The following is a 104,634-nucleotide window of genomic DNA, read 5'->3' on the forward strand; positions in this document are numbered from 1 at the left end:
GCCCGTACTCCCGCCCCGCCCCCCAGGCACACGCGCCCGTACTCCCGCCCCGCCCCCCAGGTACACGCGCCCGTACCCCCGCTCCCCGGGCACACGCGCCCGTACCCCGGCCCCGCCCCCCAGGCACACGCGCCCGTACCCCCGCCCCGCCCCCAGGCAAACGCGCCCGTACTCCCGGCCCCGCCCCCCAGGCACACGCGCCCGTACCCCCGCCCCGCCCCCCAGGCACACGCGCCCGTACCCCCGCTCCCCAGGCACACGCGCCCGTACTCCCGCCCCGCACCCCAGGCACACGAGCCCGTACTCCCGCCCCCCAAGCACACGCGCCCGTACCCCCGCTCCGCCCCCCAGGCACACGCGCCCGTACCCCCGCCCCGCCCCCCCAGGCACACGCGCCCGTACTCCCGCCCCGCCCCCCAGGCACACGCGCCCGTACTCCCGGCCCCGCCCCCCAGGCACACGCGCCCATACTCCCGCCCCGCCCCCCAGGCACACGCGCCCGTACCCCCGCTCCCCGGGCACACGCGCCCGTACCCCGGCCCCGCCCCCCAGGCACACGCGCCCGTACCCCCGCCCCGCCCCCAGGCAAACGCGCCCGTACTCCCGGCCCCGCCCCCCAGGCACACGCGCCCGTACCCCCGCCCCGCCCCCCAGGCACACGCGCCCGTACCCCCGCTCCCCAGGCACACGCGCCCGTACTCCCGCCCCGCACCCCAGGCACACGAGCCCGTACTCCCGCCCCCCAAGCACACGCGCCCGTACCCCCGCTCCGCCCCCCAGGCACACGCGCCCGTACCCCCGCCCCGCCCCCCCAGGCACACGCGCCCGTACTCCCGCCCCGCCCCCCAGGCACACGCGCCCGTACTCCCGGCCCCGCCCCCCAGGCACACGCGCCCATACTCCCGCCCCGCCCCCCAGGCACACGCGCCCGTACCCCCGCCCCCCGGTACACGCGCCCGTACCCCCGCTCCCCAGGCACACGCGCCCGTACTCCCGCCCCGCCCCCCAGGCACACGAGCCCGTACTCCCGCCCCCCAAGCACACGCGCCCGTACCCCCGCCCCGCCCCCCAAGCACACGCGCCCGTACCCCCGCTCCGCCCCCCAGGCACACGCGCCCGTACCCCCGCCCCGCCCCCCCAGGCACACGCGCCCGTACTCCCGCCCCGCCCCCCAGGCACACGCGCCCGTACTCCCGCCCCGCCCCCCAGGTACACGCGCCCGTACCCCCGCTCCCCGGGCACACGCGCCCGTACCCCGGCCCCGCCCCCCAGGCACACGCGCCCGTACCCCCGCCCCGCCCCCAGGCAAACGCGCCCGTACTCCCGGCCCCGCCCCCCAGGCACACGCGCCCGTACTCCCGGCCCCGCCCCCCCAGGCACACGCGCCCGTACCCCCGGCCCCGCCCCCCACGCGCACGCGCTCGTACCCCCGCCCCCCGCGCATCCCTCCACCCCCCAGGTCCCCATTGTGCCCGGCCTGCGCACACCCGCCTCGCCCCCTGCTACCCCCAGCCCTGCCGTCTGGGCAGACCCCGCGCGCCCTCCCCCGTCTCCCTCACACCCAGCCCCATCGCCCCCCCCCTTGGCTTTGTTTCACTGCGTACCCGCGCCCTTCCCCCCCCCCGAACTACCCCTTTACCCCCCATTGCCCCATGCATGCTGTCACCTCCCCCCACGCTTTGCTGCCTCACACAGACACCAGCCTCCCCCCCCACACTCCATCGTCCTACCGCACAGCCCTCACTGTCCTGTGCCCATCCTTTCAAACACAGACCCCTGCCTTGCCTGCTCTCAGCCACCCATTCTTACTCACACGTGGCCACTTTTGCACCCAGTGCCGTCCCCGCACCATGCCATTGTGCATTCATATACCATCCCTTTGCAAGCTCCTAGACATACACCCCACTCACCCTCTTGTTGCACCACCCATGCTAAGCTAGTCTGTCCTGAACTCGCAGCCCCTCATGCTTTCACGCTGAACAGTGTGGTAAATAGTAAACTGTCGCAGCAAGAAAAGGGGCACATCCAAGGCTAGAATCCCAGCTTCTGAGACCCACAGCCAATGCCTACACCCCCTCAGTCAGTGGTTTACAGACCAGCTGTAGAATCTCTGGGTGGTTGAGTCAACCCCCCTGGAGAAATGTGGTCAATAAACTGTGGTTTTCAGCTGCAGAACCCAAAGCAGTTCACAAGGGTGGGTAACATTATTCTCTTAAGATACAGTACTCGCTGTGCAAGATTCTCACTCCTGCATATTGGCTGCCTAACGTGGGACAGGTGCTATTCTAGCTTTGAGGCCCACATTTTTTTTATTATGCCTTTCACAGCTAAAAGGCCATGTTGGGGGCTTTGTTTTGTGAAGTGCTGTAAAATGTGTGTCTCATTTTGTGGCTGCCCAGCTCTGGATACAAAGGCCTGATGTTTTAGCAGCACTGAGCACCCATCACTCAAATTGAGATTCATAGAAGCTGCTGGTGCTTAGCTCTGCTAAAATCTAGGCTGTTGGTGCCAGAGGTGAGCACCTAAAAACTGAAGAATCAGAGGCCATTTTTGAAAATTTGTCCCATAGAAGGACAGGGAAAATCTGTCATTTGATCATTCGGGTCCCTTTTCGGCAACAAGCTGCAAAGTCTGCTTTTGGCAGAAGCCACATGCTCCAGCTCTTCATCCGTTCCAGCCTGTGTGCTGCTGAGTATATCCTCTTTACTAGTGTTCCTCTCTTGTGGTCAGGCCTAGCTTATTTTTAAATTCACAGTCTAACTGTCCATGACTATTTTAAAAAAGAAAAGAAGGACTTGTGGCACCTTGGAGACTAACAAATTTATTTGAGCATAAGTTTTCGTGAGCTACAGCTCATTTCATTGGATGCATTCAGTGGAAAATACAGTGAGGAGATTTATATACATAGAGAACATGAAACAATGGGTGTTACCATACACACTGTAACCAGAGTGATCACTTAAGGTGAGCTATTACCAGCAGGAGAGCGGGGCGCCGGGGGGGGGATTTGTAGTGATAATCAAGGTGGGCCATTTCCAGCACCACAAACATCAACCAGACATCAGCCCTATGGCTCTGGCAGTTTCTACCATCTTTCTCCATTGGCATAACTGACCCACAATCACATCAAGTATTCAGATAAGAGCAATTTCTCAAACATTTTACTTTTCTTGTCCCAGAAAATTGCATCTGTCTTTACTTAAAATGTGTGTTGTAATGGGATTTGCATAGGTACATAGAGACACACTAGACTCTGCAAACATTTAAAAGTAAAGACCTTTTGAAGTCTTCTAATTGCAGCCTCGGAGATGCTCTAACTTGTCTGAGGCTGGAGTAGCCCGTTGGGGTTCTTCTGGCAGCCAAAAATAGCTGGAGTTCAATGGCACTGTGGTGGTAGCCCTGGCATTCCTTCTAAACTGGAGTTCAAAGGGAGCAGCAGAGAGCCATTATAGTCAGTTCAGTGCCATCCATAAAACATCTGTACTAGTGATATTCCCTGGTAAAAAGCTCTGCTGTCTTCATGGTACGTTTGCTCCACTGGAGTAGAGTAAAAGGGCCATAGGGCAATGCAGAATAGGTTAGCATCTTAACAGAGGTTTTGAAGAGATCCTCTAGAGCCAGATGCCTCAAGTGAAAAATCTAAGTTTTATGAAAATATAAAACAATATTGCAGATGTGCCTGGAATTTATTTTGGGTTTGTTTGGTTGCTGTTTTGTTTAGTTTTATAAAAACAAAGTTACAAGAAGTTTTGGGGAACAGGTTGGAGTTCTTTCACTGTGAAAATTACCTTTTCCACTAGGGAAGGTATAATGGATGACATTTCATCATAAATGGCACGTCTCAAAAGAAAGGGAAGCTTCAAACAGGTCTAAATGTTACCTCTTAAATGGTACAACGTATCCTACAGTTTGTGTTCAAAAAAACAAACAAACAAAAAACAAACAAAAAATCATGAAAAATTCAAAAGGGAAGCTATCTCACACACTGCTGTAGAGCAGAGAAGGCAACTCCCTGAGAACAAACAGTCACTTTAAAATACAACCAAAAAAGTATTTAAAAAAAAGAAACCTTATTTATTTAGGAATAGTTAAGAGGTTTACAGATCCTTGCTATTTAAATATCAGTGACAAAACAAGATTACTACAGCAAGCTTCTGTTTAGAGAAACATCACACAGTGATGTACATTAATATGGAAACACTGTTACAGAAAAGTGGTGATTAAAGTGTGAGAATCTTTACACTACACGTGACATGCTGTTTCTGGTGATTTTATTAAAAAGAAGCATTCTTAAGAGTTAAACAGAGGAACTGATTCTCCAACACCCTACACTTTTTATAAAAAGAAAAGGAGTACTTGTGGCACCTTAGAGACTAACAAATTTATATAGTCATTCACATGCCTGCAATGTGCATATAATGCTACCATTCTGATTTACTAGCATTTTACGCCCGTTTTGCATTCATGATATACAGACAAACACCCACATAAATTGCAGCACAGTTGTCAGTCAGGTCTAGTATTATTTAGACAGTAATGCTTTAGACCTCAAGGGTCTACCTCTGAGTTGAAATATAAAAAATTTTGGGGTCAAAACCTTCACTAAATCATGCTGTAATCTGTCAAAATATAGTAAGAATGCATCAGTTATTACATATTAATTTCTGCTTTGAACTGATGGTGGTTTTAGATTGTGCTGGCTTTCCAAGGCTGGGAGTTCAGTAAGTGCCGCTCTTCAGCTACTGAATGTCACAAAAATGGTGCATATCTTGCCCCATTGCTGAATTTCCCCAGTAGAGTCAAGTTGCGCCATTTTACTACAAAAATATGCCAAAAGTAGCACAATTGTAAAAAATTTGCCATCTAATAAATTCTTAGAAAAAGTTAATAATATGGATTTTTCCAAGAAGTCATTACTTGCGGAGTAAAAATCGATATTTTACTTTCACATAGTTCTGGGAAGTACCAGATTTTCTGTTATCCTTGCCTAGCAATTGCACAGTCTAAAAGTTGCCTCCCAAGCAGGTCACATATATTAAAGCCCTATTGGATCTGCGTGAAGGTTGCAGGGAAGCAGAAAAGGAGCCTTGAAGGTAACACACAAGAATAACGGGGGAAAATGTGTTCCCTTTTTCTAGAGCACGTTTTCAAATACTTTTTGTTTGTTTGTTACCTATAGAAATATCACAATGTCTTGCTGTCCCTGTTCTTTCTTGAGGATTTCTGGAAGGGACGCAAACCTGAAGAAAAATCCTGGCCCTGTTGAAGTCAACAAGAGTTTTGCCATTGACTTCAGTAGGGCCAGAATTTCACCCTGGGAAAGGGATCTCTCCCACACCTTATCTGAACTTTTGGGGATGATGGATTTTTCACAAAGAAAGTTTCCCCCCCCCAAGTGTTTATCAGAAATCTGAGTTACACATGTATCAACAACAAAAACAGCAGTTTTCACTAAAAATACCTTCTTCTCTCAATCACTCTTATGTCAGAATTCCACCAGATCTCCAGCAAAAGCAATCGTCAGACATTCTTAATGTAAAAAGCCAAGTGGAATTTTAAAAAGCCAAAACAAACATTTCAGAAGCAAACGGGCACAATCTCTCTTTCTTTGCAGGTCACCTGTAAAGATTCCAGAGTCTGTGAACTGTGAGAAGGAGGTTTCTCTGACAGATCCCCGACTAAATCCAATAATGATAATCCCGGTAAGAAATGGCATAATTATCATTTGTGATTGTGAACCTTGGTCTGCAGGATGGAAACATACAAATAGCATGCTAGGAAAGTTTCCTTTAATCCATTTAATCTTGTTCCTCTTCGGATTATACAGTGAGAAAGGGGTCTGTGCGGTGTGTTGTTTATTTTAAAATAACCACCAAGACTTCCTCTTTGTACCGTCAACTTGTTCTCTCAAACCGGGGCGACTTTCCTTTGCCAGAGGCTAAAGATAAGCAGACAAGAATACACAGAGGAAAAGAACACAGCCAAGATTCAGCGGATAGGGAGGGAGCAGGATGGCTAAGCCTGAGAAAATCCCTGTACCAGCCCCACGACGAATCTTCCAAGCGAGACAGAGGATTACTGCTCTGCCCCTGTACTTTGAAGGGTTTCTATCTGTCAGATGGGCACGGAACCAGGTAAGGTGCACAATCCGAGCAGCTATATTCAATTAAACTTTTTCTGAGAAATGTGTTGTAACTCATTACAGGTGTTGAGACCTGTTCCTTAGGGCTGGTCTGCACCCCAGCTCGCACTGAAATAATTAAATCTGTTTTAATTCACACCTTTAGTTATTTTAGTGAAAGTCCTGTGCACACTTATTTCAGAATGAAAGTGTCCCATTACAATTTAGTTGAAGTCAATTTTTTACCAATGTAAGCAAAATCAAAATAAGAAACTCTTATTCTGAAGTAAGTATCCACACACAGATTTGCACTGAAATAACTAAAGGCATGAATTAAAACAGATTTAGTTATTTCAGTCAAGTTTGTGTGTGAACAAAACCTGCGTATCTCTTGGCACTTTCTGCTGTTGCATCAGAGAGTAATATTTCCCATACTTGAAACTACTATTTTTTTTTTTTGCTTTCAGATTCTTATATATATATATATATATATTCAACTAAATAGACTCTTTAACAAAATAATATAAATATAAAATGTACCATAAAAGTCTCCATATTTATAGACGTGCATTTCCTTTTCTGTAGATAATATTATAACAAGCAAAGATGGAGAAAGATGTTGATTTCTGAAGCTGTAGTTTATTTTGGGTTTCCCAGTGGACTCTTACTCCAGTTCAGTTTTATTCTATAAATGTATATAATCAAAAGAACTGCATTACACACCATAATAATTATTCAGTACCCCATCATATTTTTTTTATAATCTACAGGAAAGTTGATTGAGACTGATTTCAGAGCTGCAATAATGATGAGACACTTAGGTTACACTTTAAGCCACAAGAGCAAAGTTTGATTTGTTTATCTTGTTCTGAAATATCCCATACTAGTCTTAAGCCTGAAATTCTCAGTCATGGAGCATTTAAAATGAGCATGGTGATGACTTACAATAATTAAAAATATATAATGCTGAAATCATTTAACTTTTATTTATGGACTACTTTGGAAACACAGTCCAGTGGAATTTTTATGAGGCAGGATAATAATTTATGCCCTGATCCTGATCTTGTATGCATGTGTGAACATTATTAGTAAGTATTTACAGACCAGGTCCTTGAACATGCTGATTGCTTTTTAGTATAGATTTCTCTATTTTAGCTCCTGATGATAGTGATCATTATAGTTAAGACGGCAAAACAGTTTCCGTTATAATCCTTTCCCCGGCCCAGTCATGGCTATAAAAGATTTAATATTTTCTGTGCTTGATCACTGCGCAAATATGAATTTTTTCAAAAATAAGTTTGAAGGTAAACTTGTATTTCCCCATTATTTTTTTTTTTAGTAGAGTGTGGTGGTTAGACTATTCACAAAGAGAAAAGTAACTACTACCCTTTTTTTTTTTTAACTACAATATAGCAAGAGGAAGTTCAGAACAGTGATATTTTTGAACATCACTATTAATGATGTATTCCAACATGGAAGATTGGTTGAAGTTTCATTATGCTGCGTAACAGTCCAGAAATAAACAGCAGATATTTTTCAATTTCTCCCATATGTGGAATCTTTTAAAAGCCACTCTCTCTCCAGAGTCACTAGCTCACATACTGGCAGTTCACTGCACAACACCAAGATCACTGAGAGGTTTTTCGCAGGAGTGGGTGGATGAGATTCTGTGGCCTGCGTTGTGCAGGAGGTCGGACTAGATGATCATAATGGTCCCTTCTGACCTTAGTATCTGTGAATCATACATGTAACTGATAATTTTTCAGCACTGCAATAGGATTTTCTTGGGCATCAGAAAAGGCCATGGAAGATTGTATTGAGACTATTAATTTCAGGAATGGGAGTGGTCTGTTACAGAACTGCATTTCCTTATGAAATTTTAATAAATGGAGGGACTGCTATCAAGGTTAGGTCAAAAGTGTCCAGGAGCAGGGGTATAACAATAGATATTACCAAAAGTTTGGCTTTTGCAGAGGTTTACACTCCATCTAATTACCCATTACACTCCATCTAATTGCCCCCATGCATCTGATGAAGTGAGCTGTAGCTCACGAAAGCTTATGCGCTAATAAATTGGTTAGTCTCTAACGTGCCACAAGTACTGCTCTTCTTTTTACGGATACAGACTAACACGGCTGCTACTCTGAAACTTTTCCCCTACTGTTACTCACACCTTCTTGTCAACTGTTTGAAATGGGCCATCCTAATTATCACTACAAATGTTTTTTTTCCTCCTGCTGATAATAGCCCACCTTAATTGATTCGTCTCATTAGAGTTGGTATGGCAACACCCATTTTTTTCATGTTCTCTGTATGTATATATCTTCCTACTGTACTTTCCACTGCATGCATCTGATGAAGTGGGTTTTATCCCATGAAAGCTTATGCCCAAATAAATTTGTTAGTCTCTAAGGTGCCACAAGAACTCCTCATTCTTTTTGCTGATACAGACTAACACGGCTACCACTCTGAAACCTTTCCCTAGAATGTTGTTTCAGCAGGGTTTAAAACTGTAGCAGGTCTCCCCAAGCTCCCCTAGGGGTATGCGTTGCTGATAAACATAGTGGGGATTGCTGATAGTATGTGACACCTAATATGTGTAGCAGTGAAAGGGATAAAATAAAAATAAACTAAGCCACTGACCAAATGTGTACTGAGGTTATTAAAGATGGTCCTAGACTAATGCAAAAACCCCACGGCTACACTAAGGGATCAGCATTACATTTAAGGTGCAATACCTCAGAAACCATCATGGCTAGAAATATTATAAACGGTGTCAGCTGTTGCAGTCCAGGGGAGATGGCATTGCTCAGCTCCTCTGAAAATCAGGTCACTTAGTTAGGCCTAAATATGAGTTTAGGAGCCTAACTTTTAGACTCTCATCTTTGAAAATCTTGGCGTTTGAGGACCAATACATGACTGAAGCTCTCATCTTGGACCAGTGATTAGAAAAATAAAAACTTCAATCTGAGATATGACCCATCATTAACAATGTATGCTTGTATATGGAGCATACTATAAAATAATATAACATTTATGTAGGACCTTTCATCCTGAAATAGTCTCCAAAACTTCACATACTGAAAGACAGCCAGCTGTAGGCACAGAAGAAAATGACCCACTGGCACACAGTACGCAATATAACCGACTGAGGAGGGGAAAACATTGCTAGGAAGACCAGGACAGGACATCGCTCTTCCAAACTTCAACATGCAATCTTTTACGATCAAGCAGAGCGCCAGGAACTCTGTGTTTGAGGGATCAGCTCAAATGTGTATCTGCTATGAATAAAAAGTAGAGCCGGAACCAAGCTGTGAAGTTTGTAGTTGGATCTGGAGTCAGATTTCCCTAAAGACAGTATGTGGCTTGGATCTATGGTTCTCGGTCAGGGCCTATTTATAATAAACAAATTAGATAATGCACATTCATTACTTGCCCTTCAAAGTCTATTTGAATGTGATAAAGAGAACCGCATGAGCAGATCTCTGTGCCCATGTGAATTCCCCATTGATTTCTATAGGGCTCTGCACAACCAAAAAGTCAACTTGCACAGTTCTTTTTGCAGAATCGGGTCCTTAAAGGCAACCTTGCCTGTCTCTCCCTGCTCTTCTTTCTTTCAGCTCCAGATAAATGCCAATGTTGATGTCATAATTGGCAGAGCCATGAAAATCAGTTAGAGAAATAAGGATCCCCCATCTGCCTACAGTTTATATCCATGTCTAAAGAATGACTTCTGTTGACACTGGTATGCTAGCTGGCATGAACAGAACATAATTTTGCCAAAGCTACTTTTTAAAGATAATTTTTTTAAAAATACCTATTTAAAAATTGAGGCACGAGCCACCAGAATTATTTAAATTAAAAATTCATTCACGAAAAGTTTCATAACATGGAGGAAACTGCAGTATAGATGAAGCCGGAGAGCACACAGGAGTTACATGCTACTAAGGATGGACTCAGTTGAAAGACAAAAATAGCAGAGTGATTCACATCCATAGTAATAGGTCGCACAGTAAACTGAAACCCCAAGAAACCCCAAATAAACTACTACTCTTGCTATTCAAATAGCTAGCAGCAATCAGACTTATTCTAAAACATATCTGTATTTTATCTAGCATGATGGAAATAGCCATGTTTAGTAACACTTTCCCCCCAATAGCTTTAATAGTAATAAATGTGCATTTATATAATGCCTCTGCTCTTAATCCCCAAGCATTTTACAAATAGGAATCACATCACCCACCTCTGAAATGCAATAACGCCTTGAGTAGAACGTGGCCATTATTCCTCGGGCCACAGCATTATCACACAACAAATCGGAAAAGGGAAAACTAGCATTACATGCAATTGAAATGGCAGTTCTGGACAGCCTGTTACAGAGCAGGTGCTATGCTGAGAAGGCAGCACGGGTTCACAATTCTATTAATTTTAGTTGGAATAAAGGTGACCAAGTCTGTGCACCTTATTTATAGGCAGTGTTGAGTTTGTTTACCCGTGACCCAAAGACATTCCTGAATGCATAGAGCTTGCAGAGTGACTGGTTTTGCTCATTCTTATTAAGGTGAAATTCATGCCTATGCAGAGTGTCTGTATAAAAACTATGCACTTCTTAAGCCTTCAGAACAGGGGGTTATGAGAGACTAAATTGGTGTATAGCCCTTGTGTCAGCTCATTCTTGTGTGTGTGTGTGGGGGGGAATTCACTGACTTCAGTGGAGCTACAGTGGCATGTGGAGAATCAGATCCCTCTTCTTTTACACGTTATCCAAAGTGGGGAGCCTGACAACTATAGCTGTGTGAGAGGGTCAGTCACCTGAGTACTCATTTTCAAAAGTAAATATTCTTCTCGTGAAATGTTGCCAATTTCATTGGTCTAAATTGTAGCTTTGCCACAAGGTCATTGTATAAGGCAGCACCAGGTTGGGCTGCCTTTCGTGCTTTGAGAAGCCGATCAAGATTGGGTCTCCTTTGCAATGGGGCTGGAGAGGAACATACCGTGTATCAGGTCCATGCTTGGTGCAGTGTACGTCCCTCAGTTTATCAGCCAGCATTGGGGGAGGGACGGAGTTAGTCCCTGGGATGCTGCTTCCCTGCCATACAGGAGGAGCATGAGAGGGTGCCTTGCACCCTATATAGCCATGCAGAGCAATGTCTTTACCAGCTTTTCCCAGTAAGCAGATAGCAGGAATTCCTCCAGTCAGCTAGTGCATTTTCAGTCAAGCAAAGTATCACTCATTCATGACAACAAAAGGTGAAACTTCGCCTGTCGTCCTGCACTTCTCTGTTCTTGGCCAAAATTACTAACCAAGGACGGGGCCTAGCAGCCTTCGTTAGTTCTTTTGGGGCTGAAGCTGGAAGAAGGCCGTCAGTCCAGAGAGCATAACCCCATTCTAGACAGTTCAGGGCTTACAAGGATGCTGAGGGGAGAACCACCCTAGTCCACAAGTGGTTCTGGAGAACTGAAAAGAATTATTATGAGACTGAAGTCTATGGGGGAGAGATCACCAGGTAGAGGTTTGGGGGGAAATATCCTGCATGCCTTAGTTTGTCAGGCCTAGCAGATGTGCAGTTTTTACCCTTGTGTGAGAAACGCTCACTTTTTTGCCAAAATAGTACTTTTTCAAAAGTACATTTTACAGTTTTGCAATCTTCATTTACTAGTCCATAAGTAAGGCCCTTCTTTTTTGTTTTTCTTTTTAAACCAACTTTTATCAAAAAATCCCCAGGTTTTACAAAAGGTTTTACTGATTTTCACCTAAATTTTGGAGCACTCAAGTATGTGACAAACAGGTGGATGTGTCTAGGTTAATAATAAATTAGTCTCAGTGTAAATATAAGGTTGTCTGTTAAAGTAAGGCAAGGTAGTGGAAGAGATACATTGTACACGCATGGGTACATGTATACATACTGTTAATGTAGAGTTCATGAAATACACCACAGCCTGAAGCTGCTTTTACATTCAATACTCTTCCTTTTCTCTTTGTTGCTTTTTTCTGTCCTCCTGCCTCTCAGTATTAACCATCTTCGTATTTACCCAGAAAACTATTACGTTAATTTTATGCACTGATTTTCACTTATTTTTTAATTTTTGTAATGAACACTGATAAATACTTGGGCAATTTTAAACAAATAAAATCCCAAAATGAAAGGCTTTGCTCACAATATATGCTTCTCATGCATCCTCAGACAAGAGAGCAGAGTGTTTAATTGCGATTGTCTTACAGCCTTTCCCATCACTAACTAGCATGTTCATTACAGGGAAGATTTACAACAATAAGGTAATAGCTGGTTGCAAATCGATAGTCTATCATCATTGAAAGGAGAAGTAGATAAAGTGTCACTGTGAGCGTAACAATCTAGCTTTACGTTAGAGGGAGATATTGGTGAACAAACAAACCAGTACAGTTAATATTAATCTTTGTGGGACTAGATTGTTCAGAGGAACAATGGCAGGATGTGTAGATCAAGTCCAGCCCCTTGTGCTGTGGCAGGACCAAGTAAACCTAGATCGTCCCTGACAGGTGTTTATCCAACCTGTTTTTAAAAACCTCTAATGATGGGGATTCCACATGATTGCTTCTGGGTGATCAGCACTTTTGAAAAAAAAAAATCAGACCCCACTTAGTTAGGTACCTAGTGTGACACCCCAATATTCACCACTGTCATGTAATTAGGATGAGTTTTGTACAAAGTATGTCTTCTGAGGTATTCTGAAAGGCTCGCTCTGCTAGACATTAATATCTCATTGGATTGCATGTGCTATCATTGTATGTGAAGTTATAAAGTTTGGCTATGTGTTACTGAAACATGTTGTGAGGTTGAAAACACCCACAAGCAGCCTGCCAGGTACGACAGTAAAAGGGCCAAACAATGTGAATGGCTTATTGAGGAAATGCACACAAGCACAAGGATTACCCCAGGAACTGTGTACAATAGAAACATCTCAGAGGTATCACTACGCAATGGGAACTGTTTGACCTAGGTCACAGCAAAAGAGCTTTCCAGCGAGTGAGAAGAAGATATAAAAAGGGGGACAATGACATCAAAGGGGTTCTCACTCTCCAACACCTGAGGGGCAAGGACTGAACTGTGGGAAGTGATAGTCCCAGGCTAAAAGGATCTTTAGCCTGTGTATGAAAACCTGAGAAAGCCAAAGCAGCTTGTGCCTTAAGAATCTGCCAGCCTATTTATCACTCAGGGTTGAGAATTTGCTGATTTATATCCTACCTAGCTAGTGTGTTAAACTCAGTTTGCGGCGTGGGGGGGGGGGTTATTTACTAAGGTAATCTGATTTGATCTGTTGGCTATCCCTTATAATTAAAAATATATCTCTTGTATATAATGAACTTGTTTTTGTTTTAAACCCAGTTTGTGTAATTCACAACACAGGAAGGGGGGGTGGGTGCAAAAAGCTGTGCATATCTCTCTCCGTATTGAGGGAGAAGGCAAATTTCAGTTAGGTTACACTGTACAGTTCTCTGTGCAAGACAATACAATTTTGGGTCTACTCTCCAGAGTGGGCATGCACTTGAGTACTGGGCAATTCCTTAGCCGAAAGCTTTCCCATGCAGTACTGATTTCAGTGTCCGTGTCTTTCTGCAGCTGGGTGTGTCCCTACCTGTGTGTGTGCTAGAGGAGGCTTGAGGGCCTGGCTTAGCAGGACAGGGTAAGGTAGCTCAGCTGCTGGAACAGGCGGGCTCAGTGGTACCCCAGGACATCAGGTGGCACTCCGGAGTGGGGGGTAACCCGTCACATCGAGAAATGGACTTAATAGCCTGCCTAACTTTACACACACTTTTTTTTTTTAATCTTGGCCCATGCGTGTGTTCAGAAGGTGTCTAGACAGATATTCACTACCTAAAGCTTTAACAGAAATTAGCTGATGGATTTGAGGGGAAAAGTAGTAATCATACACTCCCAGTCAACAGAGGAAGATGTAAGGATTCCAGTTTTATAGTAGAAATCATGGAATAAATAAAGAGGTGTTCAAAGAAAGTATCTCTGATGAACAATAAGTGACTGGTTTTGTCCTGATCCCTAACTACTTTAAATAATTAAAACAAACTGACTGATGACAGGGGTGAGAGGAAAGTCTGCATTTTGTCTAGTTTGCTGTTTGCCCTAGATGACCCAAATCCCGTTTCCCACCCTAGTTCACAGTCATTATAGTCTGAATTAATACAAATTCCAGCCCCCCTTTTCATCTGTTTTCAGTACGGAGTCTGCTTTTTATGCAACTTAGGGAGAGCAATATGAAAAATAAAAGCTATTAAACAGTTCTCTCCCCCAGGCTGGAGTTCACGTTTTAAATGAGGGGCAAAAATGTAAAAAAATATAAACTACTTGGTCATCAGTACTGAGATATTGTCAGTGCTATTGATAATCCATACTGATACCAATACTTGGTCAGTTACCATAACCAAGATATTGAATGTGGATCACTACGATGCTACTCTAGTTTTAAACTTAAATAAATCCAGTGAAGCCAACAGAGTTACACTGGCATAAACTAGAGTAGCAAAGTAATGAATCAGCCCCCAAGTCTATATATCGGAACTTCTGACCTGGAATGAAATAATTTTACAAATTGTTTCATTTGCTGGAAGTTATAAAACAGAAGGTCTTTGACCTTTACCAAACTATAAAGCACTGAAATAAACCCACTTGGGTTATGGTACTTTTCTTATCCATATTTAATTCACTTTTCTTTGGGGGCTAAAAAGATTTTCCAGGTAAACTGACTCTTGCCCTTTTCCAACAGGATTTTGAACAGTACTGGACAGAACTCAGAGGGATTACACTTTTCTTTTATAGTGATAAGAAAACCCCAACCGTGAGTAGTGCAACATGCTTGTGTGTATGTATATATGATTATTTTTAGTAGCCATTTTCACCAAGTGAGTATATACTCATTTACTGCAAGTGTCTCTCCCATCCCTGTTCTCGCATCTTTGAAGCCCATGGAACATGTATCAAGCACTGCAACAGAGAGCCTGAGTTACAGTGTAGAAAGTGATACAAATAATAAAAATAGTGTGTGTCTACTCCTAACAAAAGGAAGATTCTTAGTCATTCAGGCTATTCTATATATTCACTTTTGAGATGAGAACCAATGGCTAGTGGGGAGCACACTGCAAGCAACACAACATTTTGATATTAACTCAATGATTTTAGCCTTTTGCTTGGCACATATGCAGCTCTTTAGATCTTCAATGTGCTTTACAAACCTTAGTTCAAAATATCCTGATCACCCATTAACTCCTGCCCATTTACTATACAGGGTCATTCACGAACATGTTGCACATGGCACTTATGAGAGCAGGGAGGTTGCTCAGTCCTTGACTGAGACTTTCCCTCCCTCATGTTTTACCTCAGAAGCAGCTGCTGTATGTGTGTATACACTTTTTTAATTGTTTGGAGACCAGTCAGGTTGAAAGGTGCGGTATAGTTATAATATGCACATCTTCTGCATCTTGCATATGGGTACTTAAACCAGTCTGTCCAATAAACTGCTCCAACACAGAGCTTCTGCCTTTCTGCACCTCAGAAATGAACAAAGCAAAAGTTCTTTCATATCCCATGTGGACATAGTCTGTCTCATTTGAACTGTGGTTGAAACTCTGCTCACAACAACCACATGTTGTTTATGTACAGCTTCTCAGAGCAGTGTGGCAGGGATATTTTTCTGATACCATTTTATAGATAAGAGATCCAGTTCTTCTCTCACATACGATATACCCTGTTGAGGGTCCATTGACTTCACTGGGTTTATTCTTGGTTACACTTGTGCAAATGAAGAACATATCAGCACTGTTGCTTTAGGCAGTCTTTATAGCATGGTTTATAACATGATTCTTAAACCAAAAACTCCAATCCATGTTGCTCAGTGACATAGGAGCCAACTCCGTGGGTGCTCAGGGGTGGAGCACCTGCAGGGAAAAATTAGTGGGTGCTCTGCTCCCACCGGCAGCCAAACTCCCCTCCTTGCCCCACCTCACCTCCGCCTCCTCCCCTGAGCGCGCCACATCCCCGCCTCTCCCCCTACCTCCCAGCGCATGCTGCCGCAAAACAGCTGTTTCATGGCGTAACAAGCTCCAGAAGGGAGGGGGGAGGAGCGGGAATGCGGCACATTTGGGGAAGAGGTGGAGCCGGGGCGGAGATTTGGGGAAGGGGTTGGAATGGGGGCAGGGCACGCATGGGAGGGGGTGAGGCAGGGGTGGAGTCATGGTGGGGCTGGGGGCAGACGGGGAGCGAGCACCTTCTGGCACCAGTGGAAGTCGGTGCCTTTGCTCAGTGAAACTACTTCAGTTATATTAGCAACAACTCTGTTCAATGAATGGAGCTGTAAGTGCTGTTCAATTCAAATCAGAAGGTAACTGAGCAAGATGCTCACATGAGCAATTCCCAGGTAATTACCCTAAAGAATTAACATACTTTTACTGTACATTTCCACAGAACTCAAGTAACATCCCCAAAATGTTCCCCATCACAGGATGTACATACTGAGATGGACTTGTGATGGGAGAAAGATGTTTTCTCCCTTATTTTTTTCTCCAACAGATCCATGCATAGTCACAGACACCTCCTACTCACCCAAAAGTCAACCATAACAAGAAGAAAAGGAGTACTTGTGGCATCTTAGAGACTAACCAATTTATTTGAGCATAAGCTTTCGTGAGCTACAGCTCACTTCATCGGATGCATACTGTGGAAAGTACAGAAAATCTTTTTATACACACAAATGGTGAAAAAATGGGTGTTTACTACTACAAAAGGTTTTCTCTCCCCCCACCCCACTCTTCATGGTTTGTGTGTATAAAAAGATCTTCTGTACTTTCCACAGTATGCATCCGATGAAGTGAGCAGTAGCTCACAAAAGCTTATGCTCAAATAAATTAGTTAGTCTCTAAGGTGCCACAAGTACTCCTTTTCTTTTTGCGAATACAGACTAACACGGCTGTTACTCTGAAACCAACCATAACAAGAGAACTTCCAGAGGGAACATTTAGTGAAGTACTGTAACTCCTGTTGTTAGTCTACAGGGCTCGAAGCTAAAAAGTTGTGTGGGTGTTTTGTGTAAGAAGTGTCACTTTAAAGCTGCATTTCCCAGCTTTTAACATTTGTTATTTGTTTTTCAGTTGTAGCTCTAATGCTCTTGCCAGTGGCTTGCTTGGGGGAACCTTAGGGTAGAGAGAAGAGTTTTACCACTCCATGTCAGTATAAAGTAGCCACAGTGAAGTGGCCTCAGAGCAGTCAGATGTCCACAACAGACGCCCCCTGGAGAAGGGGCAGCCTGGGAAGGGAGAGCACAGATGGGGGGAGCTCAAACTAAAGTTTATGAGCCTATCAACAGTATGTATGTGCCATCCATATGCACCTCTTGCTGCCAGGTCCAGGAGTGGAGGTGCACCCTTCCTCGATTTCCCTGAGTGGCTTTAACATGTCACAGAGCATCCCCATAACCAAGGGTCTGATTTACTAGTGGGAATGCATGACTGAACTACACCCAGGCTTGTCAGCCAGGAGACAGACGACTTCTGAGTTTATCAATCCCACAGCCAAGCCCTTTGCTAACTCTCAACCTTGATTTTTTCCCTGGAGCCATGGCTTTCCTGCTAACTGCAACTCTTCTCCCGAGGGCACATAGCTGTAGGGAGCTCAGCCTGTGAGGAGCTATTTCCTTTCCCTGGGAACTCCTCTTCTTAGGAGTAGTCTTCCATAAATGACATCTGGTTGCCTTTTAATCAGAGGCAGGTGCTCATTACCCACCAACCAGCCACCTAAGGAGTTGACTGCTTACAGGTGAGCTGGGCTCATTCTCCTTAAAGATACCTGTCATGGGTACAGTGGGTAAAGGGGCAAGCCACCCCATGAAAGGGCCCTATCCTGCCAATAAATAACATTTAGTCACGTTGTGTGTTTATTGGCACGATAGGGCCCATATATTTTACCCTGCCCTCGATGCTGAGTGGGCTCTTCCTAGAGTTTCTCCATGCAGGACAACCTCCGTCTCACCATCTAGTTATCTCTTGCCTCAGAGAGACGCAACTTTTTAAGCTCCTCTATTGCAGCTAATGGGACCCACCATATTTGGCTGCCAGGGTGAATCAATAAAATAACTATGTATCTCCACATGGGACACATCAGTGTAAACCAGAGCTGAATCTAGCATAATTTGTAATCGGTCTGGGAATGTTGTTGAATTCTGGGATCCGTGCTGCACACCCACACTGAAGAGTGGTGAGAAGTTTGCCCAAAAATGTATATTGTGGCTGAAAACAGCTTCTCAAAGAAGAAATAAAGGACTGTGTATTGCCATGTATGTTAATGGCACCAATCTGAAATTTAAGAAAACCTTGGTGTTTTCTTGTTTCAGTTAGCGTCTGCTGGGAACAGCTGACTTGTTTAGATGTGCTCTAATGCATGCCCATCTTTCTTTCCTTTCTCAGTATTTAGAGAAACTAGAGCTGACGAATTTGACATCAGTAGTGAACGTTTATCCAGATGAAAAGTGCGGTGCACAGTTCATCCTGATGCTGAGAAATGAGGAAGTGGAGCTGAAGGTGAGTGAACCCAGTAAGGCATGACTTATGCACATTTGCCGTGTTTGACCCAAGCTGTTCTTGATACCCATAACATAGCAAAAAGCAGTGGCAGGGCTGTTATTTTTCAAAGCTTGGTGCATGATACCCACAGCCTTTTGGGGGTGGGAAGGGGCATTTTGGAATCATTCTAGTTTGTTTAAATAACAAATGCACACACAGTGGAACCTCTGGAAGAGAACACTGCCACTCCTGGCCTGGGGAGGGGTCTCCAGGGCTTCTCCATCTTCTGGGACCATGGCACTCCCCTCTTTCCAGCCCTGGGAGGCAGTTTCAGGGCTTCCTTTGCACATGCAGTCATTGTTGCTCCCTGCTGAAGCAAAGGGGCTCCTCCTTCTCCTCCCCCCGCTCCTTCTGTGTCAGGGCTCAACTTCTGCCTGTTTCTACCTTCTCTTCCTCCCATGTCATCTCTTTCACTTATATGCATTCCATAGCACTCCAAGCAAGAGTGGCACCCCATTGTGCTAGGCATTGTACATACTTAGAGAGAACCTCCCTGCCCTGAAGAGCTTACAGTCTAGCTAGGCAAGACAGTCAGGATGTCAGATGAAACAGAGGCGCAGAGCTAAGAAGTGACTTGCTCAAGGTCACACACCAAGTTGGTGGCAGGGCCAGTTAGGGAACCCAGGTCTGCCTCTGGTGCAGTGCTCACTTCCACTTCCCTTCTCTCTCACATACAGTGAGGGTGAGGAGGTATGGGACGAGGAGAGGAAGAATAGGAAAGATGGGATAAAAAAGCAAGAGGGAGTGGTGAAGATGAATGTGGGGCACGGAGTACATGAGGGGGAATTCTACTCTCTTCCCCCCTCCAAAAGAGTTACATGGGGGTCTTCATCCCCTACTGTGCCCCGTCCCATACACGCTGAGAGGCAGATGTGTAGTGATGAGGTACTGGTCCCTTTGCCTCTCTCTAGAGCGCCTGCTCTCACCCTCCACCCCTGCTAAGTATTGGGCAAAGGGAATCAGTTTTCCATAGCCTATCACCCCCTCCACATTATGTGAGAAGAGGTTTGAGGGTGTCATACAGAGGGATTGTACCTGTCTTCAGTCTCAAGGTAGGTAGTCACTATGGCATCGTGTGCATTAAATCAGAAGGGGAGCTGCCAGAGGAGGTCAGAGTTAGGTGACCATATGTCCCGTTTTGGCCTGGACAGTTCCTTTAAGCCCTGTCCAGGGGGGCAGGCAGGGCTTGGGCCAGTGCTGCGTGGTGTCCTGTTTTCCCTTTGGGAAATATGGTCACCCTAGTCAGAGTACAGATTGAACACTCAGCACAAAAAGGCGGTAGATAAGAGGTGACAGTGAGGAAACCTGACAAATTCCAGCTGGTTTCCTTTTTAAGTCAACTTAAAAATGCAGACTCAGAGGGGACTGTGAGAGGGACACACACAGCAGAGACCAGGAAATACTTGGTTTTGGAGTCACTCTTAGGTTTCTACTTTTTATTCTCTCAGGTCGAGGACTATGACAGTGGGGAGGAATGGAAAGGCTTTATCTTCACAGTCACACAGGTAGGGAAGCTCTTTAGTGCTGGTTCTTAGCCGATGGTAAATTGTATCTTCAATTGCTTGATCACATGTTGGTTTGTATGAAATATACTCGAGACCAAATAACCAGTATCAGCCTTGTTTATTGCAGAAAAGTCAATTGTATAGCACAGGGGAGAAACAGCTCAATACAATACCAGTTTTCAGAAGCCATCTCCTGAAGATGACCTCCTGAGGTCCCTTCCAACCCTGATATTCTATGATCTCATGCCGTATTAAGTTCACCTTACACAGGAGGTGTGCTTCCAAAGTTATACCCCAAGGCTCTCCTGCCTGTTCACATGTAAAAGGGACCACATGCCTCAGCTGAGGCTATATTTAGCCAGTCATCTTTCCACCTTGTTTTTAATGGTACCAGGTGTACCTCTTATCTCTTTGTTCTGAAGAAATGCGTTACCACTGCCAAGGTCATAAAGGCACCTCCTAGGCTTGTCCCATGGTACAACACCCCTCTACTTAAGCCAAAGCCTACTTCAGCTAACACAAGGTGTTATAGGATACTTAACATAAATGATCAGGATTATAGAATTCTGGCCAATAATCACTACAAATGTGTGTGATTTTGTATATTATACACAAAGTTACATTGATAGTGTGCTTAATATTAATGCGGTATGAATAATTCATAGATATAATTAATCACATCAACATATTAATATGCATTAAGCACACAATTAGAAATTAGAACACTGCATATGTTTATATATAAATAAATCACACACATTTCTAGCAATTACTTGACCTGAATTCTATAATCCTGTTCACTTATGTTAAGTATCCTATAACACCTTGCATTAGCTGAAGAAGGCTTTGGTTTTTATATATATCTTAGCCCAGCATACATTGGTCACAGAGTTCTCTATGCCAGTATTGCATCACAGCCGCTTCTTTCCTGGCTAACAGAATTTCCTTTGTTCAAAGGTTATTCAGTTACTCACAGCTGTGTGCCAAAAGATTACTCATCCATAAGGGACAGAGTTGGTCAAATGTCCTATATGTGACAGACTGGCTCCTACTGGTGCAGAGTCTTGCCATCTCACTAGTCACATGATTCAAACTGAGCCAGTGTAACCGGTTATGCCATACGCAGGGGCTTTCTTAACAGCAAAGACCTCAGTCTACCTTCCTTAGATACACCCATGCTGTTGTACTGGGTTAGAGAGAGATCCCAGGCCTCAGTCCATATGCTTGTCTTGGAAATGGACCCCCGACAGCTGTGGAACTGGGAGCCTGCTGTGAGGTAAAGCTAGGCTCCCTAAGGCACTGATCCTGCCAACATTTTAGGCACAAGCTTAACTTTTAACATTACTTACAGGGTTATGGGTGTTTCATTCACTGCACGACCCCTAGCATCAGGGCATGGCATTGCAGGAGTCTTTGCATCTAGCACCCCCTAGATGCTTCTTGGGCCCTACAACGGCCTGTTTTTGTCCACAACTTTGCCCTCAGCTATATTGCATCTAATTCAGACCCCCTTCCAGGGTAAGGAAAGTCCTACAAGAGTTAGGCTCCTCTTCAGCCCACCCTCCAGGCTCAGTTCCCAGCCTCTTCTAAGTCGCTCTCTGGCTTTGGAATAGAGACCAGACTCTTTTCTCAAAATCTCTTCACCTCTTCAGGCCCTTCTTCAGGAGACTATCACTTTCTGTAGTTCCTACTGCAAAGTGAGCCTTCTCAGACCTAGTATGAGCATGGGTGCTTAACAGCCTGTCACCTGATTCCATTAGTCCTGCCCTCTCTCACTAAGATGCAGCTAATTATGGCACAGGTGGGCTGATTGAACAGACCTGGCTGGCCCCAGGCCTGAGGGGGAGGACCACCTTGTTTCAGGCTACCATAACATTAAGCATGTGCCTATTTGTTTGCAGGATTGTGGGCTTGCGTTCGTTTTTTACAATTTTGAGCAGTTGCAGTGTTTGCCATATGCACCTTTTGTAAAATACTAGATTTTTTTTAAATGCAATAGTTCAATATTGCACAAAAAGGGATTTACACCTGTTGGCAGACTGTGGTTTCTCCCCAGGGTCCAGGACAACCCATGCATTATCTCTTGTGCTGTTCTCTTCAGAGTTTAAAATTGAAACAGCCGCAATGCCTGTCTCTTGTAAAAAGAACCTTCAGAAAGGCTGCAAGAAGGGTGGTTTCTTTTGGCTTAATTTGAAGTTTCTTCACTTGGTGACAAAGTCTGGGCTGTTCCATTTAGTTTTATTTAATTGTCATTATTAAATATAACTTCTGCTTCACTTGCAGTTTTTCTGTGGACAAGATGCTTCTTTGCAAATAATCTACCATTGTGCTCACACCAAATCACTGGAGCGTGATTCTGCTTTGATCAGAACACAAACCTTATCAAATGCTATCGGGCTGGTAGAAAAGACCTGAAATAAGCTGTTTGAAATGTCTTAACTACAACAGCCTGACGTATACAGCCTTCTCCCTTTCCTTCTTCCAACCCAGTGGTTTTCAACAGACCCCTGGGGGTCCTCAGACTATGTCTAATATTTCGAAAGGGGTCTCTACCTCCATTCAGAATTATTTATTTATTATTTTTTGCAAATGAAAAAAGGTTGAAAACCACTTTGTTCTAGCCAATTTACCAGGGATTGTTCTTCACAGCCCCAGGCTGAGACTTAAGCCACATCTAAACACAAAATTTACACCAGTTTAATTAAAATAAATTTTAAAATCAATTCAGTTAAAATGGTGCAAACCCCTATGTGGACATATTTCTGTCTGTTCACAATTGGCTTATATCAGTTTTGCTTAAAAGACCAAATTGGTGGATAATGATTGGTTAGTGATTTAAGCCAGTTGTAAAGTGATTTGACTATGTCCACATGGGAGTTTACATTGCCTTAATTAAATTGATTTAAAACTTGATTTTAGTTAAATGTGCAAATTTCATATGTAGGCCAGCCATTAAGGGTTCATCGACACTGCAATAAAATATCCATGGCATGGCTATGGCTGGCCCAGGCCAGCTGATTTGAGCTCACGGGGCTCAAAACAACAGTATAGACATTTGGGCTGGAGTCCGGGCTCAGGAACCCCGTGAGGCGGGAGGGTCTCAGAGCCCAGGCTTCAGCCCAAGCCTGAATGTCTACACTGCAGTTTTTAGCCTCACAGCCCCAGTCCTGTGACCACGAGTCAATTGACCTGGGCTCTGAGGCTCAGTGCTCTGGGTTTTTTATTACAGTGTAGACACCCTCCATTTGACTGATTTTCAGAAGGGCTAAGTATCCACAATTCCCATTGAAATCAATGGCGTTGTGGGTGCTCAGCATTTCAGAAAGTCAGGCCACAGCTGCATTTGCTTGTTAAGACTCCCCTGCCCTCTCTTGGTTCTTATCACGCAGACAGAAAGCAGAAGACCAGAGTCCAAAGCGCAGGTAATGCAATGTTTAATGGGGTTAACAAGCAAGCATATCGCAGCTCTTTACACCAGTAGAGCTTGCCTGTTTCCTCCTTCTCCTTTTTAGTGGGGTTAATTATACCTGTAGTGCTCGCCCCTGGTACCACCCCTTACAATTTATGGTCATATTCCATTGTGGAGGGTCTTGAGTCTGGGGGCTTTAGTACCACCTCTTTTGTACCCCATGGGACGGGTAGGGAGTGAGATTGTGTTTCAGCCAGGGTCACCATTTCTTTAGTTTTTATGTTTCTTATACCTTCCCCCCAACTCCCTCACCCCTCCCGCCTGGTTGCTTGACTTTGGCGTGGGAGAGGAGTTGGGCAGCCTTCAAGTGTACGCTCATATATTAAACTCCCACACTACCCAGCAACACTTTAACTCTATTCCTTATCTTTTCTCATTTTGCTATAAACCCCAGCTGGCTGTGGGCAGATGCAACACACAGTGCCTTTGTTCACATGTTAGTAAGGATATAAGAATATCAAAAGTCAAACGGGCAAACAAAACCCAAAATTCTATCTCAGGCTAATAAACAGGCCTAGATATTATATTACCATCACCAACACTGCTACGAACGTCTAGCTACACTTGCTAAGAATCACTTTGGAGTTTTTATTCCACGGTAGACTTGGACACAAGACAGTTCCATTTACCAGCCAGTGCTCATCTACTAAATCCAGCCATTAAAAAAAGATTTCTGCTTTGTAGTTGTCTTTTAGTAGAGCGTGGTGGTGGTGTTGGGATTCACCACTGTTAACACCCACCAACGTTATTCTCCCCATTCCATTTCTTTTACAACTTTATTTTTTGTTAATTCTCAGTTGTCAGTTCCAGCGTGTATATCACTGCTACCTGGACAACTTATTAAGCTGCATGACGTGCTAGAGAAAGAAAAGAAAAGGAGGACTGCAATGGAACAGTCACCCAGTGCATCTTTGAGCACGGAGCAGACAAACAAGGGAGACTACGTTAACGAAATGAACACTATGCCAGAGTAAGTTCAGACTGAACTATGTCAATACAAGTCTGATCAGAATTTTCTCTTTTCTTTCAGAGCATTTTAATTTTCCTATATATAAGCATACAGGGGTCTATACTGGGCCCAGACCTATTCAACATATTCATAAATGATCTGGAAAAAGGGGTGAACAGTGAGGTGGCAAATTTTTCAGATGATACAAAACTACTCAAGAAAGTTAAGTCCCAGGCAGACTGCGAAGAGCTATTAAAGGATCTCTCAAAACTAGGTGACTGGGCAACAAAATGGATGATGAAATTCAATGCTGATAAATGCAAAGTAATGCACATTTGAAAACATAATCCCAACTAGACATGTAAAATGATGGGGTCTAAATTAGCTGTTACCACTCAAGAAAGAGATCTTGGAGTCATTGTGGATAGTTCTCTGAAAACATCCACACAGTGTGCAGTGGCAGTCAAAAAAGCACACAATGTTAGGAATCATTAAGAAAGGGATAGATAATAAGACAGAAAGTATCCTATTGCCGCAGTATAAATTTATGGTACACCCACATCTTGAATACTGCATGCAGATGTGGTTGCCCCATCTCAAAAAAGATATATTGGAATTGGAAAAGGTTCAGAAAAGGGCAACAAAATTTATTAGGGGTATTGAATGGCTGCTATTTGAGGAGAGATTATAAAACTGGGACTTTTCAGCTTAGAAAAGAGACGACTAAGGGGGTATGATAGAGGTCTATAAAATCATGACTGGTGTGGAGAAATTAAATGAGTGTTATTTACTCCTTCTCATAACACAAGAACTAGGGGTCACCAAATGAAATTAACAGGCAGCAGATTCAAAACAAACAAAAGGAAGTATTTTTTCACCCAACGCACAGTCAACCTGTGGAACTCCTTGCCAGGGGATGTTGTGAAGGCCAGAACTTTAACAGGGATCAAAAAAGAACTAGATAAGTTCATGGAGGTTCAGTCCATCAATCGCAGGATGGACAGGGATGATGTCCCTAGCCTCTGTTTGTCAGAAGCTGGGAATGGGTGACAGGATAGATCACTTGATGATTACCTGTTCTGTTCATTCCCTCTGGGCACCTGGCATTGGCCACTGTCAGAAGACACGATACAGGGCTAGATGGATCTTTGGTCTGACCCAGTATGGCTTTTCTTACAAACAAAACCAATTATTTATATCAATCATTATTAAGACTACATTTTAGTCACAGATATTTTTAATAAAAGTCATGGACAAGTCACTGGGAGTAAACAAAAATTCATAGTCCGTAACCAGTCCATGACTTGTACTATTAAAACTGATTAAAACTTGGGTGCCCTGGGGAAGGGAGTGGTCTGGGGGCTCCATGGGCGCTGCAGGTGCTCTGGGGGGCGTGGCCAAGGACCCCCACTGGTGCTGCGGGGAGGGCTGGCAGGCTCCCTACCCAGCTCTGCGCAGCTCCCAGAAGTGGCCAGCATGTCCCTGCAGCCCCTAGACAAAGGCACAGCCAGGGGTGTCTTCGCGTGCTGCCCCAACCCCGAGCACCCGCTCCGCAGCTCCCATTGGCCAGGAACCACAGCCAATGAGAGCTGTGGGAGCATTGCCAGCAGGTGGACGCAGCGCACAGAGCCGCCTGGCCACGCCTCCTCCTAGGAAGTGACATGTTACAGCTTCTGGGGAGCCCCCCCACCCAAGGTAAGCGCTGCCCAGAGTCCTCACCCCTGAGTCCCCTCCCACTCCCAAACCCTTGCTGCTGCTCATGGTGAGGTGGCCCGAGATTGCCCCAGCAGCGGTTGGCAGCCCCCGGGCCAGCTGCACCAGCTGCTGCAGAAGTCATGGAGGTCCCAGAATCTGTGACCTCTGTGAGAGACTCACAGCCTTAATCATTATACATTAAGGGGTCTAAGTTTGACTTTGTCATGAGTAGCATGGAATTTTATGTATTATTTGTTCTTCCATTGAACACTGTACTACACTTGTCCCTTTTCGTTTATTGAAGCAGTGCTTGAAAATACCTATTGCATAAAAAGAAGAGGGACACAGAGGTCTGAGAACAACTGTTGCTAGCTTGTTTCCTTGTAGCATATGTTTATATGTATGTATGTGTGTATTTGATGGGTGCATTCTTGGTTTCGGGAACTATCACCTCATTATCTTCAAAAAATCCCTGATAAACAATAGGAGCCATGATAAACTGCAGGTTCTTCCACGGTGATGGGCCAAAGCCACCATGTCAGGATCCGGATTCTGAACACATCAAAATTCAGGCAGGGGTGTTTGGATCTGAGATTTTGTTTTAGCCCATTGTAGAGATAGGGATTATTTGCAAAGTTTAGCTCTGGATTCAGCTGTGGGTTTCAGTACACAGAGTTTGGGTTATTTGGATATAGGGGTTTGGTTCAGGCTCATCTCTGTAATTGAGTAATCACTTAAATTACTCTAACAACACTGGAGAACTCTGGCATTTCAGCCCCGTCACTCCTGCTACTGTAGCAGCGTTTCACTGCACTCATCTTGTCTCTCTCCACTCGCCAGAGATTTTAGGCCTTGCTGTTTCAATGTGTTTTGTTTTGAGAAAGTACAAATGGGCCATATGCAGCTTTCGTGGAAGCTTTATTTTTTTTAACCATGCCTTAGACTGTCACATGTTTGTCTTTCTAGGAAAATTATACTGTACTAAGTAATATATTTGCTGGTGATGGATATTCAAAGTATTCCATATAAGGTGAGCAAAATGGGTCAGTTTACGTTACTCGCTTTACTTTGGGTATTAAGCCTTGTTGGTTACACAGCTTACCCTCTGAGCTGTGCCCCGTGTCACACGCTGAAAGGGATGAATCGTAGCTATCTGGAGTTCTGCCAATTGGCTGATACGGTGGCATCACTCTATGGAATGACCTTTTCATGTGTGAAACTTCTTGGAGCAACAAAGGCAAATGGCAGCCCCAGATACCTAAGGTACAGGATACTCTACGAATAGGCTGGTAGGGCAGGTCTAGTCTTCATACTACTTGCCCACTGTAGAACCATCGGCTTCTGCTAGTGGAACTCAGTGTGTTCACGCTGCTTCTCTCCTCCCTTCTTTGCAGGTGCTTCTATGCAGTGTCACGGCAAAAAGCGATTGAGATGTTAGAGACGAATCCTTCTTGGGGGAACTTGATCCTGCGGCCTGGTAGTGACAATAAGAACTACTCAGTCACTATCAGACAGGTGATAGAGTAGGTTGAATCCACAAGATATTATCTAACTGCTAATTGATATGTACTGCGTTATGATGCCTAATTTAGAATTTCCAGGGATCGCTTGTGAAATCTGTCCCGTATTGTGAGAATAATGGGGAGAAGGTAATTCAGGCATTGAACATAGGCTCAAGAGACAGTGTGATTTGGCTTACGGAGGAGGAGAGGATTGACACGACAAAGGAGACACAAATCAGTCAAAGAGTGCTGGCCTGATGAGGCGGAGGGCATGGGCCTGGTCCTTCAAATGTCGTATCCTACGTCATGGAATCTTAGACTTTCAAACCCCAGAGCAAGCACCAACCAACGTGCACACTCTGGAGCCATACCTAACCCTAGAACAAATGATCAGCGTTAAGGCTAATAAAATTGAACTCAGCATCAAAGCACACAAGACTTGTTACATTTCAGCGTTTGGAGAGCTTCAGAACCAGAGGCAGCTGAGACCCAAAACAAAGTACTGGGCCTGTAGGTAGCAAACACACTACTCTTGCTCTCCTCTTCCTGGCCTCACTTACCTCAGGGACTAACCTTTTCTGCCTCCTTCCCTAGGGGGACCAGACTTTCAGTCAGGACCCCAAAGCATAGAGAAGTCCCAGGAAGGGTTTGGGTTGTGACATGGGCACTGGTTTGGGAGGGTGGGGGGCAAATGGCCATTGCTCACCATTTTTAAATGGGGGGTACCCATGTGGCTCCATGTTTGAGAACCTGAACTCGGCACAGTAGAGACGGGGCCCAAACCCTCCCACCTTGGCCCCTGTCTGAAGCTGACTGACTATAACAGAGCCCTTCCCCACTGGCATGACAGAGGAGTGGGTAGGCCAAATTTGAGTGAGGGGTGTTGTGACCTGGTACATAGGGTTGCACCATCACTCAAATTTGGCCCATTTGGTTGCTGCCCCCGCCACACACACAGTTTTGCAGTCCTTCTGGCGCCAGTGGTTGGAGATTGGAATGGTCCATGACACAGAGGGTTTTGGCAGCTGGGTGCACAGAAGGGTCCCCTCTGCACCAGTCAAGGGAATTCCTGTGCTGTTTTGAAACATGATGTAGAACATTTATATAACTGAGTCTGAAATCTGAAATCAGTAAAGTTTCTGGCATTCTTTCTATGAGATTTTCACCTAGAACCAGAAAACTATTTCAAGAGACCCCACGCTCCTAGGCCCTGCTGCTGTTTCCAGCATCCCAGGTTATGCTCAAGGAAGACAAAACTTGCTATTCCTGGTATTTCTAAAGTAAAACAAAGACCTAAAAAATACCTTTCCAGCTTCTTCTTGATACATCACAAAGCAGCAAAAAGGCAAACAAACCAATTTTTCCCCCTTAGCTGGTCACCTTTAAATGAACTGTTTCAAAAAGAGATTGATAACATTAGTGTATTGAAACTTTCCATCAAATGAACATCTTAAATAAAAGATAGGAAACTTGCAGCCATCACCCTTCATTTTCATTTACACTATTTTATTAACAGCAGTGTATTAATACTGTACTTTCTTTTTGTTTCAGTGGGCCATGCATAAAGCACTACAGAGTGGTGAACATGGGCAAAGGTTACACAGTTGAACTGGCAAGACCAGTAAGTGGGTGTTTCCTTGTTGGCGATATAAAACCATATATTGGGTCTGTGTTAGAAAGCTGGAAAGAGTATGGAAAAGTAGAATAAAAGAAGCAGGGATTTGTCTGATTCATAGATTCTAAGGCTAGAAGGGACAATTGTAATCATCTAGTCTGACCTGTGTAGCACAGGCCAATGAACTTCCGCAAAATAATTCCTAGGGCAGAACTTTTAAAGAAACATCCAATCTTGATTTAAAAATTGTCAGTGACCAAGAATCCACCACAACCCTTGGTAAATTTTTCCAGTGGTTAATTACTCAGTTAAAAATTGGATCATGTTATTATACCTTTGAGAAGTTAATTCTATGTCTGTGACCAGCCTGTAAACTGAACTCGTATCTGAACTTGTCTACATGCAGAGTTGTACCCATTTACCAGTACCAGTTTAACTAAAAGTGTGAATTAACACCAATTTAGATCAAACAGTGCAAAATCTGTGTGGACTCTCTTATTTGGCTTTTCGCCAGGCTTGTTTCAGTTAAACCAATTAAGAACAGGTTTAACCTAAACTGAAATTACCCTGGTTCACCCAGAAATAAGTGTCCATACAGCCTTTTTTCTTTTTACCAGTTTAACTAGATGTGTTGAAACTCACACCTTAAATTAAATCGGTGCAACTTTCTCCCGGGTGGCTCACCCTTCTCTTCTATCTAGTTCTGAAATGCCGGGTCTTCCATCACAATTTAGAAATCGAAACTTGAGAAACAGACTGCTCGCCCAAAATTACCATGGCACTACAGGATGACTAAGGTTTCATTTGGATTTGCAGGTTGGTTAGATCTCTGTGCTCATGCTGGCAGCTTCCTTGTGGAACTGCTCAAAGTAGGAAATTGTAACCTCTGTTGCCCTTGACTGGGCACTCAAGGGTGTTACCACACCACACCCTGCAACTCGGTCTCCTGAAATCTACAAGTTTCCTTTTCTCTGACGCCTCTGCCACTGAATAGCCCCAGCTTAACTGGAATTGGATGTGGGGACTGTTAGCTCAAATGAAAATGTTACTGACCTAGTACAGAAAGGAGAGTGGAAAAGGACTAAACCAAAGATGGTTAAATAAACTGGTACTAGTTCAGTGGGTTGCTCTAAGTGCCCAGAAGCAGAGCCCAAACGTTACGTACAGAAATTGGTTTAAAAAGCTGAACTAAAACAAAAGACCAAATGAGAGGCAGTGTTGCCTTGTGGTGAGGGCACTGGACTAGGACTCAGAAGACCTGGGCTGTATTCCTGGCTCCACCAGAGGCCCGCTAGGTCACTTTCTGCCTCAGTTTCCTCACCTGTAAAATGGGGATACTAAGCATGATCTCCTATGTAAAGCACATTGAGATCAACTGATAAAAAGCACTGTGAAACACTAATGAAAATTATTTTGAACACCAGACAAATAGTAAAGCCATGGAGCCTCACAAACTGGCAATGGCAGAGGTTGCAGCAGCTTCTGGGGATCACAGACAAGGGTGTCATAGGTGTGCAAGCCTAGGGGGACAAATCTGGAAAGGGAGCACATGTTCTACTTTGCATTGGACCCCACAAAACTTCAGGCCAGCTCTCCACTCCCCTGTTGTCCTGGAAGCATCTCTTGGGTATTAGCATCTCCTCCTGCTATTCAAACATCTGCCTTTGGTGAGGATCCTAAAATGAAGCTGTGCCATGATGGGGGTGGTGGAATATCCTGTGGAGCCATTTTATTAAAACCTTTCAGCTCATTTTCTTCCTGTCTGACAACAAGATTAAAATCCAAGCCCAAATCCAGGCACTCTCACTCAACCCAAATTCCCCCTGTAGGATCCGATAGCCTGTCTAGAAAAACTTTGAGCTGAAGAGGGGCAGGACCTCAAGAGACAAGTGTTTTTCTAGTCGTTTGTGTCATGTCTCAGCCCAGGCTTTACTTTGGGGACAAGGGAGGAACCCACACTGTATTGTACTAGCACCTTTCCTTTGTTTGGGGCCAAAAGGAGCTCCACACCAGGTTGTTTCCAGCCTGGCTGGAGCTGCACTTTGCACTGAGGGAGAGAAAGGCAGCAGCAGGGGTTTCTGGGAAGCAAGCCCAAGCTTCCGCCTTGTTCAAGGCCCAAGCCTGCGGTGCATCCCCCTCAGTGCAGTGCATAAGCCCACTCCTACAATGTGCCTAACATGCAATGCTGATTTTCAGCAATTATTTTGCCCTTCTATTTGCATGCTCCTGGAAGCTCCTATTTTCACCGCACTTATAGTAAGTAGGTGGCTCTCAAAACACAGTGCATTGCAGTTTCAGCTACTTGACAATCTTTATGTACCTACCTGCTAACACATTTCAGACTGAAAACGTGGCTCACAGTAACTTTTCACACCCCTTTTTGTTACCTAGGTTATGCTCCTGAGCCTTCATGATGTCATTGATTACTTTGTGAATCAAACTCAAGGGAGCTTGAAGCCATTTGTCACACACACGTATGACAACAAATCGGGTATGCGGCTTGTTTCTACATGTAAGCACAGCAACTAATTTGCAAGCAGGCCATATGGGCTGAAACGTTTGGGCATAAGACATGGATTGAATATTTTGAACAAAAACATCTCATGTTACAAACAGAGGAGGAGTTAATTCTATCAAATCATTCTAATTACAAAATAACTGAAGTAAGCCACCTATTCTTTCAGCAGAGCTGGGAGGATCCCAGAGCTTGGGCTCCAGCCTGAGCCCAGAAGTCTACACAGCAGTGAAAAAGACCCACAGCCCAAGCCAACTGGCACCAGCCAGTCATTGGGTTTTCTTTGCTATGTAGACATACCCTTATTCTTAATAAATGGGGCTAGGTTCTTCAGGGGAGCATTAAATCTTCTGTCCTTTTTCTGCAGCTGGACTTCCTTTAGAGCATGCTCCAAGAGAGATGCACCCAGCGATTGTCCCTCATCCCGGAGCCAAGCCTCTCATGAGCCCTATGCCTGAGACAGTAACAGCACCGCTTCAGGAGAAACCCAGATACATGTATGGTGAGGACAGGACAGCTTTGGGGGCCTTCTGTCTCTTTGAAAGTTAGGTTTGAAGTCAGGGGAAAGTGAGTTTTTTGGGGAGGGAAGAGTCACGTGCAGTGGGGGCTACAGCAGCATCTCTATCAGTCTGCACACCTCAGTATCAAAAGCAGCATGGCTTCTCCCCCTGACGAGGACGTCTCAGAATGTGGGGTAAACGCAAGTAGATATTGTCAGTGGCCACAGGGAGGGATTAGAGATGGAAGACAAGAGGTTTTTGCCTTCAGTGTATTAGTTCAACCCAGATGATGACTGCAGCGACTGACTCCTGTTTAGCGCCCTGTGTTAAATGAATTGGTGTGGTCTCTCCATTTTTGTGGCACACGAGCCCGTAGTTGATACTGACACTTGTTGGCAGGCTCAGTAGCAAGGCCAAGGACTGCATGGGCTATGTGCACTGTCCGACCCCACTGTCAACCCCTGGCCTTTGCGCAGTTTCTCCCCCATATTGCCCCTTATACATGGGCAAAACGCTTAAAATCTGAACAGCTCCTAATTGTATGTCCTCTTTAAACCTCACCTTCGCCACGATGCCTCCAAAAACCACCATTCTGATCATGGCCAGGCAGGTGATAAGCTGTGACTCTTCCACTTTTCCAATTCTCTTCCTCTGACCCATTAAAAAAAACCACCTCGAATTGACAAACCTGTGCCACTTCACCAGATTTGCTCGCATGGTGTATCGTCATCCTCTTTATGTCATTAGACTGAAGTTCTTCAGGGCCTGGAGCTCTGTTTGTACAGCACCTGGTACATTAGGGCCCCAATCACAATATTTACTCCTAGCCACCTCCATTGGACACTTACCTTGCTTATGCTTGAGGATACGGACTTAAAATTTGCCCCCAAACTTAGATTTTGTAAGAACAAACTTTATCAAAACCTAGAGCCAAGGGAAATGCTTCCATGAATTAAAGTAATCCAGTTGATTCCTCTGCAGAGGGAGGAATCCAGACCCGTGCAGTGCTGAGAAAATGACTCAAGGACTTTCAGAGAAATTGAAAAAAAATGGTGAAAAGCAAGAGAGTTATAAAAACTGTTGCAATAATCAAAGGTGCTCTTACTGGGCTAGGACAAACTTATTTACAGTAGATAATGTGAAAGGGCCTCTGATTATGCTGGACAGAGTAGACAAAGTCCAGTTCTGCTACTGCTGGGCGGCACTTGAGCTGGAAGTGCTCTTCTCCCACCAGGACAGTTTAACAGCTTGAATATTTAAATCATCTCCCTCCAGCTTCTCCTATTGCCTTGAGTTAAGACAGGAGTCAGGGCTAGCCCAGCACAGAAGGGAGGGAGTGCTTATGGCAAATTAGTACGGAAAATGAAAAACGTACGTACATGTACAGTGCCTAGCTCAGTGGAGGCTGTAGATTCTACCTACAATATAAATAAGGCAAATAAGCAGAGTGAGAGTTGAGAAACCGTGTTGTAGTGACAATGGAGCGCGCAAGCCCCGCTGGGAAGCTGCTGAAGCTGGAATGGCTCTGCCATGACACTTCTGCTCTCTAGTGTTAACAAGTGTTTTTCCCATTCTTTCAGAAACTCTTTGCAAAGAGCTGAAAGAAAGAGCGAAGAGACAAGAGGCTGACAGACAAAGCGCAAATCAACCCCTTTGAAGTGAAGACTGTAGGAGGGACAGACGTTTTCTTGGGGAAAAAAGTCACATTCTAAACCAGGAAATCCCAGTGGGGCCTAAATTTAGTAGTACAGTCTCATCTTGTATCAACAAATCTCAGAAGCTGGTGGAATAAATTACGGGACATTAAATTGGATGTCTGTTTCCTGAGGCTTCCAGTTTGTACAAAACAAAGTCCATCTCCATGGCTTTAAGCACATTTGTCTCAGCAGCCTTATGAGATTTTCTGGGACACAATAGAATGGTCCCACCCCCCATCTGACAGCCTCTGCGCTGTTGAGGAGGATGAAAGTCTCAGGGAAGGGGAACATTCAACTGGAGCAGAGGGAAACAATCCCATAGTTGGGATCACTGTTCACTCTAGGCTGTGTGTGCGCACACAGATCCTAAACCCTGCGCACACGGCGAAATACTGCGCGCACAAAAATTTGCACAGAAGAAAGTTTTTGCGCACACGACCTGCCAAAAATTAAAGGGAACATTGGTTGGGACCCTCCTTCTAGATGATGTTGTGGTATCCTCTCGCACTGAGGATACCTCTCCAGGGGAAGGAACCCCAGTTATTAGGAAGAGACAGGTAATAGTTATGGGGGATTCAATCATTAGAAACATAGATCGCTGGATTTGCAATGACCGCAAAAACCGCATGGTGACTTGCCTGACTGGTGTGAAGGTTGAGACATCGAGATAGACTTATGTGTAGTGCTGGGGAGGAGCTGGTGGTCGTGGTACATGTAGGTACTAATGACATAGGGAAGGGTAGGTGAGAGGTCCTGGAGGCCAAATTTAGGCTGCTAGGTAAGTCACTGGGGCGGGGGGAGGAGGGGCGGTCGCCAAATTAAATTAATAGGCAGATTTAAAACAAACAAAAGGAAGTATTTTTTCACACAACACAGTCAACCTGTGGAACTCTTTGCCAGAGGATGTTGTGAAGGCCAAAACTGTAACAGGGTTCAAAAAAGAACTAGATAAATTCATGAAGGATAGGTCCATTGATGGCTATTAGCTAGGATGGGCAGGGATGGTGTCCCTAACCTTTGTTTGCCAGAAGCTGGGAATGAGTGTCAGGGGATGGATCACTTGATGATGACCTGTTCTGTTCATTCCCTCTGGGGCACCTGGCATTGGCCACTGTCAGAAGACAGGCTACTGGGCTAGATGGACCTTTAGTCTGACCCAGTTTGGCCGTTTTTATGTTCTTATATTCCTCAAAAGCAGGGAGGGAGGGCAACCCATTTCAGCCCTTCCCTCCCCGTACCCTGCCAAAAAGTCCCATAAAGTCTAGGCTTGGGCTACTGTGGCCCAAGGAAGAGGAAAATGAATTTTGAAATTCAGAGGCCCTCCCAAAGGATTTGCTTCCACCAGTACTGCAACCCCACTTGTATTAATTGAGTAGGTCCAGCTTGAGCAGTAAACAGCAACTGCAGCAGCACTGTATATCGGGTGAGAAAAGCAGTCCCTCACCTAGGAAGCTTCCAGTCCATTTAGAGCTTTATAGTTCAGAACTAAACACCGTAAGCTCCACTCAGAAATCAACAGGTAATCAATCAGTGAAGTTTCCCCACTTAAATTGAAGTTGGGGCACTTTGCACCAGCTTTGAGTTCCGAATCGATTGAAGGGATAACGTGCTGTAGAGCAAAATCTTGTGGTGATGGATCATGCTTCTATAGACAGTGCCTAACTCCGCAAGAAATGGAAACAACCTATAGCTCAGAGAGCCATGGTGGTCACTGCTGCTATGAGCATCTAATAGCAGCTCAGTAGTAGCCCAAAACTGCAAATGGAGCAAAAAGAGGTGGATGTATGCCCTCAACATGGCAGAAATAATCTTCATCTCTCGTAGGTGCTTTCCCCACCACCTCTTCAGTCTTACTCAAATGGAGAAATAAGGGAGAGCACACGGCTTTTCACACCGTACATTGTTGTATCCTTTTTGCTGAACAGCGATTTTTCCAAAGTATTAGAGAGCAACTTCGTGTTTATAAAAAAAAAAAAGCATTTCAGATTATTTCAGAGCATACAGAGGACCACCATTCTGCTGAAGTAATCTCTCTGAGTAGCATCACTTAGCAGCAGTTTGCAATATCCCAAATTGAAATTTGCACATTGCTGTGAATTGAAATAATGGGGAATTTTTATTCTTCTTCACTACATTTGTGTCTTGTACTTTCCATGTGCAAATTGTGGTTTTGCTGAAGTGATTAGCAGTAGCATGGTTCATGTTGTAATTAGGGCTCCTGGTTGATATATCACTGAGATGAATCAGTGCTCACCTGGCAGCTATTAGATCACTACAGACATCTCCATTTAAAAATATGTTCATCCACTTTGTCAGTAGTTCAGGTTATTTTTAATGTGAGAAAAGATGAACAGCAATTGTTACTGGCTGGTAGGGCCACACACATTTCTGTCACATGCTACGTTCTCTTTACATTTGGTAATAAAAACCTACTCCTGTCAACCTCTGTTCAGACAAATCCAGAGAAATACACATCAAACTGAGAATGCGCAGTGACCTAGCATATATACTACCGTAAATACATTGGTTCAGCTAGGCAGAAATCATCCACAGAAGGCACCCAAAGGGCACCCACTATTTGTGAGATGTGGAGATGTCTCTGTGTTTTGCTAATTTTGGCCCCCAATTCCCGCCACCTGTATATTGAGAGTTCACAAAAGTGCATGAGTGTTCAATGCTGGAGCAAGCCCTGTTTTCAAGTGCCAACACAGCATGTAACTACATGCTGTCAGGAAATAGGAAGCTGTTAATAAAGGCCACTCGGTATGTTACATTTGAATATTGACTTTTAACCCTGAAGAGACCATCAGATCTAAGTCAGGAAAGCACCCAGACTAACAGACTTTTATAGACTCCTTATTTTCAAAGGTGTTCTATGTGATATTAACATCCAGCTAACAGACCCGACTCCGCTTTCATGTTGAGTAAATAAACAAAGAAGTTAGTTACTCAAATTACATTTTATTGTTTCCCAGCCCCTGACTTTTAGAGTTCACAGTGCTTTACGTTTGCCCCAAACATTTAAATAAAAAATAAAACCTATATCACAGATTTCATTTGGGATTTACAGTCCCTGCTATTGCTGGGGGGGGAACACACATTTCAGTCAGTACTCAGAAACAGATATTTACTCTCAAATAGTCTTCCCTGTCTGCCTTTTGCCCTATGTCAATTATTATGCACTTTGCCATCTCTACGAATGCCATCTCTTTGCCTGTTTTACAGAATGTTCGGTTTTTGTGTTTTTTTTTTTTTAAAGAATAAGTTGTAAAAAAAAAAAAAAAAAGTTAAATAAACCAGCTGGGTTTCAAACCAAATCTGTTAAAACTATAAAATATCTATAAACTATGTTGAGAGTAAAAAATATATACACCTTACAAAAGAGGTACTACATTTAAGACTTATTCCCAAATATTGGAATAATTTTAGTGGATTCCAGCTTGTAAATTCAATACATATTTGGTGTCCAAATGCCGAACCATCCGGATATTTTGTTCTTGAATAAACCAATTGGGAGGAAAGGGGGGATGAGAACAAGCACAATTATCCAATATTTTAGGCTCCAAAATATCCCTAAAGGTTAATAAACTGAATCATATATTGACATCACTGATTTTATAGTGGTGAACAAGTTTTGCATCATATGCAGGAGATACAGTAAATGCAAACTATTTCCAAAGCAAAACTAATAATAATGTTTAGGGCGATGTTAGTAGATTAGATTTTTGTTCCCATCTCACTTGCTTTAGTTTTTCCATAATCAGGGAAACAATTCACACAAGCTCACCTGTCCAGTGCGTAGATGCTGAAGAATTCTGCCACTGATGCTGTCGTACTGCACCAGCATTTTCTACTAATTGCCAAAATGATTTCCTGACTGCCACTGAATTAAATGGATCTATCAGACTTTAGACACCTAAATTATAGATTGAGGCCAATATAAACTCAATTTTCAGATTAACTCAGATTTGTGTTGTAGAGACAGATATGCTATATAAAGCTTCCTTCTAGAGTTACGGCACCAAGAGGAGATAACAAGAACCAAATGTTTGATATGAAATACACAGAATATCCTCTTGACCCTCCCCCTTCAAAAGGTAACAATTTGCTACTGTGCTCTTAATTTGGAAGCAGAAAATTTAAGCCACAACTTCACCTGCCTCTTCATCAAGCAGAAGAGCTTAATTGGGAGAATAAAGGCATAACTATCCAACAAAATTCAGCTTTCTCCGTACTTCACTGTTCCCAAACTGCAATCTTGGGGCAGAACTCAATTGTCATCACTCGGTTGATTTCAATGAGCTATGACAATTTACACCAGCTGAGAATCCGCCCCCTGCGTTTCCACATCCAGACTGACCTAAAAATAACTGCTCCAACATACAGTAATAGCAATGGCTCAGAAGAGAACACCGACAACGTAAGTGAGGCAAATTCATTTGCTTTTTTAATAGAATTACACTTGGGATGAATTTGGCCTGGTGCTCAGATTATGTGGTTGGCACCCCAATTTTAGAAGAGAGTCATGAGAAATGGATTATGAAACATTATTGACCACCATGTTATAAAACAATTTCCCCAATTTTTGCTCCCCCCCCCATTTAACGTTTATCTTGCATATTGAAATAAGATGCTAAGTTTGCCATTTTCCCCCTTCCCCCATAAATTAATATAAATCTCTTCTTTGCGGTACGCATTATACATGACATTCCATTTCAGCAAACCTCCAGTCCTCTTTATGAACGGGCAGATGTATGCAGAGAATAGGGACAGGTGAACAGTAAATCCAGTTTGACAGACCTCTTCAGTGCAATTCACTGACTTTGACTGTTCCTGATTTAATTAAGGCTTCACCAAAGAAATATGTATTATTTGATTTAAGCCGAAATCAGCACACTCCCTTCAAAGCAAATGGTCCTAGAGCGACTTTAGTAGCATTACCATCAATTGTCTTCATGGATGAAGTAGTATCTCACTGGTGGCCCTGGCAAGTCTTCATCTCCATCTGTTTCTGGAGCAAACGACACTGTGAGATCCACATATTTTTTATCAGCTGATGGTTTCACTAGCTTTTGCATCCTGCAAAGAAAGGAAGACAAGTTTTGTAAGAGCAGGAAAAGAAGCAAAGAGCCGGCTGGGCTGAGCTATCCTGTGTTATGGGAAGTTGTTTTATTTTGACAGCTCTTCCAGGAATGAAGTGCAACCCATCAGAAGTGTGGTTAAAGACAATGAAACTTCTATTAATGCGATATACCAAAGTTGCTCTCTCTTGGTTGTGGAAGGTCACACTTCAGTTAGTGTATTTCTGCTTTTGCTCCGAGATCAGTCAACCTCTGAATGATTATGTTGCTTGTGATAAAAAGCAAAGAAAAGATTTTGTGCAGGGCTGGGAGTCTGGAGGAAAACAACAATTCTTTCCCCCATCATCCACCAATAGGGCAGATAGATCCATGCAAGAGCTGTTGCCCCGATCATATGGGCAGTAGTCATGGGCATGGCCCTTTGTACACCCCACATGCAGTTTTGACCAATGGATTTGTACTGTGTATGAACAAATCCAATGGTCACATTTCCAAAACCTCCACTGTCCACCGACAATGGCTCTTTCCATGGTTCTCTGGAGAAAGCCATCATGGAGCTCTGCGTGCAGGAAGTTATAGGGTCCGCTTGCAATGGGACTGTTCTGCTGCAGTTTGGGCCTTCTATTGTCAGGGATTTTGGAGTTGGATAGTGGTGGTGGCAAAGAGCCAGGATTGAGCCCTTGCTGAATATCAGCTGCAATGCTAGTAGGCTTATTGCAGTAGATAGCACTAAAACATGCCCCGTATGTGGCTTTATTATTGAAGTACCACCCTGGAAGAGTGGCCTCATTGTACAGCATCTTATTCTTAAATAAAACTTATAAGAACATTCTGATCTGCAAGAGCCAATTAACACTGTTAGATTACACATTTACTAGTTACCCAAAAGTATTTTGACTATTTTGATTGAGATGGCGTAGCAGATCAGTGCTCTGCAGTGAGAGTCTATGAGTTTTGCAGTCTTCATTTGGAATCTAGTTGAAGTTTGCTCTCTTTGAAATTTGCTACATTACAAGAACCACTGAAAGCGTAAGTCTCTTCTCACCTGAACAATTAAGGGTCTTACCCTTCCACAAGAGGTGGACAGTAAATTCAATGGAGCCACCCAGCCATCCTTAAAAGCAAGTTTCATAAGACAGAATGACAAACTGATGCAGCAGAGCATCATTCTGAATGCAAGGGCATGACACAAACGCCTACATTGGCGAATCTGAGCCATTGGGTGGTTGCAATTATTTTTAGAGCAAGAATGAAAATATGCAGCGCCTCGGAAATAAAAACCGATCAGGGTTTATAAGGTCACTCAAAATGCACTACAGTCACCAGTGCACCTAAAAACTAAACTTCAAGAGACCAAAGAAAACCACTTTGTAGGGTGAATAAAATATAACCAAACTTATGTGAGGGGACTCCATTTTCACTGTGGAAACGCCTGCTGGCAGCCAGCTACATGATAAACAGCTATAAACTGCAGCTTTGTGCTCCCAGCACTCAGTACTCTGGAAATGGAGGCTACTTACTGTAACTGGAGGTCCTTCAAGATGTGTGGATCCTATCTGTATTCTACACATGGGTACGCATGCATGCCATGTGCCCAAGACCAGAGATTTTCCAGAGCAGAATCCGTTGACGCGCACATGCGCAGTTGCTTCCCTTGTGCTCCTGACCAAGGGTATAAGAGGCAGTGCGGGTTGATGCCTCTTCAGTTCCTCCTCTTAGCACAATCCAACAGTATCCAAAGCAGAAGGGAAGAAGGGCAGATAGTGGAATACAGATAGGGACCACCCATCTCAAAGAACCTCCAGTTACAGTAAGTAACCTCCATTTCTTCTTCGAGTGATGGTCCCTATGTGTATTCCACATGTGGGTGACTGGCAAGCCGTGTTCAGAGTGGAGAAGGGTGTAGGGAAGCTGTCAGCAGAGATGCTCGTAGTACTGCCATCCCTGCAGTTGCATCTGCAGTTTTGGCTCGAGTTACAGCGTAGCGTACGGTGAACGGGTGACAGAACTCCAAGTTGCTGCTCAAGAATCCCTTGAGGGAATGGAGCTATCAAGAGCTTTCATGTATTTATGCTGTGCCTATCACCATGGTATCTAGGTGCCAGCCACATTAAGTAAGTAAAAAGAATCATTAACGTACCAGGTCACATCCCTGGAGCCACAGTTCGTTTTTACTACCTTATTAGTACTTACGTCAGCTTTAATCTTTTGATGTGTCCAGGCATCACAGGAACATACAGCATTTTGACGCCCTGTACAACCATTGTTGGCTCTATTCCGTATTTCTCCTACAATTCAGGAATGCAAACATTTTAGCAGACTGCAGACAGACAGACAGTTAGTTCCAAATGATGGAACCATTTCTAAAAAGCAACATCCCAGATAAGAAAAATGTCCATGCATTAAATATAAAATTGACCAATGGTTTATTGAAATTGATTTGATTGAATCGTTTTATATACTCAATTGACAGCACTGATCGGGGCCACACAAACATGCACTTATTCCTAAAAATTATTTTGGCATTAATTGGAGCTTGACACAAGCCAGAAAAAAATGAAGCCATTTTCCCCACAACCTCTACTAAACCATTACAGTAAGTGAAGTCTTACTCTGACAGCATTTATGAAGTCCAGCAGAGTGAAATCTTCTTTCCCATAAATAGTCCACCTGTCCCAGATTGTAAATGATATTCCATTTCTGTTTGAAAAAGAACAGAGTGCTAAACATTCATTTATCTTGCACTCTGGAAGTGTGGATTCAAAGTCTTTTCTTCAGAAACTGATATTGTCATTATCAGTAGCTCTGCTATTAACCTACTGTTTAACTTTCCTCCTCTCTCTGCCCCTATTTCCCCTCCCTCCCTTTGTCTGTCTTGTCTATTTAGACTAAGTTCTCTGAAGTAGAGACCATCCCTCAGTATGCATGTACACATTACTTAGTACAATGAAGCCCTGAACCCAGATTAGGCCTCTAGATATTACTGTAAAACAAATAAGGTGAAGAAAGATACTGGCAAACTTGTAGTTTTATACTGCATAGATATGTATATTTGCAACCAAAGACTATGCAGACTGAACAATGTTTGACTAATACATTTATTAACTGAAATAATAGTTAAAAAGGCAGTAAGCAGGGACCAGACGTTCAAAATTGTTCAATAATCAGCAGCTCCCATTGAGAACAAGGCTGAGCACTTTGGAAAATCTGGTCTCCAGTTTGTATAGGTCAGAATGTTTATGTTGGCTTTCCAAATCCTTGCACTGTACGTTTGAGAACAGCCACACCAGATCTAAGAATACTAGTAATGCTTAGTGTAGTGATAGGAATTGCATACTACCCCTCCAAGTGCTCACTGTGTTCTGTGGTTTAGAAACCAGCTAGAGCTGTAGTAGGTAGCGAGGCCTTGTATGTCTGTACAAAATTAACATAGTTACTTGGAACCCAACTGTAGTTTCTTCATATTGTTGTTGTATGAGGACCAAAAGACAACACGTAGCCAGGTTGTATGGGTTCCCTCCAATTCCCATACATACTGCGTGTCTCCAGATCCTGATGTAACAGTACACCCCTCTCAAATATCAAACATAAGTTCCTAGACAACACACCATCATTGTGCTCCTTACCTTATTTCTGTTTTTCTTACTTCAGCAGCTTCTGTGAACACTATTATTGGAATGGCTAGATTTAAAAAACAGTTCTTATATGCTTCAAATGGATGTTCACCCACAATTTTGATCAGTTCCAGGGCAACCTAGGGTAAACACAAAGACAGAGTTACTTAATACTTTACAAATTACAGAATTTCTTGGGATAAAGCTGGTACATAAAATTTGATGTACTCAGCAGCACGCCAATTCAAGTAAAGGACTTACAGCAGGCTAAGACTGGTAGGCGGAAGACATTTGGTATGGTCTTCCATTAATATTAATAGGAACAATAGAAATCACTGTCAGAGAAAGGGGACAGAGTGTCAGCATGGCGGGGCATAATTAATGTTGGTGCTAACCTTCCAGTATGCCCAATTTCAAACCCCTCCCTAATATCTCCAATTCTATGTCCAGGCGTATGTGTTCTTACATTAGGGCAGAATTTTCTGGAAAGCTTGAGACAAACCAGACAAGGAACTTGGGAGAGATGGGTTCAGAAAAAATAAGGTAGTGATCTCAGATCTCAAACATTTTAAAAATGTGGTTAGTAATAACCCAACATCTTGGCCTAGTAACTCCAAGTATGTTTTATTCTGCTGGTTTTGGCAAGGACTAAGAGCTTTGACTGTTTTTTGGTGGGAGACAGGAAGAGGGGCTAGGTTATTGGTATTGCAAAGAGTTCTGAACTCCAATACAGCAAAGTTTGCAGCATCTCTGATATGGAGAGCAGCAGGCTTTGGGGTGGTCTGGGGAAGAAGTGGAATCTATCCCTGCATAAGTTGCAACTTCCTCAGTCAGTGCATAGCATGAAAGCTAGTCCCATCACTGAAACTTTGTCATCATTTTTGGAAACCGAGGAAATTCCCAGCCAAAAATGGAGCTGCGTAGAAATAGCTGAACCTCGACCGCATTGACATTACTGTTGGTTTTCCAGTTTAAGATTGAGGTTTTCTGCAAAAACGCCAATAGTGTGTTCAGGTTTTTCCCCACTTCGTTGGTAAGTTATTTGTTGCTTTATATTCAAAATTAATGGAGTTTTTTGACCTATGAATGTGTTTTTATTCTGCTACAAATGAAGTTCTATCATCAGAACCCAGGTATGCAGCAATCATGAACATGGGCTGGCTCACACCCTCCTCTGGAAAGGTTCCCTCTGGTGGAAGAGGTTAACAGACTGTATACACTGAAGGCTGAAACACCACCCCCAAAACCCACCAGACTGAAAGGCACTCTTAGCTCTGCTAGTCCCCCTCTCCCACAGCATTACTGCTCCTGCCTGTGCCATGCCAACACTGGCTGCCCAACAGCAGTGGAAAGGACCCAAGGTGAGGGAATATGACTCTTCCACCTGTATTACTACGTAGAAATTGGTGCACAGAGCAAAGGATGGTGCTGCAGAGAATACCTACCCCTCTGTGTGGAAGTGACCATGGAAATTCAGAGATCCATACACAGATCAACAAGACACACTCCAGGCCTTTATTCTCCTGGACTATAAACAATTTCTTTGCTATTCCACTGCTAAAAATACATGACCTCTTCACAACAGAAAAAGGAAGGGGCATGCATTTAATTTCAAGTAATTAAAGGGACTCTCACCTACTCTTACATTACATAAGATTAAACTCAGTGGCAACTGCTTCTCTCCTTGACAGCACATGGCCTGTATTGATCTCAATGGAGTAAACATTTCTCAAATATAAAGTGAAGAATGTAAGTGAAATAAAGGACTGCAAACTGACATTTTACCTCAAGTCTGGTAGCTGACACCTTCTTGCTAAGACGTGTCACACTCACACTGGTGTTAACATTAATAGGTTTATCCTATTTTAATACTAGTTCATCAAATCTTTTGTAAATACAGTAGTTACCCTTAATGTTTGCACATTAAAGTTTCCTTCTAATTGCTAAACTAGCATTAAAAGCATGATGAAATTGGTTTATAAACTATGCCATTGGATTCTCATACTGCTAACACCAAATGCTGTATCACATTCAAAATGGTGAGTTTTAACACACATATTCTATACCACAGAAAACACTGCTTCTTGCCTTTCAAAGTTTTCTACTTGTTTAAAGATAAGTATATTATACTGGTAATTAATACCCCCTTCCCAATCTTTCCAGAATGCCATAAAGCCTACGCTGCAGGATCACAGAAGCAAGAGGCCACTGTAAAGTTAAACCTAGATTAGGATCAGTTTTACCAAAAGTCTTGCAGCAGGGATGTATTAGCATTAACCAACACTCAAATAATGAAGAACAGGCAGAAAAGAGGGGATTTGCTTCTCGCAGATCAGAGGTGGTTTTGCAAAATAAAGATTCCTCAAAATGTAAACTCACTGACCAAGCCAGACACGGCAGCAGTAGCAGTTGCAATGGCAGGAATAATCTTTCCAGCGATCCGCTTTGTTTTGAGCCGATCCGCTGGTTCAATGTTGTACATCTTGGCTCGCAGATTAGATGCTGCTGTTATGAAGTCTATATGCCCGTTTGCATCATCATCTTTTTCAAAGGAGAGCATCTTCATTTGCAAGTCATCTGTTCATGAAACAAAAATCAAATGTTGACCAGTAAGATGAATGAATTCTAAAATAGACCCAGAACATCAGTAATTTATTTGATTAATACAGTTTCAATTATATGCTTTTTAAAGATATGGGAGTATTAGGTCCTGGTGCAGGGGTATCTCTGCTACAAAGAAAACCAGCTGCCATATTTGAGGACTGAGTTTATTGCATTTGGGTGCGGGTTTTTTGTTTTGTTTTTTAATATTAATGGAGACACCAAGCACTTAATTTACTTTGCAGTGCCAGGAACCAGTGTTGGACTGTTTTGTGGGCATTCTTCCCCACCCTGTACTGTACGGATCCCTTTTGTGTAAGTGTTAGCAGTGTGTAATCATTTCACTAAGACTAGAGTTACATCTAATTATTACTTTTTTAAGCATCAATATTTTCACGTGTCTGAAGTACCTGACCAGGCACCCTTTTACTATTAGAGCAATTACAAATCAAGTTCCCCTTAAGAAAGTAATTTAAGGCAGCAGTTCACCTTTTTTCCACACCAAGACCACTCCCAGTCTGGCTGGGATCTAGCCAGGACCCACCCACACACGCATAGCAACAGGAAAAGGGCAGGGTGGTCACAATGCTTTAACGCCCATTTGTGACTCCCAGGTTGAGAACCTGTACTTCAAGAGATATGGCAAAGCCACTAGGACTTAGATGTTTATTTCTTAGGGAACCCTTAGAAGTCAGTCTGTGCTTTTTTATATTTTTAAACAACCTGTTACGGATAGCTATTATCTCTTAAAAGAAATTTTTAGTTTTTTAGATGATACACAAGAAAGCTTTAAAAACCCTCTCCAAAGTTTCAGAGTAACAGCCGTGTTAGTCTGTATTCGCAAAAAGAAAAGGAGTACTTGTGGCACCTTAGAGACTAACCAATTTATTAGAGCATAAGCTTTCGTGAGCTACAGCTCATTTCATCAGATGCATATCGTGGAAACTGCAGCAGACTTTATATATACAACAGAACGCCACTAGCCGTCACCTTCAGCCCCCAACTAAAACCCCTCCAATGCATTATTAAGGATCTACAACCTATCCTAAAGGATGACCCAACAGTCTCACAAATCTTGGGAGGCAGGCCAGTCCTTGCCTACAGACAGCCCCGCAACCTGAAGCAAATACTCACCAACAACCACATACCACACAACAGAACCACTAACCCAGGAACTTATCCTTGCAACAAAGCCCGTTGCCAATTGTGCCCACATATCTATTCAGGGGACACCATCACAGGGCCTAATAACATCAGCCACACTATCAGAGGCTCGTTCACCTGCACATCCACCAATGTGATATATGCCATCATGTGCCAGCAATGCCCCTCTGCCATGTACATTGGTCAAACTGGACAGTCTCTACGTAAAAGAATAAATGGACACAAATCAGATGTCAAGAATTATAACATTCATAAACCAGTCGGAGAACACTTCAATCTCTCTGGTCACGCGATCACAGACATGAAGGTCGCTATCTTAAAACAAAAAAACTTCAAATCCAGACTCCAGCGAGAAACTGCTGAATTGGAATTCATTTGCAAATTGGATACTATTAATTTAGGCTTAAATAGAGACTTGGAGTGGCTAAGTCATTATGCAAGGTAGCCTGTTTCCTCTTGTTTTTTCCTACCCCCCCCCCCCCCCCGATGTTCTGGTTTAACTTGGATTTAAACTTGAAGAGTGGTCAGTTTGGATGAGCTATTACCAGCAGGAGAGTGAGTTTGTGTGTGTATGGGGGTGGGGGGATGTGAGAAAACCTGGATTTGTGCAGGAAATAGCCCAACTTGATTGTCATGCACATTGTGTAAAGAGTTGTCACTTTGGATGGGCTATCACCAGCAGGAGAGTGAATTTGTGTGTGGGGGTGGAGGGTGAGAAAACCTGGATTTGTGCTGGAAATGGCCCACCTGATGATCACTTTAGATAAGCTATTACCAGCAGGACAGTGGGGTGGGAGGAGGTATTGGTTCATATTCTCTGTGTATATATAAAGTCTGCTGCAGTTTCCACGATATGCATCTGATGAAGTGAGCTGTAGCTCACGAAAGCTTATGCTCTAATAAATTGGTTAGTCTCTAAGGTGCCACAAGTACTCCTTTCCTCTCCAAAGTGAAAAGCTGGCGAGGCACTAAACTATTTTTCCAAAGACTTGAGCAGCACACAGATGGCACTACGGTAGCAGCTCAAACTCAACAAGTAGTGGAGTACTTTACAAAGGAAGTTACTCACTTTTCAGAGCTTCATTGGATAATATGGCTTTTTCCAGCTGGAAAATAGCATTCCTCTCATCCTCACTGCTTACTGGAATATGGTCTGGTTTTCTTGCAGTTTCATCTGTCTGCACAACCTATGAATATATGCAGCAGCTGAGTATGTGGCATGGTATTACCCTTAGCTCCAGAGCCACGGTTGCCCAAACAGATTACATGTGGTATGCCTTGCATTATCACCAACATCTAACCAAAAAGCTGATCTTTTCTCAACAGCTAGGAAAACTGAAGAAATCCACATCCCTGAGCAGCACTGTTAAGCCAACCAAACCCCCGGTGTAAGCAGCACTAAATCAATGGAAGAATTCTTCTGTCGACCGAGCTACTGCCTGTCAGGGAGGTGTTATTACCTGCGCAGACAGAAACCCTCCCACTGGCTTAGGCAGTGTCTGCACTGAAGCGCGACAGCTGCAGAGCTGCAACCCTGCTGCTGTTGGATTTCAAACACAGAGAAGCCCTTACATATGAAGGGGTCAGATACGTCTTTCTGCCAAACTATCAAGATCACTGACAACGTAACAGCACCACACATGAACAGGATTTATAGTCTCAACAACTCCATTCTCCACAAAGCTGCAACATAAAAAATTACAAGAGACAGTTTGTTGCCACGTATTTTCAGCAGCTGCAGCCTGATCTGACCCACTGAAATCTTTTTGGTTAATACAGCTCTAAAACATTAGCTTTATGTCATGGAGAAAAACAATCCCATTTTCTTTCCTAGTATTACAATAATCTAACCCAGAGCATTGATGGTAACGGTAATTAAAAGTTAACTAAAAAACGTTGATGTGCAGGTATAAAAAAAGCCTGGAGGCTTAAGGCCATGGACTGCACTTATATGATTCAATTTAAAAACAAAAAATAATTTTGAAGAGTTCAGATCATTGTCAGCTTCATTTTGGCTCAATTTAGCTGGGATATTTAAATGCAAAATCTTGAATATACAACCTGGAGAAACAAAGCAAGAACATATGCTACACAAACCATATTCTCAGCAGGAGTTCCTCCACGTAACAGGAAAGGGAGAATTACCAACCGACAAAAGGAAGATCACAAGAAAGGTGTTTGCTTAACTTAGAGCTTATTAAAATATTAAACCTACTTTATTTGAAGGTCTGAACTCTTGTATATTTACTCCTGAAATTATCTTCAAAATAGTTTCTTCTGACATATCCTGTTTTTTTTAAAACAAACATAATTGCAGCTTACTTTTATAAGAAACAGACAAAACCTTATTATATCTACTACCCTTTTTAAAAAGGGCAAAGAAAAAAGTTAAAAAACATATTTGTAATTTATACTTCATTTACAGCAAAATTACAGGTTTATGGGCTAGGTACCCCGCACTTACTTAAAACTGAAGAAACATCATAAACTATCCGGCTGGGGAACACAAAGGTATTTTATACTGAACAGTTCTATAAGGTCTAAGTTTGTAAAAGTGGCATTTACCTACATTATAAAACACAATCACAGTATTACACATAACTAGGTACTTATACACGTTACAACAGTCATATGTTAACGCTACTATGTTTACATCCGCTTCTCTATAATGTTTATATATTCTTGCAGCTAGCGATGTGCATTAAGTTAAATGCACAATAGTGAAAAATAACCCAGCATTTCCTTTATTTGAAATTCCTGTTCTTCCTTCATCTGAGCACTACTGAGAAGGGTGGGAAAGCCTGAGACAACATACTGTGTTGCATCTTGACTGTAGTTCATCTGCTAAAGGAGACTGCAAAGAACAAATAGTGGCCAAAAGTGGCTACATGAGAGACTGCTTAAAGATCTGAGGGTAAAAATCTGAACTGCAAATAAAGATCATGGAGGCAAGGCAAAAAACATACACTTACGGCTTATAGGAAAAAGGATATAGGAAGAAAAATGAGTTAATGCTGGCCAAAAAGGTTAAGGGGAGCAAGACAGACCTTTACAAATATTGTCAAGGTAAGTAATTATAGGGAAGAAACAGGTCTACTATAAGTAAGTGAGGAGGGCAAATGAAATTAATCCGGATTGAACGCGGCTGAGATACTGGTATAGTGTTTCTTCTTCTTCTTAAGGACGGAATTAAAGAAAAAGTTTGGACAACTAAAAAGTAGAGCAGCTTCTTGAAGATTAATATGGATAAAGAGCAGCAATGGTGGCACTGGACCATCATGCTGAAGACTAAAACAGTAGAGGGATCAGTTGTAATTCTAGAAGTATTTGGTTTCTCAACAATTTATCACTGAAGACCAAACAGAAACAGCAGCATTTGAATGCATACCGAGTATCAAGTACATCTAACCGCTGCTCTAATTATAATTGAATTATTACCTACCTTTTCTGTGACAGGGACACAGTATACTCTTGCAAAGAGTTTTGCACCACTCACTATGAAACTGTAGTGTCTGTTGGAAAAAAAAAGAGAAGGCCATTATTTTTGTATCAAAATCTAAATTCAGATTTTAAAACAGTATTTGTGTTTCAGTAGCACCCTGTAGCTCCAATCACGATTGGGGCCCCAGTGGGTCAGGCTCTGAGAAAACACAAGACAGTAAGGTTCCTGCCCTGAAGTACTTATGATCTAAAAATGAAGGCGAATGTGTTACCAAAGTACTAACAACAACATAATCATCGGACGCTTCTACACATCAGGGAACTATTGCCCAAGAATAATTTTCCTTACATTACAGGATCACTAAGAAAGTAGATGGAACACATGAGAAAAGGAGGATTTCAGCTAATCACAGCTGAGTATAATCAAAACTATCTTGTCAAAATGTTGAAATCCTCACTGAGGGCTTGTCTTCACTACCGGGGCAAGTCGACCTAAATTACGCTACTCCAGCTACGAGAATAACTGCACTGCGTCAACGGGAGACGCTCTCCGGTCGACTTACCTTAATCTTCTCGGGGATCTGGAGTACTGGAGTCGACCAGAGCGCGCTCTGCCATTGATTCAGCGGGTCTTCACTAGACCTGATAAATTGACACCTGCTGCATTGATTGCAGCAGTGTAGTGAAGACAAGTCCTGACACTGCTCAACTTCAAAAGAGGCCTGTATGACTGACTTTTAGTCTCCCTCTTATTCTTGTCAGTGTCACACCAGAGAGAATTCAATGAAACGCTTGTTACAGGAGATGCATACGTTTCACACGCTCAAAAGAATTCAGTCTTATAATAACTACATCCAACGCACTGCCATATATATTCCCATTTGATCCCACTTTTTAAGAGCTTGAGTTCACAAACTAGCTGAGTGTTTCCCCAAGAGTGGGGAGCAATTTCTCAAAGGAGAAGCAGATATTTCATCTGAAAAACCTCAAGACTTTGACATGCTTCGTTTGCATTAAAACTTTCCGTTTAGTTATTTGCAACACTGACGTCTACCCTTGGTTACGCTGAGGTTGCTATTAAGGGCAAGGCGCGGGCGGCACTTGAGGTTTTGAACTGAGCTAAGACCACACAAACGGAAGTTCCACAGACGACAATTTTTCTGATAATTCACTTATGCACTCCACCAGCATGGGATGAGTTCCATATCTACACAAGCCTATTAAATAATATCCCTCCCTCCCTCCAGGTCTATACAAAATATCAATAGAGGTACAATACTTACAAAGGATCATTGAATTCAAACTTTATTGGAGAAGGTGGCCTCTTTGGTGACTGCCAAAACAAACCTGGTAGTTGGAAGAATTTAAAGTGAAATTCTAAGTAGTTACTAACATAGTAACACAGTAAAGCAATGATTTACTACATAAAGTCACATCAAAGTGAGGTATAAGTGGCTATTTATACTTACTTCCATCTTTTAATCGTGTATCAAGGGGAAAAGAATGAAGTAGTTGAAGAGCCTAGAGAAGAAATGCCAGAGTACTATTAATACTCCATCATACACAAATCAGCACTTCAAAATATGAATGAAATAAAAAAGAGATGTCATTGTGGTGCTCTAAAGTCTTGATCCAGCTTTGTCATATTTCCCTCTGATAGAGGGAAAGTTTTCTAATCAGTTATAGGAATAGACTTAGAATCATAGAATATCAGGATTGGAAGGGACCTCAGGAGGTCATCTAGTCCAACCCCCTGCTCAAAGCAGGACCAATCCCCAATTTATGCCACAAATCCCTAAATGGCCCCCTCAGGGATTGAACTCACAACCCTGGGTTTAGCAGGCCAATGCTCAAACCACTGAGCTATCAGTTATGAAAATATAAGAAATTTATGTTCATGTAAGGAGCTCCTTTCCAGTTGTTCAGAACCACAGGGTTGAAGTAATGAAAGCATTCGTGCATATCAGAAGTTACAGGTGCCAACTGAATATGGCACTCTCCAGTCTTCATCCAAAAATATTGTTTAACATGTGAAGTACACACTAGCAACCAAGGAACTGTGCATGCAATTAGTACTTTTTCTTCAACACAGTCACCCATTTGTGTACACATAATTTAAGCCCATTACATATCACACCTTCAAAACTACGTCAACACTGTCGGCATGTTTTAATCATCCTGTCTGCTATATATTTGAGAAGACTGAATAAGTACACCAATACAAGAAGTAAGATGACACCAATCTTAGTGCAATATTAAAAGAGTCTACTGGAACAAAAGAGAGACAAGGTAGGTGAGGTAGTATCTTCTATTGGACCCACTTCTGTTGGTGAAAGAGACAAGCTTTTGAGCTTACACAGAACTCTTCAAAGTCAATTCACTGAAAGCATTAGCAATATTTTAATAGAGGGGCAACCTTGTGGGACTGGAGAAATATGGTATTTATTCAGCGGATACACTGCCAAAAAATAAAGTAAGTTCCACCCGAAGTTTCAGTCTAGAGACACTAAGATAATGTGAGGATTTCTAATAATTTATGCAAGACTATACCCAACGTGAAATCTTCGGAAGAGATGAGCTGGGTTTTGCGTTTTTTTAATTGTAGCATTTGTAGCAAAGATTCACTATCTGGTCATTCTGGAGGAAAGTGACAGGAAACAGATCTGAAAAACTTTTTGCAAATAATGTTCGTATTTTATCCATGAGATAAATAAAAAATTATTTTATAAGCCTCAATTAATCAAAAGCCATTTCTCAACATTAACAGGTTTTACATACAAACCTTATGCTTAAAATACTTCTCAAATTTTATTCTTGCAAGTTCCACACACTGCGACCAATTTCGGGGTCTTCTACTGAGTGATTTAATAGCTTGAAAACAGCCTTCTAAACTCTCTCCTGACTTTATTCTCTGAACAGAAAATGGGAATAGGAAAACAGTGTTAGACTGGACAAGCTCTGTTACAACCATTTAATAAATTAAACTTTGTTACCTTACTAAGAAAAGGGAAGGTGGAAGTCTCATTTATGAAATATTCTTTATTCTAGGCTTCACTATTTCACTTCATGCCACCCTTTTTGCAACTTCAGCTTTGCAATTTCTCCAAACACTATTGCCTAACATAGCAGTTCTGAAGTTACCTGCTTTTAAGAGGTTTATCCCATTTTGTTTCAATCGGCCTCAATCCTGGTGAACGTGGGGTAATCAATGCTCAGTATAGAGAATGAAAGTTCAAATCCTCTTACTGGAAGTTGCATGTTAATTTACCATGCAGAAAAATGAAATGATTAACTTGGAAGCAAATTAGTTTCTTTCTAGTTTCTTCAGATTAGTTGTTACACCAGTTCTCAGGAAGATGCCCACTATCAGAGGGCAGTATAACAACTCATTGCTCCCACCCATGTGTAAAGGTACATATCAGCTAGAGCAGCTTTCTACACACAACTGACTCAACTTTGGGCTACTAACTGAGACACAGTGGCAATTCAGGAAGTGGTAGGGGTATTCCTGATGGTAAGGCTATTGTGGATATTTATAACTAACCTTATTTTGCACCCAAGGTGACCCATGATTATTAAGGCTATGTTTTAATCACGGGTATTTTTAGTAAAAGTCACGGACAGGTCACGAGAAGTAAATAAAAATTCATGGCCCGTGACCTGTCCATTAACTTTTACTAAAAATACCAGTGAATAAAACTTGGGGTGGGAGAGGGGGTGCTGGGAGAGGGCAGCACAGCTGCTTGGGGTCAGGGGGAGGTAGTGGTGCGTGGCCCAGGACCCCCGCTGGTGCTGGGGAGAGCCGGGGAGGTGTTGGGTTGGCAGGGCCAGTAGGCTCCCTACCTGGCTCCGCGCCACCACAGCAGCAGAGTTTGGATGTGGGACGGGGCAGAGGCACGGGACAGAGTGAGGCGGGCTGTGGGTGGTGCTTACCTGGGGGGCTCCCCAGAAGCAGCGACATCCCCCTTGCTCAGCTGCTAGGCAGAGGCATGGCCGGGCAGCTCTGCGTGCTGCCTCCACCTGTAGGCACCGCCCCCACAGCTCCCATTGGCTGCGGTTCCTCGCCAATGGGAGCTGCAAAGCCAGCGCTCTGGGCGGAGGAAGTACACAGAGCTGCCTGGCCACACCTCCGCCTAGGAACTGAGCAAGGGGGATGTCGTTGCTTCTGGGGAGCTTCCCAGGTAAGTGCTGCCCACAACCCACCTCACCCCACCCTATGCCCCAACCCCCTGCCCCACACCCAAACTCTGCTGCTGCTGCGGGGGGCGGGAGGGGCGAAGAGGTGCAGTGGCCCGAGACTGCCCCAGCAGCGGCCGGTGCACCTGGCACAGGGGCTCCTTGAGCTGCCACAGAGCCAGGCACACTGGCTGCTGCAGAAGTCACAGAAGTCATGGAATCTGTGACTTCCGTTACAAACCTGCACCCTTAATAATTATCATTACATCACAGATTCTGTATTAGCAATGAAAACAGAACTGAACTTGAATCTTTATCTTAAGTAAGGGCCATTGCTTCAAGCCCCTTATTTTAATCACAACATTTATTCCTACCTGCAAGACCTCTTCTGCGGATGGGTAGGTTTGCCAAAATTTGTTAAACAATGAAGGCTTGTGAGCAAATGCACTTTCAAACTAAAAAACAAAAGCAGAAACATGGTGTTGTTCACTATTCTCTAAGTTGATTTCCCCACACACACACTTCTAAATACAGAATGAATGTGTGTACGTTGCCAGGCACTACACTTACCTTATCTCTTGCCCACTGTATTGTGTGCTCAATGGCAGCTGGGAAAGATTTTAAAGTGCAAAAAGGTATTTCTTCTTCTGGTGGATCTCGCTAAATTAAAAAAAAAGAGCAGTGTATACTGACAGACATGTTAACGTATATTATCATAGAATATCAGGGTTGGAAGGGACCTCAGGAGGTCATCTAGTCCAACCCCCTGATCAAAGCAGGACCAATCCCCAATTAAGTCATCCCAGCCATGACCTTAAAAATATCTAAGGAAGGAGATTCCACCACCTCCCTAGGTAACGCATTCCAGTGCTTCACCACCCTCCTAGTGAAAAAGTTTTTCCCAATACCCAACCTAAACCTCCCCCACTGCAACTTGAGACCATTACTCCTTGTTCTGTCATCAGCTACCACTGAGAACAGTCTAGATCCATCCTCTTTGGAACCCCTTTTCAGATAGTGAAAAACAGCTATCAAATCCCCCATCATTCTTCTTTTCTGCAGACTAAACAATCCCAGTTCACTCAGCCTCTCCTCATAAGTCATGTGTTCCAATTCCCTAATCATTTTTGTTGCCCTCCACTGGACTCTTTCCAATTTTTCCACATCCTTCTTGTAGTGTGGGGCCCAAAACTGGACACAGTACTCCAGATGAGGCCTCACCAATGTCGAATAGAGGGGAACGATCACGTCCCTCGATCTGCTGGCAATGCCCCTACGTATACATCCCAAAATGCCATTGGCTTTCTTGGCTATAACGGCACACTGTTGACTCATATCCAGCTTCTCGTCCACTGTAACCCCTAGGTTCTTTTCTGCAGAACTGCTGCCAAGCCATTCGGTCCCTAGTCTGTAGCAGTACATTGGATTCTTCCATCCTAAGTGCAGGACTCTGCACTTGTCCTTGTTGAACCTCATCAGATTTCTTTTGGCCCAATCCTCTAATTTGTCTAGGACCATCTGTGTCCTATCCCTACCCTCCAGCGTATCTACCTCTCCTCCCAGTTTAGTGTCATCTACAAACTTGCTGAGAGTGCAATCCACGCCATCCTCCAGATCATTTATGAAGATATTGAACAAAACCAGCCCCAGGACCGACCCTTGGGGCACTCCACTTGATACCAGCTGCCAACTAGACATGGAGCCATTGATCACTACCCATTGAGCCTGACAATCTAGCCAGCTTTCTATCCACCTTATAGTCCATCCATCCAGCCCATACTACTTTAACTTGCTGGCAAGAATACTGTGGGAGACCGTGTCAAAAGCTTTGCTGAAGTCAAGGAACAACACGTCCACCGCTTTCCCCTCATCCTCAGAGCCAGTTATCTCGTCATAGAAGGCAATTAGATTAGTCAGGTATGACTTGCCCTTGGTGAATCCATGCGGATTGTTCCTGATCACTTTCCTCTCCTCTAAGTGCTTCAGAATTGATTCCTTGAGGACCTGCTCCATGATTTTTCCAGGAACTGAGGTGAGGCTGACTGGCCTGTAGTTCCCAGGATCATCCTCCTTTCCTTTTTTAAAGATGGGCACTACATTAGCCTTTTCCAGTCATCCAGGACTACCTCCGGATTGCCATGAGTTTTCAAAGATAATGGCCAATGGCTCTGCAATCACATCCACCAACTCCTTTAGCACTCTCGGATGCAGCGCATCTGGCCCCATGGACTTGTGCTTGTCCAGCTTTTCTAAATAGTCCCAAACCACTTCTTTCTCCACAGAGGGCTGGTCTCGTCCTCCCCGTGCTGTGCTGCCCAGTACAGTAATCTGGGAGCTGACCTTGTTCGTGAAGACAGAGGCAAAAAAAGCATTGAGTACATTAGCTTTTTCCACATCCTCTGTCACTAGGTTGCCTCCCTCATTCAGTAAGGGGCCCACACTTTCCTTGACTTTCTTCTTGTTGCTAACATACCTGAAGAAACCCTTCTTGTTACTCTTAACATTTCTTGCTAGCTGCAACTCCAGGTGTGATTTGGCCTTCCTGATTTCACTCCTGCATGACCGAGTAATATTTTTATACTCTTCCCTGGTCATTTGTCCAATCTTCCACTTCTTGTGAGCTTCTTTTTTGTGTTCAAGATCAGTAACGATTTCACTGTTAAGCCAAGCTGGTCACCTGCCATATTTACTGTTCTTTCTACACATCGGGATGGTTTGTCCCTGTAACCTCAATAAAGATTCTTTAAAATACAGCCAGCTCTCCTGGACTCCTTTCCCCCTCATGTTATTCTCCCAGGGGATCCTGCCCATCAGTTCCCTGAGGGAGTCAAAGTCTGCTTTTCTGAAGTCCAGGGTCCATATTCTGCTGCTCTCCTTTCTCCCGTGTGTCAGGATCCTGAACTCAAACATCTCATGGTCACTGCCTCCCAGGTTCCCATCCACTTTAGCTTCCCCTACTAATTCTTCCCGGTTTGTGAGCAGCAGGTCAAGAAGAGCTCTGCCCCTAGTTGGTTCCTTCAGCACTTGCACCAGGAAATTGTCCCCTACACTTTCCAAAAACTTCCTAGATTGTCCGTGCACCGCTGTATTGCTCTCCCAGCAGATATCAGGGTGATTGAAGTCCCCCATGAGAACCAGGGCCTTCGATCTAGTAACTTCCGTGAGTTGCCAGAAGAAAACCTCATCCACTTCATCCCCCTGGTCCGGTAGTCTATAGCAGACTCCCACCACGACATCACCCTTGTTGCTCACACTTCTAAACTTAATCCAGAGACACTCAGGTTTTTCTGCAGTTTCATACCGCAGCTCTGAGCAGTCATACTGCTCCCTTACATACAGTGCAACTCCCCCACCTTTTCTGCCCTGCCTGTCCTTCCTGAACAGTTTATATCCATCCATGACAGTACTCCAGTCATGTGAGTTATCCCACCAAGTCTCTGTTATTCCAATCACATCATAATTCCTTGACTGTGCCGGGACTTCCAGTTCTCCCTGCTTGTTTCCCAGGCTTCTTGCATTTGTGTATAGGCAGTTGAGATAACTCGCTGATCGTCCCTCTTTCTCAGTATGAGGCTGGATCCCTGCCCTCTTGCGCACTCCTGCTTCCTCCCGGTATCCCATTTCTCCACTTACCTGAGGGCTTTGGTCTCCTTCCCCCGGTGAACCTAGTTTAAAGCCCTCCTCACTATTACTACAGGTGCACTGTAAATGTCTGTATTATTTGTAGGTTGAACTTCAACGGACATTAAACATAAACATAAAGGGTGTTGGGGGTTGTTTATAAAAGCATTACAATTAGATTGCCAGAACAAAGCTAAATTGCCACAGTGGCATTAGGCGTCTCTTTACAGGCAAGAGGGATATTGTAAGTTGAGCGGTTTTCACTACAACTTAAGAACAAAACCTAAAAGGCAAGAGGATAGGAGCTCCAAAAGCAAAACTGAACCATGAAATGCTATTTGACAATGGGGTGAACTGCATTTATGTAAGGGCATCTCTTCCCCACTTTCAAATAAGAGCAGGTGCCAACATTTTAAAGTTATTTCAGAATTATTTTTAATTCCTGATCCCACTGTAACTGCTGGTTAAATAGAAGAAACAAAACCCTTAAAACGTATCAGTTTTGGTTCTCCTCTGTGAACGTCTTTAGAAAAATAATTTTTGCCACATTTTTAGTCTGACTTTCCAACAACAGGAGGTGCATCTTCAGTGACTCAAGCGGGTCACTTGTATTTAAAATACACAAGAAGTAGAAAAAGTATAAGAAAAAAGGAGCTTGTGGGATCAACCACACATGGTAAGTTACTGTTACGAAGAGAGCACTTACGTGGCTGTTATAGGACTCTGTCAGATGAGGCACAGTAGTTTCTGTGTGTCCTTTAGTTCCCATTGTTCCAGAGTCTAAGAGAGGACGCAGGTTTGCTACACAACGACTAAAATGGAAATACAACATAAAAGAGATCAGGGGAAAAAATCATTCGGAGAGGACAGCAGGACCCTGGAGTATCTGAAATCAAGGCAAATGCCCTTAAAAAGAATCTTCATGGATACTCTTCTTTGCTTCTGAATGTTTCGTAAGTGAAGGATTGTTTCATACAAAGTCAAAAACAGGGTTTGCTGTCAAACCTGATGTTTTAGCCCTTGACAGTGTTTTCCCTGACTGCATTCGGGGACCTGCATTCAAGACCTCTCCTTTGAGCATTCGCTGGCTGGGATTCTGTGTTGGCAAACCATCTACTGGTTGGGTTTTTCTTCACAGTTTCCTGGAGTTGGCAGGTCTCATATTTCCTATGGTGGACCGTTCATGATAGAACTCATGTCCTACCTCATATCTCTCTACACGCTTCAAAAGTACCTCCATGTTTTTTCCCCATAAAGGTGTTTTCAGAAGGTCCACTCTTGGTCCTTTATTATCTATTCTCTCCCAATTACACTCCCTTTTAAAGTTGCAACCCTCAAACCCTTTGTATTTTAAGTTTTTATGTTGTATTTATTATCCCAACACTAAATACTTTGCTGAACAGTGAGTTACATAATCTCGGTAATAATACATAGAAAGTTGAATATGGAAGTCACTGCGCCACAACAAAGGGGGAACCTCATGCTGCAACATTTAAGAAGAGTCGCTTCTCAGACCAGAATCAAATCGCATTTTTAAAGATAAACTGCAAAGAATATTGAAAATTTACATCAGTTTCTAATATCTGTGCTCAGTGTTTCCATTATCCAGGCTAGAATGAGCATTCAGTGTGCAACTAGAAATGGACCTCCCTTCCCTCCATTTTCAGGAACTCCAAGGTCATGCGTTATCCAGTGATGTCACAGGTAACCAGGAAGCCCAAATGGATTTTAAGGATATAGGAAAGACTTAAAAAAGACTGACAAATTGGCTCCTGAACTTGTCTTGGGCCTTGTCTCACTGGGGATCTCAATCACTTATGCCATCATAAAGGCAGTGCCATTATGAACTGATCTGCACTGGAGTAGCTTATTCCTGATTAGAAAAGGGAAGCCACACTAGAACAAGTCAGTTTATTGAGGCCTTGCTTGTCTACAATAAGTGTTTCCATTAATGCAGCTACACTAATGGATGGCCAAAGATGGCTGTAACTACAGCAAATCCCCAGCGTGGACTTCTTTCAAGTTACAGTGTCACTCTGTCCCCAAGGAGCTTTGAAATGCAGATTCCAGGCAGGTTTTAAATAAACTGGAAAATAACTTAAAATGAATTCCAATCAAACTAAAAACGATGCTTATGTTTATCTGATATTAAAGAATGTAATGGCTGAAACTGTCCCAACTGGCTTGGTCATTGCTTAGATTTAATATGTGCATGCAGAACTGTCTGTGTAGGACATACAGAATTAGACAGACAGACAAACAGGGAAGTATTTCAGTTTTTAGATGCCTTGCTTTAGAACACTGTGACGGTAAAACAGATAATACCCTCAAACAGCAGCACACTGCTCTGCGTAAAGGATTAGTCTCTTACTACTTATTATTTGTGTTATTGTAGGACCTGGGAGCCCCAGGCATAGACCAATACCCCATTGTGCTAGGCACTGTACAAACAGATCATAAAGATAGTTCCTGCCCCAAAGGGTATACTTTCTAACACTTCCAGAGATCTGATATTCTACAACATATGCTTAATACTTCGTGCTCACAGCATCTTCTATCCGAGTATCTCAAAGCACGTCAGAAATACATAATTAATTCTCAACACCTCTGAGGTATTGCCCACCACCTCTTCCCTTATAGTTCTTGACTGCTATTTTATGCCAGAAAAAACATTCTGAGACCATCCCTATTACATGCTGCCACTGCTGTTTACATCAGCTGAGATGGATTTTGCTGCATTTAAAAAAAAAAAGGCAATCCAGTTTGTGGCCTACATTTCTCTCAAGGTCTGAAAGACAAGACTGAGGCCACATTTTAACCCCCCACCCCCCACACACACTAGATTTGGAGGGAAAAAAAACCGGGGGGGGGGAGGAGAGAGAACAGAAGAGCAGATATGACTCCCATCTCACCACACTTACCTGTCTATATATCGCCTTGCCTCCACATTGTCTAGAGCTGTAACAATGATGTCTTGCTTGGTGTAGAATTCATCATTGTAAATGTTCTCAGTGGCTGGACACACTTTATTAAGATATGGATCGATCTTTAACTGAGGATTGATGTTCAGGGTTGCTGCTGCTGCGGTATAGCTTTTAGGTTTCTAAACAAATGAAAAATATGTTTATTTTATTGCAATATTCATTCTAAAACCAAGAGTCAAACAAGGTGGACAGATTTAGGTCACGCAAGTTCCTCCAGGATTGCAGATTAAACAACCATTCAGCGTATAAAATGTAAAAATCTGAAACCCCACTGCTAAAAATGAGGAAATAAAAAGTTTAGACAGGAAACCAAGTTATGGTTACTCAAGAAATGAGCACTTCAACTTTAATCATCCTATTCATCCGAAACAGTTGTGAAAGATCTGCTCTCAGTGCCTGGACAAACCCAATCCAGACAAGATGCAATACTGGTAGTTCGGGGAAGTTGGAGAGAAAGCATCTATAGCAGGGGAGGGCAAACTATGGCCCGGGGGCCACATCCAGCCCTCCAGACGTTTTAATTCAGCCCTTGAGCTCCAGCCAGGGAGCGGGGTCGGAGGCGTGTCCCACTCCACACGGCTCCTGGAAGCAGAGGCATGTCCCTCCTCCAGCTCCTACACGTAGGGGCAGCCAGGGGACTCTGCACGCTGCCCCTGCCCCAAGCACTGCCCCCACAGCTCCCATTAGCTGGGAACTGCAACCAATGGGAGCTGCAGGGGCAGTGCCTGTGGATGGGGCAGTACGCAGAACTGCCTGGCCACGCCTCCACATAGGAGCTGGAGGGGGGACATGCCGCTGCTACCGGGAGCTGCTTGAGGTAAGTCTGAACCACTGACCCCCTCCCGCGCCCCAACCCTCTGCCCTGATCCCCCTCCCACTCTCCAAATCTCACGGTCCCAGCCCAGAGCACCCTGCACCCCCAACCCCTCATCCCCAGCCAGAGCCCTCACCCCCTCCCATACCCCAACCCCCAATTTCGTGAGCATTCATGGCCCGCCATACAATTTCCATACCCAGATGTGGCCCTCGGGTCAAAAAGTTTTCCCACCCCTGATCTATAGGATAGGGTAGAGATGGTATCTGCCCCTATTACTCCAGTAGACTTTCTGCTTGTGGTGCTTTTGAATATCCTATTGCTCCTAGGTAGCTTCTGTGGCTAAAAGTGTACTACAATTGTATATAGGCAGGAAAATGTGACCAGTGCTTACCCAAAATAGACCTCAAACAATAACCCATAACATTGTGATTTCAAAACTATTTGAAATGTCATCTACATGAGGCTACAAAATTATTGAAATGTCATCTACATGAGGCTGACCTCAAAGGTCACAGTAAAATGCCCTTATCCACCTAATTGACAGCATTAACTGGGGGAATATATTATTCCAATTTTCCAAAGACTTGCACCTGGAAATAAGTGCAATTGAATGCTGACATTGGTCTGTAAAGCCCTATATAGGTTGGGTTCTAGCCATGCAAGACACCGTCTCTCCCCCGATTTGCTGCCACTTCCGTCTTTGCTAGCAATAGCTACATTTGAACAACTGAAGGCTATGGAATTGGCTTCTCCCATTGGTCTGCCAAAGCTTGAGACTACTGCAGGTTACAATGCAAAATCGACCATCTTTCTCCTTTTAGTAGCTTTCAAAGAATGAACTATTGCTTTTTGTTGCCCAATAATTAATCACATGCATTTTTCAAAGTATTTAATTACTTAATGAAAAACATAATAGTTAGGACAGTGTATATATATACACACACAACAGTGCACACAGGCAAGCAAGTTGATTTGACTATTATGAACTGCAAATTAAAACATCTAGTATCATAACTCCAGGGTCTCCATACCAATATTTCAGAAAGTCATGGCTGAAGTGTTTAAAGCAGACTAAAATTTTATCATAAATTCTGTTTTAATATTTCTGCCATTGGATTATTTGTATACTGCTTCACCATACTTTTCAGTTACGTAATTCTCATATTTCAATTGTCAAGTAACAGCAACCTGATGTAAGATGTTTACTGCTTGTAAGTTCGTAATTCGCATCACTCTCAGTGGCCTGCAAAAGGTCTTGGTTCTGATTCTTCACTCACAGCTATGAAGAGGAGGAATAACTTCACTGAAGTCAATGGAATGACACTGGTGTATATGAGTGGAGAATCAGGCCCTTGGAGTCTATTAAACCAGTGTTAATATAAATACTAAATTTAGATGTATGAATAAGTCTAAATATTAGAGTTAGTATTGTTAAAGTCCATTCCCCACCCCAGTCTTCTCAAAGACTCCTTTCTTTGTACACAAATATTTATATGCTTAAGCTAAGGTCTCACAGTGGGTAAAAGCAGCAGCACATACTCTGGCCAGGAGACACTATGATGCAAAAAGAAAGTCTACCTGTATATGATGGGGTCGAAAAAGAAACTGCCTGTTCAAGTTGGATTTCTCTATCAAGTCTGGATCTGTAATTGTGACCTACAACAAGAAGGAAAAAAAGAACAGCTGAAATTATAAACCAAGTGTGCTGTTCAGCACTGCTCTTTTTGTAAAATCTAGCTTCCAGTGTCAAAATAAGCCTGACAGATGGTAACATGAGCATTAAGACTGTTACAAGAATCTATTTTAACATCTTAGATTTTAAAACAATTTCCCAAGCATGCTGCTCATGAGTTCTAATTCCAAATTACACATGAACATCCCAATTTACACATAGCTCTCTTCCTCCTACCCACGAACTTAATCCAAAACAAGACTAACTCCTTAATAAGACTACAGTGGGATACAATTTTTATTTAAAAAATGTACGTGTAAGGGGGTATTTAAACTGGTTTTCATAATAAACAATCCTCTTTAAAAGAGGGGAAAATATGAGACAAGCACACCTCTCTGTACACCATCATCGCTTTCACCTCATAGTCTCCAGTACATCCAAATCATGCCACATTTACAATAAACCCTGTCTTGTGTTATTGTTTAGATACGTAATGACAAGCCACTGTGTGCATAAAACTTACCATGCCTTTGTCTCGGCCACTACCAACTCCAAGAAGTGCAAAATTTTTTAACATTTCACAGCCTATTGCTCCACACCCAACCTAAAGAAAATACATTTAAAGTAGTCACAGCCATCATTTATTTCTACCACTTCAAAAAAACAGGAGGGGACTTCATCATAACATAAGATTAACTGAAAAAGTATATAAATTACAGTAAACTTTGAGGTGATATTCAAAATTCAGATGTTTAGCTATAAAAGTCCTGAAAGATCTAGGCCCTAGTTATCGGAGACACCGTAAGACCTGCCACAACCCTTTCACTCAGAAGGAATGCTCCAACCATGTAAATGAAGTGTGAAATCATCAGCAGCTAGGGGGAGAATGTTCTTTGTGACAAGCCACCACCAACTCACTGCCGAATATACAACTAAACCCTAACCAAGACACTCTCTGAGCAAGATCCAAGAGATTGTTTGATCAGGCTTTTCACTAACTTCCCTGACATTTTTTATACTAGCTTCTAACTACTTCCATGGATTCTCTGAGGAAAATGAGGTTGGCTGCTTTGATGGACTGCAAAGCAGGAAAGATTATATTCAGAGCTGTTTTATGAAAAGCAGGCCCAGAAACCAAAGCAGTGGACATCTTATAAATACTACCATTAAAGTTTACCCGGTTAGGCTGTTTAGATGACCTTTCTGGACAACTACAAATAGATTTTCTCTAAATCACTCTTCACTTCTTACTACAAGATTTTCTCCAAAGATTTAATACATCTTGTTTAAATAAGACTTGTTTTCTATATACAGACACAGTTCCTTTACATTTAGGACATTATGAAGCACCACAGCAAGAACTGAACTGTCATTCTAAAAACTATAATTTTGCACTGCATTCTTTTCATACTTTATTTTTATTCCTTTACTCACTAAGACCCTGATCTTCAAGGAAATCCACATGAGCAATGTCTCATTGTACACAGCTCCTTGCAGGTTCAAGGCATCATTTACAAATTCAGTAATTTACAATGGGTCTCTTAGACATTAGTTTCAGAGTAGCAGCCGTGTTAGTCTGTATCCGCAAAAACAACAGGAGTACTTATGGCACCTTTGTTAGTCTCTAAGGTGCCACAAGTACTCCTGTTTTTTTAGACATTAGTGTGTATTACTGAGAATCTACTTTTACTTTGAATGGTTATCTGTCCAGTTATTCATGTAACCACTGTAGATCTGGCTAATTTGAGGACAATTATAATTACTTGCACCATAATATATGACAGTTCACATAACACATGACTTCATATCATAATCCAAACTTACCAAGAAAACATTCAACTTATGCAGCTTTTGGCACAGGGACTCTCCAATGCAAATCCTCAAGGCATCATATTTATCTCCCCTATGCAGACACATTCAGATAAAGAGGGAAAACAATAAATTGGCAAGAGAGATACTAACCTACGTATGATAAATGGCATATATTGTGCTTCAATATTAGCTAAGATAAGAAGGTGAAAACTTCCCCTCAACTCATACTGTCTCAGGACTCATTACTTAGTCCTGGCCTTGAGTGCAGGGGACTGGACCACATGACCTCTCGAGGTCCCTTCCAGTTCTATGATTCTAAAAATAAGATATACCCACCTAGGGAATGTTAGGATATAGATATTCAGGCCTGTCTGTAAAGGCCTATACGCTAAGAATTTAGGTGTATTCTTATCACTTGGCTAGTGATAGAGGTATAAAAGAAAGAATCAAAATCACTGTCTGCTGGTGTAAGGGCCTTCTCTTACTGTGACAGTCTGAGGCCCTGTTCTTAGGCTAAGGCCTTTGGCTAAGCAGCAGAGGCAGCCATAAGCTGGGAAGCGAACGGTCACATCCTCACATTCCAAACTAGTCACATTGAAATAAGGTGCTATTGGGCTGTTAGGCACTATCAGGACAGGATTGTATTCCTATCACCTCCAGAGAAAGGGAAGTGCCTAGAAAATGTAAAAGGAAACTTAGTTTGATAGCATCCTGTCTGGCAAGAACTCACTTATCAATAGCTGGGATGTGAAATCCTCACTTCTGTATTGTTTTGTCATTATAGTTCCCACTTTGCTGTTGTTTGTCTGTATAATCTCTGTCTGGTTCTGTGATTGTTCCTGTCTGCTGTATAATTAATTTTGCTGGGTGTAAACTAATTGAGGTGGTGGGATATAATTGGTTACATAATCATGTTACAATATGTTAGGATTGGTTAGTTAAATTTCAGGAAAATGATTGGTTAAGGTATAGCTAAGCAGAACTCAAGTTTTACTATATAATCTGTAGTCAATGAGAAAGTGACGGGGTGTGGGTGGGGGTGGGCATGTGGGTGTGTGAGATGGGAACAGGGAATGGGGGTAAGAAAATTGGAATCATGTTTTGCTAAAGGGGGAGATGGGAACAGGGAATGGGGGTAAGAAAATTGGAATCATGTTTTGCTAAAGGGGGAGATGGGAACAGGGAATGGGGGTAAGAAAATTGGAATCATGTTTTGCTAAAGGGGGAAATGGGAACAGGGAATGGGAGTAAGGAAGTTGGAATCATGTTTGGCTAAGGGCAGGAATGGGAACAGGGACACAGGTGTAAGGCTTTGTGGTGTCAGAGCTGGGAAGGAGGATACTAAGGAAGGAAACTGGAATCATGCTTGCTGGAAGTTCACCCCAATAAACATCGAATTGTTTGCACCTTTGGACTTCGGGTATTGTTGCTCTCTGTTCATGCGAGAAGGACCAGGGAAGTAAGTGGGTGAAGGAATAAGCCCCCTAACAGGGAACATTTCCTCTAACAGATTAAAAAAAAATGCAGTCAAAGTATGTACTGAAGCATTACTAGGTTAAAATCTTAAAAATTGGATTGCATGCCCACAAGTGATTCAGTACCTAAAACATTATTACGTTTAGAAAATTTCAGCTTTACCTTGGGAGGAATTCTTCACAACTGGTCTTGTCTAGAGATATAGAGATGTCCAATGCATCAATGTACAGCTAAGGGGAAAAAAATAATTTGATCATGCGAAAATATTTCAGATTACTGTGTAAATGTATTTGATTTAGAAGGAGACAATTAGGAATGCACACTTCCTGGGTACAATATGTAGCCATGAAAATTAGGAAAATTAAATATGAAAGACGGGCTAAATCTCGACTGTCATTATATAATTAAATAGCATCATTAACTTGGGAGTTATTTTTCCTAGCTACTAAAAGTATATAATGAACTTGAAAATAAATGTTTATGCCAGAGAAAAAGCTGGTACATTCATAGCATTCAGATATCTCTTTTAATCTATGACAGTTACATCGCTTATCCAGTCCTTTTGAAAGTAGTTCCCAATGAGTCTCAGACTGTTTTTAATCTAATTGCATTCTAGAGGCCAGGCCCAGCATCCTTGGCAGCACCGTTCTTATCTATAGTAGTTCAAGTTAGCATAGATTATATTTTATACCTTCACACAGACAATGACAACAATAAGTGTCTATGCTTGCCTTCAATTTCAGCATGTGGAAACAACCTCCATACCCACTGCCATGTATTAATAAAGCTAAACATCAAAAAAGGAGAAAAAACTTACCCACTGCTGCAAAGGAGAAAATTTTCCCGTTACTGCTTTCAAGACTTCTTGGCTAGCAACACCACCTACTGCTGCAGCAAGGGGAGCTAGAAATCCCTGAGCAGACCTAGAGAGCCATTTCACTATGTCTTCATTCACCTGAGGCTGAAAGATAATCCACAATAAAAAAACAATTTTAAAAATTTCTCCCAAAAATTAAAAATATTCTGTGCTTGTGAGATAGTGCTATCCATGAGGCAAGGACATGTACTTTTTATCCACAAAACAGGAACGGCACAGTCAACCCTAACCCAAAGGTACCAGCACTTCTAGAAGTGACAGTATTTCAAGTCTCCATACCCATTCAACCTCTGGCTTTTAACATCATCCAACTCTTCTGACAATGGAGCCAACAGATGTGGTTTTCCTATGGGGAAGAGACAACACTGAAGTGGCTAAAGCCCTACAGATTAAGGAACTATGCCCTACAATCCTGGAAGAAAGCCTGCCACTCTTAATCATGACAACATCAAGAAAGGACATGACATGTTAGAAGTTTTGTTTTAGCTGATATGTTCAAAGGCTAAGGAATCTGCACTGCTTGGGGCTAAAAGTGGTTTTGAGAAGTCTTGTGTAAGTGTCTGGATAGAACAGTGAGGTAACTTTTCCGTGGGACTGAAAAGTAGAAAGTACACAGAATTTGAAAAGGGGCTTGTCTCTCTGCTCCTTTGCTTTCCTTTTATTTTCTGCTCCAAGTTGCAGCTGTAATGGATAGATGGTCTACTGGACCTTGGGCTAAGATATTAGCTTAGCTAAGAGCTACTCACTTTGCTTTCCAGTGTTTCACTTATGGATACTGCTATTTTCAACATCTCCTCAGCATCCTGAAGGCATCTAAATCCCAGGACAAAAACAGCAATGAACGCTTAATAGTAAAGGATTTTCTCCATGAATACGGACATCGAAGAACAATTCCCTACGCAAAAAGCCAAGAACCAAACTCAAGAAATGTGTCTAGCTTTTGACCGTAAAAGTGTTGAAAATACATCTTAAAATCTGCTTAAAAGTGTAATATTTAGTTCAAAAATAGGTGTCTTTACTGGATATTTCTACACAAAAGGTTTTAATGTTGGCATTTTAACTGACAACATAAGCTTAGAACAATACCTGAAGTCAAACTCCTAAAGCAGGGGTGGGCAGTTTTTGGCCTGAGAGCCACATCTGGGAATGGAAATTGTATGGGGGCCATGCATGCTCATGAAATTGGTGCTTGCGGTGTGGGAGGGGGTGAGGACAGAAATAAGGAGTTCAGGGTGTGGGAGGGGGCTCTGGGCTAGGGCAGAGGGTTGGGGTGTGGGAGGGGATACAAGCTCTGGGTGCGGGTTCCAGGGTGGGGCCAGAAATGAGGGGTTGAGAGTGTGGAAGGGGACTCTGGCTGCGGACACTGTGGAAGAGGAGTTTGGGGTACAGGAGGGTGCTCCGGTCTGGTACCGAGGGGTTCGAAGGGCGGGAGGGGGATCAGGGCTCGGGCAAGCAGTTGGAGCATGGGAGGTGGTCAGGGGTGTGGGCTACAGCGGGCACTTATCTCAAGCAGCTCCCGGAAGCAGCGGCATGTCCCCACTCCAGCTCCTATGCAGAGGCACGGCCAGGCGGCTCTGCGAGCTACCCCATCCATCCCTGCAGCTCCCGGAAGCAGCGGCATGTCCCCCCTCTGGCTCCTATGCAGAGCTGCGGCGCCGGCCAGGCAGCTCTGCATGCCGTTCTGTCTGCAAGCACCGCCCCCATGACTCCCATGGGCCACAGTTCCTGGCCAATGGGAGCAGCAGAGCCAGCGACTGGGGCAGGGGCAGCGTGTGGAGCCCCCTGGCTGCCCTTACGCATAGGAGCTGGAGGAGGGACATGCCGCTGCTTCCAAGAGCCATGTGGAGCCACAGCACTCACAGAGCGGGGCAAGCTCCTGACCCTGCTCCCCGGCGGGAGCTCGAGGGGTGGATTAAAAGGTTTGATGGGTCGTATCCAGCCCACAGTTTGCCCACCCCTATCCTAAAGGCTACTTATGTTTGTTTGTGTACAGAGACTTAATTACATGAATTTATTGGTGGTGAAAGGTGAAGACTAACATTCTCTCTTTACCCATGCAAGAGCTACAGGATCACATAGTGCAGTAGCAGTGCAAGCTTCTCCACACTGCTCCATCAATGTGAAACCACCGTGACATACAGGCATGGCCACTGAAGAAAAGGTAGTCAGATATCTGGCCTCTCCTGTTGAGACTGACAATGGGGTGCCAGATAGCAGGATGGTTTTTGAGTGTGTCATGGACTAATATCAAACTCATTAATGGCTGTTCAGTGGCATATCCATAGATTGTTACTTTCTATCATTACTAAGCTGGCCTTATTTTGAACTCATGATCTAGAGATGAAAAACTCCAGGTACCTTACCAATAACACAAGCCATCACACTCCCCTGCAATAGTGTGATATTGGAAATGAAACTAATTAAGCAACAGAAGATAAACACGGTATTAAAATGACATTACCCAACGTTCGGCATGCGACCAAAGTTTTCCTGGAACTGGTTCAATGCAAGCATGGCAGTGTGAATTTGCAAAGGTGCCTGTTAAGGAAGAGGAGATGTCTGATTTACACAGAACTAATCCATGGCTAACTCAGGGTTCATCTACACAGTGCGGCAATGCACACCAGATGGATGCAAACTGTACAATCCTCTGAAGTGTTGCACGCTAACTGCCCTGGGTAGATCCTGCTGATACACTCTAAAATGTACCTCGTGCACGATGATGTAGTCCCATTTGAAAAACTACTACGTTAACGTGCACTAGGAACCTTTCAGAGCACATCAGCAGGGTTCACCCAAAACCGTTAGAGCACGACACTTTAAAGCACTCTAGAATTTACACCTCTCTGGTGCGCACCGTGTACACAAACCCTCAGAGGACACTGCCAAATAATTTTTATAGTTAAGATTAAAAAGTCTCCTTTCCCCCCATTTTGGTCCTTTTCCAAGATGGCAAACATTTTTCCACAGTGTTCTGGAAGTGTTGTTAGTTATCTTCTTGCTGGAGCACAGGTCAAAGTTAACAATACAGCTGTAACAAGAAGAGTCGGAATGCAAGGCTCTCCAAGACCTAATAAAGCAAATGATAGTTACATTCTGCAATATAACCGCCAAACACTAGTTGTCAGGAAAGGAAAGCCCCAGAAGAAAAGAGGGAAAAAAAGAAGTGTGGGATGGAATCACCTGTGCAAACACTTTGATTCAACATTTCAATGGGATTAAAGTTATGTGAGTCTGAGGTCCATAGTAGGTTACTAAATCAGTGGTAGGAAGACAACAGCACCAGATTCAAGTACTAGTGAGGCAGTTTTTAACATTCAATATCTTGGTTAGGTAGAAATTAAAGATTTTCACCAGGGAGCTCTCAGATTTCAAGCAGCAGAAATCATTGGTTAGTAGCCCTAGCCATATATATGAAAAATGAGAATTCTTAACAGGTTACTGAATTTGGCTTACATTTTCCCACAAAGCCCCCAACACGGCTTCTGGGTCCAGAGCTTTTACAACAAAAAGACAAAACATACATTTTACATGACCATGTTCACACTGAGACCCCCTTCGTGTTCCTACTCCATACTTTCCAGTACACTCACATTCAACCAATACAAAATTAAATAGATCTGCAACTTCCTATTGCAAAATTATGGAAAATTTAGTGTTTAAAAAAAAATCCACATGCTAATTACCTCAGGTTTGCTAAAATCTGCAAGAAGGTAAGTTGGGTTTTTTAACTGTTTCTCCAGCCGTTCCTAGAAGAAAACAAGATCTCCTGAACAGAATGTATTACACCTATTTACATACATATCCTGTTCTATTGTGGGGAAATTGGACAACAAAATAGAAAGCAAACAATGGTAACTGATCTCTAACCCCACACATGAAGAACTGAAATCTGCACATACCTTCTTTTCAGTGTTCTCATCTCTATTACTCTTCATTTCACTAATGCTACAGAAGTTAATGAATGTCTACTTTTGCTCATTTCAGCCACGTTAGATATCCAATTGGCAGTACCTATTCCAGCAATACTTCTGTCTGTCAGTTACTGGTGATTCTACACCAGTGACCAGTTCTGTGGTGGTTTTGTGAGTGCACAAGGAGAGACTAGATAAATGCACTTGCATATCATTGAGTGGTGGCTTACAGGATAGACTTCCCACCACATGAAATGCTATTTCTGGTTGTCTATTAGAAGCTCTTGGAATCCTCTGGGAACAAACACTTTAAAGTAATGGAAAGTCCAAAATTTGAACTCAGGTCTCCAGAGGTGATAAGCCAGTGCACTGTTCCACTGCACCATCTAGCTACCACTTCACACTTAATGATAAGAGCAGAAACAATAAAAGCAGAGAACAGCTGAGCAGTTAAGATTATATGCAAAAAATCTGGTGTACAACCCAGACTAACCAAACAATTTAAAGGAAAAGTGTGTGTATGTCTGGGGGGCGATGAGGGGGGAGTGGCAAGGCAGTGTAGTGGGGAGAGGGCACTAGCCTTTCACCTCTAGAGACGAGGGATAGTAATTTGGGCTTGCCACAACACAAGCGACCACATGCAGAGTTAACAGTGAAAATGCTATACATATTCACATATGTGAAAAGTGATCCAATAGTCTTGTTCTCTCAGTATGCCGCTGAAAGCACTACATATTCTCCAACATCCCAGCCAAGATGTATTCTTACAGCATTCCCTTCTGCTAGCATTAGAAGGAGGATTATCGAACATTCAGATTTACTGGACTGATGAATAACAAATTTAAGTTGAAGTTTTCAGGCTTCTCTGCAGTTGGATAATGAAATTACTATTTTTCTGAGCATATGGGAGTACCACTTTAGCCAAAAAGTTACCTGTCCATTCATCCTATTTATACCTTCTACATCAGAGGTGGGCAAACTATGGCCCGCGGGACAGTCCTGCCTGGCCCCTGAGCCCCCGGCCCCTCCCCGCAGCCTCAGCACGCCACGCCACCAACGCTCTGGGCGGCGGGGCTGCGCGCTCATGCAAGGCAACGCAGCAGCGTGTCTGGCTCCAGCTGGGCGGCGCAGCTCCAGACATGCTGCTCTGAGCGGCATGGTAGGGGGTTGGGGGGTTGGATATGGGGCAGGGGGTCCTGGGGGGCAGTCAGAGGCCAGGGGGCGATTGGATAGGGCAGAGGTTCGGGGGGGGGGGCGGGGTTGGATAGGGGCAGGGATCCCAGGAGGGGGCGGTTAGGGGACAAGGAGCAGGAGGTGTTGGACGGGTGGGGAGTTCTGAGGGGGGCAGTTAGGGGGCAGGAAGTAGAAGGGGGCGGATGGGGGCAGGGGCCAGGCTGTTTGGGGAGGCACAGTCTTCCCTACCCAGCCCTCCATACAGTTTCGCACCCTGATGTGGCCCTTGGGCCAAAAAGTTTGCCCACCCCTGTTCTACATATACCTTTATGTCCAAGAACTCAATTCTCATTTCACTTTTTTAAAAACACGCTTCCATTTAGAAGAAAAACTTGCTGCACCAAGAGAACACTTACAAAGCAAAATATTTTGGGTGTCTTTACTTGGACAGCTATTCCTCCATGTAAGTAAGGCTCCATATCTGAAGTATCGCCAATGCTGAAAGAATAAGGTGACACCACTGAAAAGATAAAAAGTTAACTGTTATTTTGGTGACAATGTCACATAATAAGCAGCTTAGGTACATACCGTTATTCCATTTCTCAGGAATGTACATTATTTCTGCTAATACTTTTACTCTCTCATTGCTTCCTTTCAGGTTGCAATTGCTATAGTTCAACCTTATGAGAAAACCATGATGGTCAGTGTAGTTTACGCATTTTTCAACATTTCATGTCTTTTCCCAGGTATGGGCCTAAAGCATTAGTTTAACGTAATTTGTTATATAGACACACACACACACCCTTTTAAAGTGTAAGGAACTTTTATCATCAGTTTAGCCATAAAGGAACAGGAAATATAAAGTATTAGTTTCCCCTGGGACTGGACAATTAGAGCAACAAAATTTAGCCCAATCAATACTCACTTAATTTTGCACTATCAACAAAGCTCAGCACTGTAGCAGAACAACATGAAAATAGAGGCAGGAAATTTTGCAAAGCAGCTGGAGCACATAAGGGCAAAAACAAGGCCTTTCTCAAAAAGTAATTAGTCAAAACACCATTTAGTCATGGAAGAATATGGTTAGGGAATAAGCATCAGTAAGGCTACGATTTTGGCACAGAAATTTTTATTAAATGTCATGACGGAGGTGTGGGAGGAAACATCAGTACACCACAGAAAAGTCAGCAAATAATGTAGTTTTTGCTACATCAAACACACACAAGAGCATAGTGGGTGTGCTGAAAGGTAAAGCGGGGGTGGGGTGGGGGGGGGTGTTTGAACAGCAAACCTACCCATCCTGCATTCACTGCAGGGCTGGGCCTGGCTCGCTGCTAGGGGCCTTGAGACCAGGCACATGGGGTTACAGAGCCACTCGGGTTTGGCCTGTCCACACCTCCATCTCCATAGGGGCAGATGGGCCAAACCTGAGTGGTGCTGTGACCCCATGCATGAGGTAGCAATGCCACTCAGCTTGGGGACATAATCAAATGTAGTTTTACATTCATTTCCAAGATTTCAAGGACTTAATTCAAATGCACGATTTCCATGACCTCCATGCTAAAATTGTAGCCCTAAGCGTCAGGGTACTTTAGCGAACTGGAAAACAAAGGCAGGAAGAGGGACTTGGGGAGAACCAGGGAAGTTAGGAGGAAAGAACAGAAGTGTTCAGTTCAGAAGAGCTCAAAATAACCCAGACATTTCATCACTAGCATTATTGGACTTTGTGCTATAGCTTTACAGTTCCTACCTCCAACTCAGTTAGGATGTTACACAAGATGTTACACAAGAAATTTTGCACTACAAAACCTACATATGATATTAACGTAGCCAGATGTCACCACAAAAATTAAGTACTATCATTTGGAGGTCCATGCTAAAGAACACAGAACAGACTTGAAATAATTTGGCACAATTGTGCAGTAAATTTCCCCTTCAGAATTTAAATTTTACCTCAAAATTTACTTTAACAAGTTTACAGTGTAATTAAATTTGAGAGACTGGCTGAGATTTACATGTGATATGAGTCCATGTTTCTAGGATACTATCAATGACTGAATGCTAAAAATATCAGGTGTCCAAACACTGTAGATGGTCCCAAACCCAGTGGTTCTGACCTCTTCATACTCATTTTATAAAAAAATCCTTTCACACCATCTCAGCACGTTCTAATCTAACGGACCACCAAGCAGAACTCCACAAACAGGAGATCCTTTAATTCAGTATTGATCTACAACAGTTTATCTACGTTCTTCCTGCTGCAAGCATACTGGCATTGTAGCGAGGGAAAATGCACATATCTACCAACAAAGAGTTCCTTTTGCACAAGTAAAACAATAGATACAAGGCTTACCCGTTATTTGTTGCATGGATCCATTTAAACAAGCCATTCCATGAACTTCCCGAAAGGTTAAGCACTGTCCTGTTTCCAGCTTGTGAGGATGATTTTCAAGGCAAGTGACAATCCCAGGGTTTGACTGAAAATGGAATTGACAGCAAAGTTAGTAAGAAACGGTCCTGAAAGTGTAACCTCAGAAGCAACTAAACATGTACAAGAGGTAGGAGCAGGGCTTTACCACCTTACTGCTAATATCTTTGTTACTAAAGACAAACTGCAAAGAGGGCTGGCTACAGAGCGCGAGCCATGTCTTAAAGCAGGTCGTGAAAGACACCACTGACATATTCCTTCCTTTCCCTAAAAAAAGTCTTTACTCCAGAATTCTGTATCCAAAACTGATCTTACTACCACGTATCTGAATTCATCAAAATACTATTCCCTAACAGATGCTGGAAAAAATTCTTGAGATCCCTGGGGAGAAGTACAGTACTTCAGAAAGTTGAGTTCAATAAACCCTGGGAACCAATACACCATTTAAAAAAAATCCCTGGGCTTTGCCCCTCTCCATACTACACTCCTAATTCATTTCTTCAGTTCTGCACTCCTGAAACCAGAAAGATTCCTTGAAGAAGTTGGTTTCCTCACCCATACCATTTTTAACATTCAGATGTAAAGATAAATTACCTGTTCTACTTTGTAAGTAACAATTCCTGTCCAAGAAGGCATTAATCTGACAGACAATATAAGGAGAATTATGGATCTATTCCACCCTCACTAGATGACAGAGACCACTGGCCAGGTCAAACAGAATGTTTTTATTTAAATGTATGTAGTTTTCCCTTGGCCAAGTTCATTGTATTCCTCCTCCTGTACATATCCCCAGGAAACCTTATGTTATTTAGAGGGGTGCATCTGCAAGATAGGGACTAGTATTAACATATCTATTACACCAATATGAACCTCTGTTGCACTATATACCATCATTGTTCACTGTACTTTAAGCTTGTTGTAAAAACAAAACTTGGAAAACAGAACTCCAGCTAGATCAAGTCTGTAACTGGAGTTTGAGAAGTAACAAACAAACAAAACAAAAGGAAAACAATTGTGGCATTAACATGACACTGACAACAATCATCCTGCTTATATGTTATATTCCTTTCCCTTTGTCTGCCTGGGCAATTGAGAGCGAAAGTTTTCTTAGGCTGAGACTGTCTTCTATTGTATGTTTGTACAGCGCCTAGGAGCACAATAAGGCCCCTCTGGATTCTAGGTGATACCACAATACAGACACCTAACAAACAACCGGGGGTCATAGATTCTGTAGGCTGAGCCCTTTGCACACATCAGGCGCTCCTTACATCCCTGTACCCCCCACCCCACCCAAATAAGCTCCCTGCATGCTACCCTCCCATGTCCCTCTACTTCAGGGTTTGCCTGCAACCCCTGCCCACCCTCTTCTCTATGCCAAGGGCTCTGTGCACCCCCTTCCTCCCACCCCCATACTAGGATCCGCCATTCCCCCTCCCATTCCTTACCCCCACCCCTTTTATTTCTTTTCTTTCTGTTTGGGAGAAAAGTCATGCATTTTAAACTGTATTGGAATGATGAGCAAAGCTAAGATGGGAGATATCATTATACTGGAAGCTGTTAGCGGCCGCCATCAACCAGTTCTGTGATCTATACACAATTACAGAGATAGTTGAAACTGCTCAGTCTGCCAACCACAGCCAGGGGCTCCATGTGCCCCTTATTTCTCCCTTCCAGTTTTCACCAAATTAGGATTCGGTCTACTGATGCCTAAACCATTCCTTGAAATTCTGGAACTGATCAGATGCAGCATCCAAAAGTTACCATGTTACAGACAAACGACATCAAGTTAAGTCTAGGTCATAAAAAAAGAAGTCAAATCACGGCAGTATGATTATTAGCTCTTACTTGTGTTATGTTTGAAATGAAGATTTCCTTTGGTTCCTCTCCTGTAGTATCCAGGACTTCAAATTCATCACCAAAGTCACAAAACAAACGTGACCATATTCCATACACATCTGCACTGATAAACTATAAAAGGGAAAACTATGAACATTCTTAATTGTGCACAAAACAGAAGTGTTCTTGTCACTTAAGGATACTATCCAATGTTGTTAATTTAGGTGCAAATTCCACCCTGTGTACTATATTGAATCCAACAAACACTGTGCCAAGAGACAGAATTTGGCCCTACATCAATCTTTCAAAATGAGCACATACAACTGGAACCAGAGATGGCATCAGCACACAGCAAAACTAATGAAAAGGACGTTTTCCATAACTTGTACTTGGTCTTAGCACATTCATTCTGGATCAGATTCACCACTTCACTTTAAAGCTCTAAAACACTTGTACTCCTTTTCTAGCAACTCTCTCCACCAAGCTGTAGAGTGTACCCTGTGACGCAGCAGGGAGTGGGGCGCATTTGACCTGGGAATGTTGCAGGGGAGTTTCATTAGGGATGGGAGACTTCCCTTGAGGGAAGATACCTGTAACCTGAGCCAGGAGGGGGGTTGGGGCGAGATGATACCTTCTGCCTGGGGAAACTGAACAAAGGCTGGAGGAGGAGCTGGGGGGAGGCTGGATGAGACAGCTAGACGGGTTTCCAGTTCTGGGGAGTTGGCTGGAGAAGAGGAGGGAGCCCCAAGGCTGGGGTCTAATCTCCCTGCCCCCCAGAAAGGCCTGACTAAGGGATCTTTTTTATGCCTGCGAGCTCTGGTTTGAACTGTGTTCCTACCCTCCCTAAGTAAGGGCACGGCTACACTCATAACTTCAAAGCGCCCCCGTGGCAGCGCTGGGAGAGAGCTCTCCCAGCGCTCCTGGTACTCCACCTCCACGAGGGGAGCAGCTTAGGGTGCTCCCAGCGCTGGGGCACTCTTGACACTGGCACTTTAGGGCGCTGTAACTTGCCGCGCTCGGGGGGGGGGGGTGTTTTTTCACACCCCGAGCGAGAAAGTTGCAGCGCTGTAAAGTGCCAGGGTAGCCATAGCCAAACCTTCTATTCTACTGGCTGGCTGAAAGTCACGGTGAATCGCAGGAAGCCAGGGGGTGCAGGGCCCTGACTCCCCCTCACACCATGACATACCCAGAAAGAGATAATACAGCTACAAGTTCTTCTACCTCCCACTTGGACATCTATCCAAAAATCCAGGAGCAGGATAAGGAATGGTACCATTAAAAGTAACATCTCCGGGGCATCCATAGCATGACAGCAAAAGGGGATTGTGGAAGTCAACGTGCTGTGAAGGCAGCATTCCCCCCTTCAAACTTCTGTGTAAAGAGGAGGATGAAGGAAGAATCCTCCACACATGGATCAACACAGGATGATCTGGACCAATAAGCCCACCACTGTTTAGCATTACCTTAATAGGGGGGTGTTGAGCATGGCAAAAATCATTAATCTTCTTCTGCAGCGATAGCCTCGTTTCAGTCAATATGACGCACTGTTGACAAAAAGGTACAAGAAATAATGTCTATCATTGCTGAAAGCCAGTAAGAAAAAGAGATGCATCTTTCCTTTTAGAGTGCGGGTATAAGAAAGCCTCTATTGTGCAGATTTAACCATCACAATTTGAACAGATGTGCTTCTGTTCTATGAACACAGTCTTACAGAAGTGTCTCCAGACAAACAGTGACCACAAAGATGAGAATTCACTCCTCCTCCACAGTCAAATAACCCCTCCCGTGAGTAGTGAGGTTCAAAGCCTAACTCAGACGATTTAAATGCTTGTATTAGTCACAAGAAATATCTGTTTTAAAGGAAAAAAGACATTAAATTCACGTAAACCATGTGAATACCATATTTAAGGTCAAAGCCATAAAGTTAGGAAACAGAAACAATATTGGCTTAATAAATAAATAAAGTTAAGAAAATATGCATGGTCTCGTACGTTCTAATGCAAATGACTTGCACCAACACTTGAAGCGTGTACAGCTCCAAGCTGCAAACTCACACCAACATGCAAACATGCTTTTAAAAATTTAGGACTTTGTTGCCACTAAATAAATTAATTTGATCATATTGCATATGTGTAGCATGTTCCATTCCTGTGTTTTTCAGGTTAAACGTGAAAGCTCAACAATATCACAGCTTGTTATAAAGCGTATACAATATAATACAAGTTGTCCAATACAGCCAGGTCAGCTTTACAGTAGAGACTGTCATCTTTGCCATTCTCTGTCTTTGAATTTAAATTGTGAAACAATCTGAAAACATTTAGCTATTTACTGACAGCTTTAATTTCAATGTCAGGAACACGTTCGCTCAGTCTTGCAAAATTATTGTTAAAATTTTGACCAGCCCAGGCACACTACCTATTCATCTTCTTTAGAACATGATGAAAAAACCTAGTTTGGGGAGTTTTGTTTAACTTCAGATAAAAGGAGAAGCGACTCACTCTGGTCAGGCAGAATGTTGCACAGCTACTTTAAATAAATACTACATACCTGATACTTTTTTAGAAAGGAGATGTCTGTGGTTTCATCGAGTGGTGCAGTGGATGATAAGACATGGACGTATGGGTTGAGCTCTGCGATGTGAGGAAGTGTAGCCTCAGCTCTGAAACAATAGCCTTCTGGTTTGCATCCATTTATAAACTGTATTGTTAACATGGCTCATTCCACAAGTTCAATAGCATCCTCCAATCAATTCCCAGAACCCTTATTTCTTGAGAGTTTTCTTTTAGGATAAACACTTACTGAAACTGACTATTCATGCTTCCTCACCTTTATAATCTACCATATGTGCTCTCATATCTCTGGCTCCATCAACCAGATAACAAGATTTAGAGTCTGACCGCTAACACTTTTTAATATTTGCTTTGGAAGAGTGGAAGACTACAAATAAGGTGTTTATTGGCTTTCTTCAGCCAACATTGAAAAGATGGAAAAGAAATGCATTTCTGCTCTTTCATTATCTAGAAGGAAACAATCACTGCTTACACGCTGCTAGCTATGGGAAGTCAGATGTGCAGAGCAAACAGGACTCAATCCCACTTTAGAATGCTCTCCCTTTATACCTGGGCACTGTGCTCAAAGGCAATGACTCCAATAGAACAAGATGTAATGCACACTAAATATACTACATAAAATATACATCATAGCCAATGGAAAAACTAACATGCTTGTTACACGAAAGTGACAGACAGTAGATTGCTCAAATACATCTAAGTAACTGTACTGACCTGTTCCTTAGATTTATAACATCATCTTCACAGATGAAGAAGTTGGTTCCCAAATCCCATGTCTTGCACTGCTTGGTATCATGAACTGTAAGAGCCTTCAAAGACATTCAGGACGAGAGTGTTAAAACCAACAAATCATGGAACATGAATTGAAAGAAATTCACATAGTCACGGTACACTTCAGCCTAGGTATCATGCTCAATACTGAGATTCTGAAGAACTTATACTGCAGTTACACTAAGTGAGCTAGATAGAAGTGCTAGATGTACGGCTTTAATTAAAAACATCAGACTCCACACCTTTTCTTATTGCTATTGAATAAATAATTCAATCAGAGAATATGTCTGCATTTCAACATTTTGCTCAGTATATAACATAACAACAACAATGCTTGTTTAAGGTATGAAACTTGATTATTCATAGCCACTAACTGTAACTGGTAAAAAATACTAAAAGCTGTCACTGCAATATTTTTTCACCAAAAATGGAAGATTCCCTCTCTGACCCAGAAATGGGCTGCAGTGCTGCTAGCCACCACTAGGAGTCAATGGACTCAGCAGAACCCAGCTTGCACATAGAAGACCCTTCCGGGGGGGAGAGAAAGGGAGCTAGAGAGTTCCTGGCAGCTGCAGTCCCCAGCATGCCCTGAGAGGAGAGGGCGGAGCACAGGAAACTCTGTGCAAGCCGGGGACTGAGCATCAGACTGTTTCTCCCTCTGGATCCTTGAGCTCGCAGGGCAGGGGGGAAAGAAGAGAAGGAGACAGGTGTCTGGGAAAGCGGAGGCCCCGCACCTGGGCTTTGGCAGAGGAGGTGGTGGGGGTATCTGGGCTGGGGGGGGCCCTGCACTTGGGCTCTGGGAAGGGGGAGGGGTTGTGAGTGTCCAGCCCCTGGCTGGGATCTGGTGGGGGAAAGGGGCAGAGGAACAGGAACTGGGTTGTCAAAGAGATTCTTTAACTCTGTACTCCTGGGGGAATTTTTGTGTGTGTCTGTATTGTTACAAACACACTTACTGACAGGTATTTTGAAATAAATTACCAACATAATTGAAACTGGCGTGATTATGTAATGTTATTTTGACAAATAAAATTTGCAGAATTTTAAAATATTGTGCGCAGAATTTTTAATTTTTTGGTGCAGAATTCCCCCAGGAGTATGTATTTCAGAGTTCTTTTTCAAAAGGGTCCTTCTATGAGAAGAAGACTAACGAGAGAATCAGAATGTTCTTCTGGAACAAGTATAGCCTGTCTTATCAGCACTTTGTGATAGAACTATAGATTCCTCAATCATTTGATCCCTGAACAAGAACATTCCCAGTCACTGCAAAAATGAAAATGTTACTTAACTAAAAGGAAATTTATACCAATTCCTTTTACAACAAAAAAAATTTACATACCTTTATTCCAGCTAGAACTATATTCTTAGCTGAAAGTGAAAAAAAAAAAAAAACGAACATCATTTACAGGATTGAACGTAAAGCTCTTAGTCAGCGGTCATGACCCCATTTTAATGGGGTCGCCAGAGCCAGTATTAGACTTGCTGGGATGGAGGGCTGAAGCTGAAGCCTGAGCTCTCCCTGCACCCGGGGTGGCAGGGCTCAGGCTCTGGCCCCTTCTCCCCAACCCGGGGAAGTGGGGCTCGGGCTTGGGCCCCCTCTCTCTCCATGCCTCACCCCCAGGGTCATGTAGTAATTTTGTTATCAGAAGGGGGTAGCAGTGCACTGAAGTTTGAAAACCCTGCTCTAAGTGATTGAAAAGTTACCTGCCAGTAGTGAAATGGCTCATACCTTCTATTTACATAAAAATTTAACAGCTGGCAGCAGTCACATATCTTTCTGAATAACTTTTTTTTAAAGTCAATTCAGCTCCTTAGTGGAAATCTCAGAGAAAGCAGAAGGAGCTTTTTATCCCTCACCTGTGAACTGTATTCATTTTCTGGCAACCCTATATCCAACAAGCACCATTACAGGAACTCTAATCGAAGAAAGGGCTATCATTACCATTTAAAAAGACTATGCACACAACTCTGGTGTCAGATAAAAATCCCAATAAAGTCCGCAGAAGGGACCATATGCCGGATAAAAATTGACAGGGCACAGGAGCACTCTGCTGACATGTCCCTTCCCATCCAAAGCAGAGGTCCCAGGTCAGAGGTCCCCTATGCCAGATGACCAGCTCTGGTCATCATTCTCAGATGACCAGCTAAGGCTAAATTCTAACAACTTTCCCCCACTCATCGAGTGAAAATCCGGCCTGTAGTTTCAGATTATTTAATTGTATAAATTCACAGATTAAGGCCAGAAGGGACCATTATGATCTAGTCTGACCTTCTGCATAACACAGGCCAAAGAATTTCACCCAATAATTTCTGCATCAATTTAACAGCATAAATAGCCATACAAATGTATTTCAAAATGCTTTACAACGTCTAGCTATAAAAATATGTCTATATTACATATTGTGGTTCTGCTCTATGTACATATGTTGTACATGTATTCACTCAATGTACACTAAATTAATTTTTCTTAAATATACCTTTAATAAATTTATATATCAGTGCTACTTATTAAACTTACCAATCTCCACACCAAGTCCACCTAGACCACTCAGGAATACATTGGATTGGGCCATCTTCTGCATTGCTGTGTCTCCAAGAACATACCTCTGCCGACTACAAGCAAGAAACAAAAAAACACAGAAATAGAACTCCCTCCAAAATAAGTACACGCTATTTCAAGAATTTGCAGGTATTTTCACTTGCAAATTGCCAGCCCTGCAAATTCAGCCTGGGTTCTGATAGCCAAGCCAGCTTCTTTCCATCTCTCAGACTGTCACCAACAATAAAAGCTCTGCAGACCAAATTACGCCATTAGTAAAACATATAGAACCCCATCAGCCATTCGAAGATTTGCACAGATGTAACTAAGGACAATCTAAAAACAGTGGGATTGCAGAGCAACTTAAGGACACAGAGATTCTGCAAGTCAAAGTATTAGTTATGATGCATGAATTGAAAATGTTACGAATTATACCTGATAGGACACGCACACAACTGCTGCGAATTATACCTGATAGGACACGCACAGTTCGAATCTAAGCTGAGGCACATAAACAAAGTCGACAACTGCAGAGTTCCCAAAAAACACCAAGTTTATTACGCTCGAGCATGATGCCTCCCCCGCCCCTCCCCCAGCCAGGAGGGGACCCCGAATACAGATTATACAAAGGTTATATACTTTTTAGCAAAGCATGATGCCCTCGTGCATCGGAAACCGTAGCCAATAAACAAACCCTTTTCTTATCTACCACCTATCCCTGCTTGGTGCATTCCTCGTGCTAAACCAGTATGTTAATTACACAGCATGGTCCTAAAGCCATGCATCAGTAACTTTTATTATCAGGATGGGAGGCCTCACATCAAAGGCCAGGAGATAGGGAGTTAGAGACTGACAAAAAACAGATACTAGGAGTCAAGGCAGGCTGGAGACAAGGAGGAGGATTTTCACAGAGATGCAGTATCTAAGGAACACTCCTCCTGGTGCATGATGTATTTGCTTTTAGACAATGGTGGGCCCCAAACCAAAATGGAGTCACATGTGCTAACTTTTCCTTAACAAAAAAAAGCTCTCCTGAGATTCAGAGGCCAAGGCAAGATCAGAGGCCCCAAGGCAAGTTAGAAAACATTTTTTAGTTGCAAACTCAGCATAACTGATATGGAAATCTGTGAGATACAAAGAAAAATTAGTGCGGTTCTACCCTAAAATCTGGCATTGTGGGGCCTGTATTCATTGTAATGTAGTTCAAGACTTATCTCTTCAGGGTACGTCAGGGTATACTTGGAACTACATCTCTTGCAGGCACAAGCATGCTCAGAACTGGGAATTTTCTTCACCAAATCAGAGTTCAAAGCAGCTCATGTACATCCAACTGCTGAACTGTTAAAGATCTTCAGCTCTCTAAAGTTTCCAACCATCTGGTTTCAACTCAGTATATCAAATTATTTAAATCATTTTGAATTTCATTTACTGTATCAAGAGCAATGACTTATTTTGTAAATGATTAAGCGAGAGAGAGAGAAATTAGGTTTGTCTGATATGCTTCTAAGAATATCAGTACTATAGAAATTAGTCTACCCAAAGATTTGTCGCGTACATTTTTTTTGGCAGGGTGAAGAGGAGGAAGAAGTCCTGGGGCAGAGGGGATCAGCAGGAGATCACAAGAAAGGCAAACATGTAAGTGTATACAATGTGTGAAAATACCATGCCACTAAAATGTAAGGGAATTCAGTATGTTTAGAGTATCAAGTCTGGTGCATGGAACATTATTAACTGAGAACTCGCATCTTTCCAAAAAAGAAACTTCTCTCCCTATTTCACCATCTTCAGGGTTACTGTGTTCCAATATAGACAGGTCCTGTTATGGTCATACTGTAGGAGTCATTTAGGGGTTACAAATTGCAAATGGAAGTCTGAGGATCCAATTCTGCCATTTGAGGATAAAGTTTGACTTTTAGAACTTCCATCAAATATTGTGAAAGACAATAATAAAATGTATAACAATAAGATATTAAAATCTACCAACTGTTTAGTTAAAACACATTTGTCATGATTTACAAACATGAAGAAGAAAGATTTTAATTTCTACAGTATATGTGGAGCTGAACCCACTCTTCTAACATATCATATTCAAATATCTTGCTTTGTCTCTCTCTGTAATAGAGTTATAGAAGTCTCATTTCCAAGGAAGAAAGAAGGGGCACAGCTGAGGTTTTTGGGGACAGCAAAATTCAATGAGCCCATCAGCACACCATCCTGTTAAGATGTCTTAGGAAGCTTTTTATGAGAGGATCACAAGGATTTAGGGTGCACTGAACTCCCAGCCTGTTCCAAGGGACCACATTTTTACTGGAAGAATGATGAAAAAACTCTATGAGCTGAAGCAGCCAGCCTGGGCAGGGAGTTTCAAGTTTATCAGACCCTGAACTAGTCAGCAGTCCCCAAGCAGGGTTCAGCACAGTGACTGAGTGGGTAAGTTAGAAAAGAGAAGTGTAGTACAGACAGATTTGGAGGGGGAAGAAATAAAGAGAGAGAGAAATTATGTTTTGAAAAACACAGAATACAATGTGGAAAAGGCCAGAAGAAAGATAAGGGGTGGAGGGAGAGAGAAGGAGAAGAGGAAATAAATAGAAAACAATAGAAGAAAAGATACACTATAGTCTATTTTAGGAAAGAAAAACAGTGAATGTGGATTGACATCAGGAAGGAAGAGAAAATATACAAAACATAAGGGGTGTAATTATGTATGGCTGACCATACAGTAATTTGACAAATAGTATTAAATAATTTTCACTAGTATTGTTCAGATAATTTGGCACTTACTCTGCAGTAGCTGACCAGTTCTTTAGCTGGACAAATATTTTATATGGCAAGTACCAGTAAAATTAATTAAGTATACAAAAAATAGTCTGCCAACAGCAAGTCACACGTTTTGAAAGACTGTATTAAATAGAAAGTAGAATCACAATGTTACTTGTGTGTACTGTACTTTTAAATGTTTTATTCCTTTAAACTGCAGGGGACACAGCAGCACAGGTATTTTCACTCTGGCTAATAGGCAGCAAATACATTTCAAATCCGGTATTAATGCTGCAGCAAAGTGTATCTACTTGCAGTAATATCAAAGATACATCTTACAGCGATATATCGGGTATGGCATTCTTACCTGTATAAAGCATCATCGATCTCCATAGAGTCTGTTGCCATGATGTGATATAATTTGTTTGTGCTAGAGGGGAAAAAAAGATGACAAAATGAATAGAGCATGCTAACAAAGGAAACAACTTTATAAATACCTACTATTGTTTTCTTAGTCTCATCAGAAACAAATTAGGCATAGATGAAATACAAAAAACAACACTGATTTGAAGGTCAAACAAGATAATAATGGTTCCTTCCAGCTTTTAAAAAAAAATATATCTATGAACTGATGCAGTGTTATATACCCAAAAGTTGAAACACACAAGATTCAAGAAACCAAAAGTTAAGGATCTCAATGCCATTGTAAGTCTGTCCTGTTATAATAAAGAGACGAAATCCCTGATGTAAGTGCAAAACTCAACCCTAACTATGGAGCTGAAACTGACATCTTCATAATGCAGAATTAAATGTGAACTTACTTAGTGCAACATGTCCAAGTTATGCCAGATGAGACACAAAATTTTGAATTTCCTGGCTTTGAGCATGTAAAATTTCACTATATATTAACAGCTTTACATTTTTATTTTTGTTATTAAAATAGGTTCAAAGGATTTGAAGAAATAATAACTGGAAAGAATTATTTGAACCATTCATTTACATGGCTGGGAAACAGATACTGGTACCACTTCATGAAAGCCAATACATAGCAGAAGTTAAAAAAAACCAAAATATTAGGATGTGTAAAGAATGGAATAGGAAATACTGAAAATTGAATGCCTTTACCTAAATTCAAGTTTATGACAGGGCTTTTTTTAAAAAAAATCACATTTAACCACAAGGTAAAGGCCTAGAACTTGGCAGGATTCAAAAAGGATTAGACATTTTTATGAATATAAACATGTAGTTACATTAGATAGAACAAAAATACACTGGATTCAGAGCATAAGTTCACCACTAAGAGATGAATTTAAGAAGAAACTTCCCCTCTGAGCAGGTTATTCCATAATTGTCCAGTTTGGGAATCAAGGCATGTTCCTATGAAAGATCTGGTAGTGGTTCCTATAAGACAGTGGTTCGCAAAGCCGGTCTGCCGCTTGTTCAGGGAAAGCCCCTGGCGGGCCAGGCCGGTTTGTTTACCTGCTGAGTCCGCAGGTTCGGCCGATCGTGGCTCCCACTGGCCGCGGTTTGCCGCTCCAGGCCAATGGGGGCTGCAGGAACGGCAGCCAGCACATCCCTTGGCCTGCGCCGCTTCCTGCGATCCCCATTGGCCTGGAGCGGCGAACCATGGCCAGTGGTAGCCGAGATCGGCCGAACCTGCAGACACAGCAGGTAAACAAACTGGTCCGGCCCACCAGGGGCTTTCCCTGAACAAGCGGCAGACCGGCTTTGAGAACCACTGCTATAAGAGACATGGTACTTAACTAGATAGACCACTGGTGTGATCCAAAATGGCAATTCCTATAGTTGTCATTAGATGACACATTCAATTCCAATTTCCTAAGCTCTGAGAGTGTTTAAAGTGCACTGCACTTAAGAGTGCAAGATGTGAATATCGTGATAAGAGGTGCAACAGAAAGGCTACAAGCTCTTTCTATCAACAGATTGAAGGTAGAGGCCCAGAAGGTCTGAACAGTTCTCCTGATGAGAATTCAAATGCTGCAGAAATAGCTTCATTTTAAAGAAATGTCTGTCACGGTTGTTAGGTTCAAAGGTTAATTTTTTATTTATTTGATTCATGAAATTCACCCTTACATGACATCTAACAAAAGTAAAATAAACAAAACCATATACTCTGTCTTATATCTCCTGTTAAAAAAGAAAGAGATTGCTCAAAAAACAAAGCAACTGCTCCAAACCCCCAAGCAAACAGCTGAGAATACATGAGCATCACACCATACTTTAAAGGTAAACTGAATTTTTATTTTCCCCACCACCACATTTGTTTGCAACATCCAGACATTTCTTGATTCATGGTTTTTATTTTTCTAACATACTTTAATGCTATTTTATCTGGCCTTTTAGTTCAGTGGTCAATAACATTTAAGATGTCTACCTCACCTCTGATACTGTAATCTAGATATCATTGAAGAATAGAGCAAAGAAGAACTTTCTAGGCCAAGCCTTTTTTGATATTTGTTTTTAAAAAAATTGTTAAGACTTTTCAAATGAAAAAACATTTCTTCCCTCACACCAGCAAAATAAAGTCTAGTATCCCAGAAAATAATAGCCTGATCAATTCAAACTTTCCAAAAAATGTCTCCCATAGCCAGCTACAACTCATGTCACATTTCAGGCAGAATGAATTTTTACTGAAAGTAAAAAAATTGCAGGTGTAATGCAGAGGTAAAAAATATGTTTATAGTGGAAAATGAACTACGACACTTTACCAATTAAAGTGTTTCTACAGTTTATGCATACAGGACCATGTCATGCAACTTTATACATGAGCCAGCAGGTATCAGCTCTTAAGGACAAGATGTCACATATATCCATATTCTCCTCCTTTACAGAAAGCCCAGCTGCCTGTACTGTAGTGGTGTGCTGCTGCTGGTGGCTGACTCACCTCCCTGTCACTCACCATGCAGCTGAGAATGTACTACCACCTGTAAATTCCCAGTCTTGTGTGAACAGTAAGGTTGAATTAGACATGAGAACCGTCTTCTCACATATCCAGGCTTGGAAGAATTCAATTTTTATCAGTAAATGGTGGTGAACATCGATTTAACCATATACACACACAAACCGGCCAAAAAATATTTCCATCTATAATAATCAAAATTGACAGATAGGCAAAGAAAGAAAATGCTGCTTTTAGAGTAACAGCCGTGTTAGTCTGTATTCGCAAAAAGAAAAGGAGTACTTGTGGCACCTTAGAGACTAACCAATTTATTTGAGCATGAGCTTTCATGAGCTACAGCTCACTTCATCGGATGCATACTGTGGAAACTGCAGAAGACATTATATACACACAGAGACCATGAAACAATACCTCCTCCCACCCCACTGTCCTGCTGGTAATAGCTTATCTAAAGTGATCATCAAGTTGGGCCATTTCCAGCACAAATCCAGGTTTTCTCACCCTCCGCCCCCACACACACAAACTCACTCTAACTTGATGATCACTTTAGATAAGCTATTACCAGCAGGACAGTGGGGTGAGAGGAGGTATTGTTTCATGGTCTCCGTGTGTATATAATGTCTTCTGCAGTTTCCACAGTATGCATCCGATGAAGTGAGCTGTAGCTCACGAAAGCTCATGCTCGAATAAATTGGTTAGTCTCTAAGGTGCCACAGGTACCCCTTTTCTTTTTGAAAATGCTGCTTGAGAGCTTACTAGAGTTCTATTTAAGGATATTTACTTCATATATTTTGACACCTGATGCTGATAATGTGTTTTAACAGTTATAAAGCTTTAATTTTTTGAATCTCAACATCTATTACTAAAGTAATTATAGTCTGATCCCACATCATTTTCTGCAACTCTGAACATTTAAATCAATAATTTTTTTTAAAAAGGTTAAAACCCATAATTTTGCACAACTGTGAAAGTTTAAATTGATAATCGAAAAAATGCTTAAAAATAAATATTATCCATCAAAATTATAAAAAGATAAAAATTAAATTCTCCCAAGCTTATGTAAACCACACACAACTCGCTTGGACATTGTTCCTTCAGTGTACATATAAATTCCAGGTTTCCCTCCAGTGTCTTTTGTACAGCCATGCAAAATCATCGCTGCCAGTAAGCCCATTATACACAGCAGCAGATACATCTCTTATTCAACAACATACCTCAACGATACTGTTCTTCTTAAACTGGCTTTCAAGCAAACCGAGAAATATTTTCCTGTAACTAAATCCTGTCTTCATCTGAGTGTCTTTCGAAGGACAAATAAGCTTACGGGACAGTTGGACCAAGATTACATTCTGCAAGCCTCCTGAAGATGTGCATATTTGGTGTTTTGTAGTTTGGCTGGTAGTGAAGACATACCCTAAGGCTAAGTGACTTGCCCAAGGCCACACATGAATTGAAGCGGAAAAGAAACTGGACCCAGATCTCCCCAGAACCAATCTGGCGATAATCAAAACACTATCCTTCCTCCCTGTGGATAGAGGACTTCAAGGCTGTCAGACTATTTCGCCAGCATAAATTCATATTTAAAAGAGGAGGATATGACAGAAATAACATACTATCTTCAGAACATCCATCATACTCAAGCAAACTCGTGGCTAATTATTAAGCATTACTGATGCTTTTTTGAGAGAAGTCCAGCTCTGATTTTTGCAATCCTGAAAGTTGTCATAGTGACAGCTCTAGACACTAGGGTCATCTAATCCATAAAGCATTTATTATTTATACAGAACTATAAATGCAGATGGCACTTCTCACAAATGCTCTGCCTCTGGTATGTTTCCCCCTCACTCTGCACCAATAGGCTTTTTCTGCACTGTGAATATCTCCCTTAGTCATTACAGCACAAGAGAGCTCCGGCAACACTAACAGTAGAAGCAACAACACATACTGACTTCTAGGTTTACCATCACCATATCATCTAGACTAGACATACTAGAGGTATGGCTGGCCTGACTGATAAAAACACCTGCAGCTAGTCTGCACTAGTGCCCCCACCATTGCTAGCATCAGTGCTATGCACCAACAATGACACCACTTCACAAAAACTACAGCCAAGACACATCCTGTTTGCCTTATCCCATTCTAGATCACATCCAGGGCAGGATGGTAATTCAGTCTCTATGTCTAATAATCTGATCATTTTGTTGAGACCACCAAGGGTGCCAGTCAGCTCCAGTTACAGGATTTTTGCTGTCCTACACAACTGAAATGTGTGCCCCATTAAGCTCACAATCTCACACTCCAACAGCACTATTTGCCTAATGTTTAAAAGACTTCTGCAAGTATCCATTTTACTTCAAGGCAAAGACAATTATGCTGTCACTTGCTATATGAACATATGTGCTACAAATTAGATTGAAATCCTAATAATTTGGTAGGAAAAATGATATGTAAGATTTGTGGTATGAAACTGTGGCACTTACTCAAAAGGGAGAGCACACAAATATTCTGGTATTTGGTTAGTTCAGATATAGTGGGAGGTCAGCAGGATCTGTTTCAGCCACTTCTGGTTGCTGGTAAGAGTTCAGAAGGGCTTCCCTGCAGCAAGAAATTGAAGGAGAGGATGGATGAAGGGGAAAGTGGTTTGTATGAATATGAAACACCTCAGAGATGACCAATGACTGTAAAGGTAATGCACACACCTGTAAGGACAGTAAAACAGGGGAAAAGGGAGGGAAATATGGGAAATGAAAAGGGAAAAAGGGCTACAACTGTTGTGATATTTTATATGGAAAATAAAGGACCCTACACATCCAATATGGAAAAAATGAGACCTAAATAAGTGCCTCATACAACCATATCCCTCTCTATATCCCCAATACTCATATTCCTATAACCCCGTCCATCCACTACCACCCATTCATTCTTATACCTCTCCGCTCATACCTCCACCCGTCTCCACCCGCCAGAATCCACCCCACACACCCCCCCAAAACCCCTCACACACTCCAGCCATGAGTCCCTCCGCCAGACACACCCCTTCTTACACCCTCCAGAACCTCCATCCCGCACCCACACGCCACTCCTGAATCACCATGGGGGACGGTGTCAAGCATGTCCCACCCCCTTCCCCCCACAAGCCCCTCCCACCCCTCATACCCCACCAACCTCCCCCCACAAGCCCCTCCCACCCCCACTCCCCTATACCCCACCAACCTCCCCCCACAAGCCCCACATACTCCACCTACCTCCCCCCACAAACCTCCCCCACCCACCTACCTATACCCGCCCCCCCATGCCCTCCTCTAGGCCGGCCGCAGCGCGGCGGGGGGAGGATACGGATGCGACCGGCCCGGGCCTCGCCTCACCCCGCCGGCGCGGCCGGGCCCACTGCCCGCAGTTGCCCGCCAACGGGGCCCGCTGCCCGGCCCGGGGCTCACCGCGTGGCGGGGTTCGGCTGCCAGCTTCCCGCTGCGAGGCCTGGGCGCCGCCAACGGCCCGGGGGGTGAAGCAGAAGCAGCAGCAGCTGCAGCCGGGCCGGTGCCTGAGCCAGCGCTTCCCCGCCTGCGCGACAGAGAGGGGCCGGGCTCCCGCCGCCGCCAATCCCGGCCCGGCCCGGCCCGGCCCTGCCCCCGGATCCGTCCCCGCGCTGCACGGCCCCTGCCAGCTCTGTGCAATGCCCCGGGCCCTGCCCCCGGCCCACTACAGAGCCGCAGCCCCTGCACCCCGCAGCCAGTCCAGCCCAGAGCCCTGGGGGCCCTGCCCCCCGCCCAGTACAGCGCTCCAGCCCCTTCACCCAGCGCAATACAGAGCCCCGGGCCCTGCACCTCGCCCAGTACAGCGCTCCAGCCCCCGCCCAGTACAGCGCCCCGGGCCCTGCCCCCCGCCCAGTACAGCGCTCCAGCCCCTTCACCCAGCGCAATACAGAGCCCCGGGCCCTGCACCTCGCCCAGTACAGCGCTCCAGCCCCCGCCCAGTACAGCGCCCCGGGCCCTGCCCCCCGCCCAGTACAGCGCTCCAGCCCCTGCCCGGTACAGAGCCCCGGGCCCTGCCCCCCGCCCAGTACAGCGCTCCAGCCCCTGCCCGGTACAGAGCCCCGGGCCCTGCCCCCCGCCCAGTACAGCGCCCCGGGCCCTGCCCCCCGCCCAGTACAGCGCTCCAGCCCCTTCACCCAGCGCAATACAGAGCCCCGGGCCCTGCCCCCCGCCCAGTACAGAGCCCCGGGCCCTGCCCCCCGCCCAGTACAGCGCTCCAGCCCCTGCACCCCGCCCAGTACAGCGCCCCGGGCCCTGCCCCTCGCCCAGTACAGCGCTCCAGCCCCTGCCCGGTACAGAGCCCCGGGCCCTGCCCCCCGCCCAGTACAGCGCTCCAGCCCCTGCCCGGTACAGAGCCCCGGGCCCTGCCCCCCGCCCAGTACAGCGCTCCAGCCCCTGCCCGGTACAGAGCCCCGGGCCCTGCCCCCCGCCCAGTACAGCGCTCCAGCCCCTGCCCGGTACAGAGCCCCGGGCCCTGCACCTCGCCCAGTACAGCGCCCCGGGCCCTGCCCCCCGCCCAGTACAGCGCCCCGGGCCCTGCCCCCCGCCCAGTACAGCGCTCCAGCCCCTTCACCCAGCGCAATACAGAGCCCCGGGCCCTGCCCCCCGCCCAGTACAGAGCCCCGGGCCCTGCCCCCCGCCCAGTACAGCGCTCCAGCCCCTGCACCCCGCCCAGTACAGCACCCCGGGCCCTGCCCCCGGCCCAGTACAGCGCCCCGGGCCCTGCCCCTCGCCCAGTACAGCGCTCCAGCCCCTGCCCGGTACAGAGCCCCGGGCCCTGCCCCCCGCCCAGTACAGCGCTCCAGCCCCTTCACCCCGCCCAGTACGGAGCCCCGGGCCCTGCACCCCGCCCAGTACAGCGCTCCAGCCCCTTCACCCAGCCCGGTACAGAGCCCCGGGCCCTGCACCCCGCCCAGTACAGAGCCCTGTCCCTGCACCCCGCCCAGTACAGAGCCCCGGGCCCTGCCCCCCACCCAGTACAGAGCCCCGGGCCCTGCACCCCGCCCAGTACAGCGCTCCAGCCCAGTACAGAGCCCCGGGCCCTGCACCTCGCCCAGTACAGAGCCCCGTCCCTGCCCCCCGCCCAGTACAGCGCTCCAGCCCCTGCACCCCGCCCAGTACAGCACCCCGGGCCCTGCCCCCGGCCCAGTACAGCGCCCCGGGCCCTGCCCCTCGCCCAGTACAGCGCTCCAGCCCCTGCCCGGTACAGAGCCCCGGGCCCTGCCCCCCGCCCAGTACAGCGCTCCAGCCCCTTCACCCTGCCCAGTACGGAGCCCCGGGCCCTGCACCCCGCCCAGTACAGCGCTCCAGCCCCTTCACCCAGCCCGGTACAGAGCCCCGGGCCCTGCACCCCGCCCAGTACAGAGCCCTGTCCCTGCACCCCGCCCAGTACAGAGCCCCGGGCCCTGCCCCCCACCCAGTACAGAGCCCCGGGCCCTGCACCCCGCCCAGTACAGCGCTCCAGCCCAGTACAGAGCCCCGGGCCCTGCACCTCGCCCAGTACAGAGCCCCGTCCCTGCACCCCGCCCAGTACAGCGCTCCAGCCCCTTCACCCAGCCCTGTACAGAGCCCCAGGCCCTGCACCCCGCCCCCTGCCCAGTACAGAGCCACGGGCCCTTCACCCAGCCCAGTACAGAGCCCTGGGCCCTGCACCCAGCCCCCTGCTCAGTACAGAACCACGGGCCCTGCACCCAGCCCAGTACAGAGCCCCAGCCCCTGGCCCTGCACCCAGCCCAGTACAGAGCCTCAGCCCCTGGCGCAGCCCCACTCCTACACAGAGCCCAATACAACAGGGCCCCCAGCCCCTACACTCCATCATGTAGGATCTCCCAGAGCCCTCCTGCCTCCCCCAACCCCACACAGAACCCCGGTGACAGAAGCCCCCCTACGTCACACAGCCAGCCGCACGCCATAGAGGTGCCCCTCCATGTAAGCCCAGCCACAGAGCCCGTTACCCTACACAGCCGTACTCCACAGAGTCCCCTGACCTCCCCCCAGCCCATACAGAGCCATCCTCACCCCCAGATGCCCTTTGCGGCCCAACTACCCTCCTCTCCCACCAGCCCCACCCTGCAGAACTGCCCTTACCTCTCCCATTCACTATTCAGCCATGCCTGTCCTCTACAGCCCCATTGTCATCTTCCTCCCACACCTATAGTCTATGGCTCCCTCCCTAAGTGGGAGATACCCCACATAGGGTTGCCAGGTGTCTGGTTTTCGACCGGAACCTGCGGTCGAAAAGGGATCGTGGTGGCTCCGCTCAGCACTGCTGACCAGGCCGCTAAAAGTCCGGTTGGCCGCAGTGGCCAGCTCTAAATGGCTCCCAGAAGCAGCCCGCCTGTCCCTCTGGCTCCACACGCAGGGATGGCCAGGGGTAGGGTGACCAGACTGCAAGAGTAAAATATCGGGACCCATGTGGGGGGTGGGGAGACAGCCACAGGCTCACAGCCCTCACCGGAGCCAATGGGAGAGGGGGCTCACAGCTCTGGGAAGGTGCAGGTCAGGGGCGCACGGCCCCAGCTACAGCCCCCACCGCATGCCGCGGGTCAGGGGCGTATGGCTATGGCTTCCACTGCAAGGGGAGGGTGTCTCAGGGCTGGGGCACGCAAGAGGGATTTCAAGGTGCTGGCTCCGGGAGGGAGGTTCCCGGCCAATGGGAGCTGCGGAGCCAGCGCTCGTGGCAGGGGCAGCACGCAGAGCCCCCCGACTGTCCCTGCACCTCAGACCCAGGGGGAGATGTCACCACTTCCGAGGACCTGCGCAGAGCTGGCTGGGTAGGGAGCCTGCCAGCCCCACGCCAACCGGAGGCCTGGCAACCCTACAATATCAGGAGAAATGGCATCCCGATTGTACATCGGTCAGGACGCTGGAGAGTTAAATATCAGGACAGTCCTGATTTTATCAGGACATCTGGTCACTCTAGTCGGGGGGCTCCACGCGCTGCCCCCGCAGCTCCCATCGGCTGGGAACCGGGGCCAGTGGGAGCTGCAGGGGTGGTGCCAGCAAGACGGGGCCAGCGCGCAGAGCCACCTGGCTGCCGCTGCGCCTAGGAGCCAGAGGGAGATGTCGGCTGCTTCCGGGAGCTGCCTGAGATAAGTGCCGCCCATGCCCCAACCCCCTCCTGCACACCAACCCCAGCCCTGAGTCCCCTCCTACACCACAAACCCCTCATCCCCAGCCCCACCCCAGAGCCCACAACCCCAGCTGGAGCCCTAACTCCCCACACCCCATCCCCTTGCTCCAGCTTGCTGAAAATAAGCGAGTGACGAGAGTGGAGGAAAGCGAGTGATGGAGGGAGGAGGAATGGAGTGAGAAAGGGCGGGGCCTCAGAGAAGGGGCAGGACCTCAGGGCAGGAGGCGGGGGAAGGGTGTTCGGTTTTCTGCAATCAGAGAGTTGGCAACCCTAACCCCTGTCCCTGTGCTCCATCATAGCCCTGTGTATGAAGTCCAGCCTCTACATTCCACAGGGACCACCCACCTCCCTACTACCTCACAGAGCCACACTTGTCCCGGCTTCTCCCCTATACAGTCATCCTCACCTCCCCATCTCATCATACACAGCTGCCCTCACCTCTCATCAGCCTTTCCCTAGAGCAGTGGCTCTCAGCGTTTCTAGATTACTGTGCCCCTTTCAGGACTTTGATTTGTCTTGTGTTCCCCCAAGTTTCACCTCACTTAAAAACTACTTGCTAACAAAATCAAACATAAAAATACAAAAGTGTCACAGCACACCATTATTGATAAATTGCTAACTTTCTCATTTTTACCATAAAATTATAAAATAAATCAATTGGAATATAAATATTGTACTTACGTTTCAGTGTATAGTATATAGAGCAGTATAAACAAATCATTGTATGAAATTTTAGTTTGTACTGACTTTGCTAGTGCTTATTATGTAGCCTGTTGTAAAATTAGGCAAATATTTAGATGAGTTGATGTACCCCTGGAAGACCTCTGAGTACCCCTGGGGTATACGTACCCCTGGTTGAGAACCACTGCCCTAGAGAACCAGCCACACCTCCCCTGACCTGCTACACGGCCACCTGAATCCCACAGTTTCCTACTCACAGATACACCCCAGCTGCTATGCTTTGCAATAACAATACACAGCCGCCCTGCCTCCTCAGAACTATCCTTACCCTTCCTGCCCCATAGAAATGCCCTGTCCAATACTTTCATCTCTTCCATCCCTCATAGACACCCATCTGTTACCCCCCAGAGAGACTCCTTCACCCAGCCCTACAGCCTTCACCATTACATATTTCACCTCCTCCCCACCCCATAGAGATACCCTACCTTCCAATCTCCATAGAGCCTCTAGGTACTTTCACCTATCTTCATCCTCTGTAGAAGCACTCCCTTCTCCTCCCAGCCCTACCCGTCCACCAGCCCTTTACTTCCTAAAGCACCTTAGCCCTACACCCCCTAGAAAAGACCTGCATCCTGGACACTTTATGTCTTTCCCTTTCCCCATGAAGATACATTTCACCCTTATATAAACAACACAGTCCCTGACACCCTCCTCTGCCCACAGCTACCCTATCCTGTAGAAGAGATATTCAAACCTTCTACATCTCTCCACTACAATGTTCCCACAAAGACCCCTCCATGCCCAGGCAGCTCAGGCCCCCTACATTGTCCACAAATTCACTCTTATCCTGACCTGACACACTGATCTCAATCTCCCGCACCCTCTCTTTAGACACACACATCTCATCTGCCCCTTCAGCCTCTGCGAAGAGACAACTGCATCCCTTCCACCATGCTGGCAGAGAAACCCCTTTGAGTTCCCTTTGAAGTTACTGGTTATAGGAATTGCTTTGCCATATCAGACATGTGGTCACTCTAGTCTGTTTTTTGTGTCTAATGGTGACCAGATGCTTATCGGAAGGTGCAAAATGCCACATAGCAAATAATTTAGAAATAATTGCCATAGGAGAAGTTCTTTCTAAACCCCATCAGTTAGTGGTTGGAGTATGCCCTGAAGCATGACAGCTTATTTGCCGATGAGTTAAAGTATTGTTAAGTTTTCTATTGACTGAAATAGTTCTTCCTTTTGTGATCTATTTCCAGGGCACGAAATACATCCTGCTACAGTTGGGTATTGTAAATGTAGGGATAATGTTCTGCCCTGTTTGGCCCTTTGTGTAGCCTGGCATAATTTGGAAAATGAGTGTAAAAAGCCTTTGAATAACCCTACTTTGTACTTCATTTGCACAGGTGTAAATGATTGCATAAGGTGTAAGGCACTGGAGAATCAGGCCCAAAATGCCAGTGTAGATGAAGAGGCTGAATCTGAGAAGTATGTTCACCCTTGATGGAGCCACGTAACTCCCATGAACTAGTTTTGCACATATACATCTAAGGAATATATTGCATAAAAGTGTGAAGTTATATACTAGCTGTAAGCCTTTAAAGATACTTATGACCGAAATGCAAGGTTGGAATTTACAGTATGTACCAGCAGGAATAGTAAATGCTTTTAAAAATAGACTAATTTAGAGTCTAAGACCCTTGTGCTGCAATGAAGCCCATGCAGAGACCCATTGCATGATCTCCCGGCTCTTCCTGTGGTGGGGCGTCTGTTCGATATCTCTATCGAGTGAGGCCAAGCTGTACCATCAGCCCACCCAAGGGTCTGAAAACCCAGACAGCTACGAGGCTCAGCAAGGCCAAACACGGTCATGTGAGCGGGCAGGGGCGTGCTGCAGTCCCCAACACACCCAATAGCCCAACCCCCGGTGCAGGCCAGGGCGTCCACCTTCCCCAATCAGTGGGACCCTCGTACTGCCCTCTCACTGGAGCCTCAGGAGCCCCTGCTGTCCTTCCTGTCTGGGTTGTTGCCGTCTTATCATAGAATAGCAGGGTTGGAAGGGACCTCAGGAAGTCATCTAGTCCAACCCCCTGCTCAAAGCAGGACCAACCCCAACTAAATCAAGTGTCTTCTTCTCTAGTGGGTTGCCTGGATGGCAGCCACGTCCTCTGTGCCACGTTGTGTCAAAGAGGGCCACTGGGGAAACTGGGGCTGCAACCCTGCAAAGATTTACATGTTCTTTACTTTATGCACTGTGATACCCATGATTGCAACTGCTCTACTCACAATGGGGACAGTTAAGCACATGAATAAGTCTGCACGTTCAGGGTCAGAGTTCCTGCCACCAAATCCTTTATTTCTCAGGCAAAATGAATGGGAAGATGAAAGGAAGTTTCATGTGACCACTGGAGGACACCAAAATTCTAAATTGTGTGACTGGATGGTGAGAGCAAGTGAGAGAACAATGCAGCTGTTCAGGATGAGGTTCAGAAATGAAAGGTACACGTAAGAATTATATTTGTTTGCTTGCTTCAAACAGCATATATTAAAAATCGGAAAATACAAGGATAAAATATTTTGTTCTTGGATTGGAACCAGGGTGCTCCTCCTCACTGTGAATATATTTAGATATATTTATATATACAAAATGAAAGAGACATGGTCCTTCTCCTGAGCACATTGAAATCTAGGTCTACACACAAAGTTGTGCCAGTTTAACTGAAGGTGTGATTTTATACTGGTTTGATTAGACGGCTGCAACTTTGTGCGTGGCCACTCAGATGAGGTTAAACTTGGCTTGTAGTGGTTTAGCTTGCATTTATAATTTTACAGGCAACAGCTACAGTGGTATAACCAATTCCAAACTGATATAAGGAAGTGCACACGCAAAGGTTGCACTGGTTTAAAATGATGTAAATTGCATCAGTGCAATTTGTGTGTGCAACGTGTGCAAACTGCAACAGGCATACCAAAGATGAATGACTCAGACACACAAAGCACTGGGTGACAAAGTGCGGGAACCCTCACCCAGAGAGGCAGGATTTTAAAGTTATAATATGAGCACTTGTGCAGGTGGAGTTCACAGAAGTGGGAGTGGAGGAGGTTTTTAAAGGAGGAGAGTCTGGGATGCTTGCCACTCCTCAGGGAGGGTTCAGGCCTATGGTGAAGCAAGCATGGGAGGAGAGTGCAAAGGGAGTGCTTTAGGCACGAGATGATGGTTAAGTGGAAGGGGAATGAAAGAACATGGGAGAATAATATAACAGCAACACTGAGCTGGCATGTAGAGACAATTGCATGAATATTTACCAAGTAGCAGATCATTAATATCAGCATTCTTTAATTTCTTCCTTTGATTATTTAGAAAGAGATCTAGGTCTAATCCTTGTCAGATTATATTACACTAACCTTTGTCATTTGCAATAATTTACTAATCAAGTGTGGCCTGAAATATAAACATCACACATTTTACTGCTTCATTTGTATCATTTTTGTTTTACATCCCAATTGTACATGTATTTCATATAGCTCTCTGATACTGATCCAGTAAAACCCTGTACATATCTGACTTTCCTCCCTTTACTTTATATACCACTGCCCTGTCCTGGATGGCGTGCCAGAAAGGATTGGGGTGGCCGGGGCAGGGTGGGGTGGAACATGTGAAGTTTTTGGTGATGCAACCTGTTGCAGATATAGACATAAAAATCCTGTTATGTAAGTGCTAATGTTTCACAGGCTAGCACAAGCTTCAATTTAAAAACACAACAAAACAGAGCACTTGGCTTCATGAAAGTAAATAAAAACATCGGCTGGAAAGTCAACCAAGCAGCTGCTGAGGTAACATAACAGAACTTTAAGGTACTATACAGTCTTGTTTACAGCACATTAGGGGTTGAGCAAATCTGCTTTGTGATAGCTGAAGGCTGGTTTATAAGAATACTGCACTTTTGATGATGAGCCGCAAATATCCTTTACATCACCATGGGTGAAATTCTGTGTTTAAGCAGCTGCCTTTCAAGTTGGCTGGAGGCCACTGCATGCTTGGGGATTCTGTACTTGATTCCAGAGAGGACAACACAAAGTTTGGAAGCTTAGCCAAACCTCTTGGAACTGTAAAACTGGGAAATCTCTTGTGAAATTTATGGAACTCCCTACAGCAGAGTAGCTGGAAATACGAGGACAAGCTTTTTCCAAGCCCAGAAGCAAGACGTGTCGAACCTGAACTTGTTCAAACCTTAAAAATGTTCTAAATTCAGACAGGAGCTCAGGTGGAGTCTCCGTTTATGTAGTTCTTCAATCTCTCCCACAAATCCACCTCTTAGTTTTTGAGCTGAGTTGCGGACTGTGTGGCTATGTCTTTGCAGAAGTCTCTGTTGGACAACCATTATGCAAGTCAAAGTGTTCTGAGATCAGGGAGAGAAAAACAAAGGTTCTAGTTTTGCCACAAAGAGTTGGAAAACTAGACTAAACCAGATTAATGTGAAATATTGGAAACAGGAAACCTTGGGCTTGGTTACTATTAAACCAAAAATGGACAATAACCAAAAGAGAATTTTTAAAATATATTTAATCACACTTGACATATAATAATTTTACCATGTTTAAATCTCTGACATAGCTTAATTTTAACAATACTATAAGGGGTCTTGTCTACTTTCCTTCACTTATACAACGTTCTCTTTGTTCTGTTCTAGTCCAGCTAATAAAGTCTGCTTTCATAAATAAAACACTGGCATGCAGTAAAGACAAAACCAGGCCAGACAGTTCACTAGTAGCATGTGAAGAACAATGCTTCTGTCTAGCTTGCAAGTCCCTGAGTAAGGTGGAGAGTCATGCTCCCCTCGGGTGCTTTGGTTTCTCACAGGGAAAATCTGAAGTAAATGCTGCCTTTCCTACTTCCAAAGGGAGATATATATATTTGTATATATATATTTTAGGGCTGTCGGTTAATCGCAGATAACTCATGCAATTAACTCAAAAAAATTAATCGCGATTAATTGCACTGTTAAACAATAGAATACAAATTGAAATGTATTAAATAGTTTTGATGTTTTTCTACATTTTCAAATATATCTGTTTCAATTACAACACAGAATACAAAGTATACAGTGCTCACTTTATATTATTTTTATTACAAATATTTGCACTGTAAAAATGATAAAATAAATAGTATTTTTCAATTCACCTCATACAAGTACTGTAGTGCAATCTCTTTATCATGAAAGTGCAACTTACAAATGTATTTTTTTTGTTACATCACTGCACTCAAAACCAAAATGATGTAAAACTTTAGAGTCTACAAGTCCACTCAGTCCTACTTCTTGTTCAGCCAATCGCTAAGAGAAACAAGTTTGTTACGTTTATGGGAAATAATGTTGCCCACTTCTTAATTACAATGAAAGTCCCCTGAAAGTGAGAATTGGCTTTCGCATGGCACTGTTGTAGCTGGCGTTGCAGGATATTTACGTGCCAGATGCACTAATGATTCATATGCCTCTTCATACTTCGGCCATCATTCCAGAGGACATGCTTCCATGCGTGTTAAAAAAATAATGTGTTAATTAAATTTGTGACTGAACTTTTTGGGAGAGAATTGTATGTCTCCTGCTCTGTTTTACCCACATTCTGCCATATTTTTCATATTATAGCTGTCTTAGATGATGACCCAGCACATGTTGTTCATTTTAAGAACACTTTCACTGCAAATTTGACAAAATTCAATGAAGATACCAATGTGCAATTTCTAAAGATAGCTACCGCATTTAACCCAAGGTTTAAGAATCTGAAGTGCCTTCCAAAATCTGAGAGGGATGAGGTGTGGAGCATGCTTTCAGAAGTCTTAAAAGAGCAACACTGTGATGCAGAAACTACAGAACCCAAACCACCAAAAAAGAAAATCAACCTTCTGCTGGTTGCATCTGACTCAGATGATGAAAATGAACATGCATCAGTCCACTCTGCTTTGGATCATTATTGAGCAGAATCTGTCATCAGCATAGACGCATGTCTTCTGGAATGGTGGCTGAAGCATCAAGGGACATATGAATCTTTAGCACATCTGGCATGTAAATATCTTGTGACACCAGCTACAACGGTGCCATGCAAATGCCTGTTCTCATTTTCAGGTGACATTGTAAACAAGAAGCAGGCAGCGTTATATTCTGCAACTGTAAACAAACTTGTTTGTCTGAGCGATTGGCTGAATAAGTAGGACGACTGAGTAGACTTGTAGACTCTAAAGTTTTACATTGTTTTATTTTTGAATGCTGGGGTTTTTTGTACATAATTCTACATTTGTAAGTTGCACTTTCATGATAAAGAGATTGCACTACAGTACTTGTATTAGGTGAACTGAAAAATACTATTTCTTTTGCTTTTTACATGTAATAAAAATAAAGTGAGCATTGTACACTTTGTATTCTGTGTTGTAACTGAAATCAATATATTTGAAAATGTAGAAACATGCAAAAATATTTAAATAAATGGTATTCTATTATTGTTTAATCATGCAATTAATCTTTTTAATTGCGCAATTAATCACAATTAATTTTTTAATCACTTGACAGCCCTAATATATATAGATATAGATACACACGCACATGTCACTTTCAGTATAAGTTTGGGACCAGTTCGTTATGGGTTATATAAGCTGAGCTTGGCCACGCATTTTGTAGGAAGAAAAAAAAAAATTCAGGTACAAGTCAAAGCCCTGGCCCTTCTAGCCACCTTCTTCTCACTTCCACTCCAGTAGTTACAGGGACAAGTACCCTGATTTGCACCTGCAGTTCAATTACAGGCCCAGAAAAACAGGTGAAAATTTTGCAGGCACAAAAAGGACAAAGGAGGCTGCCCTTTGGAAAATGTGATTAATGATTTTTTTAGCCACCTTATTTTATTGTATAACCTGATGTTCCTTCGGGAGCTGAGAAACTGCTTCCCTTCCTTGTTCCCTATCAATAATGGGGTCAAGGCACACTGACTGAGAACACTATTTATAGAGATCCTGATCAAAATCCTATTGGGATCTCTCCACAGAGTACTGGATTTGGCCCAGAATGACATCTCCGCTGAAAAGCAGCAGCAACACAAAAGTGCATGGTTAGCAACCTTTGTCAATAAGTGAAGGGAACAGACCTGTTGGATTTGACCCAACCTTGAATATCCCAAGATCTCTTTTGTAGTTTACTGGCAGAGGAAGAAAAATAATGTAAAATGACATGGAAAATTGGAATAGAAATGCCGCCATTTAAAAAGTGGAGATTCACCTCAGACATTGGACCCATTTTGTTCAGCCCAAAGTACGATGGCTCAAGATACAGGAAAACCAAAATATCTGAAAATAAGCCAAGATTTTCAAAAAAATGGGGGCCTAGGATTAGGCTCCTAAATCCATATTTTGACACCCAAGTGAGAGGTTTGGCCTATCATAAAGCGCTGAGCACTCTGAAACTCCCATCAGCTTCTGTCATCAAGGGCCACTGTGATGCTTGGGTGAGAAGATGTGGGCAGAAAAGGAAGCAGGGAACTTTGAAGAGCTTTTCAGCAGTAGATTTTCAATTTCTCCCAATCCTAATGCCGATCCTCTGTATTTACACCACCAGCTGCTTCTCCTGACCAATCAGAGACAGGAGGAGGAGCAACCAGCCTTACTTTGGTGTCTCACACTGGTGCGGCAGTGGTGGGTCCCAGAGGGATTTGGAAGTGGGAGGGTGAGCATTATGCGCCTGGGATCCTTTACTACCAATGTTATTCATCATGGCATTTTTTAAAAAGTGTATTATCATTTGAAGTGGTGGGTGGTAAAGTTCTCTTTCTGGAGCAGAGGGGTCATCCCCAGGGAATTTCCTTTTGAATGTCCCCTCTGGCCTATTTTTAATGTTTAAAATTACCCTTTAGTTGTAGCCTTGTGAGTCAGGATAACGGTCATCCTTGGCAGGGATAAATCCACCAGTGCAGTAGGAAGCAAACCACCCAGGTCTTTCTTTTCAGTGAGCTGGAGGCTCGGAAATGTCCATGATATCTTTACTTAAAGCACTAATTTATGGTGAGCATTAGTTCGCCTTTCACAAACAGCTAGATGAGAGCCTGAACAAAAAGGTGTGGGTTCTTTTCTGCTATCCAATTTTCCTTCCTGTTCTGTTAAAACAACAACAACAACAGCATTGCTATTGCACATTAAACACCAAGATAGGATACATTGTGTGTTTGAGGCAATTCAAGTACATTGTGCGGACAGAGAGAAGTCAGTCTAGAGGTACATTAATGAAGAAGCAGCATACAACTGTAATAAAGATTTTTTTAAAAGTAAAGATAATCTGTGCTTCACTGAATCCATTGAGTGGCTATTAAAAATATACTTCATAGCCGCAGGACAGA

At 43.9% G+C, this 104,634-nt stretch overlaps 2 protein-coding genes across 6 annotated transcripts; one reads left to right on the plus strand and one right to left on the minus strand.

The window, feature by feature from the left end:
* The first annotated feature begins 5,974 nt into the window (after nucleotides 1-5,974).
* On the plus strand, nucleotides 5,975-34,236 carry STAP1 (signal transducing adaptor family member 1). The gene is made up of 10 exons (XM_084627518.1): nucleotides 5,975-6,134; nucleotides 14,882-14,953; nucleotides 18,570-18,683; nucleotides 20,174-20,230; nucleotides 24,497-24,669; nucleotides 27,738-27,866; nucleotides 29,397-29,466; nucleotides 31,852-31,951; nucleotides 32,343-32,477; nucleotides 34,056-34,236. The coding sequence occupies exons 1-10, from the start codon at nucleotides 6,012-6,014 to the stop codon at nucleotides 34,130-34,132; spliced, it is 1,050 nt and encodes a 349-aa protein (XP_084483644.1). The 5' UTR covers nucleotides 5,975-6,011; the 3' UTR covers nucleotides 34,133-34,236.
* A 2,881-nt stretch (nucleotides 34,237-37,117) lies between these two features.
* UBA6 (ubiquitin like modifier activating enzyme 6) lies at nucleotides 37,118-92,033 on the minus strand. 5 transcript variants are annotated; one of them, XM_084625902.1, is made up of 34 exons: nucleotides 91,851-91,979; nucleotides 90,894-91,008; nucleotides 85,861-85,923; nucleotides 82,716-82,810; nucleotides 81,537-81,565; nucleotides 80,144-80,238; nucleotides 79,407-79,518; nucleotides 78,323-78,403; nucleotides 76,869-76,991; nucleotides 74,949-75,072; nucleotides 73,012-73,115; nucleotides 71,195-71,257; nucleotides 69,970-70,046; nucleotides 68,255-68,321; nucleotides 67,449-67,592; nucleotides 66,794-66,861; nucleotides 65,168-65,246; nucleotides 63,867-63,947; nucleotides 63,250-63,327; nucleotides 60,792-60,973; nucleotides 58,577-58,682; nucleotides 54,820-54,909; nucleotides 54,624-54,704; nucleotides 52,856-52,984; nucleotides 51,543-51,594; nucleotides 51,357-51,420; nucleotides 50,075-50,144; nucleotides 48,848-48,919; nucleotides 47,702-47,819; nucleotides 45,251-45,444; nucleotides 42,880-43,007; nucleotides 41,866-41,953; nucleotides 41,447-41,541; nucleotides 37,118-39,251 (listed from the first exon to the last, which is right to left on the minus strand). In XM_084625902.1, exons 3-34 carry the CDS (start codon nucleotides 85,899-85,901, stop codon nucleotides 39,116-39,118), a joined length of 3,066 nt encoding a protein of 1,021 aa, XP_084482028.1. In that variant the 5' UTR covers nucleotides 85,902-85,923; nucleotides 90,894-91,008; nucleotides 91,851-91,979; the 3' UTR covers nucleotides 37,118-39,115. The 5 variants fall into 5 exon arrangements, with proteins under 5 accessions (XP_084482028.1, XP_084482031.1, XP_084482029.1 ...); XM_084625905.1 differs by lacking the exon at nucleotides 90,894-91,008 and having other exon boundaries at nucleotides 91,851-92,033; XM_084625903.1 differs by lacking the exons at nucleotides 90,894-91,008; nucleotides 91,851-91,979 and adding an exon at nucleotides 89,628-89,694.
* Nucleotides 92,034-104,634: the final 12,601 nt, after the last annotated feature.

Source organism: Lepidochelys olivacea (assembly GCF_965140295.1).
Source record: "Lepidochelys olivacea isolate rLepOli2 genome assembly, chromosome: 4".
Classification (NCBI taxonomy): Eukaryota; Metazoa; Chordata; order Testudines; family Cheloniidae; genus Lepidochelys; species Lepidochelys olivacea.

Bases quoted from the DNA above. Each gene is read 5' to 3' on its own strand.
- STAP1 (XM_084627518.1), top strand. From the start codon at position 6,012: ATGGCTAAGCCTGAGAAAATCCCTGTACCAGCCCCACGACGAATCTTC. The intron at 20,231-24,496 runs GTAGGGAAGCTC...GTTAATTCTCAG, and splicing joins TTATCTTCACAGTCACACAG to TTGTCAGTTCCAGCGTGTAT. The intron at 27,867-29,396 runs GTAGGTTGAATC...TTTTTGTTTCAG, and splicing joins ACTATCAGACAGGTGATAGA to TGGGCCATGCATAAAGCACT.
- UBA6 (XM_084625901.1), bottom strand. From the start codon at position 83,248: ATGTGCCTCAGCTTAGATTCGAACTGTGCGTGTCCTATCAGGTATAAT. The intron at 67,593-68,254 runs GTGAGTAGCTCT...ATTATCTTTCAG, and splicing joins GTGAAACACTGGAAAGCAAA to CCTCAGGTGAATGAAGACAT. The intron at 63,948-65,167 runs GTAAGTTTGGAT...TATTTTCTTTAG, and splicing joins ATAAGTTGAATGTTTTCTTG to GTTGGGTGTGGAGCAATAGG.